The following is a 144,179-nucleotide window of genomic DNA, read 5'->3' on the forward strand; positions in this document are numbered from 1 at the left end:
ACACACATCAATTTGGAGATACAGGAAGCAAAGAAATTAACAAATTTAGATGCAATATACCATGACACTGGGTCTAGATTCTAGAGAAAGATTATATTTAAGACACTTTATATTTACCAGTTCTGTTATTTTATAAGGCTTCCCTTTGATAAAGACAGATTTAGGGAAAATAAAAAAAAGAGAAGAATAAATAGAGGAAAGGGTTGAGAGGTTTGACATTCAGATGTAAAGCAAAATGAGATTACAGACCCAATTAAGAAGGAAGAGATCAAAATATTCACTTTGTTAAGTTTTTAATCTTAGATTTTATGCAGATTTATTTTTTTAAAAGCATACATCTATTGAGTGCATTGATATGTTTATTGTGGAATCATTGTCTAATTTTTCAGACACCAATTAATTGAATATTAATTTTGATACATACAGATGTTTGAGTTTCTTGGAGGTAAGGAGTTACTGGTTAAGACTCTCACCTGCTGCCACAATTATTCCATCAAAACTCCAGAAAACGTGGACGAAGCCCAAAAGATCTCTGTAAGTCTATAGTTTGGTTTTTCAGTTAAATAGCTAAAAGAGCTGGCTTGGCTTTGTCATGCCGCAGGTTTTTGTAAATACTGAAAGAGAAGTGGAAACCATACCTACATGAAAATGGAGCAGTAGGCTAACTTTGCTTTGTCATGCTGCAATAATATAACAAACGTGGTAAATAGAGTGAGAATGAACAAAGGAAAGTCATGCTAGATACTTCATAATAAATAAGCAAATGCTAAGTGATGCTACAGCAGGTCCATACATGGTCCATTAGAGGGTTTTAGTTTAATGATATCTCACCTCTAGACTTTACTCAGTATCTACAGTAACAGCAGCGTTGCTTGTCTGTTACCAGTGAATGGCTCCCCATAGCAAATCTCACATTACTGACCACCATGCCCAGTCTCCTTGATTTTCAAGACTTGTTTGATTCTACTTCTGCTTCTTATCGTCCTACTAATTCCTCCAGCTCCTATGATTTCTTCTTTGTCTTAGCTGTAAGCACGTGAACAAGAGAGTGTTATAAACATGACCTGATGCAACTGAGAATGAGCCATGATTTCAGTTTTTTTTTTTTTCTTTTTTTCTTTTTTTTTATTTTAAGTAAATTTATTTTACAACATCATTTAGTTCAACATAATAGCCACAGATTCCCCTGTTCTCCTACTCTCGCCCCCCTCCCCCTCCCCCCATCCCACCCCCCATTCCCACCTCCTCCAGATCAAGGTCTCCCCTGAGGACCGGGATCGACCTGGTAGACTCAGTCCAGCCAGGACCAGTCCCCCCCTCCCAGACCGAGCCAAGTGTCCCTGCATATGTCCCAGGATTCAAACAGCCAACTCATGCAACAAGCCCAGGACCCGGCATTTGGCTTGATCTGTTTGGGAGGCAGCCGTGTGTTGGTGCCGGGTCATGATTTCAGTTTTAATGAGAAGGTCTACATAGCACTGCAGCTCTAATTTACAACTGTTAGGATCTTTCCTTATGATTCTTTCCCATAACTTATCCCCAAATGAACTGATTTAGGAATCATGTGAAAATAATAAGGCAAAGTGAAGGAAGAAAAGTGTATCTAGGTGTGCACTCTAAAACCAAGAATTTCACAAAGTGCGTTATTGAGAGTGCTGCAATTAATATTCACAAAAGCTGGATTGTGTAAGTAGACTGAAGCTTTGAAATTTTCTAGAACTGAGACCATCAGCCTTCTCTGTCAGAATGAGTGTCCGGTTCCATCCAACGCAAGTCCTCACTCTTATTTATATGCAGCAATGGTCCTAGGAGACTGCCTTGCCAGGACCTTTGGACCTGGGCCTTTCCTTCATGTATTTTTCCTCTTTCCACTGGATTTCTCTCTACTCCTTTTATTGTCTCTTTAACATCTAAAGATATTAGCACATGAAGCACTTTAAACCAGGAATGATTTTCATGTAAGATCGTGGAACACACTGGAAAGTCAAAATCCTATTGTTATTTCTATTCATGCTGTTATTAAGAACAATGACATCCTGTTGTTCTTTACTTATGTTCCAAAAATATGCCGCTCTGCTAGAGGCAAGGAGAGGGTCTGCTCTAGATTGAGGAAACCACACCTATTAATGCCAGGTTGACTTCATGGAATATTTTTATAAATATCTGAAAATAACCTAAAAATAAGTATGATCTTGACCAATCTAGTTTATTTGTGTGATGAATCTATGTTAAATGTCTAGCCATTTATACTGGGAGAATCTATTTTTCCTCAATCAGAACACCTACTAAGCCCCAGAAAAATCCCTGGGTTCCCCTGGACAAGAAAAATAATGAAGTATGAAACAGTTTACAGGGGGATCAGAGGGCAAAATCTTATATAGAAAACATGATCAATAAAATGTGTAATTGGAAATAATATATATGAATATACATACATAATTATTTTATGATGACAAATTACAGGTTAATCATTTTTTTACTTTATTAATCTTTATTATTTTTATTACCCCAAACCATTCTACCTTCCTATAAAAGTAACAAATGGATATTTAATTTGCTGGCAATGGTCAAGAGACAGCTGGGACTGACCTATTCTGGTGATGGGATGACCAAACACTCTAATAGTTTTGCCAGAAACCCCATCCAAGGACTGAGGAATCTGGATGCAGAGATCCACGGCTAGGCCCCGGGTGGAGCGCCGAGAGTCTAATTAGCGAGAAAGAGGAGGGTTTATATGAGCAAGAATTGTTGAAACCAATTATCCAACCAATTGTTGGATAAAGCACAGGGACAAATAGCCAAACGAATGGAAACACATGAACTATGAACCAAAGGCTGAGGGGCCCCCAACTGGATCAGGCCCGCTGAATAGGTGAGACAGTTGATTGGCTTGATGTGTTTGGGAGGCATCTAGGCAGTGGTACCAAGTCCTGGGCTCATTGCATGAGTTAGCTGTTTGAAACCTGGGGCTTAATGCAGGGACACTTGGCTCAATCTGGGAGGAGGGGAATGGACCTGCCTAGACTGAGTCTACCAGGTTGATCTCAGTCCTCAGGGGAGGCTTTGCCCTGGAGGAGGTGGGAATGGAGGGTGGGCTGGGGGGAAGGGGAAGGGGGCAGGAAGGGGGAGAACAAGAGGATCTCTAGCTGTTATGTAGAACTGAATGGTATTGTAAAATAAAATAAAATAAAATATAAAAATAAAAAAATGGATATCTTATAGAAAATCAAAACTAATTAATCCTTTTTTATTTCCCTTATTAATATAATTACTGAAACATGCTGCTTAGCTTGAGCACTTTCCGAAACTGATACTCAGTAGAGTGCGGGCTTGGAACTACACTCTTGGCAACCTCCTGACCATACTTGGAAGTATGCCAGGAATGCATGATGACATCCTTTCAATAGCCAAAGACATTAGGACAAAAAATGCAGAGCTTTTTGAGCAAACCAAGAGTATACTCAGCAAGGTGAGTCGTGTTCTTACTTTTACTTCCTGCATCCATGAATCATATGACTTCTACAATGGATATTAAATTTTGAAAACCTCACTTTGAAAGAACAAAATTTGACACCCAATTTTGTGGACATTCTCAGAACTAATGGATAAACATTAAAGTATGACTTTTTCACAGTAGCATGAATAGTACCTGTAGGTCTGGACAGAGTGAAATATTCCTGACTACTTCATTAGAGTTTCCTATCATGATTATACCTTGCTAACGACCATTAATTACTAAATACAAGTCCAAGTCTATGCTCAAGTATCAAATCCTGTTCCTTCTTTTTCAGAGTCATAAAAACACAGATTTCATCTGAAGTCAATTAAATGCAAGAAAATGTGTGCATGAAACTTGCTTTTATTCCATTGGACAAAACTGATTATTTCCCCTTTGTGTCAGTTATCAATTGCAAATAACTTTTTGCTTAGGGATAGGACTTTGTGTCCTATCCCTTCTCAGTTTTGGGATTTTTGTCTGGTTTGAACCTGTACAGGTCTTGTGCATGCTATCAAAGACTGTATGAGTTTATGTGTATATCAGCCGTGGTGTTGTGTCTGGAAAACGCTGTTTCCTTGCAGTCACCTACAAGCTCAGCCTCTTACAATTTTCTCCATCCTCTTCCATGTAGATATTGGATCCTTGAGGGGAGGGGTTTGATAAAGACATCCTACTTAAGGCAAAGTCGTTCAGAGTCTCCTAATCTCTGTACACTGAATAGTTATGTACCTCTTCTTAATAACTATACTGTAAGAAAAAATTTCTCTGACGAAGCTTGAGCAATTCTCATCTATGGGTATCACAATATTTTATTGCTATGTTCATTTAGCAGAATAATAGTAATATGTTTTACCCTAGGTCTGTGACCTATCTTGTCTCAGGTTCTAAACCTCATTAACAGTGTCAGGCATGGGTTTCATCTTATCCAATTAAAGAGTGGATGGTTACTCCCATAACATTTTCACCACTCTTGCATCAGTATGTATTTTAGGCAGCTATCCTAAAACAGATATCATACTGCAAGAAGCTTAATATTCTTATCATTTTGCTAAATGCAATTTAACATCTAGGAAGGAAAGGAAAAGCAAACACAAGCTGTGTTAATTATAACTGACTGGTTATCATTTTGGTCATCAGGTTTTTGGAACAACAGAAAATGTGGATTATACCTTCTGGTCTGGTCTTGAAGACTTTCAGTCATCTGATGAAGACTTCCGCTTTTTTGCTCTTTGTAAATTATCCTACTGCTTGCATGTTGATATGAATACAGTTGACCTTTCTCTCATGCTCTTGGGGTGTGTGGTGCTTGTTGATAGTGATATCTGCTCATCCCCAAGAATTAGAGATTATTCATGATGCTGTATCCTTTTAAATAGTCTTAATTTTATACACTTTGAAGGTATACTCGAGTGTAATGTGTGCTTTTTAAAAGAAAAATAAAGTGGATATACATCAAAGTTTAAATAGAAAATTTTTTGGTATGTTTTATTCATTTAGTACTAAGTATATTAAATGCTTTAAGAGGTTTAATTGGAAATTGGAATAATTCACAATTTACTTTAGAATCACAGTAAATTAATATTAATGTTGATATATTTATTAGAATCAAAGAATAAAATCACAATTATAAGTATTTCCGCATTATTAAATAATGGAGATATTGGAATACCTCAAGAAAGTCATTCAGTTTGCCAGAACTCATCCTGTTGCCCCATATCTAGCTACCCAACAGGTTCTGCAAGGTCAGGGCCCCCTGCATTCTGGTTCAGCTTTGTTATGTCTTCTCTCTTATCCCTAAGTCAACTGCACTCACCACAGTCCTCAAAGAGGACCAAATAGTACTACACCCCAGGGTCCAGTCTCGTCTTAGGAGCCATGTCCATGCCTTCCAATGCTCCAGGTTTGGGCTAGAATTCACATCCTGTGTTCAAGAGTAGTCCTTTTGGCACGCCAGACCTTCTGTCATCCCGTGCCATTGTCTTTTCTCTAGTTCCACTCAGGCTGGTACACCCTTTTATCTGGCCTAGCCTGGTGAATGCCTATGCTTGTCCCCATGCTTCCTTCACTCACCTAAACCTGACAATTTAATAGACCAGAATAATTCCTAACTATGTTCTAAAACTTATCCATAGAGTCACAGGTAAGTACAGCTCCTATCCCTTGTCAAAGAAACTACTCAATCTCAAATTTCCTTCCAAATTTTGATCTCTATATTCATAGACCAGCTGAAGCTCCCAGGCCTTATTAGAGAGTTAAGTGCATAGCAATTAACAAAGAAATTCTTAAATAATGAAGTCCAGAGAAGAAGTATTAGAGAGTTGTTTAGCCACTAATGAAATATCTGTATTATGAAAACCCCAAGTTTCAAAGACGACTTTGGAAGAAGATGGAAAAAAAAAAAATTAAGAGGCAAAGGCTGGGGAGTACCAGAGTAAAGCAGTGTCTCTCCGACATGATCAGACCCAAGCTCTGCTTTCTTGTATAAGAACTGCTTACTTCAAGACAGTAAGCAGTCAAACATGGAGTGGGGAAGTGACATTGGCCCCACCCCATAATTTAGGAGATACTGAAGGTTAATGCCTTCAGAAAGGTGAGGGTATAGGGTCACTTGTAGTTGGTCAATACTCCAGTGGATGATACCAAAACTATGTTAGCACACATTTGAGTGGTGAGTTATATGAAAAGAAAAGTTGGGAAAGAAAGAGGGGAGAAAAGGCAGCAATTAAAAAAAAATCCCATTATATAGTAGATTAACTATAATGAAATTTAAAGGCTAAGTAATATTATAGCAGATCCATGAATTTTCTATGAAGAGAATCTGTTTTACTGATGTCTACACCTGTGGATGTACTCACTGTTGCCCAGGACACTTTGAACTGAATCACACACATATTGTTAACTTTATTCACATGTGCATAGAACATGCAAAAACAATTTTATTCATTAAAAATTACAAAAGCTTCCCGGGTTTGTAGCTGTGAATATTAATAATTCCCACAACATCTCATCTTGACTTTCAAGATCCTCTAGGTCATCCTGTGTTTTCCAACCTGCATGTCCATTCCTCAGTGAATTCTCTGCCTTTTCCTATGCAGTAACTAAGAGTCAACTAAGCAAAAAGTGCTTGGAAAATTCTGCAGTTATCAGGATAGAATCATGCCCTCAGTTGTGATAAAAAGGTCTGTACATTATGCCATCTCTACATGCTTTAACCAACATTAACATGACCTTAACTGAATTTCAAATACACACACACACACACACACACACACACACACACACACACAGAGAAACACAATTGTTCTCACACCAAAATTTTATTAGTGTACCATTGACTTTGCATGTGCTACTCTCACTAATAATATATATGATAATATAAGGAAGGGTGAAAGAAGATGAAGGTATCATATACAGACAGATACTTTATTTTTAGAAACTTTACAGGGAAGTCTATTGACATTAGTGCATTTAGTCCATCTAAATTACAATGCAAATTTCAATTTTTGCAGTGACTGTGACTGAGTGAGGTAAGAAAATGAAAGCTCAGAGATTATATAAAATTCTAATCTACATGTATGGTAGTGTGGGCTGTATCCAATTAAAACCCTCATTCTTACTCATATGCCATAGCGCTCCTGGCAAATTATTTTGCCATCATCGACTCAAACTTCAATAACTACAAAGTACCTGACAGTCATTTTCAAACTGGGGCCCACAGGCTGCATGTATGCTGGAATAGCTATGAATGTATAAATAGCTCACACATTTGTCCTGGATGCCATGTCTTGGGGCCAAATTGTTGGAACCCAGTGGGTCAGTAGAATACTTTCAAATCTTTCTTTTTCCTCACAGCAGCATTTTCATCAGAGATGGGTTTCATATATGATCTTAGTAGTGAACACAATGTGAGAAATTAAAGAACACGGATCTTACTAGGAGGACAAGTGGTAGACTTCCAGAGAAAAACAAAATATTATAAACTTGATCTAACATTGGGTAAAGTAGCTAGTTAAATAATGCATATTTAGTTTTTACTTGGAAAAACTATACGCTATGTCTGATTATTACATTTCTATAATGTATACCTTTTATGATATTACTCCACATAAGACTAATAACAAATGAATGAGATGAAAGATCATGAGCCTCAACACTACACAAAGAATTACAGGCAACTAAGGACTGCTGAGAGTGGGAGAAATCCAGGAAAGTGCACACCAATTAGTTATCCAATACCAAATGGTCAACCCTGAAAACGTACATACAAGTAACATTATACAGTCTGAGCATGTTACATTTAGGAGTACAAACACATACGCATATGGTAACAATTAATTGAAAGGGAGACATGAATTTGAAAGGGAGAGAGGAAGGATAAGTGGAAGGGTTTGGAGGGAGGAAAGGCAAAGGAGAAACAATGTCACTGTATAATAATCTCAAATATAAAGATAAAAAAAGAAGAAGAATACCAGTCTTCATCGTTCTTTGCTTTTTGTTGTGGTTACAGCAATGGAATGCCCAGATTAATATTCCTCCAATCTCAGAAATGGACCATAAACCAATTCATATTTCTGGGTGTAAAATTATAAGACACTATAAGAATCAGTCATTGACAGTTCAGGCTGTACAAAAACAGGGAACAACAGCTGTTGAACTCTCAGAGGTACCAACAGTCGTACCCCTAAAATGGTTAACTGACAAATCGGTCTGGGTTGGGCAGTGGCCTATGGCATCAGAGAAATTACAGGCCTTAGAACAGCTAGTTCAGGAGCAGCTAAATGCTTGACATATTGAAGAATCTGCCATCCCTTGGAATTCTCTTGTATTTGTTATTTTAAAAAATTCTGGAAAATGGAGAATGCCAATAGATATGAGAGCTACAAATAAAGTTCAGCTGGTGGGCTCTCTACAGCCTGGACTGCCTCTGCCTTCTCTGTTACCTAAAGAGTGGCCTGCTATAGTTATTGATTTAAAAGACCGTTTCTTCTCTATACCTCTACAAGAAAAGGATGGGGAAAAATTTGCCTTCAGGGTATCTGCTTAAAATAATTCTTAGCCTGTTAAGAGATAATAATGGTAATGCTCCCATAGGGAATATTAAATAGCCCCATTCTGTGCCAATATTTTGTACAAAAACAGTTGGAAATAATTTGTGTACATTTTGCTTGCTGGGGATTATAAATTGCTTCTGAAATATACAGAGGAGATACTATTAATTACTTATGATATAAAATAGGTCTACAAAAATATAGAGCCCAAAAGGTACAAATCAGTAGAGATCAACTTATAATGACTTTCAAAGATTGCTAGGAGACATTTCCAATTTACGGCCCACAATTGGGATAAGTCCTGACGAACTGAGTAATTTGTTCAGTACCATAGATGGGGACAAGGACTTAAATAATCCAAGATAATTATCAGCTGAAGCTGAAAGAGAATTGGCTTTGATGGAAAAGAAATTACAGAATGCACATGTGGATCATGTGGATCCAGAGTTTAACTGAATTCTGGATATATTACCCTCTAGGCAATCCCCTACAGGGATTTTGATGCACAGGGAAGATATTATATTAGAATGGATATTTCTACCACATAAACAGAGTAAAAAATTAAAGACATACATGGAAAGATATCTGATTGGATTTGAAAAGAAAAATTAAGACTTTGCCAACTGACAGAAATGGACCCAGCAGAAATTGTAGTACCTTTAACTAATGAAAAAATTTCCTCTCTATGGGAAGATAACAAATACTGGTAAAGAGTTTGCAGGAACTTTTTGGGAGAGATTAAAACAGTTATTCCAAAAGCAAGATAATTAAATTAATAAAAAGAATCAGTTGGGTCCTTCCACACATTGTATGGAGAACACCAATCTCTAGAGTCCCTACATTCCATACTGATGCAAATAAATCAGGAAAGGCAGGATATAAATCAGGCAATTTAAGTAAGTGACTCAAAGCCCTTACAATTCTGTACAAAAGTCAGAATTGTATGCCATCCTTATGGTACTAGTGGACTTTACATGACCTCTCAATATAGTTACTGACTCTCGATATACAGAAAGAGTTGTTTTACATATTGAAACTGCTGAATTTATTCCTGATAAAACAGAATTAACCTCACTATTTATACAATTACAGGAATAGGAATTAGAAGAACCACCTGATGTGGGAAAGAAGAAAACCAAAAATCTAGAGACTGTTGTCAAATTCCTGTCTCTCCTAACACTTATTCTTGATTCTTTGGAAACTTTAAGATACAGTGCTATCCTAAAATTTAAACTTTCCATTTTGATATCAATAATGCTTAAGCTTTCCTAAATGAACAATGAATTTTCCTAACAGTCATCTCGCAAGTCTCCAGAAGTAAGATGGGGCCCCACAACGATTCTACCTGGTTCATAATTATGCCATTGAGCCAATAAAACCACTCAAAGATTGTCTTAGGGATACAAACTGCTCAAGACTACCTCAATACTATTCTAAGGTGGCTAACTGAGAGGGTTCCCATCTTGCACCTCTGTTATCTTACATCTCTAGCCAAAACTTCAGATAAGCTTTACCCAATGCTCTGAGACTGGCTACAAATGCTACAGATAGTCTAATGAGACTTAGCCGTTGTTTTAGGGTTTTTTTTGTTTGTTTGTTTGTTTTTGTTTTTATTAGAGGATCCCACAGAGATATTGTCACTCTCTAGACAGCAAGAAGCAATTCCAAGATAAAAACCTTTTCCAACAGGTTTTTCCAACAGGTTTTTGTTTCCTTTGGCTTATGGATAATTGTCATCTGTAAGGGGTTGGTTATGAGTTGTAATAGGGTTGGGGGTGTAACAATAAAGTTTAGACTCAGGAATCTCAATTTAGACTCAGGAATCTCTGTTTAGACTCAGGAATCACTTTTGGAAAACAAAAAAGGGGAATAGATAGAATAGGATAATAAAGTAGATTATTACATCTACTTTTAAACTAATTCAGTAACTATCAGCTTTAGATAGTTTATATTGATATGGATTTTTGTATATTGATACAAATGTAAAACTATTTTGCTATTCTTGTTTAAGAGAAATTGTATATTGATACAAATACAAAACTATATTTGTAATATTGTACATGTTCCTACTCCTGTTTAAAATATTTTTGTATATTGATACAAACATAAAATTATGTTTGTCATACTGTATGTAAGTTGTACATACTTTGTTTAGAATGCTTTGTATATTAATACAAATGAAGATATCGATGTCATATTGTAATATATATTTCTACCACTGATTAAGATATTTTTGTATATTGTCACAAATTCAAGGTCATTGTTCTTACACTTTATATATATCTACAGATGGTTTATTTTTTAGAATATGAAGCCTTAGCCTTTAAGCTACTTAGGTTGGCAGGAATTATAGGTTAATAGTCATCCATGCTTGTCATACATATAGCCATGTTAGTTAGGTTTTCTGGATATTCTAGTTAGGTTTCATAGATATATGTCAGATGGATAGGTAATCTTCAAACACTTAATAGACCTAGAGAATATGGCATTTAAATGTTTCATTAACTGATAATTCTATTGATGTGAGACACGATTGCTCCTGATAACTGCCATCTATTCCCAACCTTCCCTGTACTCCCCTCCATCAGAGAATGATGGGCATCTAAGACACTCCATATGAGTTTGCCTTCTTCTTGGCAAAAGTGGCATGTTGGTCAAAGAACTGCCCTTGCCTCAATTGCAGACAGTAAGAACACTGTCCAACCTGGACGAACAGGACAAAGAAAAAAGTGACTGCCATACCTTGCCAAGATAGGGTAGAACAGTCCTTTAAAATTTCCCATTTCTGAAAATGTTCTGTTAGATAGTCTATGCCTGGCCGGGCGGTGGTGGCGCATGCCTTTAATCCCAGCACTCGGGAGGCAGAGCCAGGCGGATCTCTGTGAGTTCGAGGCCAGCCTGGGCTACCAAGTGAGTCCCAGGACAGGCGCAAAGCTATGCAGAGAAACCCTGTCTCGAAAAACCAAAAAACCAAAAAAAAAAAAAAAAAAAAAAAAAAGATAGTCTATGCCTGTAGCCAATAATGGTTGCCTCAACAGTGCAGAGAAACATTGGGTGACTGTCCAGGCAGCCAGCTCTTTCTATCATACCTTGCATGTTTCAGAAGTTTCTTGTTTGCACTTCCCACATAATCAGGTAATATTTTCCTTCCAAGGCTTTGATAGGGTTGAAGATTAGGTAGGTACAATCTTCTCATATTTTAGCTAAGAGCATTTCAAGTGCAAGATTTAAATTCTTTAGGATAGGACACCTATTGGAGTAATTGTTGTAACTTGCCAATTATCTTTGGCTTGGACATTTAGTATATGTTTCTTGCTTCATGTTCTTGTTGGTTTTAGTTCCATTTTTATCTATGTTATTACTTTTCTTTCTTCTAGATGATACTTGATAATTGTTCATATTGTAGATAAGTTTGTTTAGAACCTTCTTGTTTAGACAAAAAGGGGAAGTGGTGTGTGAATTGGCTCTGCCAATAATCTTAGGGTATCTGGCCCAATAAAGGGATGGTTTTCTCTGGGTATGTGATTGATTAAAACTGAGGAGGGGGGCATGTGCTTGGTCTCTCTGAAGGTGGTTGGAAACTGGACAGCTGGTTCCACATTCACCTCCGGGCAGAATGGAGGACATCAATGGCTATTTACTTTGTTCTATATCTATGAGTGTATTTCTCCCCATTTTATAGTTTAATAAATTCATTGATACCCTTTAACAGACTCTCATGGATTCATTTCACACTTTCTCATTACAGTCACAATATGGTCAGATGACTCATGCTCCTACAACCAGACTCTACTTGAAATAATAGAAGGAGGAGCACAGTGGAAGGATGCTGTGGTGGCTAAGGTTTATAATCTCATTGATAGTGGAAATAGAGAGGTGGATCTTTGATCTTGACTAACCAGCCTGGCATGTCTATTTACCAAGTTTGAAGCCACCGACAAATTTAATATTGAAACAAAACAAATGAAACAATTCTCTTTACTACCCACCCACCAAAAAACACATAAGAGAGAGGACACATATAGTGATGTCTAATGGCTTAGGAACCATGGATGCTGTTTTAAACAATTGTCAAATGCCAGTGAACTCTGAAGGAAAAATATAGTTCAAAGGCTAATGTTGGTGAGATTAAGAAATGGTAATTTACTGGGAGCATAAGAATCAATATGTTCAAATTGTTACAACTCTAAAAGGAAGGAAAACACAGCTTTTGTTTCTTTGGTGTTGTGAGTCTGCCTACTAGAATCAACTAAGGTAAACAATGTATGTAGTATATAGTCTTTGCGATTCTGGGGTAGACTGAATGACACTACAATATTAACATATGCTGATACCAATGTTCTATAGGGTACACCGGCAAGGAAAGAGAATCAATGACAGGCATGGACTAATGAAATGGGGAACAAAGGAATTTGGCTGTTTCATTTGATTTTTAGATCATAAAACTTCCTTATCTGAAAATGAATAAGTACACATACATTTACATACATGTGTGTGTATATATACATATGGATACAAATGCTTATATTACATAAAATGAAGTCTGAAAGAATTACATTTATGGAAATTGGAAGTCTACAATTTGAGTTATCTAAAAATGACTTAATATACAGTATGTATTCTAATGATACTTTTAAAAGGAAAGACAGAGAAAATACTTTAAAATGTCCCAAGTATAATCCAATCACAGGTACATTCTTGAATCAAAATCCTCTGAACTATAGGCAATCATAGATGGATAAGTACAAAGAAGTGAAGATGAACAAAGTTTAACTTGTTCTAAGTGTGGACAATGAGCCCCTCCTCAAAGAGTACACTGTGGATAATTCTATCCTGAACATATAAATATTGTACAAGGGTGTTCAACAGGACATCTGCTACATATGCCACTGGACACTTTTACCTGAGGATAAGAAATGTTAGACAATTTTTGTTGTCCCAGAATCACTGACCCTACCAGAAAATACTTACTTCAGATAAGAAGTCCCCATACAGAGGGACCATAAGGAGCCAGAAGCAGAGAACTATTTATGGCATAAGCTAACTGCACCTAGCAGTGTCGGTGAGGTCACAGCAAGCTCATGAAGAATAATTGCTAACTATAGATAGATTATGAAATGATACTTAAATTTTCTTTTTAAAGGAATAACATGACATAAGAATGGGATCAGCTCTACCTCTACTAAACACCTAAGAGGATTTTATTTAGCATGCACATAGATATAAAATCCAGATGCCATTTTGACTTTCATGAAGTAGGAAGTACTAGGCCCTCAAGGACTGTCCTGACACTTTTCAAATCTACATGTAAAGCTGCCTCTAAATGTTGTATTCATTTGGTAATGAATCACAAGAAAACTGATGCGTTAACAGATGAAGCCAATGATTAAATAATTGGTAAGCAGTTGTACACATATATGGGAAAAGACATTGGTGACAGGTATAAGGTTATTTAATAAAATGTCAGTGCCTGAAGTGAATAGGGAGTAAGGTCTGTAAGACTCCTCATCACATTCAGGCTGTTGAGGTTACTGCTAGATACATGGCAGAATAAATTACATGGACTCAAGTGCTAAAGGCATTTCATTCTCTGCTTCCACTACATGGAAAAATCAGACTGAGATTGATCTTGAAGCCTGACTGTGCTGACTGGTTTCAGAGCTTCATTGAGACTAGGGAATCTTCTGGTGGACACCAGTGGGAGGGCTCACTACATACTAATGCTAGAAGCAAGCATGGCAAGGCTCATCTACCAACATAATTCCAGTACAACAGTTTTGGCAGCAAGCAATAACTTCCTGATTTGGTTAAAGGCCAACCTATAGAAGGAAACTCATGCTTTGTATGCTAAGACAGGCATAAACATGTACATTGTAAGGGTTCATAACACACTAAGAAATTATTCTTCTTTCCTTGTGTGACATTCTTGTCAAATTGACTTTTAAAAGCTTTAATTTATGCCTAATTTGTGGAGAGATACTTTACAGTAGTCAATGTGTTACTAACAAAAAGTATTGCCCATGTAAACTGCTGAGAATAATTGAATAATGTTGTGTTATGGTAACCCAATATTCAGGAAAAGGTCATATACATATCTTAACAGCCATAAGAGGCAAGAAAAACACTGAAAGTTACAGAAAAATTCAAGAGTTGGAGGAAGGAGTTATTTGATAAAGAATAGCAATTTACATCTGGTATAATATGTTCTTCATGAGTCATAAAGCCCACTTGGCTTTGTAGGTATCCAAAATAATGTGTATGCAAGCCATGTTGTGAAAATAGCAGGGATGCATTGATAACACTGGTATGTGGTAATAGTGATGATGCTGTTGACATTACTTAGAGCAGGAGAGCCATCGGTAAAATACCTAGGGTTTTGATGCTTATTTCCTTCATGTTTAAACTGTGAGTGTCCTTGAGGCAATCTTCCAGAATACATAGGAGGAAAGAAGTAAACAGAGATCAGAACTCCAGTGCAGCAGCCTTCTCCAGTGCCTACATACTGTGGTGGAACTTCTCTGAGATGCAGCTGTCATTGAGTCTACCATGCCTCTGCAAGTAAGCTCTCATCCATGCTCTTCTGAGTCAATCTGATCAACCCCTTGGTTCTCCAAGGTTATTACATGGAATCCTTTCATTAGAATCCTGTCTCATGTCTCTTGTATTAACAAACATTTGTATTTGTTCAAGTAGCACAACACCAGGCTTAGAAAGTTTTGCAATCTAGGAAGAATATTTACAAGGGTAGTAGATTGTTACACGGCTTCACAAAAATAGAAATGCTTTTCTTTATGTCAAGTAGTAGTAAACACTTAGCATTCCATGTCTTACTTGAGTAATGGGAGAAATGGGACAGTGGGGGCCAGATGTAGTGGTTTGGGATCAAAATTTTTGTGCTGGGACAGCAGAGGCAGATAGGTCCTAGAGCTTGGCTTACCAGCCAGTCTGATCTATTAATCAAGTTTCAGGTCAGTGAGAGACTTCATCCTAAAAACATAAAACACAAAAGTGGTTTGGTATTTAACTAATAACACCTGAGGTTCTTCTCTGGCATATATATATATATATATATATATATATATATATATATATATACACATACATATGAATGCACACTTAACCACACTGTCACACACAAGGGAAAGGAGATAGAATAATGTTATGTAATTGCTTAAAAATAATGGATGTTTAAAACATTCAAATGTCAGGGAAGTTTTCAGAAGGAAAAATAAATCTCAGAGATGGATGCTGCAGAAATTAAGAAATTTTAAGTTGTTGAGAACACAAGTGTCAATGAGTTCAAATTGTCAAAACTTTAGAAAGAAGAAAGATAATTATTTTTGCTGTTGTTTCCTCAGACTTGTACGTGAGTTATCTTACTTGATTATTTGACTTCAAAACATTAGTCCTGTTTTGGAAGCATGCTTTTGACAATAGTTTTAAATGCAGAAAGCTATGGTGCATTTGAAGGTATTACAGCTTGAGTTTATATTTGCTCTGCTTCTCAACTGACCCCAAAGAGGTGTTCATTAATGTGAAGCAGTAAGAAATCATTCTACTTAAGTACCTTCACCATCTTTCTACAACATCTATGCTCTTGCATGATACATCTTTCAATAAGTGGCCAAGAATATTTACTGCTCTGTAAAGATCCTCATCTCAGTTCCTTTTTCTTAATACTTTTAAATCATTCTTATCCCTGAAAGGTCCAGTGTTTATAGATAAAATCTTTACAACTAAATAGAGTTCTTAATGTTAGTCTTTTTGTGTATGACTTGTATAGTATAACTGTTTTGAAACAGTATGGCTACAGATGTGGAGTGAATACATGAGAAATTTAACTCAAATATTCAGTAGATGATTTTCACATATACTTTTTCTTCACAGTTCTTCTGAAACAATGATTTTTCATGCTTATTGATGCCAGAAATGTTTGAAATTATAAGTAATAGTGGCAGGCCATAAATTATTCTAGTATATTCACATTCTAATACATGGTTATGTAGTCACTAGTAATTATAAATGTATATTTGTCAATAATAAAACAATGGATTTAAAAAATTAATCTTGAAACCTAAGGTAGACAATGATAGTAGATATTTGTCTTACACTCTTGGCTAATCTAGAATAAGCTGAATGATACCATGATATTTACAGTTTCTGGTGTTAAAGCTCTGTAGGTAACATGGGTAGAAAACATAATTAATGAGAACCATAGATTTTATGAAATGAAGGATAAAGAGATTTGCCTATTCAACTTACTCTGAGGTTATTAAAATTTCTCAGATGAAAATTAACAAAAACATATTCATACATATGAATATATATATACAAACATTTATACATATAAATTTTTATATCACAAAATAAAGTCTGGAACTGTTTTGGAGTAATCTTTTTGTACACTGTGAAGATGTATTATTCTGATTGGTTCAATAAAAAGCTGAATAGCTAATATCTAGGCAGGATTATTGGGGAAGAGAGAATGCTGGGAAAAAAGTTGGAGTCACCAGCAAAACAGAAGGAACAGACATGCAGGAGGAGAGGTAAAAGCCATGACTCGTGTGGCAACACGTAGATGAATAGAAATGGGTTAGGTTAAGTTATGAAAGCTAGTTATGAACAAGTCTAAGCCATCAGCCGAGCTTTCAAAATTAATAGTAAGTCTCCATGTCATTATTGGGGAGTCGACAGTCATGAAGAAAAATCTGTTTGCAAATGGTGTCCAATGTCGGGGCACATATTCCACATAAGACCCAAGAAAGCTTTAAAAAAGGTTTCAAACACACAAAAACAGAGCCCAAAGCAGCTTCCTACTCCTGCAGTCTCTCCTGAAGCCACAGTACAGACACATCTCTCAGTCACTGCCTGTAGGCCTAAACCACCAGCACACCATGAGCTATATGCTGCTTGGTGGTTTAAGATTTTGCTCATGCAGAAGAAAAGCTTACAGATACACAGTAAAGCAGATCCAGGCAGGAAAAAACTCTCTAAAGAGGTTACAGTGTAGCCGGGCGGTGGTGGCGCACGCCTTTAATCCCAGCACTCGGGAGGCAGAGCCAGGAGGATCTCTGTGAGTTCGAGGCCAGCCTGGGCTACCAAGTGAGCTCCAGGAAAGGCGCAAAACTACACAGAGAAACCCTGTCTCGAAAAACCAAAAAAAAAAAAAAGAGGTTACAGTGTGTTTAGAAACTGTGCGTAGACACAAAAATGGAAAGAAAGGTATAACAGTCATAGAAAAAATAGTTTATAGTAATAAGATAAAGTGTTTAAAATATTATAAAAGGATACATCATGTAAAATGGAAAATACACATGGAGTCTGGATCCTGTATGGTGTTGTATTGACTTTAAATTTTTTGATTGCTGATGAGCAAATGATAGCTGCTGAGAGACACTGGATTGCAAAAACTACTAAACTAAACCAATCCATATATATTAAAAGTGTCTTAACTCCAAAATATAAGTCAAAAATTATGTTCCATTGGGGAACAAATTATGGCTTTGTTTCCACAGGAAATGAAAGGCCATGGATTTACTCAAGGTTGATAGAGATCAGATTTGACCAGAGATGATCCCCTAAAAATCCTGATTACAGACATAGAGAAATAAACCTAACTATAAGACAGGTGACATATATTTCACCTGCTCAAACTTAAAGCAAAAATATCATGTTTGACTGGATCATGTACAATGCACAGTCTATACTATGTTAATGCAGATATGTTGTTACCTTTGAAAGTTTTTGTGTTTTTAGAGCAAAGGGACCAGACACCAATGAAAACAGGTGGCCCAGGTAGTCCAGCCTCACAGACTACTCCAGCCAGACTTCAAATAAGCCTTACATTTTCACATCACAGAGTAGACAATAGCTAGCTCTCCCAGGACTTGACCATTAAGTTAATTTTCTCAGAGTACCTTAAAAGATGCCAGGGCCCCAGACAACAGGAAGCAGTATCCAGAACACAATGCTCACATGCCTAAGAGACACGGTAGGTGTGTTTTGGTCATTTTGTGAGTTATGGATGTTTGTCATTGTTTGGGGTTTTGGTTACAAATTGTTATTGTTCATGATCAGAAAAAAACTGAACAAAGGATATTGTTGTGGATATCCTCTATATAAATAAAGCACTGATTGGCCAGTGACCAGGCAGGAAGTATAGGCAGGACAAGGAGAGAGGAGAATTGAGGAAGTAGGAAGGAAAGAGAGACCTCCTGGAGCTGCCACCAGGACAAGCAGCATGTAAAGTACCGGTAAGCCACGAGCCATGTGGCAAGGTATAGATTTATAGAAATGGGTTAATTTAAGATATAAGAACAGTTAGCAAGAAGCCTGCCATGGCCATACAGTTTATAAGTAATGTAAGTGTCTGAGTGATTATTTTATAGGTGGATTGTGGGACTGCGGGGCTTGGTGAAACCTGGAGAGAAGCCCTCCAGCAACAGGATATTAGATTCAAGGATCTCTTTCTAAAAGGTAAAAGGGGTGGTATAATATAGAAATGATGGGATAAAAGGGTGGATTGCTGAGTCTACCTTTGAACAACCACTAGTCTTGAATATTTTACATTGGAGTGGACTTTTGTATATTGATACAAATTTAAGGTTATTTTTGTTAGAATTGACAGGACATATGTTTTTACTCTTGTTTAAGATATTGTACCTATGGAGCTCATTTAACAATGAAATGTAAATTTCTAGTCCTTGAAAGTTATTATTACAACCTATTTAGGATAATAAAGAAATACAGGTAAGTCACCTATAACAATCAAACTTATAGTCATACTAGGTATGTTTTCAAGGTCATACAGAGATATATTTTTAGATAGATAGGTGATCTTCAAATACTTTAAATATGACCTATAGAATATAACACTTAAAATGTTTTAATAACAAGGGCTTTTCATGAGAGTGAGACACATCTGCTCCTGGAATTACCAATCTACTTCATAAAAGGATGATGAACATTGAAGAACCTCCATATGGAGATTGCTTTCCAGCTGGCAAAGCTAATTACCTGGGCAAAAAACGGCCCTAACTTTCACTGCTGCTACAATGTTATCCAAATTAGACAAGCAGAACACAAAAGAAGGTGACTGCCAAACTTTGTCAAGACAAGGTAGGACAATCTTTCAAAAATTCCTGCTTCACAAAAATACCTGTCCAATATTCTGGGCCCATAAACCAAAGATGGATGCCCCAACATTACAGAGGAACCTTGGGTGAATGTCCAAGCATCCAGCTATTTCTATCATTTCTATAGGTTTGAAAGTGGCTTACATTGCACTTCCTGTTTACTCAGGTAGTATTACATCCTTCTGGGGTCTTTGATCGAGTTGAAGACTAGGTAGTTACAGTCTTCCTTAGTTATGATAAAAGGTAAATTATGTATAAAGCTTTGGACACATCAAGATAAAATAAATAATGAAGTATTTTCTCCAAATATGCCAAATACAAATAAATGGACTGAACATTGTAAATGTAATTCTTACTTAATAGTCATTCTTTTTGTTTATAGTTTTATTATTTTAGAGTTAAAACCTTTCTTTTCTATTTAGAGAAAGAGAGGGAAATGTTATGGAATATTTCTTTACAGTGTGTGAAAATATATCACTGTGATTGTGTTAATAAAAAGCTGAATGGCGAAGATCTAGGCAAAATTTTCAGGGCAGAATGAATGCTGAGAAGAAAAAGGTAGAGTCACTGGCCAGACAGAGAGGGAGTAACATGAGGAGTAAAAGAAAATGTAACCAAACCACATAAAAGAACGTAGATTAAAAGGTATGTGTTAACTTAAGTTATAAGAATGAGTTGGAACAAGCCTAAGCCATCAGCTGAGCTTTCATAATTAATGTCTCTGTGTCATCATTGGGGAGCAGATGGTCCCAACAAAAAAGTGTGATTAAATGGAATCATTGTATTTGTTGAAAATGAACACCTGCCGGGCGGTGGTGGCGCATGCCTTTAATCCCAGCAATCAGGAGGCAGAGCCAGGCGGATCTCTGTGAGTTCGAGGCCAGCCTGGGCTACCAAGTGAGCTCCAGGAAAGGCTCAAAGCTACACAGAGAAACCCTGTCTCGAGAAAAAAAAAAAAAAAAAAAAAAAAAAAAAAAAAAAAAAAAAAAAAAAAAAAAAAAAGAAAAGAAAATGAACACCTACACTATGCGTTCTATAACAATGATTTAGTGATGTAGTCAAAATGTTTTCAGTTACATTTTATACTACAAAATTTTTAGTCTGTTTAATTTTAATTTTATTTTTCTCCTTTCTTAACTAAAAATTTTATATTCAATTTATTTTGATAATTTTTTATGTCCTTCCCTGACCCTTCCTAGATACTGCTAACCCCCTTAGATACCCAAATTCATATTGTCCCTCTCACAAAATGATAACCCAAGCAAACAAAAGTTAATCATACAATAAATGCTTAAACAAAACAAAATAGGCCACGCACACCAAGTAAAACAAAACAAAACATGGAGTTGGTTATATGTTCTTCAGGCATCATTTGCCAAGCTTTCCCTCACCTGTTACGCTGGACACATGTTTGGTATTATGAAAGTTTACAGGGAATTTAGATTTCTTCAAATCATGTTTTTTTTTTTTTTTTTTTTTTTTTTTAAATTTCAGAAGTCCATTTAGGGACAGTGCCAAAAAATTAAAAAATGCTTTTAATTTGTTTTCTGTGTCTTATTTCTTTTTTTAAGAGTGTAATTGTTGACATCTTAGAGTTCTGTCACTGTCTGTCTGTTGAATCAGCAAATTAGTGAAGAATCCAACAATCATAATGTTCAAAAATTTAAGACAATTGTTTTACAAAATAAGAAATACAGATAAAATGATCAGTAGGGTGTCTGTGCTCATGTGATCAAAGGTAAATTTTGTGCTTTACAAGTGTGAATTTCTGTAGACACTGAGTCTCAGCATCATGGATGTTGTCTCTGGCATCTAGATATTCAAGAAAGTTCCTAGGGGTGTAGGACATGCTAATATGAGATAAAAAGTTCACAGTGATGGTATCTCACCCATCGCACCAGCTATTAATTCCACTTAGGGAATGTCATTAACCCTAGTCATCTTTTACACCAGTATAGTTCGAAAATATTACAATGGCACAGTCTATTCACAGTGTTATATAAAACTAAACTTTACAGAAAAACCAGTTTGGTAGCCTTTGCATGAAACAGTGATGCATGACTTTATTATTGTGAGCTATCAAAGCCAGCATATGGTACCTTTCTCATGACCTTATTCTACTCATTTTCTCTACGAGGCATTGTGCAATCACATGTTTAATCCCATGAAGCAAGAAGATACAAGTAACAGATAAAGTGTGCTGTCCTTGTCAAAATGCAATTAATGTACACTGAGTTAGAAGTAGTCTTGGAGAATCTGACCAGGGACAAACCAGGATAAATTCCCAAGGCATTAAACTTTCTACACTGAATGACTTTTAAAAAAACCACTCAAATTTAATTTAAAATGAAAATGTTTGAAAATTTCTAAGTCTTTTCTGATAGCAATCTAAAATGTAGGAAATTGCCAATAACTAAAACTAATATATCTATGTAACTATGTTTATGAAATTTATTTATCACTGTGAAATACGGTTATTTATTATCACATCAAGACAAAGACAAACAATACAGTGAAGGCCACAGGGCAGAAATATTCTTAGTGCTGATAGTCTCAGATGAATGGACCTCAGCATAGCTCTATTTCTCTACATCAGAGACATTGCCGACGCCTCTACACCCACAAATGACAGTGGATGTGGCTTTGGTGAAATGCTCACTGAAGACCTTTTTGATGATGCTGTCCAGCACATCAATGGTCTTGCTATAGAAACAGGCAGGATATTCTTAAATACCTCAGTGGCTTAAGGCATCTTTCAACCATGAGTGTTCATGTGCATTATAGTTTAACAGAAATCAAGTAATACACCTTCACATATCAAAGAAAGCATCCACCTCTGTAAAGCAGAGCCAGGAGGATGAGGCAATCATTATTTCTTAAAGATTCACACCAAATGACTTAACTAAAAAAAAAATGCTTTTCTTAAGAGTTTTTTCTTTTTCATACAATGCAGAAAAAACATAACCACAGTAGAGCTCTGATTTCCTGATCTTGCTCACAGGATGCAATGTCTGCTGGCATCTTCACTAAAGCATTGCAGTTATTTTAATGAAGAAGAGCACAGTGAAATAAACAGAACTAAATTAAACTGCAGTAGATTCAATATAGAAAAAAAGAACTCATCAATTTTCAGAAACCCTTAAGTGTTTGGAAACTTTGTTTAAACGTTTCCAACACATGTTAATACCAATAGATAATGCTTAGACAAGAGGATGGCTGGCCAAATAAGTTTCCTCTTCCTCATAATTATAGCTTATGTAGTAAAAATCAATCAAGATCAAGAGGGAGAAAGGAGATAAGGCTTGAGTGCCACAGTGGGCATCCCATAAGATGTGTCTTTACATTTGTATTAAATATGCATTTATATTGGTTTTTATTTACGAGTTTTTCTTTGTTCCTCTTGTCTTATTCAAGCAATTCAATGCATTCTTGTCAGACATGTTTGTTAAATTTGTAAGTACCTTCCTTACTTTCAGCTTTTCCTAAAGGAGCCTTTGAGTTAATGATTGTGCTATACTGCAATTGAGATGAGAAAGCATCATGAGCCAAATTCCTAATAGGACAATTACCTCCACAGGTAAAGGAAACACTAGCCAATAATTATGTAATAGAGTAAGTTAGTTCAGAGAATCTCAGCTTTGTAATGGCTGTAGGGACATCTTAGTCTTCTCCTAATTTATTTTACTAAAAATATTTATACAAACATAAATATACTGTGACATAAAGTTCTAAAAGGTGTCATGGAGAAAAACTCTGCTGTTCTGATTTTGCTGGTAGGGAACCAGTTCTTTTGGCATTCTTTACTGAGCATCTGGCAGATGTCTAGTAGATGAGATATCCATTGCATTTAGTTGTAAGCAAGTCCATGGATGGAATAGAACTAACCTAAACTGAAACTGTATTAAGTATGGAAGAGATAAAATTGTAGCTTTCAACTGCCCCCAAATGTTAAGAATTATTGTATAAGATTTCTTTTACTTGACCTTATACAATAGGGGAATAGGCTTAGAAGTGGGAGTAGCTTCTCTCTGCTTGATACCTGTATGTTATTACTTCTAGGTAAGTCAGGGTGAAAGAGGAGAAAATAAATAAGGCCTCAAATCAACTAAGTGCAATTGTAAAATATCTTTCTGGATTTAAAATAAATTTATACTCAGGTTATTGTTTTAGCTCTCTTTTTTTATTCTGTATTTTAAATTGATAATCTTTTAAATTCCTAATCTTTCTAGTGATCCATTAAAGTTTCACAAAATATTTGACTATTAATTTTAAATGACAGATATTTAAAATAATATAGTTAAATAAAATGTTTAAATAATTATATATTTATGAATAAATACATATTAATTAATATTTTATATTTTCAAATTCTTCATTGTTCATTTTTTAAAATGCCCAGATTTGTTAACTAATTTTGTCATAGGTAATTCAGTTCCACTGAAGATGTATGATTATCTTTGAATAGTAAATGTGTATATGTTCAATATTACTAGAAAGAAGAGTATAATTTTGCAGTACTTAATTAAAGGAAACACATCAGTTTTGAGCTACAGGAAACAAGAGAACAATTATAGATGTATGTGTACTATGATTTTGCCTCAAATCTTAAGAGAAGGTGATCTTTAAAAATCCTACTTTTTAAAGAGATTTCATTTCAAAACAGTAGATTTTTGTATGGGCACAAACACAAAATAATGCATAGTAAGATAGGAAATGATTCACAAGTAAAAACTTAGGTGAAAAATAAAATGAGATCACAGATTTCATGAGAAAGAGTAGGTAACAAATATGTTCCTCCTTAATTTTGACTTTCTACAACAATCACTTTAAAAATGCACATCTATTAAGTGCATCCATATTCTTGTCATGGATTCTTTTGCAAAATTATTAATTCAAACTAATGATTTATACTTTAACCTCTACAGACATTGCAATTTAACAGGCTGAACGAATCCATTGTCCAGATTTGCAAAAGCTACCACATATTTTTCCTCAACTCACCAAAAACAAAAGAGGAAGCCAAAAGGATCTCAGTGAGTCTCTAACGTGTGGTTTTATCTTAAACAACTAAAGCAGTAAGGCTTTGCCATTCTGTAGATTATTACAAGCACTATTAGAGGTGGGACTAATTCTTTCAAGAAAGTCTAGGAAGAGTGAGTAATGAAAAAGTCATCTTCTATTGTTAATGAATAATAAAGAATAAATGCTTACATAGTTCCATAGCATAGCTATAAATTATCCATTTATATAACAATGCATTAGCAATGCTACTACCTGGTTTACTTACCATTTTGTTGGAAACTTTTACCTGAATTGGACACCTATGTTTAAATATACATTTATGTATATGTATAAGAGATGAACACACAATTACATTTATTACATATTACCAGTAGACCCAGAAAATACTATATAATGTCCCTTAGGATGAAATCATCACCTTAATGTGAAGGGAGGATCAACTTACAATGGTAGCTATAATTTATAATTGTTTCAATATTTCCTGTCTGATTCCCTGCCATAACTTATTTTGAAACAATTTGATCAAAGATTGGTGCTGCAGCCCTCGGGTATACTATATAAGCACGTCTGGCATTCTATAAGAAAGCATGCTGAGCAAGCCAGTAAGTAGTGCCCTTCTACACCTTCTGCTTCAAGTGCCCCCTCAAGATTTGTGCCATGAGTTCTTGATCCATCTTCCCTTCATAAAGGACTTAACTACAACCTTAAATAAATGCTTTCCTCTTGGAGTCACATTTATTCCTGTTGTTCTGTCACAGCAAAAGAAACCCTAACTAAAACAGATATCATGCTCTTAGGATACCTAACTGCTTGAGAACCTGAAACTTCCTTAAATTTTAGAACCACATAACAAGTTTTTATCCCATCTTCTCCTTTCCAATGTCCTTTCTCCTCTCACTTGCTTTCATGACATTTTCATTGCATTGAAAGTATTTCTTCATCCGTTGAATTACTAGAGCTGGAGAGAAAAACAAAACTAGATCACTTTCCATATCAGAAGTCAGCAAAATTCCTACCACATAGTAGAAATTCCTGATGCTTATCAGACAACTGTTTAAGTAAAGCAGTTGCTTTCTTCACAGACTTTTTTTTTCATCTGAATTAGCCTCCTCTCCTAGCTGTGAGTATCACAAACACAACCGACCATCATACTCTGAGCTAATCTATCAGCCTCTGTACTTCATCTTGAATGCATCCAACATCTTTACTTCTTACATGTATCTCAACCTTTTCTCTTTAAAAGGCAAATGTGTATGATGAAAACTATGTATATTTTATATTTAAATTGCTGTTTGTCAAAAGAATCTAACTCCATGCCTATTCATTTAGCCATCTTCCTGACAATATGTATATTTTCAATACAGGAGATGACTACTCAGGGAGGAAATTTGACAATGAATCACAGTTCAATTACAAGGAATGTAAATTCTTTAGTTTTTAATATAAAGCATGAAATTTAGACTTCCAGTTAATCGCTCATATCCAATGGAGAAAGGCCTCTGCTCAAAAGTGATACCTAACTGAATTTGAGGTTGTCAGAGAAAAGTTGTGACAGCCATAAGCATCACATAGATTTAGCAAAGAAAGTGAGAAAGATATTCCAGAATAGTGTAAAAGCCATTCCCTTTCCAATGAGGGTGTCTGTCCTTTACTTAATTTTAATATAAAGTAACTTTTGAAGAAATGGTCCTGTTGTTGTAGGAATAGTAGCCATGGCATCAAAAGAGAAAGAAAGGAAGAGTAGAGATGAATTGACCTAATAATACAGAAAATCAGACACTACCCAGGCCAAACAATAGGCTCAAAATGTCTGACTGGTCAGAGTATTAGCTGAACTTATGAGGAGAGGGTTACAAATGTGAAAATTACTACAGTAATGTTAGGTAGTGGATACTGCCTGAAGGACAAATCAGTCAAAAACTGTAAGGAAATAACTGCGTAATTGATGCTTTCTTAAAAGTTGGAATAGGAATTTCAAAATAGGAAAACAATGAATCTAAAAATTTGTTAAAATCCTTCTATAAGACAGGTACACCCTAACTTCCAATAAGGAAAACTGAGTTTTAATATAATGCATAAGGAAGCAAGCAACAGGCATTTTAATTTTTTTTTAATACACCATACCCAGGTGGTGGTGGCACACACCTTTATTCCCAGCACTCAGGAGGCAGAGGCAGGTGGATCTCTGTGAGGTTAGGCCAGCCTGGTTTACAGAGCAGGTTATATGACAGGATCCAAAAGCTAAACAGAGAAACCCTATCTCAAACAACAACAACAAAAGATGCAATATTATATGAGATTTTTTTCCTGCATGTTAGGACACATGAAGAGGTCAGAATAAGAAATCGGATGACCTGGACCTGGATTTCAATGGTTTAGCTCTGAAAAATAACCATTCTTTAATTGAAAATAGATTTGTTTTTCATATATCATTATTATAATATATAATATTATCATTCCCCCTTCCATCTCCTCCTCCCAGTTCCTCTCCACCTCCCCTCCCATCTAGATCCACCCTTTTTCTGTCTCTCATTACAAAACAATCTTTTAAGGTATGATAGTAAAATTTAAGATTAAACAATAATAAAAATCCTATCAGAATAGAGCAGAACAAATAGAAGAAAAAACCCAATGAAAAAGGCACAAGAAATAGACAGACACAGGGAATCATTGATTTGAAAATAGTCATTTTTAAGCTTTTTTAAAAAATAGGTATTCCAAAAAGTAATAACAGGGAATGAATGAAAAAAAAATCCTTTTGAATCTAAAATGGTGATTTATACAAATTCCGAGTTTGCACTCATTGTGTGAGACAACAGGAAAGTTGCATATTGTACTCTAAAATGGGAGATAATTAGAGTTTGAGATGGAGACTTTTACCTAAAAGTGTTATGGTAATGCTGAACTGACAGAGAAAGAAGGAGTCAAGGACCAACAAAACACAATGCAGACACAGTAAAAGTAACTCATCGAGGACTCTCCAAAGAGGAAGGAACCAAAGTAGCTATGGCTCAACCAAGGAAGGCAGCGCAAGGAAATGGCAAAGAATCTTCACGCAATTAGATTAGGTAAACAGCAAAGAGAAAAATCCAAGGAATGAGATGAGGCCAGTTAACTTTATGACCAACTTCTCCTGAACTGTATTCTTCTGTATATCACTGACTTTCTAACAAAATTGACCAAAAATATTGTAACTTAGAACATCACTGAATGGAGTAGAGTGAAATGGTGCTACCCAGCATGCAATGTGCTTGAGGCAGGAGCTTCCATTTCTCAAGAACTAGTCACTCATCTTCATCACTTAACTGGATTGAAGCAAGCAGTGTCTGTTCCCTTTGTACTTGTGTCCAGCTTGCTGAGAATTTGTAATTCATTGGGTAACACTTTGTCCCTGCAGTAGTCTACAAAGTAGTCTACAAAAAACCAGCTTCCTGGTTTGAAGCTGTGGTCTTCAGCCTGTGCTACTATAGTGAAATGGTAAGAATTTAAGAAATAGAACCTGATAGAGGAAGTTATATCACTAGGTGTGAGTCCTGAAAGGGATATTTAGCCCACCCATACCCACAGTATCTTTCCTTTATGTCTATGAATATGTTAATAGGCTACCTCTACCACACCTGCTCTTAACATACAGTAGTGTGCTGTCATAGGCCTCAGTGACAATTGACCAGTGCCATGGAAATTATGACCCCAAATAAACCTCTCTCCTTTTTAGATGATATTTTCAGGTAATTAATTTTTCACAGCAATAGAAATCTCACTAAACCAATGTTCTCAGAAGTCACCACTGATTTGATTGTCCCTTCATACATTATTATCATGAAAAGGTCAATAAACACTACATGATTTAGACATGTATTTATAAAGATGCATTTACCCTAAATGATTGCTGGCTGCAGTCTGTCTAAACCCTTGAAAAGGGATGAATGCTCAGTAGCAGAATTATTCTTCCTGGCAATTTTCAAAAATTCTCAGCAAGCAGCATTTTCTGGGTGAAATCTGCCACATTAACTATTCATTGGACAGCAGAGGCAGACAAAGAGAGAAAAATTGGGAAACATATTTAACCCCCACCTCCCCCAATTTTTTTCACTTATTTTTGAGTTCATAATGTAATTATACCATTTGTCCTTTCTCTTTTCTCCCTCTAAAATCATTCATAAATCACTAATTGCTCTCTTTCAAATTTATGGCTTATTTTTTCATTTTGTTTTATATATTATATATACATATTTCAATTAATGTTATATATATACATATATATATCATACAACTGTTTGATCTGTATAATGTAGGATTTCACGGCTGATCATTTGTTATTGGATAAACAATTAGGAAGACTATTTTTCCTTCTCTCAGCATTTATTAGTTGCCTATAGTAGTTTGTGAAGCCTTGAGGGCTCCTGGTGTTTTCGCCATCTACCCTTTGTTTTGGCATATCTACCCTTCTCCAGTTTGTATCCCATTGATCTCCTTCAGTTTTCTTATTGTTCTAACTAATGCTTCAAGTATGATATTAAACATGTATGGAGAATTGACAACCTTGTCTTGTTCCTTATTTTAGTGGAATTGCTTTGAGTTTTTCCTCTCCATTTCAATTGATGTTGTCCATGGACTTCCTGTAAACTGCCTTTACTATGTTGAGGTATGTTCCTTGTATTTCTAATCTCTCCTGGACTTTTATAATGAACATAATTTGAATTTTGTCAAAGGTCTTTTCTTCTAATGAGATGACCATGTTGTTTTTTTCTTGAAGTTTGTTTATATGATGGATTACATTTTTCAATTTACATATTTTGAACCATCCTTGCATTTCTGGGATGAAGCTTACTTGATCATGATGGATGATGTGTTCTTGGATTTGCAGACATTTTATTTAGTATTTTTGCATATTTGTTCATAAGGGAAATTGGTTTGTAATTCTCTTTCTTTTTATTTTCAGTCTTTATGTGTTTTGGTATTAGGGTAACTGTGGCCTCAGTAAATGAATTGGGCAATGTTCCTTCTGTTTCTGTTTTGTGGAATAATTTGAGGAGTATTGGCAATAACTGTACTTTGAAAGACCTATAAAATTCTACATTAAAACCATTTGGCTCTGGGTGTGTTGGTTTTCAGAGTGGGGACACATATTTTTGGATTTTTGAGACAGAGTTTCTTTGTGTAGCCTTGGCTCTCTAGAACTAACTAGCTCTCTCGACCAGGCTGACATCGAATTCACAGAGAACCAACTACCTCTGCCTCCCAAGTGCTGGGAATAAAGGCATGTGCCACCACTGCCCAGACAGGGGTTACTTTTAATTACCACTTATATATCACTGGTATATAAGTATAAATTAAGAAATTAATATAGATATAGACTTGGTAACATACCTTGACAAGCATGTTCCAATTAGAGGTCACATCACCGCTAGGGGATGCAAGGGAGCCTAATTAGGGTGACTTCTGCAGTGAGATCTGTGTGTGCATTGCACTGAGAAGCTTATCCAACTGGATTGACCAAAAAATAGTTCTTCAGTCTTAGACTAAGAATCATTCAACTCTGTAGTAGTATTTTTCATCAGCTGCTAGCTCACACAGAAACTTATTATTAATTATGAAAACTTGGCCTTTAGCTTAGGCTTGCCTCAACTAGCTCTTATAACTTAAATTAACCCATTTATAATATGTTCTGTCACTTAGTTTATCTCTCTTCTATCTTGCACCTTATGTTTTCTCGCCTTCTGGATAGAGACTCTATCTTTCTTCCTCCCAGAGTTCTCTTTATCCCCAGAAATCCCTACAAACCTTCTGACTAGCCATGGGACATTCAGCCTTTTATTATACAGCAGTATATCTTCACACAGTCTACAAACATTCCACAACACAACTCAGTAAACTGTACTAAGGAAAATAAAATTAGTACAGCTTAAATTAAGACAACAAAAAACAAAAGAAAAAACAAACAAAACCAAAACCAAAAATAAAAAAATCTTCCAATACCCTATTTTTCTAGTGCAGGTAGCCTTTTTACATGCCTAAGTATGTTATCTGTGCTCATGTTTTTGTTCTTTGTTTTTCCCAGAAAGAGTCTAAATCTCTTGAGGCATGTATCTTCATCTTTTTTCTTCATTGGTGTGTACCTGCCCACTACAGATGCACCCATGTATAGTGACATATAATGACATGAAAATCCATATTAGTTAAGTGACATGAATAACACCTGGGCTGACCTGTAAATTTTGGGATACAAGAGTTATTTGTGATTGTCTGAAGTTTTTCTCATTTAATATTTAGTCATGGTAATTTTCTCTTCTCTTTTCAGCATAAACATGAAATACATTTAGAGATAACTTATACCTCTCCTTTATCTATCTATCTATCTATCTATCTATCTATCTATCTATCTACCTAGCTAGCTATCATCTACCTATCTATCTTTCATCTATCTCTATTTCTAACATATCTATCACTCAGCTATTATTTCTATTTATCTCTATTTATCATCTATATCTTCTATCTCTATCATCTACCTCTATCATCTATCTGTCTGTCTATATATCATATCTATGTATCATCCATCATATTTACCATCTATCTATATCATCTTTCATCTATCTGTCTATCTTTCTATATAGCTTCTACCTATCATCTATTATCTTTCTATCATCATCTATGTATCTACTATCTCTCTGTATATGTATGCACATGTGCAGATGCTTGTGTCACTGTTGTCCAATATACAATATCTAAAGAGGGAGAATGTATCAGTAAAAAAATTTCAAGTCTACGGAGCAAAATAAGAATCCAAACATCCAAGAGGCTTTTAGAAGACAAAAATGTGAAAGAGAGAATAACTGTTCATAGGGCCTCATAGTCATGTGAATGTGATGGAACATATTCGTTATCTACCTGATTAGATAATGAATCCAGGAGATACATGTTTTGGCCTGGCAAGAAGAAGCACCTTTTTATTTATAGCTTAGATTTAGCTTCAATTCTTACATTGGTGAAAACTATATTAAAATTGTGAGAAGAAATAATAGTTTCATTGTCAAGGACCATGGCCCAAGAGTTGACCTGTGTTATCTCCTCTCCAGCTATAGAAAAGTATAAGATTATGATTACAGTAGAAGAATGTGGTGGGATGGTCTTTCTGTATGCTGTGAATATGTTGCTATTATTGGTTAATAAAGAAGCTGTTTGACCTATGGTAATGTAGGATAAGAGCCAGGCAGAAAATCCAAGAGAGAGACAGGGAGAAGAAGGGTGGAGTAAGGGCAGATAGATGCCATCCAGTCGCCCAAACAACAAGATGCCAGCAGACTGGCAATGCCATGGCCACATAGCAAAATATGTAGATTAATAGAAATGGGTTACTTTAAGATGTAAGGGCTAGCTAGCCATAAGCCTGGGCCATAGACCAAACAGCTTGTAATTAATATTAAGCATCTGACTGAATATTTTAAAACTGGCTGTGGGGCCACTGGACTTGAAATAGAACAGAGAAAAGCAACCATCTATGGAAGAGGCTCTTTAGGATCTAAATGGCTTCTACATGATTGCAAATATGGTTTGTAATGTACTAATGCATTCAAGATAAGAAAAAAGTATTTAAAAACAGGGTTCATTGGAAAACAAATGTGGCAAGATCTGTATGTTACCTACTAAGAATTCCCAATTGAGATCCCTGGGCACCAACCACACAGGGAAAGACCTGCCCAACTTGGCCCCAGGTTCTGGCCACTGGGCAGGCCCCCTTCTAGCCCCACCGGGAAGGATCCCCTTCTCCAAGCCCCCTGGCAGCACCTCCAATCTCCACGCCCTGCCCCCATGGCCATCTGCCCGAGACCCCAGCCACTTCCTGGGACTAAGAGACTGGCCCCCAGCTCCCATCCTGCCCTGGACTTCCCTTCTGGACCAGAGAGGGCTCCCATCCTGCCCTGGACTTCCCTTCTGGACAAGAGCCCCCATCCTACCCCGGACTTCCTGTCTGGACAAAAGCTCCCATCCTGCCCCAGACTTCCCATCCAGTCCAGATAAGAGCTTCCATCCTGCCCCAGAGTTCCCATTTGGACAAGAGAGCTCCCATCTGGACAAGAGAGAAAGACTTACTCAATCTGTCAGCTCTGTCTGAACCTAGTGCTCTGATAAGACCAAGAACGAACCATAAGGAAATGGGCAGACGTCAAGGCAGAAATACATACAACAAAATGAAGAGCAATACAGCATCACCAGAACCTAGCCAGCCTCCAATATGTAGACCTGAACATCAAAAATTGGAAGAAGCAGAAGAAAACAGCCTTATGAATGACATCATGAAGAAGGTAGAGGCTTGTGTAGAGGAAAAGACAAAAAAAATGGGAAGAATGCCATAAACAACTAGAGGAAAGGGCAAACAAATCAGAAGAAAACAATAAAGTCCTGGAAGAAAACAATAAATTCCTGGAAGAAAACAATAAAGTCCTGGAAGAAAAAAACAAAATACTGAAAGAAAATCATGGAAAAGCAATGAAACAAATAAAGGAAACAGCCCAAGACCTGAAAAAGGAAATAGAAAAAACAAAGAAGACACAAACAGAGGGAATGCTGGAAATAGAAAATCTGAGTAAAAGATCGGGAACTTCAGATGCAAGTATAACCACCAGAATGCAAGAGATGGAAGAGAGGATCTCTGGCTTGAAGATACAGTAGAAGAAATAGATTCATCAGTCAAAAAAAGCACTAAAGCCAACAAAGTCATGAACCAAAATGTCCAACTAATTTGGGACACCATGAAAAGACCAAACCTATGAATTATAGGGATAGAAGAAGGCAAAGAATACCAACTCAAAGGCACAGAAAATATTTTCAGCAAAATCATAGAAGAAAACTTTCCCAACTTAAAGGAGGAAATGCCTATGAAGATACAAGAAGCCTATAGAACACCAAACAGACTAGACCCCACAAAAAGTCACCTTGCCACATAATAATTAAACAACTAAATGTACATAATAAAGAGAGAATATTAAGAGCAGCAAAGGAAAAAGGCCAAGTGACCTATAAAGGCAAACCCATCAGAATAACACCCGATTTCTCAATGGAGACTTTGAAAGCCAGAAGGACCTGGACAGATGTGATGCAGACACTAAGAGACCATGGATGTCAACCCAGACTAATATACCCAGCAAAACTTTCAATCATCATAGACAGAATGAACAAGACATTCGAAGAAAAAGTCAGATTTAAACAATACTTATCCATAAACCCAGTCGTACAGAAAGCACTAGAAGGAAAATTCCAACCAAAGAAAGTCAGATACACACTCGGAAACACAGACATTAGATAAAGCCACAGCAGTAAACCCCAAAGAAGAGAAGTACACACACACTACCACCAAAAATAACAGAGATGAAAAATCACTGGTCATTAATATACCTTATTATCAACGGACTTAGTTCACCTATAAAAAGACATAGGCTTACAGAATGGATATGAAAGCAGGACCCATATTTCTGCTGCATACAAGAAACACATCTCAAATTCAAAGACAGACACTACCTAGGAATAAAAGGTTGGGAAAAGACTTTCCAATCAAACGGTCTTAAGAAACAAGCGGGTGTAGCCATCCTGGTATCCAACAAAATAGACTTCAAACTAAAATCAATCAAAAGAGATCAAGATGGGCATTACATACTCATCATAGGAAAGATCCACCAAGATGAAGTTTTAATTCTGAACATTTATGCCCCAAACATAAGGGCACACACATATGTAAAAGAAATATTACTAAAGCTTAAACCACATATAAAACCACACACATTAATAGTGGGAGATCTCAACACTCCACTTTCACTACTGGACAGATCTCCCAAATCGAAACTTAACAGAGAAATAAAGGACTTAACTGATGTCATGACCCAACTGGACCTAATAGATATCTACAGAACATCCCATCCTAACAAAAAAGAATATACCTTCTTCTCAGCACCCCATGGAACGTTCTCTAAAATCGACCACATACTTGGCCACAAAGCAAATCTCAACAGATACAAAACAATTGGAATAACCTCCTGTGTCCTATTAGACCACCATGGTTTAAAGTTAGATTTCAACAACAACAAAAACTACAGAAAACCTACAATCTCATGGAAACTGAATAATGCTCAAGTGAATCACCAATGGGTTAAGGAAGAAATAAAAAAAGAAATTAAAGACTTCCTAGAGATCAACGAAAATGAAGACACCACATACCCAAACGTATGGGACACTATGAAAGCAGTGCGAAGAAGGAAATTCATAGCACTAAATGCCCACATAAAGAAGTTGGAGAAATCTCACACTAGCGACTTAACAGCACACCTGAAAGCTCTAGAACAAGAAGAAACAAGGTCTCCCAGGAAGAATAGACACTAGGAAATTATCAAAGTGAGAGGTGAAATTAATAAAATAGAAACTAAGAGAACAATACAAAAATTAATGAAACAAGGAGTTGGTTCTTTGAGAAAATCAACAAGATAGGCAAGCCCTTATCCAAACTAACCAAAAGACAGAGAGAGAGAATCCAAATCAACAAAATCAGAAATGAAAAGGGGGACATAACCACAGACATTGAGGAAATCCAGAGAATTATCAGGTCATATTTCAAAAACCTCTACTCCACAAAACTGGAAAACCTAAAAGAAATGGACAATTTTCTGGATAGGTACCACATACCTAAGTTAAATCAAGACCAGATAAACCATTTAAATAGTCCAAAAACCCCTAAGGAAATAGAAACAGTCATTGAAAGTCTCCTAACCAAAAAAAGTCCAGGACCAGATGGTTTCAGCGCAGATTCCTACCAGATCTTCAAAGAAGAGTTAATACTAATACTCTCTAAATTGTTCCACACAATAGACACAGAAGGAACATTACCAAACTCTTTCTATGAGGCTACAATTACCCTGATTCCTAAACCAAACAAGAATACAACAAAGAAAGAGAACTACAGACCAATCTCCCTCATGAACATTGATGCAAAAATACTGGCAAACAGACTCCAAGAACACATCAGAACAATTATCCACCATGATCAAGTAGGCTTCATCCCAGGGATGCAAGAGTGGTTCAACATATGAAAGTCCGTTATTGTAATACACCATATAAACAAACTCAAAGAAAAACCCACATGATCATCTCACTAGATGCAGAAAAGGCATTTGACAAAATCCAACACCCCTTCATGATAAAAGTCTTGGAGAAATCAGGAATACAGGGAACATACCTAAACATAATAAAGGCAATTTACAGCAAGCCAACAGCCAACATCAAATTAAATGGAGAGAAACTCAAAGCAATTCCACTAAAATCAGGAACGAGGCAAGGCTGTCCACTCTCCCCATACTTATTCAATATAGTACTTGAAGTTCTAGCCAGAGCAATAAGACAACATAAGGAGATTAAGGGGATACAAATTGGAAAGGAAGAAGTCAAGCTTTCCCTATTTGCAGATGACATGATAGCATATTGAGTGACCCCAAAGATTCCACCCAGGAACTGATAAAGCTTATAAACACCTTCAGCAACATAGCAGGATACAAGATCAACTCAAAGAAATCAGTAGCCCTCCTATATACAATGGACAAAGAAGCTGAGAAGGAAATCAGAGATCCATCACACTTTACAATAGCCACAAATGACATAAAATACCTTGGGGTAACATTAACCAAGCAAGTGAAGGACCTATATGATAAGAACTTTAAGTCCCTGAAAAAAGAAATTGAAGAAGATATCAGAAAATGGAAAGATCTCCCATGCTCATGGATAGGCAGGACCAACATAGTAAAAATGGCAATCTTACCAAAAGCAATCTACAGATTCAATGCAATCCCCATCAAAATACCAACACAATTCACAGACCTGGAAAGAATAATACTCAACTTCATATGGAAAAACAAAAAATCCAGGATTGCTGTGGATATCACTCTATGTAAATAAAACACTGATGGCCAATGACCAGGCAGGAAGTAGGTGGGACAAGGAGAGAGGAGAATTCTGGGAAGCGGAAGGCTAGGAGAGAGACTGCAGCGACCGCGAGGAGAAGAGCATGTAGAGACGCCGGTAAGCCACCAGCCACGTGGCAAGCTTTAGATTTATAAAAATGGGTTAATTTAAGATAAAAGAACAGTTAGCGAGAAGCCTGCCACGGCCATACAGTTTATAAGTGATATAAGCGTCTGAGTGATTATTTTATATGTGGATTGTGGGGCTGCGGGGCTTGGGGAACCTGGAGAGAAGCCCTCCAGCTACACAGGATAGCCAAAAGAATCCTGTACAATAAAACAACCTCTGGAGGCATCACAATCCCTGACTTCAAGCTCTACTATAGAGCTACAGTAATAAAAAAAACAGCTTGGTATTGGCAAAAAATCCGACATGTGGACCAATGGAATCCAACTGAAGACCCTGACATTAACCCTCACACCTATGAACATATAATTTTTGACAAAGAAGCCAAAAGAGTACAATGGAAAAAAGAAAGCATCTTCAACAAATGGTGCTGGCATAACTGGATACCAATGTGTAGAAGGCTGCAAATAGATCCATATCTGTCACCGTGCACAAAACTTAAGTCCAAGTGGATCAAGGACCTCAACATAAATCCAGCTACTCTGAACCTGCTAGAAGAGGAAGTAGGAAGTAGTCTTGAATGCATTGGCATAGGAGATCACTTCCTAAATATAACACCAGTAGCAAAGACACTGAGAGAAACAATCAATCAATGGAACCTTTTGAAACTGAGAAGCTTTTGTAGAGCAAAGGATACGGTCAACAAGGCAAAGCGATAGCCTACAGAATGGGAAAAGATCTTCACCAACCCCACATCTGACAGAGGACTGATATCCAGAATATATAAGGAACTCAAGAAATTAGACATCAAAATGCCCAACAGTCCAATTAAGAAATGGGCTATAGAACTAAACAGAGAATTCTCAACAGAGGAAACTCAAATGGCTGAAAGACATTTAAGGAATTGCTCAACATCCCTAATCATCAGGGAAATGCAAATCAAAACAACTCTGAGATACCACCTTATGCCTGTCAGAATGGCTAAGATCAAAAACACTGAAGACACTTTATGCTGGAGAGGATGTGGAACTAGGGGAACTCTCCTCCACTGGTGGTGGGAATGCAAGCTTGTACAACCACTTTGGAAATCAATATGGCACTTTCTTAGAAAATTAGGAATCAATCTCCCCCAAGATCCAGCTATACCACTCTTGGGCATATACCCAAGGAATGCTCAATCACACAAGGGCACTTGCTCAGCTATGTTCATATCAGCATTGTTTGTAATAGCCAGAACCTGGAAATAACCTAGATGCCCTTCAACTGAAGAATGGATAAGTAAATTGTGGCACATATACACAATGGAATACTACTCAGCAGAGAAAAACAATGACATCATGAGGTTTGCAGACAAATGGATGGATCTAGAAAAAATCATCCTGAGTGAGGTAACCCAGACTCAGAAAGACAAGTATGGTATGTACTCACTCATAGGAAGATGCTAGATGTGAAACAAGGATGACTGGACTGCTACTCACATCACCAGGCAGGCTAACTGGAAAACAAGACCCCAAGAAAGACACGAAGATCACCCAATGATGGAGAAATGGCTGAGATCTACATGAACAACCTGGACATGAGTGGGAGCAATGAAGGGCGAGGGTTAAGGGAAAGAGAGTGGGAGTTCATAGCTGGATCAAGAACAGAGAGGGAGAACAAGGAATAGGAGACCGTGCTAAATGAAGAACACATAAGAAAAGGAAGAAACAAAGTGCTAGAGAGGCCCACAGAAATCCACAAAAAAAACCCCACAAAAGACTGCTGGCAATGGTCGAGAGACAGCTGGGACTGACCTACTCTGGTGATGAGATGGCCAAACACCCTAACAGTTGTGCCAGAAACCCCATCCAAGGACTGAGGAATCTGGATGCAGAGATCCACGGCTAGGCCCTGGGTAGAGCACTGGGAGTCTAATTAGTGAGAAAGAGGAGGGTTTATATGAACTAGAATTGTTGAAACCAAGGTTGGATAAAGCACAGGGTCAAATCACCAAACAAATGGAAACACATGAACTATGAACTAAAGGCTGAGGGGCCCTCATCTGGATCAGGCCCTCTGAATAGGTGAGATAGTTGATTGGCTTGGTCTGTTTGGGAGGCATCTAGGCAGTGGTACCAGGTCCTTGCCTGAGTTAGCTGTTTGAAACCTGGGACTTATGCAGGGATGCTTGGCTCAATCTGGGAGGAGGGGACTGGACCTGCCTAGACTGAGTCTATCAGGTCGATCTCAGTCCTCAGGGGAGGCTTTGCCCTGGAGGAGGTGGGAATGTGGGGTGAGCTGGGGGGAATGGGAGGTGGGCAGGAAAGGGGAGAACAAGGGAATCTGTGGCTGTTATGTAGAACTGAATGGTGTTGTAAAATAAAATAAAATAAAATAAAGAAAACAAAAATTTGTAATGATAAAATAAATATGAAAAGTTGAAGAAAAAAAAAGAATTCCCAATTGAAATACGACATGACAAGTGTGGTGGTTATGAGGTTATCAGGGGGTTTAGAGCTTACAGCCTCTGAAATGCTACAAACATTTGATAACATTCCTCTATTGGATAGAGAATAAGTTGGTTATTCCTACTGCAATTTCTGCTATACAGGAAATAGATCTTTTAGAGGGGGAATATACCTGTTAGAATCAATATGATAACTGATGTTGACTTCCTGCAAATGATATTACAGAGTCTTTAAGGACCTATTTTAAGGAATGGATTTGGTGATTCCTTATCAACTTGCCAAGTAGAATAGAATTCTTGGCTATTCCAAAATCCTTGGTGACTAAAGCCAACAGTGGTAGAATGAGGAGATAGATCACTGAACAACAAAAGGATACGCCTTGTCCTAGGGATAGGCAATTATCTCTACCTTAGAGAGTACTCTATAAAATTCTTGGAGACAGGAATGCTGAAGGTAGATGTGCAGCAGTGCTACATGCTGAACATCACATTTAGAATGTCTTGCTTGAGGCTGTAAACTGCACATTGACCTTAGTTAATTGACAAAGGGGAATCTGTGGGGAAAGAGATGGTTCACCTAGACCAGGGCCCTTTCCTAAAACACTATTACCCGATGGACAACTCCAGGGCATAGGACCAAAAAAAGAGATTGTCAAAAGTTAGAAGACATCTGGAGGGGCAGTAGGATGGCGGGTCTGGATGGGGCGTTGTAGTTGGAGATTTCTCCAGTCCTGCCAGGACTTGCAGCCACTTTGACCCGAGTAAACATGCAGAGACTTATATTACTTATAAACTGTATGGCCATGGCAGGCTTCTTGCTATCTAGTTCTTATATCTTAAATTAACCCAATGCTATTAATGTATAAGTTGCCAGTGGCTTGTGGATTACCGGTACTTTACATTTTGCTTCTCATGGTGGCAGCATGTCTGGCAGCATCTCCTGACTCAATCTTCCACCTCCTGCCTATACTATACTTCCTGTCTGGCTATTGGCCAATCAGCGTTTTATTTATCAATCAATCAGAGCAACATTCTCACAGCATACAGAAAGAGATCCTCAGCAGGGCCTGCTCCTTCTTGACACTTAGGCACATGTTATCTCTTCCTAATCATGCATCAGAGTCTCAGGTAGAGCACCATGAACAGTTCATGGAGCTGCCTATATATTATAATACATAGGCTTGGAAAGGAATTAATGATGTCATCCATGCTACTCTACAGGTTCTTTGGAAGTAACAACTGATACATGTTTGAAGCTTCTTCATGATATGTGGTGATTAATGTCCATGTACATGCAGAATCCAGAAATGAATCTATGGTTTCTTGAAGCAGGTAAGAATAGGTCTACAGAAATACTGAATCATTGTAAAGCTGCCATTACATAAATCCAATCCCTACATATCTTACTCATTTGGTAAGGCATCAGGAAGGATGCTAAAGACAGCTGTTAAATAATTTGTAAGAGAGTACATACATGAAGGGAAATTTACCTGTGAGAGCCCTGTGTTCATTTAATGAAATTCCAATTTCAGAGTGAGTTACTTCCCTAAGACTTATTGGAAAGGCAGGCTTCTGTGGTTACTCACACTACTTCAAACTGCTACAATTAGGAGGACACTGGAATTAACTGGTGGGGCTCAATGCTGAAGACAGTCATAGGCTAGGGTTAAGGAGGAAGCATCTTCTGTGTTAACTGACTTTCAGAGTGTGGAAGCCACTATGCAGTTGGCCTGTGAAGAATTGTTAATAATGATACTATGGTCTAGGTGTTAATTCAGTCAGTAAGTATAGCAAAGTACATTCATCCAAGGAACAGTGGTACAATTATTTTTGGCACAATGAACAAACTTCTGATAAAGTATAAGGCTAATTCCAAGAAAAGAATCCAAAATTTCTGGAATTTTATGCCAATAGACAGTCTTTCTTTCAAAAAGACCACCATGCTAAAATTGAATATATATCTCCTCTTTCAGAAAGGCCACAGTGCTGAGATTCAAAACTGTACCTTATTGAAAATTTAAGAGTTAAAGTATCATATTTGTAAAAGTACAGACAGAAGAAGGTATTGGTTTTTATTTACTGGATTTCATATATTAGTTTTTTCTCTTGACAAGGCTTAAGAAATATTTTTGCTCTGAAGTCTCAGTATTCAATGGGAGCATACTGTGTCATCCTGGGTTTTTTTTTAGTATAGTAAAAAGCCAAGTAATATTGCTAACAGAAAAGGAATTTTCTGAAGAATCTCCTTTGTAGGTAATATTGGCAAGAAAATTTCAAAATAGTGATGAAATTAATCTAATGAAAAAGTATATGACTGAATTTATATTTTACCTTATTGTAAAACACTTTAGATAATAAAGGAGGTAATTCATCAACATAAATATATATTTCATGCAATCAATTCTTTGAAACATGTTATAAAAACATTAAATTTATAAAAATATAATTTATAATTTCATAATTAAATTTTCTCATTTTAAGTTAATTTTTCAACTAAAATGGTGTTTGCTTATATTTTATCCTCTATGACCTTTGGAATATTTGAATGTCAGCTTTTTTTTTTTTTTTTTTTTTTTTTTTTTTTTTATTTTACAACATCATTTATTTCAACATAATAGCCACAGATTCCCCTGTTCTCCCACTCTCGCCCCCCTTCCCCCTTCCCCCATCCCACCCCCCATTCCCACCTCCTCCAGATCAAGGTCTCCCCCGAGGACCGGGATCGACCTGGTAGACTCAGTCCAGCCAGGACCAGTCCCCCCCTCCCAGACCGAGCCAAGTGTCCCTGCATATGTCCCACGATTCAAACAGTCAACTCATGCAACAAGCCCAGGACCCGGCACTAACACACGGCTGCCTCCCAAACAGATCAAGCCAAATGACTGTCTCACCCGTTCAGGGGGCCTGATGCAGTTGGGGGCCCCTCAGCCTTTGGTTCATAGATCCTGTGCTTCCATTCGTTTGGCTATTTGTCCCTGTGCTTTATCCAACCCTGGCTTCAACAATTCTCGCTCATATAAACCCTCTTCTTTCTCACTAATTAGACTCCCAGTGCTCCACCAGGGGCCCAGCCATGGATGTCTGCATCCAGATTCCTCAGACCTTCCTTGGATGGGGTTTATGGCACAACTAACAGGGTGTCTGGCCATCCCATCACCGGAGTAGGTCAGTTCCTGCCGTCTCTCGTCCATTGCCAGCAGTCTTTTCTGGCAGTATCTTTGTGGATCTCCGTGGGCCTCCCTAGCTCTCTGCTTCCTCCCCTTCTCATGTGGTCTTCATTTACCATGGTCTCCTATTCGTTGTTCTCCCTCTCTTTTCTTGATCCAGCTAGGATCTCCCACTCTCTTTCCCTCGACCGTCGCTCTTCATTGTTCCCACTCATGACCAGGCTGTTCATGTAGATCTCATCCATTTCTCCATGTCTTTTTTGGGGTCCCGTTTTCCAGGTAGCCTCACTGGTGATGTGAGTAGCAGTTCAGTCATCCTTGTTCCACATCTAGTATCTTCCTATGAGTGGGTACATACCATATTTGTCTTTCTGAGTCTGGGTCACCTCACTCAGGATGATTTTTTCTAGATCCATCCATTTGTCTGCAAACCGTATGATGTCATTGTTTTTCTCTGCTGAGTAGTATTCCATTGTGTATATGTGCCACAATTTCTTTATCCATTCTTCAGTTGAAGGGCATCTAGGTTGTTTCCAGGTTTTGGCTATTACAAACAATGCTGATATGAACATAGCTGAGCAAGTGCTCTTGTGGTATGATTGAGCATTTCTTGGGTATATGCCCAAAAGTGGTATAGCTGGATCTTGGGGGAGATTGATTCCCAATTTTCTAAGAAAGCGCCATATTGATTTCCAAAGTGGTTGTACAAGCTTGCATTCCCACCAGCAGTGGAGGAGAGTTCCTCTAGCTCCACAACCTCTCCAGCATAAAGTGTCTTCAGTGTTTTTGATCTTAGCCATTCTGACAGGCGTAAGGTGGTATCTCAGAGTTGTTTTGAGTTGCATTTCCCTGATGATTAGGGATGTTGAGCAGTTCCTTAAATGTCTTTCAGCCATTTGGGTTTCCTCTGTTGAGAATTCTCTGTTTAATTCTAAAGCCCATTTCTCAATTGGACTGTTGGTCGTTTTGATGTCTAATTTCTTGAGTTCCTTATATATTCTGGATATCAGTCCTCTGTCACCTGTGGGGTTGGTGAAGATCTTTTCCCATTCAGTAGGCTGTCGCTTTGCCTTGTTGACCGTATCCTTTGCTCTACAAAAGCTTCTCAGTTTCAGGAGGTCCCATTGATTGATTGTTTGTCTCAGTGTCTGCGCTACTGGTGTTATATTTAGGAAGTGATCTCCTATGCCAATGCGTTCAAGATTACTTCCTATTTTCTCTTCTAGCAGGTTTAGAGTAGCTGGATTTATGTTGAGGTCTTTGATCCACTTGGACTTAAGTTTTGTGCACGGTGGAATGTCAGCATTTTTTTAGGCATGACCTTTAGCATTACTTTAGTACCACGCTGGAGTCTTCCAACAACATTTAGGAAAAGTCTTTTATTACATAGTTTCCTCAGAAACACCTTTTTTTTCTTTAAATTTCAGAATTGCTTTAGGGATGGCTTCATTAAATTTGAAAAGTAATTTTTATTTTAGTATGTACATGTGCTTTTATCCCATTGAGTGGATAAAGTATTGACATGTTAGAAGTCAGCCTCAGCTTACCTGTTAAAACATTAAAATGAGAATAAAAACAACAATGATCACTGCCAAAAATCTTAAAGATGAGTTTTTCACAGAGCAGGGGAAGTAGATAAAATCAAGCTTCCTATGTCTTCTATCATCTGTCATTCCAGGCAAATTTTGATCTTCATAAATAATGGCACAAATTCTGCTTACACAGGGCATTAGGACTATAAAGGTGATGTTCTATTTAGGTACACAGGGAATGCCCCCAGGATGTAAGATGTGGCAAAATGGGGTGTCTACTCCAGTGCGTGGGCATTTTGCATCCCCCACTGGGTAATAACAGGACTCAGAGGCAGTCATTTACCCATGCACACCCTGTCTTCCATCAGTACAATTTGAGGACAGTTACAAAGGCACAATCTACTCTCAGGGTTATTGTTAAGCTCAATTTTAAAGAAATAGAATCTGAAGCTTTTGATAAAATGACAAATACATGGGATTTTTATCTTTAGGTAGAAAATTCAGCCTATGGGATCATTTTGATGACAGATTCTCTTCATACTGAGTGTTGGTAATCCTCAGTCAGATATTACTCATATCAAGCATAAAGATAAAGCAAAGAGATGAACTGTGTTCTTGTCATGTCCGTGTTCAAAATGCAACTCTGAGCTACTCAGCTAAATCATTATAAACTCTTGCAGCATCTGGGAATGGAAAATTGTTATAAACTCTCCAGACATGAAACCATCTGCAGAGAGTGCTCAGAATTAACCTAAGTTCCAGGTGTCTATAATGTTCACAAGCACTCAGGGAATAATAAAAAATGAGGGAATTTGCCTATTTCTGTCAACTACATAGCAAAGCAAATATAATTATTCACCTACATTTTCACAGTGGAAGACCTTTATTCATCACATTAGCTTAACTGGAGCAATTTATACAGCCAAGGACACATTGCTTTCCCCACCTCCCACCCCAAGAGAATGAGTCTTGAAACCTCAGATAAAAGAATCCTCCCTCAGTGGCTCCTCTTTTTATTTAGCAGGTATACCTGCTGATCATGTTGTCAAACCTTATCCTGTGGGAGAATGTGGCCTCTGTTCTGAGTGATACACTGAAGATGGCCGCTGCAAGGTGTCTCTCCACGGACTATTTGATAATAGGTGTACCATGTGCATAAAGTATTCTCAAAGTCCAGAAGAGGACATTGGATCCCCGGGAACTGGAGTTTCAAAAAATTGCTAGCTGTCATGTACATACAGAGAACCAAACTTGGGTCTTATGGGAGAACGGCAAGTCCCTTTAACCATTTCTCCCAACTCTATTTTTGGACAAAAGAGACTTAGTGTCATGTATACACACATGATTTCTTCCAGCTTTTATAAGACATTATTTTATCTTAGTTTATTTTTAAAATAGTGCAAATATTAATACTTTCCAATTTCAGGCTATTTTCTTCTTCTTCTTCTTTTTTTTTTTTTTAGAAATTCGTACATATATACAATGGAGTACTATCATATATATAGCCCATATCCTCCTATAACTTTCCTTTTATCTCCCCCAACATGCCTACTTCCTAAGTTCATGTTTGTGTATTTTTTAATAACCCACCAAGTCATGTACATGTTGCCCTATGTATATGGATGTGTGGTGCCATCCTAGAGCATGGAAAACCCATCGGTGGGCAGAGCCTCAAACAAGAATGATTTCCCCCCTCATCCAGCTATTCTCAGTTGTCAACAATTCCTTAGTAAGTGGTGTAACTTAGAGGTCACCTACCATATCTATGCTGAGATTTTGTCTGACATCACCTTGTGCTGGTCTTGCTAGGTCATCACAGCTGCTGTGAATTCATGGTTGTGACAAAATGGCTAGTTTCTTTATGACTAATTTTGTAACATCTAGGGTAATTTCTTTGTGAATTTCTGAGGAACTTAGCATGGATGATGCATATATTTCATGGCCATTGGAAAAAAGAAGATATAATTCAATCATAAAAAGTAAGACACATATAAGTTGGGACCAACACAAAGCAAGAAATTAATACATTCAGGTATGTGTGTACTATGGCATTAGGCTCAGTGAAAGCGGATGCTAAAATGAAGTGCTTTTCTTTTTTTAATTAATTTATTTAAAAAAATAGGGCTTTTTTTCCATTTTATATGCCAATACCAGTTCACCTTCCCTCCCCTTCTCCCGCCCCGCCCCCAGTCCCATCCCCCATCCAATTCTCAGAGAGGGTTAGGCCTCCCTTGGGGAGTCAACAAAGTCTGGCACACTAAGCTGAAGCAGGACCAAGCCCCTCCCTGCTGTGTCAAGGCTGAGCAAGGTATCCCACCCTAGGGAATGTGTTCCAAAAAGCCATTTCATGCACCCATGGATAAGTCTGGGTCCCACTGCCAGGGGCTCCTCAAACAGATCTAGCCACATAACTATCACCCACATTCAGAGGGCATATTTCCGACCCATACATGTTCCCCAGCTGACAGGCCAGAGTCCATGAGCCCCCATCAGCTTGGGTCAGCTCTCTCTGTGGTTGCTTTTTTTTAAATTGGTAAATTTTAGGATGAGTGAAAAAAACAAGAGCTTAGTAAGGAGGGAGATTGTTTAAAAAGTTGAATGAAAAAATATGATTACAAATGGAACAAGAAAAAGGTTTACATCTTTAATTCCTTAATTTCAGTTTGTATGCAGTGCTCATTAAAAATAGCATTTCTGATAGAATATGTAAATATTCTAGTTACGGATTCATTTACTCAGTTCCTGAGCTCCAACTAACTGAAGTTTTCATCATTTGCATGTGAAAGTTTGAAAAGGACTGTCATACTTCTTTGCTAGTTCAGGAAGAAATGAGGAGGAAAAGGGATCCAAATGAATCTACAGCACATTTTTCTACAAATAAACTGAAGCATGGCTTTGATGTACTGTAGGTTATGCAGGTACTAAAACAGATTTGATAATTGCACATTCAGAAAAGCATGCAGAGAAGAAAAGATCAAATACAATCACATTAGCTACAAGTGAAATGAAGTTGTATATATACCATTGCACAAAAAAAAAAAAAAAAACACTATAGCAGATCCTTTAGTTGCCCATTATGTAGGAAACTGTGAGATGAACTGGGAATTCAGGAGTAGGTACACATATATGTATATTTGAGAGAAATACAAATATGATTTTATTAATTTAATTTTTATTTTATGTGTGTGAGTGTTTTGCCTGCATTGTGTGTCTGTGCATTGCATGTGTGCCTGGTACCTGTGGAAGCCTGGAATCTGAGTAATAGATGGCTATGATATGTCAAGTATGTGGTGAGAACTGATTCTACATCTGCTGAGAGAGCAGTAATGATCTTAATGAAAGACCCATTGCTCCAGCACCCACTTGCATTTAGTATATATTATAAACAGCTCCTATGTTGACAGCATTCTGTACTTTTGACCGCTATGCCAGCCCTCCTTGACTTTTGAGACACTCCTGGTTTTACATCTGCTTCTTAGTTATGTGATCTCTCTGCCTTAACTGAAAATACTCAAACAAAATATTTCTACGAAATATTATGTCATATTCTCAGGATCAAACTGAGCCATTAGTTATAAAAAGCAAGTCTACATATCATGTCAGCTCTCATGTCTTATTTGTAATTCCTGCCATAGCATAACATGATTTCCATTAAACAGCATGTGATAACAATACTGGAAACTGGGGACAAAGAGCTGGAGAAAGGGCATTTCTTCAGGGGTCCTACATTGCTAAACACTTTACAAAGCCGTCTTCTGGCATTGCTGCATTGGATCCTCACAAAAGCTGGCTTAGATAAGGAAACTGGGGTTTTGAAAGGTTATACAATTTGTGTACACCTTGCATGGTGAGCATGAAAGTGGCTTACTCTTAGTCATGTACCCCAAGGCTCTCAACAACCTATAAAGTAATCACCATTTGACATGCTCCTTTTCTCAATATCCTTTATACATTTTCCTTTGCTAGGTTTATTCAGATCCTCCCTACTTTTCGTGTTCATTACTGCTAGATCATAGACACCAATTTTTAACTGTATTAAATCAGAGATGTGTTTCACATATGATCCTGGTAGAAAACACATAATGGAGAGTCAAAACTCCATAATAATTTCCATTGATATTAAAGGCAGCACTATGTCACTGCTCTTCACATGTACATGGCAAGAAAAATGGACTGTTTTGCGAGAGTCAAGGGGCAAGGGGTCATGTAGCATTCAGGAAATTACATTGATGCATGTCTTTCCATTTCCATTGCATCTTTAAAAAATATTCTGAAATAATATAAAAATCAAAAGAAATATAATAGTGTGTAACTTGGTTTATTTATGTGTGTTTATCCATGAGTGAAAATGATTTGGGTCACTTGCCACTGGTGATACATTATAGTACAGTTCATATGAGTCAGGTCCTGTGAACACTTACTGAGAACCAGTAAAAATCTGATTCCTGTGGAAAAGTAAACAATCAAACAGAAAAGACCTCACCTGGAAGGCAGATGACAGAATTCAGATGGAAAACCAAACACGGTCAACTGGACCCCTTATTAGAAAAACGAGTTATTTTTGTAACTTGTAACCCTTTATTTCAGCAAACTATAGGTCAATGACTTAGATTTTACATTTTTACAATCATCCACACAAATGTGTTAGGAATACACAGTAAAAATACTGGATATTTTAGTTCAGCCTCTTTGTGAAAAGATTATATGTAACTAACAACACTTTATTCCTATCTTATTGTTAGCATAAATTGTGTTTGTCTAGTCTGGTGTCCCTAGGAATCTGATGCTTAATATGGTAGGTACCTGGATCATCCCTCTGCATCATTTGGTGACTGAAATGAATGGTATCTAAGGAGTCCCTGCTGCTACCCTCTCTGGAGCCAGAGATTAATAAAAACTACCAAGACCTAGATGACATTTACAGAGTACATGGAAGGTGAGCATTTTCCTTGAACTTCTCATTCAAGAAATGGTGAATTCTGCAACGAGAAGTGAAGTTTTAGATAACTCTCTTTACAAGACTAAAATTAGGTATCCCTTATTGTAGATATCCTCTGTGTTGACTGGTGCCTGTTAGCTCAGATCTTCCTAAGGTTTTTCTGTTCAGTATTTCACTTAACTAGGATCTGAATTAGGAACTGTTCCTCATAGTAGGTTTCTGGTTACCTATCTCGACAGAATGAAAGTCAACCAAATTCCTCAACAATTCCACCAATCTTCTTTGCACTTTCTATACCTGAAAGCACCAAGGGCAATCTTTGTGTGTCTAATGTTCTAACACACAAACTATGTGAAGACACTTAGGTTAAAGGATAAAAATATAATAGTACAATACTAGAATACACAAATTACCAAAGGCACTTGAGGGACAATGGTGAGGACATAGAACTTTTATTTAATGAGATATATAACACTGGCTCCTCCATTGTCTTGTAGTCAGCACTGTGTTTATTATCATATAGAAAATTTCCAGTTCTTTCTCTGTATTCTCCTATATGAATATAGCTCAACAATGATTATTAGGTTATTTAGATGATTAACAGATTTAGATATCACTGACCAATTTAAATGAATGTCGATGATCTGGCTGAGATGTGCATTCATAATTTTCCCCCAAATATAGATGAATGTTTAAAAACAACAAGGAGAAATGTTAATGAAGTAAAAAAAAGAAGTTCCTCATTTAGATTGTTAAATTCGCCTGGAAGTTCTAGATAGAATATTCACCCTTGAAATTGAAGAAAACTCCTACTTTGGGTATCTTTATAAAGTGATTCAACAGTTTTGTCTTGATACACACAAGGTTAATAATAATCTCAATTATCTGAGGTGTTAAATTATCCAAAAGAAGTATTCTTAAGCCATTCAATCCACAATGAGATGCCTGCTTCTGAAATGATTTTTGAGAGTCCATTGTGATATTTTATTTGTGCTCTAACAAATAAAGCTTGACTGGGGAAAGCCAGCCACTATATTAAACATAGAGGTCAGGCAGTGGTAGCACATACCTTTAATCCTAGCATTCAGGAGGCAGAGATTCATACAGACCTCTGTGAGTTTAAGGCTGCATTGGGAACAGAGCCAGGAGTGGTGGCATATGCCTTTACTTCCAGCATTAGTTAACCATAGAGGTCTGGAGGTCTATACAGACAGATAGGAAGTGATGTAGCTGGGTGGAGAGAGGAAGTAAGATGTCAGGGCACAAAAAGGTATATAGCTATGAGTATACAGGAAGTAGCTCTCTCTTGGGCTGAGGATTTCCTACTGGTAACAACATGAAGCTTGGCTTGTTCTATTCCTCTGATCTCTCAGATTTCACCCCAATATCTGGCTCCATTTTTTTTTAAATTAATAAGACTATTTAGCAATTTGTGTTAAACTCCACCCTTTCAAATATTCATAAATATTTACATTTTGAGTCTATTCTTTGTTACAATGGGTCTCTTATTAAGGAATATAAGTATATGTATGTAACAATAATTAATTTTTAAAAGCAGTCATTAATTACAAAGGAATCAAGAAGGCTATATGGGTCTGTGGATTGTAGCATAGTTATCCTTTATTTTAAAGCTAATATCTACTTATGAGTGAAAACATATCATGTTTGTGAATCTTAGTCTGGGTTACCTCACTCATAGTGATTTTTTTTCCTAGTTCTATTCATTTGCCTTCAAATTTCCTGAAGTCTTTGTTTTTAACAGCTGAGTAATACTACAATGTGTAAATGTACCGCATTTTCTTTATCCATTCCCCAGTTGAGGTTGTTTCCAGGTTCTGGCTATTACACATAAATCAGCTATGAACATAGTTGAACAAGTGGTCTTATGGTATGATTGAGCATCTTTTTGACATATGTCCAAGAGTAGTATAGGTTGGTCGTGTGGTAGATTGATTCCTAGTTTTCTGAGAAATTGCCACACTGATTTCCAAAGTGGCTGTACAAGGTTGGACTCCCACCAGCAATGGAGGAGTGTTCTCTTTCCTTCACATCCTCTCCAGCATGTGCTGTCACTTAGGAAATAAGGAGGGTTTATGGAGGGGACTATACCTATGAAAGGGAAATAGAAGAGATTTCCTGAGTGGACTGAGGGTGGTTGGGGATGGGAACAAGAACAATCAGGTTGGAGTGGGGATGGAGTGGGAGAGTACTGAAAATGACCACTGAAAAGGGGGAGCATTCTTTGGAGATTTCAATACCGTTAGCCCTACTTCATTGTTCAATGGTCCTAGCCTCATCTTTCCACCAGGCCTTCCACTACAATTGAGGACCAGGGCCCAATACTACTGGAACCAAGTATCTCCAGTCTTGTGGGACAATTCTGTTACTAGTTGACCATGGGTTTAACGTCTGCTTCACAAAAGGTGAATGCATACCATATGAGAATATCATTTCCTTTAATTTCCTACCAGTAGTCAGAGTAGTGTGGTAGTATTGTAAAGGTAAGCCACCAGCATGGAATCTTCCACCAATCACATGTCTCCATATCAGACAACAACAACGCATGAAGCCTTGTTCAAAAATCTCCTGAATTTACTACTGTTTGCATCTAACACATTGGCAATAGTCTGTATTGCAAGGCTGGCAAATGGGGCTCTAAAGTTGAGAATCTCCTAAGAGCTACCTATATTGGCCCCGGGATTTTTGAGTTGCTTTATGGTTTTGCTTCCTACTTACTCCAACCATACCTAGTACCTTCCTTCAAATGCTTAGCTGCTGCGGTTTTCTCCTATGTGCTTTCTGCATCTGTAGGATACTACATGGCATTGTTTAACAATACATACTTTAACAGATGTTATCAACATCCTAGATGTCACAGTTTTCATGGCTGTAAACGAATGCAAATGTAAATTTTAATTATAAATCAGCATTTAACTAGGAATCTACAAACTAGAGTAAAACTAAAATTTTAACAAGTTTTAAAATTATGAGATGTTCTGAATGCTACTTTTGCTTGTTTCCTCCAAAGAGCAATGTTTTGTAAAACAAGATATTCTCCATATTTGACCTTATTAAGCCCTAGACAATATGTCTTTGTTATGGATAATATGCACTATCACTTTGAGAGGATTTGAAGTAACTTAGGAGACTCTGGTCCAACTAGGGCAGACTATGTCTCAAGCTTGCCACAGACCATGACAGTAATGTACATGTGGTACTAGTTTTGTAGGCAAGAAAAAAATGCAATGTTCCAGAGGTTCATCAAGGGAGGGCAATTCATAGCATGTTCTGACTGCCTGAAAAACAGACACAACAGGAGATTGTGTGAAGTGAGGTGGGTGAAGCCTAAACTGCAAAAGACACCAGGCTTTTGAGTTGTAAAGATATGGGAGTGATCACTGAGGAATGCTGCTGCTGGTGTGAAGGAAAGCAACCTAACAACAGAGAGGCTGAGTGCTGGGGGCAGGGGATATTGAGAATCTGGGCTACCTAAGCCCTTTAGAAGCAAGATGACCCCATCATGTGTCCCAGATTCTTTATATGGTGTGACAGGATTTGCTGCTTAGCCCTCTGGATTTTCAGTATTTTTTTTTTTTTTGTATAATCACCATTAACATATCCCATCCTTCCCTTTTAGAATAGCAGTGATTTCTTCATTATTTTACATATTGGTACTATATATTTTGCTTGGTTTTATAGAATTTTATAATTTAGAGATTGCCTTGAGTCTCAGAAGAGACAATGGACTTATCAATAGTGTAGACACTGTGAAAGACTCATTAATGAAATCAATGGTTACGTGTTATGACAGGTTTTGAATTAATGGAGAAAGAAGTAGAAAGCCATGGCTTAAAACTCAGATAGTGATACATCAGTGTATTAGTCACTTTTCTATTGTGGTGTTAAAATGCTGTGACAAAGACAACATAAGGAAGAGAGAACTTATCTTGGCTTATAAGTCCAGATGGATAAGTCATGTTGCCATAGTGGAGGCAAGTCAACAATCGGAGGTATGGCCACAAGGACAAAAAGCTGAGAGCTCACATCTTTAACGTCAAGCTTGAAATAGGGAAAAATGGAATTGGGCAATTCTATTTAAATCATAATGCTCATCTGCAATGACATTCTCTCTCCCCCAAGTCTGCACCAACTAAAACTTCTTCAAACATCACCTCCAACTGGCAACAAAGTATTCAAATTCTGAAGTGTATGAGGGACTTCATTAATTTAAGCCACACATCATGATATGTATTAGATTTATGAGGGCTAATATATATTGGCCATTTGATACCATCTAAAATCAACTAGAAGAAGAAAACCTGCATGTTTGTGAGGGAGATTCAGTATCTGGCTATTTTAGAAGAGAAGACTGACACTACATGTGGACAACATGGTTTCATGGACTGTGTCTCAAAACAAAATAAAGAAAAAGGAAGTGGAGAACAATGTTATGTCCCCCTCTGCTTCCTAGTCATAAAACCACTAAGACCAGCATTGTCACATTCCCTACCATGATAAAATGTGTCTCCTTCAAAAATATCTTACATCGCTTCTCGGCCTTTTGGCTAAGATCAAGTGTAGTATCTGTTCTTATCAGTTTAATATCTGATATGTCCTCTATCTGAGGACAATATATTAAATGGATTTTTGGAAGTAGGAGTTGGAATAGGAGCTTGCTCCGTCCACTCCACGCATTGACCTGGTATTGCAGTACCTCCAGGAATGGTGCACCAAAAAAAAAAATATATATATATATATATCTTACAACAAACTGCTTTCATCAGATTTATCACAGATAGAAGTGAGAGTGAAGTTGGATAAATGTCACTTCATTAGTCTTTATCACTTTGAGGCACATCTTCTATTACTGTTGAACTGCCTTTGTCTTGATACCTCCCATTTCTTGGCCAGGCTGGGGGTAAATGGGGGACTTGGCCCATTGTTATCCTTAAACTTTGTCATTTCACCTGACTTCTTGTATCAGACTAATCCAGGCTTGCCCTATGACCACATCCTGTTTATAACCCTTATCTGTGTGTAGAAACTCCCAGATCTGGGTGAACAATATTAACATGAAAAGGCTCTCACTTTGCATGAACTCATAAGTTCCATTAGGTTTATGTTCAAGGGTGATATTCTCCAACTCTGTTACATAATGTGCCTCACCAGGACATACACCCAAACTCGGCATCTTTCAGTATAAAAGGTAAACTCTATTGTACTTGGGTAGACATAAATCACCCATATTCTTACTCTTGGCTCAACTGAAATCTTTCTTATTTCTTTTATACACACTCATTAATATGATGAATATTAGTATTTCTGTATATTAGTGCATACTGGTTGCAATATTCCCCCAAAACACACGTATTCTGCATGGTAATACATATTTGATACATTCATAACTTAGCAGTGGGGTGTGTCCATTTAACAGTGTTGTATGCACAAGCATTTAGAAAACAATACCCATTCCTCTAAGGAACTGCCAGGAACTATTCCCACCCAGTGACATGTCTTTAATCACAGAAGGTAATTCTCTACTAAGTTCTGTACCCCTTCTTCTCTTCAATGAATTCTTCTCCAGACATTAAAGTCAAGACTTCCAGAAACACATGTAACATCTGGCCTTCTGTCAAATACATTATACAAATCTCAATTTATATGCCAGTCACAGCTACGAAGATCCCTGAAAACTTCTCTTGTTTCCATGCTGTACTCCAGGCAGGATAAAGCATATCCTGAATAGTCCCTGTCTGAGCATCTCATACTATCATAATGTCAAAACATTGGCTTGTTTTCAAGGCACATCACGGTTAGGAGCTGATGACTACCTCAGAGTAATGGGACATTAATATACCATTCTCTACTTACCAAAAGAATGAACATAGTAGCAGAGATGTATGGTACAATGGAATTCAGTAAGAATTCTGTTTAGCAGGCACAAATGCAACATTAATTTATCATTTCCCATGCCAATACAAATTAATATAGATCCTCAAAATTTATTTGATTCTTTACAATGATATAAAAAGTAATAACTGATCTACTATTAAATCCTCAAAATGTATTGCTAGTTTATCTCACATCACCACTAATTGTAAGAGCTCCACAGCTAACTCCAAATATTTGTTGTGCCTGAAATATGGAGATAGAGAATAAACTAAAATCTGAACAACTGAATGCAAAAATGGAATACACAGAACAGTGAATAAAGAGTCTCTCAAGCTAAATTTGACAAGTATTACTGTCACATGAACAAAAAAAGTCCAGCAATTGTACATTCTTTACAAATGGTCACCAAGGGCATCTAACAATCTACATGTGAACTATCAGAGTCACCCACTAATCTCCTACTTTCAAAATACAACTAGAATAGTGTTGACAAAAATGTAACAAACAGAATTCTCCTCACAATATCCAAAGCCCTCATCTACACAGACTTGCCATCATGTAAGTGTAACAGAACTCAAGAAAAACAACTACAGCAACCACAGCATAGAGAATTCCCTCCATTCTAGCACCCAGAACACCTGGGGAGAATTTGTTCCTTATGCCTTTAAGATGAAGCTGCTCCTGGGCATCAAGGTACATACAAGGGCTCCCTCAGTTTTCTACTTTCCCAAACATCTGGGACTTATCTGCAAAGAAAATGGGCTTACTTAATTCATACTAACCAAACATGTCTGGGGAATATCTCATACCATTTTACAGTATTTGCAGTTATAGATACGGGGTACACAATTTTTATGAGTATATGAGAGATTTTCAAGGCTCATTTCTAGGGTCAAGCTGACCAGACACTTGAGTTGTCTCCATTTTTTTTTTTAATCACACATCCATATTTTGGAACATAAGAACGTCAGGCCTGGCAGATTCTGTTGCTGCTAGTTCCATTCTTTTGTCCATAGGAAAGTGGAAAAATTTCCAAACTTCTTTTGTAGATATTCTTGCTCCCCCACTCCCTGTATGCCTAACAAATTCTTACATTCTTGTTATACATGTGAAAATGGACTCGAAATAACATTGCATTTATAGTGCAAGAGGCTTTGGTAGACCTCAGTGACAGAGAATATCATGAAAATCAGATTTGTAGTATGCTGAAAAACCCCGATGCCATTAAATGGCATAAGAGGGTGTTACTCTGTGGAAAATATGGTAAGAATTATGCTGATATCAAAGCTTTGTTCCTTGGGAAATTTTAGTAGCCTGGTGCTATGATTCTGACTCTTAAGGCTATTAGGTCTTGAAAGAATTCATTGAAGGGAGAGAGAAGTACACATGGGGGTCTCCTGATGCTGTGTAGAAGGCTAATCATACAAGGTAATTGTGCATGTACTCATATGTAACAATGAGAATCAGATAAAAAGAGGCTATCAAGCTATCAATCTAAGAGTAGGGGACATGGGAGAGTTTAGAGTTCAGGTATCTGGGAGGGGCTGGATGAAGGAAAAAGGAGGAGGAAAATTAGTTTATTTCAATTAAAAATAGATTTTAAAGGAATAGAGAGATAACTTGCATACCAATTATAATAAAACATATTTATAATATAGGTTCATCTAATATTCTTACATCCCTGAATTTTTACTCTCAAGTAATAACAAATGCTTTATCACTTGACTTCTTCAATATTCAACTTACAGTAAAATTCCAAACTTAGGAGATGCTACCAAACTCACTATTTAAAACACTATTACTGTAACACTGAAAGTAGAGAGGTATGCAACACAAAGAAAATGGTGGAAGAATTTCTTTGAGGACAAAACAGAAGCTAATATTGAAAGAAGATTAATAAAAACAAAATTGAATAACAAATCAGAAAGATCGTTGATTATGATCTGCTTAGAATCACTTCAGTACTTAAAGATTATTTAATATATGTGAATCAATAAATGTACTAGAGTAGACTGAAGGAAACATATTATGTGACCATATCTACAGATTCAGCGTTGGACAACCCTTCTTGAAAAGGTCCTGAAAAACTAGGAATAGAGGAAACATACATCAGCATTAGGAGCTAGCTGTTCATGGTAAACTTACAGGAAATTAGGCAGTAGATGAAGAAAAATAAAATAATTTTCTCTAAAATCAGTAAGAAGACAAGAACGTCCACTTTCTGAAGTTTATATTTGACGTTTGAAGTCTTTTTATACCAATAATAGAAAGATACAATACACAAAAGATACAAACATGGAAAACAGAAGTCAAAGTATCCTTTTTTGAAGATGACATGATTCTATTTTTAAAACCCTAAAGATTCTAAACTCCTACTCTCACAGCTTATAAAAACTTTCAGGCGGTGGTGGCGCAGAGGTAGGTGGATCTCTGTGAGTTCAAGTCCAGCCTGGTCTATAGAGTGAGATCCAGGAAAGGAGCAAAGCTACACAGAGAAACCCTTGTCTCAACCCTGCCCCCCCCAAAAAAAAACTTTCAAAAATTAGCAAGATACAAATAAACATAAAAAAGGTATCTTTTTTGTGTTGAGCTCCATAGGAAAGTCATGGGAAGAAATCCATAACCAATCATTTTTGATTTAAGTCTCAAACCACAAGAAGGATGTGCACTATTATTAGTCCTGCAACCTGTGGCCAAACAAGTCATAGGTAATAGAGGTGAATCAACTACTAAATAGGCATAGTATGAAACTGGTTTCTAATGACTTATACTTACTACCCATAGATCAATGCATCTTTTAAGCTTCACAAGAGAGACATCCTTTTGCAGTAGATAGCAATGACTACTGAGACCCTCAAGTGGTCAAATTGCAAGAAATAAAAGATAGTGTGGTGCTCAGCACTAAGTGAGACACCTATTGTTCATCCTTCCCTCCCAAAACTCAGGCATCATTGTGGAAAAGGGAAATGGAAAGATTGTAAGAGCCTACGACAGTGGATGAATACAATGATATATTGTTTTCTCATATACTAAGACAATTACAGATATGAACTTCATAGAGTGTGACAGAGGTAGATCACAGTAGAGTGGATGACCACAGATCCAAGAATATATAGCCAGAAGTAATTAAACTCAGTTTTTTTTAAAGGAAATGAAGACACATAGTTTGATGGATAGGGAATGAAGGTTGGATCTGAGAGGAGGTAGGGAAGGGGGAATGAATATGATGACAATATAAGAATGAAATTCTCTAGGAATTAATAAAATATATTAAAATATTAAATAAGCAAATCCTAAAAAATCAATTATGTCTTCTAAGAAATATAAACAACTAGGAATAAATCTAAGCACAATGATAAAATATGCATCAGCAAATTAACCAGCTATAAAATCAATACAGAAAAACAGGAGGCTTCCCTAGATTATAAAGCAACAGCAAAAACATACCCATTGATAGCACCTCTAAAAATAAAAATTAACTAGGAGTAAGATTAAATGAGGTAGTAAAACACATCTTACCAACAAATATGCTAAAACTATGAAGAATAAATTGAAAAAGACACTCAATGGAATCCCCATTATCACTGCATGTAGAATTATTTTTTTAGATGTCTATATTTCCATAAATGTCTAAAGATTCAATGCAGTCCTCATGAAATACAAATGGCATTTCTCAGAACTATAAAGGCAAACTGAAAATAAACACAGAAGCACACAAATCCTAAATTAGCTGAAAGAATCCTGACCAAAGAGAGCAATGCTGAATGCATCAATATAAGCATTCTAAAAGTAAAATGGGCCATAGTAACAAGCAAGCACACACACAAACAAAACACCCACAGCATTAGTATAAAAATAGACTTGTACACGATGGAAAAAACATAGAAGTTGCTGAAGAAACTTATGTACCCAGAACCACCAGTTTTTCAACATATGCCAAATAAACAGTTCAGGTAAACTGTGCATGTAGACATAAAAAAATATTAATATTTCATAAAATATACCTTTAAGGAAATGATTAGAGATGAAGAAGCTGCCTCATTAGGCAAAGTGCTCATCACAAAATCAAGAGGTCTGGGTCATATCCGTGTACCCAAGCAAAATGTCAGGCATGGAGTCCTAGGGCACTAAGCCCAGCAGAGAAGAGGTGAAGTCAGGAGGATCTTTGGGCCACTGTGTCAGATATACTAGCATAATTGGTGAGCTCTGGGTAGATGAAAGACCTTGCCTGTCATAATAAAGTGAAAAGCTATCGAATAACACACTCAAAATCACTGGCCTCCAAATGAACAAATTGATGTGTTACAACCACCCACATGGTTACATGCATTCATATACATAAAGTTATACATATGTACACACATTTATCACAATATAATGGCATACACAATTACTGAAGATGAAGAAGGGCATGATAGCATTATTTAATGTAAAAAGCACAAACCCAGAATGAAAACATAACCATCACTTTTGTTTTTAAAGACACAGTCTCCTTAGCCCAACTATCTAGGAGTTCACTCACTAAGCATATAAAGATGAGTAGATCTCTTTACTATCCTGCCACACCCCTCATTTTCTTGGATTCCAGGCCTGTGACAGCGGGAATGGTCCAAATAGTACTGGGAATGAAACCTAGGTCTTTAGGGATGCATAGGAGGTATATGTCCAGTTATTTTCTATGTATATACGAAATTCAAAACACACAAAATACAAGAAGCTATAATCAAAGGTACTAATAAATGGATCTTATGACTGTAGTTTGGTCATGACATCTTCTTTTTGAGAAAAATATGACTGAATTATGGTGAGTGGCCAATGCCATAATCAAAGGTACCTGAACAGTAAATAGAAAATGGGGTTTAAAAAATCTATCCCAATAATAAACAATATCATCAACATGATAAGTGTCTAAGTATAAAATAATGAAATCACATAAACACTGTATTTTCAAGGTCTTATAATGAAAGCATAACTCTATAAACTAAAAACAACTTCTAAAACATTCTTAACAAGGAACAATATATCAAAAGAATAAAAATACAGAAAACCTAGTAAAGTATAAAATGTATCATTTCAAAAATAGCAGCATGCATCCCCAGATATACTGAAAGGATAGTCTGTAGCATAAATTTTTTTCAAAAAAAGAAAATTTTGAAATCCTGGTATAAATAAGAAAAAAAGGTAGAAACAAAAGCAAGGAAACAAAGAGTTCAGTAGCCGTCATCAGTGAAAGTAAGAGCAAAAAATGGGGTAATCAGTAAATTTTACAGCTGATTCTTTGAAAAAAATAAAAGTGTGTACATTTTCTATTAGAGCAACAAGATCAAGGACTGTACTTGGTTACCCACTTGAAGTTGATAGTAATAGTCTATTACTGAGGACGCCCACCAGAAGTTGATAGTAAGAAAGACTCTACTACTGAGGATATCACGTACTTAAGTCATAGAACACAGCAAAATCAAGCTGGTAGAAAACTGGGTGCTTCATCCTACTGGCTAGCATCCATAGTGCTGGAAGGTGCTAAGCAAGTTACCAGAGTAGGGAAGTAATCATCAAATATCACCAGCTGTGAGCTCTGGGAGCTAAGCAATGACGAATCTCCCATTTGGAGATTTCCCATTGGTGCAATAGTGGCATGGCAATCTTGGTTTAAGTCCTTTTCCACAAGAGGCAAGTTGTGCCTGCCTCTAATACCAGTGTATGTCTGGAGGCACTGTGGACAAGCCCATAATGGAAAAAGCAGTTTTTATTTTTGCATGCACAACAGGCATCCTACTTTCCTCACCCCCCTCACCCTGCCCCATTTTTTTTTCTTTGTTTTCAGTGCATCACACCACTATTTCATGGACTGCAGAGAGAGCCAAGACTCAAAATTGGCTTTTTGTTGTATAAATTGAGCATTTGAGTCTCTTCCTTAGTCCTCTCAGTGCTTTCAGAAGCCAGTTGTTTTGTGTACACCTTGTCAGCTGTAAAGCACCCTGGAAATTTTAGGGCCACAAAGTGTAGGTTAAAATTTTTTATTTTCCAAATCCTGGAGATTCTTGGTTAAGAAACCATAGTTAAATACAAAGTATTTTGTTTTGTTTTGGAAAAGCTTCAGGATGATCAAAAGCCAGGTTAACATTCAAATCCACTAAGATATTTTTCCTCTGGCTCGCAGGTGTTAGAGTTAGGTTATAGGAAGCAGTTCCTTGGTGCTCCAGCCCAGCCCAGCCTGGAAGTCTGGGACAATATAACTTAAGTATCTCTGTCTTTATCATGGCCTCCTCCCACAAGGTCATGATCCAAAGATAGGTCACCTGGGAAGGGCCAACATTCCTAGCCTCTGCTCTCACATAGTTCTACCACTTAGGCAGGACCAGGTCACTAAACTCCATTATCAGTGGTGGATCACTTGCCTGTTCCCTAGAGACCCAGGAGTTTCGTTTAGGCAGTAATGTTGTTTGCCTTCATTCTGTGGTTTCTAAATTCTCCCTTAATCATATTTCCACAGTTTCTCAAAATCTCCTTCAAAGCATCAGCATAGAACTGTCTATCTTTAGATTTTACTTTTCCCCAAAAATATCTTTCAAATATTATTGTGTAACTACTTATCTTTTAGATCTCCTGTATCAAATTCTACACCTCATTGATAGTAGAACAAACTGCCTTTCTTTCTCTTTTTCTTTCTTTCTTTCTTTCTTTCTTTCTTTCTTTCTTTCTTTCTTTCTTTCTTTCTTTCCTTCCTTCCTTCCTTCCTTCCTTCCTTCCTTCCTTCCTTCCTTCCTTCCTTCCTTCCTTCCTTCCTTCTTTCTTTCTTTCTTTCTTTCTTTCTTTCTTTCTTTCTTTCTTTCTTTCTTTCTTTCTTTCTTTCAGAGCTGAGGACTGAACCTAGGGTCTTGCACTTGCTAGGCAGGCTCTCTACCACTGAGCTAAATCCCCAACCTTCCTTTTTCTTCCTTTTTGTTTTGTTTTAATGTTTATTCTTCAAAGGCATGCCTTTCCCTAGAGCATTCACTCTTCTTACTGAATTCAGTTTCAATGTGAGGAGTGTCAATGTGAATTCCTCTTGGCTGGAGCTGAAGTGTCTATTTTCTTGTCCCTGTGAAAGGTGCCACTTGCTGAGACTTGTGGCTTAGTCCCAAAATCCAAGGTAGGAGTGAAGAGGGAATGACAAAGGACACATGCACAGACCCAGTTTAGTAGAGCTGGGATTCCATGGGGTTCTCTGGCTGATACTGCTGCAACCTGGAGCCTCAGCTTGTTTATTAGGTACAGCACAGGGGGAGAGGTTGGCTAGTCTTGGGAGGAGGTCTCTGCAGGCATCTTAAACTATAAGCATCCTGAAGGAGGAAGCCACAATTGCTTGTCTTTGCACTCACAACTCAATCCTTCATAAACAATCATGCTCCTATTAACTAGGTAATCGTTGCCATTCCACTTGAGCCTGGTCCGTAAGGATAATGGCTTTACCAATTTCTGATGAGCCAGTTGGTCTTGTAATAGTAGGTAACTGGTGCCAATGTCAAAGTGCAGGTTCACTCAGGGTTTTATTTACCCAGGGCTTCATTTAACCCCTCTATCTGTAATCCAACTTGAGGATCCCATGGCTCTCCCCATTACTTGCATGCAGACTAATCTAGACATCTGTATTTTGCTAGGGTCCCAATTGTATTAAAATAAAAGACATCTCTAACCCAGGGAGACTGATAGGAATTCATGCCCAAAGGAAATCAACTTGTTTCGAAAAAAGCTTTCTAGCTTTTTTTTGGATTTCCATATAATTTCCCTACATCTTCTAATATATTCCTTGAATTATGAATGGGGTGATAATTTTTTTCTTTCTCCTTTCTTCTTTCTTCCTTTTTTTTGTCCTCACCCCTCTGCCTCTTCTTCCTTTTCCTTCTATTTTAACATTGGAATACGAGGTTAATGCAAACAATCACTCATTCTGAGTAGTTTAACATGTATAAGTCTTTGCCATGTTCCCAGAACACTATACAATTTCTTGCTACAAATTAGACATATATGAGCAGGAATAGAGTATAAAAACAGATGTCTAGAAGATTTTTTTTTTAGGCAAATAAGAACATCATTTAACCAAATAACATCAAAGACCTTCCTACTGGAGCCTACAACATTCTCACTCAGATTTCTTGCCAGGCTCACAATAACAAATACAAATTTCATCAAAGGAACAGGATTTAAACCCACCAGAAAACAGGAGATACTGCATCTATAAATTTGTGCCACCACTAGACCAGTAATTTTTGCTATGGCTTGGTAACTGTATTGAATCTATCTTAATAGGTCAATTCCCATTGACATACTTCCTCCAACAAGGCCAACCCCCTTCTCAAACATTTCCACTAATTGAGGACCATGCACTCAAACATATGATCCTATGTGGTTCTGTTAGTCCTGCCCATACTTCCTGCCTAGCCACTGGCCAATCAGTATTTTATTTATTGACCAATCAGAGCAACACATTTGCCATACAGAACATCCCACAGCAAGGATCTCAAGTCCTGAGCTTTGAACAAGCTCAGATATTGGTTGATTTTAATGCTCAGACATTTGTTGGTTTTCATGCTCAGGGACTGGCTGGATTTCAAGTCCTGAGTTGGTTAGGGGCAGGATGTGTTTCCTTGGCTCTGATCTGAGGGCCAGGGTGTTTTTTTTTTTTTTTTTTTTTTTTTTTTTTTTCCACTAGCCCTTTTCACTCAACACATTAGCTCTAGACAATATGCCTTTGTTATGGATATTATTCACTATCACCAGGCTGCTATGAAGTAGCCTAGAAAAACTAGGTCCAATAGCGACAGGCTATATCTCAGTCTCACCAAAGAACATGAAAGAAGGAATGGCATGACATTCTGTGAAGTGATGTGGGTGAAACCTCAATTGCAATAGGGACCTCAAACTTTTTGAGATATTAAGAGGAGGGACTGTTCACTGAGAAATGCTGCAGTAATGAAGTGCAAGCAGTCTAATGGAAAAGCCTAATACTGTAGCCTGTGGATATTGAGAGACTGAGCTCTCCAAGTCCCTTAGAGCCAGAATCATTCTGTCATGAGCCACAGATACTACATTTAGAGTGGGAGGATTTGCTGATTAGTTGTCTAAGGATTCAATGTATTTTTGGTATGTCCCCCATTGATATGTCTCCATTCTTTCCTGTTACAATTGCACTGCTTCCTTTATGATATTATATATTGGAGCTATATATCTTAGTTGACTTTTATAGAATTTTACAATTAAGAGATTGCCTTCTGTCTCAAAAGAGACAATGGACTTGGTGAATAATATTGACACTATGAAAGACTTTGGGGATACATTAATGGCTTAGGTGGATTATGTGTTATGACAAGTTTAGCTTATGAGGAGGGGGTAGAAAGTCTTGTTTTAAAATGGCATATGTATATGTCATTCTTGATGGGGGAATGTTTTTCTGGTTTTCTGTACACTGTGAATATGTGTTGCTCTGATTGGTTGATGAATGAAGCTTCTTGACCTATGGCAAGACAGCTTAGAGGCAGGCAGAAAATTCAAAGAGAGAGACAGGAAGAAGGCTGAAAGAGATACCAGTGAACTGCCCAAGGAGCAACATGTAATGGGATGCAGGTAAAGCCATAGAACATGGAACACAAATAAATCTATGTATTTAATCAATACATAGATTAGTAGTTATGGGCTAATTTAAGGTATAAGGGCTAGATATCAAAAGGCTTGAGCAATGACTATGCAGTTATAATTAATATAAGCCTCTGTGTGTTTACTTGAGTCAGAGCAGCTGCGGGCCTGGGCGGGAATGGAGAAAACTCCAGATATAATTCTATTAGTCACTGTTCAGTTGTTGTGGTAAAATATCATGACCAAAGGCAACATAAGGAAGTGGGGGATATATCTCAGCTTATGGTTCCAGATGAATAAGACTGCATGTTTCCAGAATGGAGGCATGTCAACAAGTAGGGAGTATGGCAGCAGGAACAGAAATCTGTGAGTTTAAAACAATAATAGAAAACATGATATAGGGAAAAATGGAAATAGGCAAAGCCTCTTTAAGTCTCAGGTTCTATCCCTAGGGATCCACTCTTCAGCAAAGCTACACCACAAACTGGCAACCATTCAGAAACTGAAGCATTATGAGGGAAATTATTCATTCAAACCAATACATCATGTGTGAGAAGGATTAGATTTATGATGGTTAGTAAAGATTGGCAATTTGATATCATCTAGAATTATCTAGGAGAAATAGCTCTGTGTGTGTGTGTATGGGAAATTCTATAACTGGCTATATTAAGAGAAAAGACTGACATCGCACATGGGATCAACCATTTCTTGGGCTGTGTCTCAGACTAAACATACAGGACAAAGAAAGTAGATCAAAAGCATTATATATCTCTGCTTCCTGATTGTGGAAAATCATTGAGACCAGCTTTGTCAGTTTTCTTACCATGATAAAATGTGTCCATTTGCAGTACATCTCACAATAAACTATTCTACAACAAACTTTTATTATCAGATTTAACAATGACATGAAAAAGTAAACATGGACAAATGTCATTACCCATGAGTCATTAGTCTTCATCACCTTGAGGAGCATCCTTTACTACTATTCAGTTGTCTTTGTATTGAGAGCTGCTATTGCTTGTCCTAAATGAAGGTAAATGGGCCCATTATTATCCTTAGAACTTTGTCATTTCACCTGGTTCCTGCATCTGGTTGTTCCAGGATTGCCCTATGGCCGCATCCTGTTTACAACCCTTATCTGTATGTAGAAACTCCCAGATCTGGGTGAACATATTTATACCCAAAGTCTCTCATTTTGCATGAACTCTTAAGTTGTAATTAGTTTTATGTTCAAAGGCGGTATTCTCCTGCTCTGTTATATAGTATGTGTCTCACAAGCACACTCACCCAAACTTAGTATCTTCCAGTATAAAAGGTAAACTGTATTATACTTGGATAGACATATGTATTGGAGGAATAGAATTCAGGCATGGAATTCAGCTATAATTCTGTTTACATGTAACAATTATAGTACAAATTCATCATTTCCCATGCAGATAAAAACTGAAATATTATTCCTTCAAATGTATTCCTCTCTCCCTTTCCCCCCTTTTTAAGCTCTAATCCCTCTCAGGCTGCTGAAACTAATACTCAGGAATCAATGGAGAATAGGGAAAAGAAAAGTTCTATGAGCCAGGGAAACAAAGGTTACCATCAGGTTTCATCTCCTAGAAGTGTCAGAGATTCTGTGCTCACAAAGTCTCCTCAACACTACTGCCTAAATAAAACCTGAACGAAACTGCATTCTTTTTTTATTATAGTTTTATTTAGCTATTTAAAAATATTCTTAAGTGCTTAATGTTAATATCAAATCACACTTATATGCAGATGGTAGATATGGACCTTGAATAATCAGAACCATTCTTTGAAATTTTTCATTATGTCATGCTAACATTTGCAAACTCAGAAATACTAAAAGCCATCTACAATTAATGTAGCAGATGAGAATTTGAAATTAAATAGCATACATAAGTGGAAAAATCTATATCCCAACTCATGAGATCATTGGAGACATCTGAAATGCCAATGTGGCTACCTTTCTACTAAGACCAGACTGATGGGTGATGATGAGTAAGGAGGGAGGGTGCCTGCAGAACAGCAAGGAAAAACCCCAAGGAAGATTAAAGTTCTCTAAACTAGAAAGCTTGTTTTGTCTTTGATGGAACACTCTAGATAAGAATAGGCATGTGTTGTTCATGTAGATCTGAGCCATTTCTCCGTCATTGGGCGATCCTTGCGTCTTTCTTAAGGTGCTGTTTTCCAGGTAGCCTCACTGGTGATGTGAGTAGCAGTCCAGTCATCCTTGTTCCACCTCTAGTATCCTCCTATGAGTGAGTACATACCATATTTGTCTTTCTGAGTCTGGGATACCTCACTCAGGATGATTTTTTCAAGATCCATCCATTTGCCTGCAAAGTTCATGTTGCCATTGCTTTTCTCTGCTGAGTAGTATTCCATTGTGTATATGTACCACATTTTATTTATCCATTCTTCAGTTGAAGGGCATGTAGGTTATTTCCAGGTTCTGGCTATTACAAACAATGCTGATAGGAACATAGCTGAGCAAGTGCCCTTGTGGTATGATTGAGCATTTCTTGGGTATATGCCCAAGAGTGGTATAGCTGGATCTTGGGGGAGATTGATTCCCAATTTTCTAAGAAAGCACCATATTGATTTCCAAAGCAGTTGTACAAGCTTGCATTCCCATCAACAGTGGAGGAGAGTTCCCCTAGTTCCACATCCTCTCCAGCATAAAGTGTCTTCAGTGTTTTTGATCTTAGCCATTCTGACAGGCATATAGTGGTATCTCAGAGTTGTTTTGATTTGCATTTCCCTGATGATTAGGGATGTTGAGCAATTACTTAAATGTCTTTCAGCCATTTGAGTTTCCTCTGTTGAGAATTCTCTGTTTAGTTCTATAGCCCATTTCTTAATTGGACTGTTGGGCATTTTGATGTCTAATTTCTTGAGTTCCTTATATATTCTGGATATCAGTCCTCTGTCACATGTGGGGTTGGTGAAGATCTTTTCCCATTCTGTAGGCTGTAGCTTTGTCTTGTTGACCATATCCTTTGCTCTACAAAAGCTTCTCAGTTTCAAGAGGTCCCATTTATTAATTGTTTCTCTCAATGCCTGTGTTACTGGTGTTATATTTAGGAAGTGATCTCCTATGCCAATGCATTCAAGACTACTTCCTACTTTCTCTTCTAGCAGGTTCAGAGTAGCTGGATTTATGTTGAGGTCCTTGATCCACTTGGACTTAAGTTTTGTGCACGGTGACAGATATGGATCTATTTGCAGCCTTCTACACGTTGATATCCAGTTATGCTAGCACCATTTGTTGAAGATGCTTTCTTTTTTCCATTGTACACTTTTGGCTTCTTTGTCAAAAATTGTATGTTCATAGGTGTGCGGGTTAATGTCAGCATCTTCAATTCAATTCCATTGGTCCACATGTCGGTTTTTATGCCAATATCAAGCTATTTTTATTACCGTAGCTCTATAGTAGAGCTTGAAGTCAGGGATTATGATGCCTCCAGAGGTTGTTTTATTGTACAGGATTCTTTTGGCTATCCTGGTTTTTTTGTTTTTCCATATGAAGTTGAGTATTATTCTTTCCAGGTCTATGAAGAATTTTATTGGTATTTTGATGGGGATTGCATTGGATCTGTAGATTGCTTTTGGTAAAATTGTCATTTTTACTATGTTGGTCCTGCCTATCCATGAGCATGGGAGATCTTTCCATTTTCTGACATTCTCTTTCAATTTCTTTTTTCAGGGACTTAAAGTTCTTATCATATAGGTCCTCACTTGCTTGGTTAGTGTTACCCCAAGGTATTTTATGTCATTTTTGGCTATTGTAAAGTGTGATGGATCTCTGATTTCCTTCTCAGCTTCTTTGTCCATTGTATATAGAAGAAGATTTTTTTGAGTTGATCTTGTATCCTGCTATGTTGCTGAAGGTGTTTATAAGTTTCATCAGTTCTTGGGTGGAATCTTTGGGGTCACTCAAGTATACTATCATGTCATCTGCAAATAGGGAAAGCTTGACTTCTTCCTTTCCAATTTGTATCCCCTTAATCTGGCGAGGTTCAAGGAAAAGAAAGTGGGAGATCCCAGCTGGATCAAGAACAGAGAGGGAGAACAAGGAATAGGAGACCATGGTAAATGAAGACCATATGAGAAAAGGAAGAAACAAAGTGCTAAAGAGGCTCACAGAAATCCACAAAGATACCCCCACAAAAGACTGCTGACAATGGTCGAGAGACAGCCGGGACTGACCTAATCTGGTGATGGGATGGCGAAACACCCTAATAGTTGTGCCAGAAACCCCATCCAAGGACTGAGGAATCTGGATGCAGACATCCACGGCTAGGCCCCAGGTGGAGCTCCAGGAGTCTAATTAGTGAGAAAGAGGAGGATTTATATGAGCGAGAATTGTTGAAACCAAGTTTGGATAAAGCACAGGGACAAATAGACAAATGAATGGAAACACATGAACTATGAACCCAAGGCTGAGGGGCCCCCAACTGGATCAGGCCCTCTGAATAGGTTAGACAGTTGATTGGCTTGATCTGTTTGGGAGGCATCTAGGCAGTGGTACCAGGTCCTGTGCTCATTGCATGAGTTAGCTGTTTGAAACCCGGGACTTACGCAGGGACTCTTGGCTCAATCTGGGAAGAGGGGACTGGACCTGCCTGGACTGAGTCTACCAGGTCGATCTCAGTCCTGGGGGAGGCTTTGCCCTGAAGGAGGTGGGAATGAGTGGTGGGCTGGGGGAAAGGGGCAGGGGGCAGGAAGGGGGAGAACAAGGGAATCTGTGGCTGTTATGTAGAACTTAATGGTATTGTAAAATAAAATAAAAGGGAAAAAAAGAATAGGCATGTGTGTGTGCATGAACACACACATATGCCCATAACTATGATAATAAAAGAAGAAGATGATATCAAGTTAAGACTGGGGGCATTGGAATAATTCAAAGGACTATATCTGGAGGGGCTAGTCTTGTACTATATTAGAGGGACTAGCTTTAATATTATACATCCCAGGGGCTCAGGAGAGAGAACTACTAATGGCAAGGACTATTTTCAAGAAATAGAATCTCAGCACACTGAGCTCTATAGTCCACTTGCTTTAATTCCTCTGGCATAACATCCACATATACACAGCTTCAGTTCTGTTCTCGTGTCTAGCTCCTTTCTTGCCTGATTTCTCTATGTTTATCTACTGTTCCCTCTTAAGTTCTATCTTAATTCTCTTGTCTTAATTCTGCCTCATCTAGGTCCTTTTCACCTTGTTCTTACCCAGCTAGGGCTTTCCCATCTGACTCTTCCTCATCTTTCATCTCGTTCCTCTAGTACTCTTTTCTAGCCCTTCAATCTAGTTCTTTCCCATCTCAGTTTGTTCCTACCCATCTAGTTCTTCCATTCTCTTTTCTCTTCTCTGTCTTCTCTGTGCCCTGGAAGTCCTGGTATATATACCTTACAAGCAGTAATCCCTTGGCAGTGCAAAGCCAAGCTTCCAGGGTCAAACAGAGGGGTGATAAGAATCACATAGGGAGGCAGTAACCATTAGTTATAACTTGCAACCCCAAAGGAAAGTGACCAATGGGGAAATGAATTAACTAAAGGCTAAATTCAGGTAATATCTAAGAAGAGGGCTCTTATGTGCTCAACTATAATCTTAAACGTGATTGGTAGAAAATGTTAAGAATCTATAAGTTGCTAGGTCAATGGGAGAAAATAAAACTGTCTTCTTTTTTCCTGTGGCTCATATCTGTTCAAGCTATCTGCCATTTTTCTGCAGGGTGGGGAAAAGAGAGCTTGGTTGCTAGGCAAACTGTATAGCTAGTTGCCTCTGGTGATAGTTAAAGGGAGATCTGGAACTAGAGGTAAGGTTTGGGAAAGGAGGAAGTAAAGCTTAATTGACACATTCACCAGGCCTTCTCAAACAGGTAGCCAGATGCTTAAGTCTGTTCTTAGAGGATACAGAGGTATCTCTGATAAGGTACTTTCCTCCATTTGGGGATGAACTTGGCTGGATGCTGCCAAAGATGATAATTACAGGGAGGCTTGAACTGGGGTTCTGGCTGAGCATAGCTGTCAGTGCAGAAGGTTATCCAAATATTCCTAGAAGTGGTTAGATACGGAGTTAGAGGTCTATAAAGTTAGTAAGGCTGTAAAAAGGAGGGTCTGAGCTAAATTGTGTAAAGCTATTACTAAACATCCGCCTGACCTAGGCAGTATCTCCTTGTGGAATTTGTCTTAAATCAGGAGACTTGCATGTGGACTGTTATTACTGCTAGTCCTTAAAAGTGGCCAAGGGAGATATCTCATTCCAGAGAAAGCCTTTCCTGAGACAGTTCTCCAAATACCTGGAATGTCCAGAGAGCGATCAGTCCACACTATTAGCCCATCTTAGGGAAAAGTCAATTGGGAAAACTATGAAGGCACTCATAATTTTCGTAACAGAATACAGATAATATGTAACAAGCCAAGTAACACCAAAGACTCCTTGGAATTTGGCTTCCTCTGGAGGAAATCCTTGATCTCTCCAGGTAGTGACTTTGCCATAACCAGCTGAGTTCTTATGATATATTCCTGCAGCCCACAGCAGGCTAGAGGGGAGAAATGGAGAAGGGAAAGTAATACTATTTCTTTTCTGTTAAAACATATTTAAAAAGAATAGAGAGACACCACACTGCACAGCTACAATACAATTTCTTTATAATATAGGTGCACTTGATATTTTTATATGCCTGAATTTACTCCCAAGTAATGACAAGTTCTAAATCACTTACTTTCTTTAACATTTAAATTATATAAGTGAAAAGTGAGGGAATGCTAAGGAACCCATTATTTTAAAACATTACTATCATAACAATGAGAGTGGACAGGCATGTAACACAAAGAAAATTTTAGAACAATTTCCTTGAGGACAAACAGAAGCTAATATTTAAATAAAATTCTTTTAAACAAACTTGAATAACCGATCAGAAAGATCATTGACTATTATCTGCTTAGGGTCACTCCAGTCCTTGTTCAATATATGTAAATCAGTAAATGTACTAGGGTATTCAGACAAAGAAAACAAGTTACAAAGTTACATGGCCATATCTACAGATTCAAAGTTCAACATTCCTTCATGAAAAAGTTTCAGAAAAACTAGAAATAGAAAGGACATATATCCACATTAAGAGCTGTACATGAGAAGCCTATAGGAAACCTGGCAAGAGATACAGAAAAAAACCACTTTCTCTAAAATCAGCAAGAAAACAAGAGCATCTACTCACTCTAAGTTTATTCTACTTGGTGTTTGATGTCTTCCTAGAGGAATGGGAATATACACAAAGAAATACCAATATGAAAGACAGAAGTCAAAGTTCCCTATTTACAGATGACATTATTCTATACTTAACTGACCCCCAAGACTAACTCAGACTCCCACAGCTTACACATTTTTTTTCAAATATTAACAAAGTACAATATCACCATTAAAAAAACTGGCAACATTTCTATTACCAAAATACAAATTATAAAAAATGGTGGTATTTCTATATTGAACTCCCTTGGAAAATAATGGGGAAAATCCACACCTAACCACTTTTCAACTGGATTTAAGGGCCAAATCACAAAAAGTGACCATGCTTAGCATAATTACTTAGCCAAGATGCTATGGATAGACAGGTATAGGCCCTGGGGGAGAATTTACCATTATTACACTGCTAAATGGACATTGCATTAAAGTGACTTCTAATGTCTTATTCTACCCACAGAAGAATACATCTCTCAAGTGTCATCAAAGAAGCTTCTTTTTACAGTAGATGGTGTTTACTACTGAGTCCCTCAAATAGTTAAAGTGCAACGAACAAGGTCCTGTGGCATCTTCAGCACTAAAGTAAATGCCTAAACCAAACCTCTTCCTCCAGAAACTCAGGCATCATTGCAGAAGAAAGAATAAAAAGATTGTGAAAACCAAAGGCAATGGATAACTACAATGATCATTGTTTTCTGATACAATGGAGTGGTTACAGAAATGAACTTTAGAAGTTGTGACAGCATGTATAAGACCTTTATGAGCTCAAGCTACAGAATGTCATGGCATAAAGAGGGAATTTATTTGTAATTGATAACTGATAGGACAGAATCATAGCAACAATCAGAAAAAAAAAACAAATCATTCATGGCACTAGTACAAAATAAGGAAATTATATAAATGACTCAGAAAGAAACTCATGCACACAGAGCCACTGAATTTTCAACACATAAACCAAATTTCCGATGGAAAAAGTGTTCTTACCAACAAACAATACTGGTAAACTGCAAATGTAGAAGAAAGAAGCAATATCAGCATTTTATTAAATATATCACAAAGAAAATTATTAGAGAGCTGGCTCAATAGGTAAAGTGCTTGCACAGAATCATAAAGATCTGGGTCACATCTATGGACCCAAGCTCAATACTGACATGAAGTCATAGGTCCTTAAACTGAGCAGAGGAGAAGAAAAATCAGGAGGATCCTTGGCTTTTGCAGTCTGACATGCTCACACAATTGGTTAGTTCCTGGACTATCAATGACCCCTGTTTGTCAATAAGATGAAAGTTATTGAGTAAGATACTCAAAATCAATATTTGGGCCACCACATGAATGTGAAAATTGATGTGTGACAACCACCTGCATAGGTACACACATTTGTACACATAAAGTAATACATATGCATACAGGTTCATCACATACACAGGCACTCATATATAATTATTACAGATAAAAAAGACAGGATCATATTACATAATGTGAAAAGCACAAACACAGAATGAGACCATCTTAAATAAATTTTTTTGTTGTTTTTTTCAAGACAGGGTTTCTCTGTGTAGTTTTGGTGCCTGTCCTGGATCTCTGTAGACCAGGCTGGCCTCAAACTCACTATGATCCACCTGGCTCTACCTCCTGAGTGCTGGGAAGATACAGTCACCTTAGGCAGGCTATCTGGGAGTTTACTTTCTAAAAGGGTACAAATAAGGTGATCATGGGGATAGGGAGAAACAAGGTGCTAGGGAAGTTCCCAGGAATCCACAAGAATGACCCTAGCTTAGACTACGAGCAATAGTGGAGAGGGTGCCTGAACTGGCTTACCCCAGTAATCAGATCAGTGAATACCCTAACTGTCATCATAGAGCCTTTTTCCAGTAACTGAAGGAAGCAGATGCAGAGATCCACAACCAAACACCAGACTGAGCTCCAGGAGTCTAGAGGAAGAGAGGGAAGGATTCTATGAGCAAGGGGCATCAAGATCATGGTGGAGAAACCTACAGAGACAACCAAACCAAGCTAATGAAAACGCATGAAATTTAGACCAACTCTTGTGGATCTTCCATGGGACTGGACTAGGCCCTCTGCATAAGCAATACAGTTGTGTAGCTTAATCTGCTTTGGGGGCCCCCTGACAGTAGGATCAGGAACCATCCCTGGTGCATGGGCTGGCTTTTTGGACCCCACTACTGTGGTGGGACACCTCTCACAGCCTTGAGGCAGGTGGGAGGGGCTTTGACCTGCCTCTACCAAATAGACCAGGCTCTGCTAACTCCCCATGAGAGGCCTTACCTTCTTGTAGGAGGGAATGGGGGATGGTGGGTGGGGGAAGACTGCAGGGGTGGGAGGAAGGAAGAGGGGGATCTATGATTGGTATGTAAAATGGATAAAATATTTCTTAATAAAAATCAAGATTCTGCCTCTACCATTCGTGTTCTGGGGTTTCAGGCCTGTGCCAGAAACAATGGTCCACACAGTAGTTGGAATTAAACCTAGATCTTTAGAGAAGCTATTCATGAACTGTACCATAGGCGGTATGTGCCCAATTATCTTCAATGTATACATTAAGTTCATGAGAGGCTATAAAAGATACAGGGAATAATAATTTAAGTACTGAAAGTATTAACTAATGGATCCTGTGACTAGTTCCACCACACCGTCTTCCCTTGGAGAAAATAATAGAAAAATATTAAGTTTTGGTAGTTGTGCAATGCCATGGACACTCTGAACTGAACGTGATTGGAACAGAAAATTGAGAAGTGAGTAGAAGGACATGTTCTATCCCAGCACACCTGGGAAACCTTAACAATAAACAATATGATCATCATAAGCGTCTATGTATGACATAAAGAAATCACATAAAAATGATGTTCTCATTGTCGTGAAAGGGAAGCAAAATTCTATAAACAAAATGCAACAAAAGTATACCTAAGCATAAATGATTAAACAGTCCTTTTCTAAAAACATCCTTGACAATGAACAAAATATAAAAAAGAAGGATAGGGGGATAAAGCCAGTAAAATGTAAAATGAATTATTTCAAAATTAGCAGTATGCATCCCCAGATGTAATGAAATATAGCATATAGCATAAATAAGGGAAGAAGTTTAAAATCCCTTTATAAGGAAGTAAGAAAAAAGAGAAACAAGGAAATAACAAACTCAATAGTAGCAATAAATGAAAATAAGAATAGAAAATGGGAAAATGGTGAAATTTAGGGCTAGTGCTTTGCAAACAAATTATTAAAGTTTGGAAAATTCTATTACAATAACATGATCAACCACTGATCTTGGCTAACCACTAGAACTTAATAATAAGACTATTACTGAGGACAGCACATGTCTGAGTCATAGAACATGGCAAAAACAAGCTGGTAGAAAACTGGAGGCTTCATCTCTACTGGACAGCTTCCCTCATGTTGGAAGGTGGTAGGCAAGCTATCAGAGCAAGAAAGTAATCATTTATACACAGCTGTGAACTTGGGAGCTACAGCAATGACTGAAATGCCCATTGATGCAACAGTAGCAAACATATCATTGGCATACCTATTTCCTGAATGGTTTAAGTCCCACTCCAATAGATGAAACACTTATCTGGTACCATTATCGAGCAAGAACTTATAACTACACAGGACACAGTCCCTAGTGGTAAACCTGCTACTTTCATGTTGGTAAATTGGCAGAGTGTTTAACTTACTCCTGATGACTTATTTTATAACCCTAGTTTAATGTATCTCTCAACCACCATCTAAGAAGCTTCTATTTGCAGAAGATGGTAATTAACACAGTATCCTACAACTGGTCAGGGAGCAGAGAAAAAGAGACAGAAAATGATCAGTCTGAAAGGGATATATAATAAAGATACCACCTAAGGCTCAGGGATCATTGAACAAGGGATGGGGTACAAAACAAGTGTAGGAACCAGAGTTGATGGGTGACTGTAAGGAAACATCTTCTGAAGACAGAAGGGAAGCTGAGCTTCAAAGTGAACTCCCATTAATTGTGTCAGAATGCAGAAGGCCTGTGCAAGACCAGGCTAGACCAAGTCCTAGAATGGGGAGAGGAGTTAGGCATAAAATTTCATCCCTAGCTGCAGACTAATTGGCAACTGACCAGTTTTCTCTTACTGTAGCTCCTGGTAAGGAGATTGTGCTCCAGCGGCAAACTACATATCCATGAATATCATGAATACTTTAGGTAGCAGAAATTACTCTGGAAGGGTTTTGTTTTTCTGTTTTTTAAATCTCTTTTCTTTTTTAAGGACATGTATTATTAGGTGGATAGGGAAGGTGGTGTCTAGTGTGGTGAGTATGATTACAACAGATTGCTCAAAACTTGAAACTACCAATGAACTAATGCAAAATGTTTTAAGAATACACAAATTAGCAACTGCTATCACATGAATATTCTCTCTCCTGTCAGGACCGTACCCCTATAGGAACAGGAAGGCATATGGTAGAACTGAGTAATGATGACTCACATTGAATCGGGTTCATAAAATGCCAAAGCAATATAGCTGGAATGGGAAAACAAATCACAGCAATAAAAATATTACAAGACATCTCGGGGGAGGGGTTGAATACTGAAGCATAATGGATATTAAAGATTGAAAGGGAGTCAGATGTGATGCTTATGGACTTCAAGATGTAATGTCTATCAGATAGTTCTCTGAGAAGACAGGATGCAGCTTTTGACAGGTTGCTGTAGATGAAGAACATCTAGGTGGGTAGAAATCACTTCAGGCAGGTCTTTGAGCAATGGTCAGTGATGCTTGAAGGTAAGGGTCAAACAGATTAACTCAAGGCCCACTGTTATGTTATACATTTTTAACCACCAATATTGTGCATTGTTAAATCTTACAGGTGGGTGAATATGAATTCACAGGATTTCTTCAATGCAGCAAGGAGAGCAAAAGCGGACCATAAATAAGGAGACAAAAATATGCACAAGAAAAGGACTAAGCTTGTTGTAGAGCAGTAGACAGCCACCTCTACCATGGACATTTATGCAGTGGCCTTTCCTTATGAAAGGGACTGTGCTCAGGATGGGTGTCTTTCTGTGGAGCAAGAAGTGACCAGAGTGCAGAGTATCACCTCAGTGTGGCAAATGTAAGTTGAACTAATGTGTTTGCGGGATGGGGAAGCCTTTGGGTATGCATCTTGTTCATCCTGCCCTGGGTGAAATCAGGAAACAAACATGGCTGATAAAAGTTCAATAACTAAAGCCAGCCTGGAGCCAGATACAGGAAATAACCTGAGGTGAAAGAGTGGTTTAGGTGAGACTTGGCTTGTTTCCTACTTACCCTTGGCCAATCAAAGCGGCTGTCATCCAGCCATCAAGGTGGCCTAGTGGACATGCTGTCAGGTAAGGATGCCTAATGTGTCATAGGGAATTACAGTTATATTAGTTACTTTCATCACTGATATTAGAAAATAGCTGGTAAAAGTAGTTTGCAGAAGCAAGAGTTAGCTTTTTATTGCATTGGAATGAGACACAGTTCCCCATGATGGGACAGATTGAGCAGCTGCTTTCATTTCCTCAAACAGTCAGAAAGTGGCAAGAGATGAATGCTGCTGCTAACCTTACTGTTGCCTTTTCGGTCAGATCTGGATCCCAACTCAAGGAATGTTGCCACTTACATTTAGAGTACCTTTTCCCACCTCAGTTATCCTAATCTTTGTCTTTCAAACTGGCTATCTCCTAAGATTACATTATCTGTTAGATCAACATTTAATCAACTCTTGTCAATTTGACACTCATTCATAGAACTTTTTAGGCATCATATCTCACCACTCACTCTCAAAGGCTCAAAACTATCATATGAGGTATAATCTATTCAATACTCCTCTAAGAGTCCCAATACTCTCTAGCAGTCCTGACTGTTCAAAATCTAAAATCTGAGGCTTGGTCAACATTGAGGGCCTGTGAAATAATAAAAACCAAACCAAACAAAACAAAAATCCCAAAATGAAACAAGATACAGGCTTCCCATGTACATGGGTAAGAAGTAACATTCATCCTCCATAGGGGAGTATTGGGGGCTGTATGAGGAATGGTAGGACCAAACCAAGACTGAAAGCCAGTGGCATTTGCACATCTAACAAAAGCAACTGAGGTCAGAAAGGCTTTGGTAGCTAGCCTCACCCTACCATCCCTGATGTTTGTTATGCACATGAATTCTGTCACAGCTGGATCTGTTCTATGCATGACATTTTCCTGAGCATACAATTCAGGAGCCTCAGATCTCTGATATGCTTGGTATTGGCCTACTTCTTAGGGTTTGCCTTCACAATGGCTTTTCAGAGGCACCTCAAAGGGACTATGACCCTGCCATGTATTGCTCTCTCTCATTTACATTCTAGAATTTTGAAACAAGCGTCAACAAGCCCTATAGTCTTATATTTCCATGCCTGAAAACCCAGTGCCACTTGTACCATCCTTCAAAGTTCTATGGTAAGCTTCTAATAAAGACTATGGATAACACTGTCATGGAATATCCTACATGAGGTTAAGTTTATGAATATTTTTTTATAAACTTAATTATTTATTTAAACCCTTGGCCACAGTTTACTCTCCCTCCTCTCCTCCCAAGCTTCCCACCCTTTCTATTCCCACCCCCTAATCTACTCCTCCTCTGTTTCTGTTTAGGAAAGGGCAGGTCTCCCATGAATATTAACAAAATATGGTATATTAAGTTGCAGTAAGACTGAGCACCTCCTCATGTATTAAGACCCATCATGAAGAGTATTAACAACCAGTATGAGGTGACCCATTATGAGGGGTAGTTTCCTGAAAGCCAGTAAAAGAGTTGTAGACAGCCTCTGTTACACCTGTTAGGAGTCTCACAAGAGGACCAAACTATACAACTGCAATATACATGCACAATGCCTAGGTCAGTCCCATGCAGGCTCCTTGGTTGTCGTTTCAATCTCTGTGAGCCCCTATGAGCCCAGGTTAGTTAATTTAATAATGCAAGTTAACTATAATAGTGCATTACTGAGAACTAAATATGTTAGTACCTTCCCTTATTTTATTGTAACCCAAATCATTCCTTACACATAAAAGGGAAATGATGAGTCCTGTTCATATTTGTTAGAGCCATTCAATTTTTTTTTACAGATTCCTTAGATCAGTGGTTCTCAACCTTCCTAATGCTGCAACCCTTCAATACAGTTCCTCATGTTGTGGTGACCCACAGTCATTAAACTATTTTTGTTGCTACTTCATAACTGTAACTTTGCTACTGTTATGAATCACATATCTGACAGGCAGGATATGGAACCCCAGTGAAAGGGTCATTAAATCCCCAAAGGTATCATAATCTACAGGTTGAGAACCATTGCCTTACATGCTTAATTCCAATGCCAACATATGCAGTGAACCTTCAAATGCTCTTCTGACCATTTATAGGGAACTCATTCACAATGGTAATACCTAGTGTCATATGTATCTGGAAAACAATCTAAAAGAATAGTATTCATACCAGCTGAGAATGTGCAAGAAGGAAGAATTCATGGTAGAAATAGATATCACTGATGCCCATTAGGATGTTGAAAAATCTCGAGACCAGACAGGATAACTTCCATTGAGTTATTGAATGGGGTAGACTCCTTGGACTCAAAACCATAGTGGCATTGTCAATGACTTTGGTGCACACCGGAACTAAATGGTAAGAACTTATTGCTGATATTAAATATCCATGCTGCATGTTATGAATAAATTAGGCTGAAAATGAGTGTGCATTTCCATAGGACTAAGAAACCTTCATCATGCCACATGAACCATACTAGTTACTAGATAAAGTGTCAATGTGAGATATGCACAATAAAATGATAATGGAACACTCAGCCAAGTAAGATGTAACCACTGGGCCAATAGTGGTAGAACTGCTATAATGTCATCAAAACACTTTCTCATTGGATTTAAGACCATCTCAGCATCATAGAACCCATGTTTTATATTTCCAGCTTAAAAATTTGTGTCTAAAGAGGTAATAGTACAAGATGACCTCTGCAGTTGTTTGGTTCAATAGATATGATGTTTCTACTAGTTGCCTTCTAAACTGTATTTACCTGTTACACCCTTTATCTGTCTACCAAGTAAAACTCTGTACAGTATCCCATGAATATTAATAAAGACTTGCAAAGCATAAACTGTTCAGAATAAATACTATTGCTATGTCTGGGTAGTTTAGGGAATATTGCAGATGAAGTAATGGGAATATACAAGAACCTGAAGAAAATAATGTAAGTCTGGGTGATAGCTATTTCCATTTGAGTATAAAAACCCCATCATTATTTATGAACCAGAGATGGCTGAGTCTATGTACAACATATCTTGGACACTAGTAACAACCTGGAAATAAGATAAACACTGGAAATGCACTTATGTCTGTGGTCACGAATACTAGGTTGCTCTCCCTGACCCTAACAGAGAAAGGTCATGGGATGCTGATTTGGATTTCAGGTGTTACTTCCTTCTGCCCTCTAGCACGATCTGCTCTGCTATATAGGAGGTGGAAAACTAACAGAAGGAAGGACTACAGTGTTGCAGATTTCCTGAATTGGCAGACAAGCTGTGGTGTGACTTCTCAGAGATGTCATTCTCTTTGACTGAAACATTTTCCTGTAAGTAACTCCTCATTTGAGTTCCTCTATAGATGCTTAAACATTATGTTATTGGGCACTTTATTTATTGCTATAATTGTTGCCCTATCTGGGATAATTTGTTATTTGTTCATACCAAACCAGGAAAAGCAAAGCAACATAGACTTTAGATACACTTTATGGTCATTGCTTTAGAAAGAAAATACATTTTGGGATTAGTGGGTTTCAGAGGGGAGTCATCTTAGCATAGAGACATGTAGCTATGTCTAGAGACATGTTTTCTTTTTTTTCATTTTTCTCTATTAAGAAATTTTCTATTAACTCCATATACCACCCACAGATATCCCTCCTCCTTCCTACTACCCCCTGGCCCTCTCTCCCAAGCCACCCCACATTTCCCACATCCCCCAAATCAAGGTCTCCAATAGGGAGTCAGCAGAGCCTGGCACACTGAGCCTAGGCAGATCCAAGCTCCTTCCCACTGCACCAAGGCTGCGCAAGGCGACACACCACAGGCACTGGATTCCCAGAAGCCTACCCATGCACCAGGGACAGATCCCGATCCCCCTGCCTGGGTGCCCCCTAAACAGTTTGAGCCAAACAACTGAGACACTTTTTCTTGTCTTAACATGATGTACAAAGTGTGTGTGTGGGAGCATTACCTGTGTCTAAGGGTTAGAAACCAGGGGTTTGTTAGAATACTACATAAAAAAGATATATCCAAAACAAAATGATTCATCTCAGAAAGTGAAAATTGCAGATTAGGAGACATTAAGATGAAATGAGAACAGTAGATTCTATGAGTCAAATTAATAATATCTTAGGAAAGAAGAAAGTGACATATTCTGACTCCAAAGTCTTGACTGTGAGTTCTTTGCCTTGAATGAGTGTAACCAAATTGTTACTTCGGGAGAGGAATGTAGACAAGCATAGCACATGTGGGTACTAAAGAACCTTGACAATTAGGTTCAAGTAAAATAATGATGTAAAACCTCACACTAATACTAACTTGCTTCTATTTTTTTTAATAATATGTCAAGAAAAATGAATTGGTAACAACTATGAACTTGATTTTATGAAGTAGAAAAACAAAATATGAGTCTTCTCCCTTTCTTCTTAAATAGTGAAAATTCTTTAGTTGATGAATGGGTAGAATACATATTTTAATATATATATGCATATCACTCTTAAAATAAATTTAGGAAAGCATGCATATTTTGAAAATATATAATAATATGAATTATTTGACAATATCTTTACTTTGTATATAAAATTGATTGTTATTTTTATTTTATACAACTTTTTGATATATTTAGACATTTTATAAGTATTTGGGTGTAGATGTTTCCTGTGAATTCCCCCTACCAATTTTCTAAGGTTGTGTTGGACATTACCACTAACATTAACAAAGTTTCTATTGAAATATAGGAAATATATAGTTATAAGAGTCACATTTTATAACATAATTTGTCTCAGACTTGTATCCATCAAAATAGATAGCCTTTTAATTTGATAAGTGCATGGTGTATCAACCTGTTGTAAGCTATTGATGTGTTACAGTTCTGTGGTTCTTCATGTAAAAGACACATGTAAAGGAAACTGACAGAACCAACACTGATAATTGCAAAAACATTTAAAGGCATCTTTTCTACAGAACAGAGAAAATAGATAAAATCAAATTTCTAGAGTAAGTAGCATGTCATCAAGGACAATGTGTAGGTAGGTCTTTATGTGTAATGACAACAACCCTTGGCAACACAAAGCCTTAGAGAAGATGCAAAGTCCTCAGTGTGTGTGTGTTGCCTTCTAAAATTTCTAATAATGAGACTACTAAAAAAATCACACTAGCTACAAATACAGTTTATTTATTATTTATGTTTTCATTATAACTATGTTGCCAAGCTTTTTTACAGGCTTACTGTAAACATCAAACTGAGAGGAAAATGTCTAAAACATTTTGAAAAGAAATAAATACATGACATTTTCCAGTTGAGTTTGTGATTTCAGGCAGTGGCATCATGTTTATGACAACATTCTCTTCATCCTCAATGTTAATAAAAAGGAAAATAATGTATTTTTCACAAATAATGACGATAAAGCAAACCTATGCATGTTGCCTTTGTCAGATTAGGGTCAAATATGCTAGTATTAGACACTCAATTATGAGAAACAAATTTTTAATTGTCTTATTACTCAAAATGAAGAGAAATCTGCAAGACCTTAGATGATCAGAAAAATATGATTAGATCATCCTGATTTGATTTATGTCAAGCTCCAAATGTTAGGAAAAAACAGAAACATGTCTGTAAATAACACTAAAAATTCATTATCTTAGTCACATTTCAAAATAGAAATCTGTGCAAATGTATTAACTTAACTAAATTTGCACAGTGGCAGATGTTTATTACTCAGCACATCTAAAACTACCAAACTGTGTAAAAGATGCCACTGAGGTAAGGCTTCCATTGACAGGGTGATTGTTGACAACCTCAGAGAAAGAGATCTCAGAGTGGCTTCTCTTCTCCTTTAGCAAGGACACTACTCCTGTTCCTAGTGTCCAACCTGCTCTTGTGGGAGAATGCAGCCTCTGCACCTACCTGTGTCAAGAGGGATCTGGATACCCAGAAGTCCTTAGAGAGACTAGTTAAATTGGCTGCCTTTGTGTCTAAGACTATCAATAGCCAAGCTGGAGAAATATTCACTGAATTTGTAAGTACCTCTCTGACTTATGGTTTCTTTCAAAAATGGGCCTAGTTCGGATGTAGTATAGACTAAAGTTGGAAGCATAATGACCTAAATTTCAAACAATATACCATCACAAGGAGAAGCAATCAGCAGTTACTAAACTCTTTAACAGGAGAAAAGGACATTCTCAAGAAATGTCAGATATTGCCTCACATGAAATATTTTTCTCTATTTTTGAACTTTAATTTACACCTGTGACATAAAGTCATGAAATGTACGGCTAAGAAAAAGGTGTGATTTTTTTTATTCCTTTATTTAGTGCAGTAGTTCTCAACCTTCCTAATGCTTCAACCCTTTAATACAGTTCCTCATGTGGTGCTGAGCCCAAACCATAAAATTATTGCATTGCTCCTTCCCAATTGTAATTTTGCTACTATTATGAATTGCAATTTTAATATCTGATATGCAGGATATCTGATATGTGATCCATGAAGGGGTTGAGACTCATAGATTGAGAACCCCTGATTTAGCAGTTTGGCTTCCACTGGTGTTCATTACTTTGGGTAATATAGATAACCAATAAAGGATGATTGCTTTCCATGGAGCTGCAAACAGTAGACTACACAGACATAAGTTATCACTAGGAGAAGTTTTCAATTTTTTTCTTTATAAATCTGCAAATGCATTAAATCATTTTTTTTATTTTTGAGACAGGGTTTCTCAGTGTAGTTTTAGTGTCTGTCCTGGATCTCAGGCTAGCCTCGAACTCACAGAGATCCGCCTGGCTCTGCCTCCTGAGTGCTGAGATTAAAGGCATGCACCACCACCGCCTGGCACATTAAATTATTTTTAAACAATTCGAATTCATGTGTAGTTCTGGTGTAGAGATAGGGCAATGTCCTTCCTTCATATTATTGCTGTTAAATATATATGTATATATATATATATGTATGTATGTGTATGCATATATATGTTCATATTTTCCTTTGCATATTTGACTGACTACCTAGTGTTAGACAACCTATGTGGTCATTCATCCCAGGAATCAATTGATTTGCCCTCTCTCAGCAGCCATGAAACCCCTGTAGCTCTTCATCTAAGAATAGAACTATGTGGAATTTCTCCTGTTTACATTAACAAGTCAACCAGTATTATTACTATGGTGGTCTTGTTTAGTCAGTCATATTGTTGAAAATTCATGGGTTCACTTTACCTGTCATGTCTAAGGGAAGCTATCTATCAGCACATTTCCTGAAACTCTGACTTTTACAAGCTTTCTACCCCACTCCCCCTTTGAGAGATTCTCTGAGTTTAGGTTTAAGAATTGCATTAAAGATATATTAGTTGGGGTTGGGAACCTCAAAGTTACTCATTCTCTGAATTTGACCAGTTGTATATCACTGTAATGGTCTCCATCTATTTCAAGAAAAACCTTCTTTGGTGAGGGTTGAGATTAATCTTATCTGTGGGTAGAAGGATATTTATTTAGAATACAGTTACAGAATATGTTTTTTAGGAACCAGCAGTAGTAGGTTCTATGACATCTCCACCCACAAATAGTTGGCTAGGTTTGCATTACTAGGTATCAATTATCTTCTGTTGAGTTTAAATTAAATATCTATCAAATGCAACAGAATTTGGTCAATGACTCATTCATATAATTTTTAATCTCTAACTTATTTAATATTTCATCATTTCCAGGATGAACAGTATGCTCACGGCAAGAGGTATAATGATAGGGTCCCTGACATCTGCCCCACTGATTTTTTTGAAACTCCAGTAAACAAGGAGCAAGTTCTAAAAAGCAATGTAAGTGTTTAACTCTTTTTTATTTCTTTACCAGAACAACTGAAGGAATATAGCATTTCTACACATAGTGGAGTCAATCAAAGGCACTGCAATGGTTATCATATGAGCAATAAAGAAATCATACTGCATGGTTAATAAATTATAAGTGAAATATGCTAAGTGGTATTTTAGATGATCCATAATTTTACATGGAGAAGATCCCCTTACCACTGTGAATCCTTGGGCTTGTACTTATTAGTCTGTAGGAAAGTTTCAATTGATATTAACATTCATAGTTGAATATTCGTTAATGTAATGAAGGCAAAATACAATTCAACAGTTGTATTTCTCACAGTTACTGATGAACCCCAAATTGGCAGCACAGCAGATACTGACCTGTTCATTTCTCACTGTTAAGTAGTTCCTGGTTCTGCTCCTTTTTCTTTTGCTAAGTGTTAATTCCTAACTGGTTGTTCTACTTTTCTTTTGTAACTGAAAACCACCTGAGAAAAGAGTCCAATGAACACTGTACTTTATTCCTCAGGTTAAAATCATCCTTTTTGTATGATGACAAGTCAATATATTACATCAGCTCCAATTTACAATTGTCATCATCTCTTATATATGATTTCTTGCCATCTCAGCGTGGAGTTGAACATTACTATATATCCCTACACATCCACACAGTACAATCCATCCTACATGTTTTACTTAATGTACATCTACAATTCTCATTTAAACAATTATGATATAAATGAAGAAAAATAAAGGAAACATTAACAGTGGGAGTTTGAGCAACAAAACTCATTTATTGAGAGGGATTATTTTGCTAGAAACTTCATAGAGCACTCTGATGACAGTTCTGAGTGTAATCTTCAACAAAATTTCATAACAAATGTCAATGGCTACATATTTTACATATACAAATACATCATCTATATATAATATAAGCAGCTACAGAAATTTATTACATTTCATTTATTCTAACACTATTGTTAAATTATGGTTACTTAGCCAGAAGTACTACTGCAATTGGTATACAAACTACTGTATTCCTGGGCCAACCCTCTGCATCATCTTGTGAATGAAATATCTATCATGCAAGGTGATCCATATTCTATTCTCTATAAAACCAGACAGATAAAGGCAAAAATTGAAGACCTCACGGAGGGAATTAAAATAATACTCAGCAAGGTAAGCAGTCTGTTGGCAGTTCTTTGTTTTCTTCATAATTACATAAGGTGTTCTTTGTAATGACTAATATATTTTTAAATGTTTTACTTTGCAAAAAATAATTAAAAAGCAACGTAGTTCATGCAGACTTACAGAAAACCACAACTAGTCAAAATGAAGAGTTGTGAAGTCCAATTCCAATGTATACATCTGCAAAATATTCACACATCTAAGGCTCAGGGAACATTGCAGAAGGTGAGGAGGAAAGATTTAAGAATCATAGGAACAGGGAGTTTGTGTAAGAATGTGTCTCCTAGGAATGTCAGAAGCTTCATTCATAGAGGTTCACCAACATGACTTCCTAAACATGAGACGAACAAGGGCAACCCCAATGAACATACCAAAGTGGTCAGGGCTACAGGGGAAGGTCTGGGAGGTCTCACTCCTACACAAAGAACTGCAGGCAAGTAAGGAATGTTGAGAGTAGGAGAAATAGGCTTTGCCAAGGAAAAGTCCATCAGTTGGTTTTCCAATACCAAACAGTCAGCCCTGAAAACATAATATGCGTAACATTACACAGACTGATCAGGTTATATGTAGGAATACATACGTAAGTATATATAGGTATATGTGTGTAACAATAATTAAGGAAGAATCCATGAATTTAAAAAATAACATGAATAGTATATGAGAGGATTTGGAAGGAGGAAAGGAAGGGAGAAATGGTGTAATTATATTATCTCAAAAATAAAAAAAGCAAAACCTTGAAAACAGAAAATGTAGGCATTCATATCTGTTATAGCCTTATAGTTAAAAGGGATACCAGCAACACCACACCTCTCAAGTATGCTTTTCTCAGCGTCTCTTACCCAGGGGTATCAGAAGAAACCAGATTTTTCTCACTTTGTAGTATCTTTCCTGGGTAAAAAGACAGATACCCAACTACCTTAGCATATCTAGCATAGTCATCCTTTGAATATTGCCTCTTGGACCATCCAGAGCAGTTTTTATTTGTTCTGGGCTCAATTGGACACACATTATTTGGAGAACTAATTAGGTTGAAAATCAGAAGGGAAATTGGTTTAATGTCAAGTATCATGAAGTAGAAAAAAAACAAGACTGAGTCTACGCTGATGGCACACAGTTTGTTCAATAATAAAACTTAAGTTAGTTCTTCCATTGCCCCTTTGTAACCTGTGTCAAAAATTAAGTAGCCACTTGTTGGATATCCATCTATCAACTCCTGGAAGACACATTGTATTAGTAATTTCACATGTGCCAGAAAATGTATTCATTAAGGGTTCAGTGAAATTTCCATGAAAATCTGTGTCTATTTTATAATTTTGATGGTGTGAGTACTTTCACAAATCTATATTTAGAATGAATAAGCATCTAAAATACTAAAAATTAATTAATACTTGTATGACTATCCCTTTGATGATTATGTTCAGATTGGAGAAAAAGCTAATGAGAGCTACCGTGCCTGGTCTGGGCTGTCAGCCTTGCAGTCAAGCAATGAAGATGTTCGCTGTTTTACCTTTTACAACCTGTTCCGCTGCATGCTCAAAGATTCCCACAGAATAAACACTTTTCTCGAGGTCCTCAAGTACCGAATCATTCATGAAAACAACTGCTAACAGCAAATTTATACCATCTATTTCTGAGATGCCGCATAAGACAATAATGCAAAACTCCCTTGGAATTTTCCCCTTTCTACTTTAAAAATAAAGCTACTTGGAAGTTCTAAAGAATTTGTCAATTAGTATAAGTTTCTTTTTGTGATTTCATACAAAATCAAAATATTTCAGAAACAACACAAGTTAAGCACCTAACTAATACATTATACATCTTACTTCAGACTCTGAGAATATTGTTATATATGTAAAATTATTAGAATCAAAAAATAATGTGACTGTTACACGGTCCCTAAAATAAATCAAAAAGCATAAATATGGCAGTTTCATTTTGAACGCCAAGCCATCTTTATCGGACTTTTCGAAGTATACTAACTGAGAATACAGGTAGTATGTATTTGCATTGTCTGTAAGTACTGTGAAATTTTTCAGTAATCAGAAGTGTGTTAGAACACAAGCAAGAAATGACTCTCAATTTCTCTCCAACTGTCTTCAACAATTTTCCTCTGAATTTTTATCTCCTAAGCATCATCTTAGACAAATTCCAGATGTTTGATTCATGCTGGGTAGAACAGTTTTTTTCTAGGCTTATATCAACTTTAGTTTACACTGACATTTTTTAGTACTTCTCCATCACCCTCAAGTAGTTGAAGGTAGAGGTGAACAGATCCTACAATGTTTCTTTCCCCTCCTTCTGGATTTTGCATTCCTTTGAATTTTTTGACTTAGAAATTAGAAGACAGAAAAAATATGCCATTAGTGACTTATGACACAATAGCAAAGACTTATTTCTAATTATGTCTCAGAATATATTATTTAGAAGTAGGAAATGCATCTCTTGGGGTGCACTACTGGTTTCCTAAAACACACACTCAAACAACTCAGTATAATCAGTGTCTTTATCTGTAGAAGAGCTGTACCAAATGCGATGGTCCCTCCTGTCTCTGCTCTTTCTTCCTTCACTATGTGAGAAAACTGCCTTCATTTGTACTTCATGGTTTAGGGTATTTTTGTTCATTTTTGCAGCCAATTTATTCATTTGGTTGACCATGAGATATGATTTTGATGGTATGATAGAATACCTTTAGATGAAAGAGAAACACCAAATATGTTTCACTTAATCTGCAATCTATAATGCATGCATATCCCAGATAATCAACAAAAGAAGCTACAATTTTTGTGACTATGTAACATTATAAGATATCAATAAGTAACTTATGCTATTTTAAGCTCATATTTGACATCACTTACTATCTTATGCTGCATGTATCACTACAAGATGACAATGGAGAAACACATAGTGAGGATAATCATTACATTCTAGAGCATGATGCACATGAATTTTGAAGCTTTGTATTTCTTCCATGAGGCAGTAGGAAAGTAGAACAATCTATCCCAAGAATAGTCTATGTCTAAACTCATAAATAAAAACAAAAATCATGATCTGGCTTGTTAGGTTGTGGGATTGGGGACTAGTAGAAAAAGAAAAACCCAGGAATTTATGCAACTATCATCATACCACTCTAAAATCAAAGAAATGTAGATAGTTCAAAGGGCAAAAAAGCAAAGAAATGAAGGATATGGGAAACTCTGGGGCATTGGTGGGCCACTAGTTTGTGAAGGAATTAAGCCAAGAGACTTCAGAACATAAGATTAGAACAAAGGACAGATAAATCAAAGAGGAAGTTTTTGCCGAAAGACAGCCCAGACCTAGTAGATCTGCGATTAATGGTTGCTCAAACAAGTAGTTTACACACACACACACACACACACACACACACACACACACACACAAACACAAACACGAGAGAGAGAGAGAGAGAGAGAGAGAGAGAGAGAGAGAGAGAGAGAGAGAGAGAGAGAGCTCCTAGTATATTACTAGATTCTAGTATATTGCTGGAGTCTACCAAATACTGAAGCAGAGGTAACACTAATGATCCTTTAACTCTTCCATAAAATTACAAAGTTGGGGAACACTATAAAACTCATTCTACCAAATCAGCATGACTCTGATATAAAAAACAAAAAGGCTTATAGCCTGAAAATAAAATTTGTAGCTAGAGTTTTCCTGCCTTGCCCACAGTTAGGACAAATCTCTGTCACCCGCCAGTCCCACAGCCGCTTAGACCCAACCAAGTAAACACAGAGACTTATATTGCTTACAAACTGTATGGCCGTGGCAGGCTTCTTGCTAACTGTTCTTATAGCTCAAATTAATCCATTTCCATACATCTATACCTTGCCACGTGGCTGGTGGCTTACAGGCGTCTTCACATGCTGCTGGTCATGGCGGCGGCTAGCGGTGGCTCTCTGCCTCAGCCTTCTGCTTCCCAGAATTCTCCTCTCTCCTTGTCCCACCTACTTCCTGCCTGGCCACTGGCCAATCAGTGTTTTATTTATTGACCAATCAGAGCAACAGATTTGATATACAGACCATCCCACAGCAAAAATTCCTTCTGAAGTGAATGAAAGAACACAGTAAAATGATCATTGACTATGATCAAGTGATTGTCATTGTAAATACACAATGATTGTTCAACAGAAGGGAACAAATAATATAATACAGTTAGCAAATAGATAAAAAGTCACAAATCACATGAACATCTCAAAAGAAAGTTATGGGCTTCAGGAAATGTTCAATAGCTCTTCCTAATAAAAAACCAGGAACCTAGGTAAACAGGGAATATGCTTAAAAATAATAAAAGCAATACATGGCAAGTGAACAGCGAACATTAAAGTAAATGGGGAGAAAGTGATAACATTTCTTCTAAAACCAGGAAAAAGATAATACTCATTTCCTCACTCTTATTTAAGAAGAGCTCAAAGTTTCTGGTGAAGGCAATTGAGAAAAGTTCAAATTTTGATGTGTGTGTGTGTGTGTGTGTGTGTGTGTGTGTGTGTGTGCTAGTATGAATATCATCAAGGAATTGATAACTAACCAGTGCTCAATTAAAATATATTTATTAGTTTTTTTTAGAATTTCATACATTTTGTTTTGATTATATTCAGTCACCATTTCCTCCCAGATCCACTGCCGTTCCATATATACCCAACTTTGTGTCCTCCTTTAAACAAACAAACAAACAAACAAACAAACAAACAAACAAAAAACCTCAGAGTTCCACTAGTGTTCCCCATGTATTCAATTTTATGATGCCTACTATTGCACATTAATCCTATCAAGAGCTACACATTTAAAGAATGTGTCCATGCCCACCTCATGTTTCCATGCCATGGTTTTGGTCGTTTTGAGATTTTATTAGTATTTATCATTCTGTCACAACCATTGGGAGTTTATGTCTGCAAGTGCACTATTGTGTGCTGAAAATACCATTGTCTTCCAGTAATCCAATGCCTCAGTTTTTTAGAGTCTTTCTGCCCCTCTTCCAAATTGACTACTGAGCCTTCATTTAGAGCTGAATACCCAAAAGTCACTTAATTTCTATACCTGCAGCTATAGGTCTCTCTGTTGATTGCCATTTACTGTACACAAAATAGACTTCTCTAATGAGGGCTGAGAGAGGTACAAATCTGAGAATGCAACAGTTTAATCATATGATCCATTATCAAAACAATACAAGAAAGTTTTTCCTAGAACTATGTCCTGTCTAGCCACAAGTTTGGGGCCTTGATAACTATTATAACTACCAGATACATGTTCTGTTTGCAGATTATTGTTTATATCCAACAAGAAAGGTGGTTAGTTACTCCATGACATTCATGTTATTATTGTACCAATGGACAAATCTTTCCAGACAGGCTGTTATTATAACTCACCAGCTTCATGCCTGACTATGCCTGATAACTGTTTTTCTTCTCTTGTAACATGCATAGCACTTTCCAGCACTATTAACACTAGCCAGTAGTGATGAAGTTTCCAGGTCAATATCATAGCTTGATTTCTCCTCTGTGGCTCCACTATATGTTCTTCTCAGAAGTAGAGTTTTACCATCAAGTTCTCAAGAATAACCAAGAACACTGGCAATAGCCTTTTCAGTTCACAATCTATGGGACCTCACTGGCTAACAATGCCAAAAGATACAATATATTTTTGGCACTGGGCTTTTGATTTGTTGCCCTGTGGTATCCAGTAGGAATGCTGTCATGCCCTTTTAGGATAACTCCATTCTAACCATTTTTATAAATGTATATATGGAAATTTATATATTTATATACACACATGTGAAAGTTTGCATAGTATTAGGGTTCAATATGACTTTTTGTAATATCTTTGATGTTATTTATTCCTCAGTATATACCATATTCTATAATGCCCTCCCATCATTCACCCCAATTGAACCTTTCCTGTTCCATTATTCCACTTTAAATCATTATGCCACCGCATTCTATTTTCCTTAATTTCAAAACCCTCCATACCCATGGCCCCTCACTAATTTCCTGACATATGTGGGTATTAAGAATCTTGCTATTTTTTGATATTATTATAATTTAAATTGAAACTAGGTATGATATTCATATAGTATTAATCAGGTCTGTCAGGTTAACTTGGCCATCAAGATCCTGAATAATTCCATACAAATATTAAGATTGTATTTTCCAATTGTAGGGAAAATGTCACTGATATTTTGGAGGATATTATTTGAATCTATATTTTTTGGTAATATGTTCATGCTCACAATATTAATTCTGTCATTTACTCAGTGTAGGAGTTCTATAAATCTTGGAGGGTCTCCTTCAACATACTCCTTCCTGGTTTTAAAGTTCTCAATATAGAGGAATTTGACCTGTCATGGTTATTTATAAGTATGTTGTTTCATCTTTGGAAGATAGTGTGAATAGAGTTTTTTTTCTGACATTTTCTGGTGAAAGTTATTTTTGGCACATAGAAAAACTACTGAGGTTTTATTCCATACATCTTTTTACTTTCTGAAACTGTTATCTGAACTGTAATCATGTTCTGGTGGTATCTTTTGTGTTCTTGAATTATAGAATCATGGAATCTGCAATAGTGGTAATTGGAATGCTTTCTTCCTTTCTTACTCCCCCTTTATTGTAATCTCTTGTTTTACACTCCTAGTAAAGACTTCAAGCAAAACAGTGAATAAGAGTAGAAGTATCAGAATGGATACCCTTGAAATTAAAAAAAAATCCCATCTAGAATAATGGTGGCTTTACATTTCTTATATTTAGCCTTAATTCTACTGAGTCAATTCATTTTTCCAAGTTTATGAGGTGTTTATCCTGAAGGGATAGTGACATATAGAAGGGCTTCTGCACCTCTATCAAGATGGTAATGTCATTTCTGTCCCTTCGTCTTTACCTACTATCATACCTAATAGATTTGGTTTTTATGCATGATCTTTATATCTCTAGCATGAAAATTCCTTAACCATGGTCAACAATCATTTTACTGTATGTTCAATTATGTGTACATATATTGTATTAAAATTATGTTCCCCTGTGCTCATCAGGAAAGTTGGTTAATAATTTTGTGATTTTTTTTTCAGATATTTTCTGAGGTTATAATATAATACACAATTTCTCTCCTTTTCTTTTTTCCCTACAGCCCCTCACTTGTATCTACCATTGCTTATTTTCAAGTTCATGGCATCTTTTTCTTTTTTTGCTTCTATTTGTTTTTGGGATCATGGCCATGTTGGCTCTAAAAATGTGTTTGGTAGTGTGCTCTTACCTTGTATGTTTTGAGTCGTTTGAAAACTATTGATGTTAGTCATTATTTTTAGGTCTAGCACAATTCATCAGTGTGCCTGTCTTTTCTCTTTGGAAGGCTTGTATTATTAGTTTCTTTCAACAATGTTTAGAAATAGATCTACTTGACTGTATTTCGATGTCTATGAAAGTGTAATACAACTCATCCTCTCTTACATTATTTTCCCTCTACCCATATATTCATACACTTAATCACTCACTTGTTTATTCACTTATGTATCTAGTCTTGATTCCCATGTCTCCTCTGTGTGTCTGTCCTCTCATAGCAGCATGATTTGCAATAGTAGGAACCTGGAAGCAGCCCAGATGTCCCCCAATGGAAAAAAATGGATAAAGAAAATGTGGTAATTTACACAGTGGTGTATTACTCAGATCATAAAAACAACATAATCAGGAAATCTGAAGGCAAATGGATGACACTAATAAAAAAAAATCTTGAGTGAGGTAACTCAGACCCAGAAAGACAAACATGGTATGTTGTGGTGATATATTGTGTACTCTAACAAAATTTATGTGAAAATCAGAGGACAGAACAAGCCACTAGATTAAACAGATGCCAGTTGGTAGTGGCACATACCTTTAATCCTAGAATTTGAGTGTCAGAGATCTGTCTGGATCTCTGTGAGTTCAAAGCCACTCCAGACTCTGTAAGACTGACTTAGTCTAGGAGAGAAACAGAACCAGAACTGGTGACACACACCTATAATCTCAGTACTTGGGGAGCACACACCTTTAATCTCAGTACTTGGGGGCCACACATGCCTTTAATGGCTGGTTAGAAAAAGGTATATATGACATGAGGAGACAGGAAGTAGAAGCCTTCTTGGCTGAGGCAGCTCATTCAGCTAGAGGTCTATCCTCTGAGACTTTTTCAGGCTGAGGAGTTGGTAAGAAGTGGTGACTGTGGCTTGCTCTGCTTCTTTGATCTTCAGGCAAATTTTATTAGGGTACACAATATATCAGCACAGTATGTACTTACTTATAGGTGGATATTAGTGTAAGATGTAATGCCAAATGGTCTTATTAGAAAACCCGGAGCCAGATGTTAAGGTTTAGGCTGAAAGTTCAGAGAAACAGAACAAGCCACAGCCAACTTCACCTCACCAATTCCTCAGCCAATTCTTAGACCGAAAGCCTCTGAGTTTTCACCCCTGAGGGTCTCAGATGAACTGTTGCTAAAACGCCTCTAGTTCCTGGTCTTCACACCTTCTATATCTTTCTGCCATCATTTTCTGGAATTAAAGTCATGTGTCCTTCTCAAACAAATATATGATATCTCAAGTCCTGGGATTAAAGGTGTGTGCCACCATTGCCTGGCTCTGTTTCTAGTGTGGCCTTGAACTCACAGAGATCCAGACTGATCTGTCTCCTGACAAAAAGATTAAGGATATGTGCCATCACTATTTGGCCTCTGTGTCTAATCTAGTGGCTGGCTCTGTCCTCTGATCCCCAGATAAATTTTATTTATTACAATACAAAAAAAAATCACCGCATATTAGCTGCAAAGTAAAGGATAACCATGCTACAATCCACAGCCCCAGAGAGGCTAGGTAACAATGAAGGCCCAAAGAGGAATGCATGGATTTCCCTGGGAAGAGGAAATAGAAGAGATCTCCTGGGTTAACTGGGCATGGGTAGTGATGGGAACATGACAGATTGAGCTGGAGTTGGGGTGGAGGGAGATAGTAATGAAAGAGATGTCATGATTGGGGGCCCATCTCAGGGTCAGGTAGAACCCTAGTGCAAGGGAAATTCCCATGAACCTACAAGGATGACTCTAGCTAAGACACCTAGCAATAGTGCATAAGTAGCTTGAACTGGCCATCTCCTATAATCAGTTGGGTGACTACTCTAATTGTTATGATATAGCCTTCATCCGGTAACTGATGGAAGTAGATGAAGAGATCCTTAGCCAAGCACTGGACCGAGCTCTGGGAATCCTGTTGATGTAAATGGAGGCTTTTCTGTCCTGCCCTGTCACATGGCCATTTGTAAATAACCATTCAGAAACTTATATTAATTATAAATGTTTGGGCCGGGCAGTGGTGACACAGGCCTTTAATCCTAGCACTCGGGAAGCAGAGGCAGGCAGATCTCTTTGAGTTAGAGGCCAGCCTAGTCTACAAAGGGAGTTCCAGGAAAGGCACAAATCTACACAGAGAAACCCTGTCTTGAAAAAAAAAAAAAACCCAAACAAAACAAAACAAAACAAAAGTTTGACCGATGGCTCAGGTTTATTACTACTTAACTCTTACAACTTAAATTAACCCACTTTAATTCATCTATGTATTGCCACATTTACAGGTCTGCTGGCATCTTGCTCCTTTGGTGGATAGCTGGCTTTTCTCCTGAGTCTGCCATTCTTTCTCCCTGTATTCAGTTTGGCTTTCCTGCCTAGCTATATTCTGCCCTGTCATAGGCCAAAGCAGCTTTATTAATCAACCAATAAAAGCAACCCATATTCACAGCTTACAAAGGATATCACTCATCATGTTGAAGAGAGGGAACAATGATTATATGAGCCAGGGAATCAAGGTCATCACAAGAAAACCCACAGATACAACTAGCCTGGGCTCATAGGAGCTCACAAACACTGGACTGACAGCTAGGGGGCCTGCATGGGGTTGACCTGGATCCTCTATATATGTGTGTCAGTTGTATAGCTTCGTCTACTTATGGGACTCCTAGCAATGAGAGTAGGGCCTGTCCTTGACACTTAGGTTGGCTTTTGGGAACCTATTCCTCATACTGGGTTGCCTTACCCAGACTTAATACAAGAGGAGGAGCTTAGTCCTGCGTCAATTTGATATGTCATGCTGCCAGGAACAAACATCTCTTGTTGTCCAGAAATTCTAAATTTTAAAAATATTTTAAATGCCATACTCTGTAGGTCTTTGAAGTGTTTGAAGATTACCTGTCTATCTGAAATATATCTATGTATACCTAGAAAACTTAATTAAAATGGTACAAGTTTGTCTATCATAGAAGACTAATTATTAAATCTGTATTTTTAATTATGCACTACAATCTAAATGAGTTACATAAACATAATACCTCAAATGAGAATAGAAATATATATACAGTATAACAAAATTAAGTTTAACTTGTATCAATAAACTAAAATCTATACCAATGTAAAACATTTTAAACAAGTTGTTGCTCTTTAAAAGTAGGTTCATTAATCTATCCTTTTATCCTATCATCTCTATATCCTATATATCTATATCATATCCCCTTTTCTTTTTTAGAAAGAGATCACATTTATAATTAACCTATTTTAATTAAAAAATACTGGTTTTTCTCTGTCCCACACCAGTGGGCTCTTCTGATTTGGGACATAAGAATCTCTTAAACTTTTAGCCATATGCCTGGGTTTAGACGGGGGAGTGAGCCAATTCCATCTCCAAAGCAGCTTGGTATATTTGGGAATTTGGCATAACATCTCTTACTACTTTCTGCTGGAGGAGGGTGCTGTATCTCATGGGGACACAAACAAAATTTTAGGGTTATGGGGTAGTCTGTGAGGCTGTATTGTCTGAGCCAGTTGCCTTGAAAAAGTTCTGGATGTTGGATCATCTGGGCCATGGTGTCATCAGAGACCTTTCAGGGGATCTTGGCTGGTCAAACCTGATGTATCTCAATCTGGAACAAATCCATAGTGTCTGACTTTCTGTGGAAACAAAAGAAGAGCCTCTTTTCCAAAGCAACATATCTTTATATCCAAATTTTGAAGTCAAGGTACCTTTAAAATTTACGTTGTGGCATAACTCAACAGCTTTTCATATCAAATGTTTTTCTTCAGTTACAAATATCAAAGAGAACATAATCCAGATTCTCTGTGTGATAGCCATCTTTACATGGCTTATTTTTTATACTAATTTTACTGTCTCTTTAAAGACTTTATTTTTAAAAACTATCTATTTGTTTATATAACTGTATATATTCCTTTTTCTCTCTCTTTTAAGCCTACGTACATTTTTACATACATTGTAAACTATTTTATCTGAATCTGTCTTATTGTGAACCTATTGCTTTAAACTGCAGCATTCTAAGACTGAAATGGGGTTGTTGCTGTTGACTCCATCCACTTCAGCTTCCTAAGATGGCAGTGGTACTTTTTCTGCCAGCTCTGGGAGTCATCAACTATCAGAAATAGTGGATCTGTGCTTCTATCAAAGCTGCGTGTAGCCCAGAAACCTCTTTTTTTTTTAATACTAGTAAAGACTAAATCTATCACACAGCATAATGTGTTGCTAGCAGATGCCTCATTCCCGCCATAGTGCCAGTCAAATGCGCACGTCAGGAACCCGCCAACTTGAGAGAGACAACTAGGAAACTGTTTTTAGCTCTGTTTTAGAATCTTTTTTTTTTTTTTTTAAGGTTTTAGTGGCAACTCTTGCCAACCCCTTGGGCACCATTTGTAGCTTGAGAGTTTTCTCTCCGGGTTCCGTCAAGCCCTGACCGTCCCTTGGCCCACTTATAAAATAAACATACAGATACTTGTATTATTTAAACTGCTTGGCCATTAGCTGAGGCCTATCATTGTCTAGCTCTTACTCTTATATTCAGTCCATTTCTATTAATCTATACTTTGCCACGTGGCCCATGGCTTACTGGTACCTTACATCTTCCTTGCCCTGGTGGCAGCTGTAGGCAGTCTCTGCCTTCCCTTCCTGTTCCCTCAATTTTTCTCTCTGTTAGTCCCACCTATACTTCCTGTCTGGCTATTGGCCAATCAGTGTTTTATTTATTAACACATTTGCCATACAGAACATTCCACAGCAAAAACTAAATCTATAATTGAGCATATTCAAAATCAATATCAGGTCTTTACCAAATCCAGAAGAATCAAAATAACCTCCTGTCTCTTCTCAGATCATAGTACAACAAAATAAGAAATTAATATCACGAAAACTGCATAATCTACATAAATGCATGGAGACTGAAGGATTTATAGTTTAGCATGTCACTGAAGAAATCAGAGAGGAAAATTTAAAAGTTCCTAGAGTCAAAAAATATCAAAGCTGGTGCAGAGACAACTGGCCAAACTAGTGGTAATACATGAACTGGTGGACCAATGGCTGAGGAGCCTCCAGGGTGTTGGACTAGGCCCTCTGGACAAGTGAGACAGTTGATTGGCTCAAACTGTTTAGGGGACCTCCCGACAGTGGGACCAGGACCTGTCCCTAGTGCATGAGCCAGCTTCTTGGAGCCTGGTGCCTATGGTGAGACACTTTGTTCAGCCTTGGTGCAGGGAGGAGGCACTTGAACCTGCTTCACCTGAATGTACAGGCTCTGCTGACTCCCCTTGCCTTGGAGAGGATGAGAGGGCGTGTATTTGGGGGGAGGGCTGGGGTTGGGAGGAGGGCAGATAGGGGAATCTGTGACTGATATGTAAAATGAATGGAAAACATTAATTAAAAAAAAGGAAAAAATATCAAAGCCCTGCTTGTTGTAAATTTAAGGTATAGTTGAAACAGAGTAACAAATGGTTATTGACAGTAGAAAGTGGGAGGAAAGATGACTGATTACGTCATCAGAGTTCCATGGCAGGTATCCCAGGGATATCCACATCTTAAAGTGACAATGGTTTTAATACACAAATTATACGAAGAGAGTATCCAGTTCAAATAAAATGATAATAAAGACTGACTTGTTCAACACAGAGAAATAGAAACATGCAGAACATATCTGTGATTATAATGGAGAAGCAGATGTATAGTGGGGCTTACATCACAGTGAAGAGATCTTGAACAACTAGCATTCCCATTCTAAAGCAATTTTTAATTTTTAAAAATTGATTGTTTGGAAATTTCACACATTAATTTGGTCAATCTTTATCATATCCACTCCTTGATCCCCTTCCTCCCAAATCCTGTTTAGACTGTGGAGTCACACAAATACCGTATTGTCTTAGCTAGGTATTCACTGTGAACATTATTTCCTATGGATGGTGTTGATTTCATGAAGCACTATAACATTTACATTTCTTGTTATGATACACAGATTAGATAATTGAGAGTTTTACACTTAGTTTATAATAACTTGACTTTCATTACTTTCCTGTGAAGTAAATTGGGGATTTATTTTTTTTGCAAACTTAGCATCTATTATTTGTGATGAATTTGATTGAGGCAACCTGACTTTAATTATATATACTTTATACAATGAACAAAAAACAAATAGGTTTTCAGATCTGAGCACATTTAAAGAAAACATTTATATTTTTTTACAAAGTGGCCTATTATACCCTCACATGCATTCACAATGTATAAAATTAAAAAGAATCTTCTCAGCAATAGACTGTCATGAACCATCTCCAAAGCTGACAGGGTGATGAGCTCTTAGCAATCTTTCCCAGTTATTCGACACTTCAATGTTTTGAGATGATTTACAGTGTGGAATATATTATTGCGTAGGCAGAAGCAAAGGTTAAACATCGCCAGAAATTTATCATCATTGTTATTTGATTTTATGAATGGAAGATGTTCCCAGGTGGGGAAATTTTCCTTTATCTTTGCTGTAGGATAGGCCTAAAAATCAAAATGATACTCAGTTACTTGTTGAGTATATTAGTAATGTTCCTTTCTCATTGTTTCTTATGTGTTCAATCACAGAAATACATTCAGAAATTTTGTTTCCATCAAAGGTGTAGATTTTCATTTATGCAGGCCAGGAGACCTTCGGTAGTTAGTCTATTAAAAACTATGATCAAGACTCATGTGCATCTGCCCTAATATGTAACTGATTGCAGATGAAGTATTCTCCTTTAGAAGCAAACAGAGCAAAAGTAGGAAGTTTGTATTTGACTTTGAGACAGAGAATGGAGTGATGTCAGTTTCTCTCTTAGGAAACTTTTACATGTACTCTACATTTCATAGAAGCTGGTATGAACCACTATTCTTTTATACATTTCAATTAAATCTATTCTGAATGCAGTTTGTGTAAGAAAACTTAACATGTGATGGGGATCAGATAGTGACTTAATATGCAGAGCCAAGGGATGACTGTGAAAGAGCTGAGCTCCTTCACTCCACCTAGGAAAGGTGTCCTCTAAGTGTACATGAGGAAGTGATGTGTTTCATTCTGACCCCTGGAGCAGGAGGTGAGAAGAACCATCTTAGGGAAGGGTAGACCTGCCAGCAAGCTCTTAGGGCAGTGGTTCTCAACCTTTCTAATGCTGAGACCCTTTAATGCAGTTTAAGTCATGGTGATCCACAACCATAAAATTATTATTGTTGCTACTTCAAACTGTAATTTTGCTACTGTTATGAATCATAATGTAAAGATCTGTATTTTCCAATGGTCTTAAGCGACACCTTTGAAAATGTCATTGGACCCCCAAAGGGTTCACGATCTATATGTCAAGAACCACTGTCTTAGGAGAAGATGATCTACAAAATGAGGAGTATTTCAGAATACTTTTAAAAAAAATTACACAACCCACCTCTTTTATGAATGAAAACAATTAATAGGAAATTGCTTACCTCGGTGAGTATCCACCTAAGGTCATCCAGGAGTTCTTTGTTGTTCTTTTCAATCTCATTGGCTTTTGAAAGGATAGTTTCAGGGACAGCTGGCATGACACTCAATTCAAGCACTAGATGGAATAGAGGGCTGCTCCAGGCACCCACATAATTGATCATCATTTTTAAATATTTTTTGGTCTAAAAATACAAACACAACAGAACCATTGAATTAAAAATAATTTCAATACAGCAGGTTAGTTGCTTGTGATGTTCATGTGAAAAAGCTGAACTCAAACATGTTTTTGCTATGTATATATCACACATATTGTATAGATGTTACATAGTGTGGCAATGTAAAATTTAAACATTTAGTCTATTATCTACAAAATAAAACAAATTAGGATTCTTATAAGTTAGCAATTTTCTGAGGTTATGTCACCATGTCAGCTTCCCTATGAAATTCTAACATATGCCTTCCTATTGTGATCTTTATTATTTGGTTATTTTGCCTATCAATTGGTACACCAGGACTTGCTGTGGCTCAATAGAGGCCAATAAGATTGTACGCAGGAAAGACAGATGCCATCAGCTAGGCTAGGGACAAGTGACTCAAATAATTTTCACTCAGGGATTAATACACATCAATCAATCATGGCATTCATTACTGAACTCATTTATGGTTTCTAGGTGAATTTAAGACATTAGAACAAGAATAAAATAAAGAGAGCATGGTACTCATTAATGTGTTTCCCCTTGACTCTAAGAGAGCAGGATATTTGTTGGTATGTGTAGGTGAAACACTATGTAGATATGAAGAACATTAGCTTTAATAACAGAATCAATTGGAATCATAACAGAACTTGCCCCTTCAGTATTAATGTTCATATCTGATTTAAATTATACCCTCTGTTGATGTTTGTTACTAGCCCCTGTGGTCATAAAAATGAGGGTAGATTGGAACCTATTAATTACAATAGAAAGATGTAAAGGGTATTAAGGAAGGGAGGAGGCAAATACATGGGAGAATGATGTCATGCGATTAAGATTGAGATCTGTGGTTGGATGAAGTGCACACTTGAATTCTTAAATTCTATACAAGTGTAAATACGACTTTTCAAAACCTCCATTTCCTTTTTTACTCAAATAATATCACCTTCTGTTAAATTTTTGCAAGTTTCAAATACAGCAATGCTAAAAGTGTGCTTTGTGACATGTTTAGCAATATTGTAGCTTTCAAGATACATTTCCTTTTTATCTCTGTCCCCATTTTGCCTTATTGTTGTCATATAATATTCAATTTAAATCATATTCAGATATATTATTACAGAGAAAGATGAGGAGATGATTGCAATCATAAAATACAACTGCTGTAATATGTAGACCTTTTCAGTATGAATTGGAACGTTGTTGCATCGTAAGGAAAATAATAATTGTATCTAACAGGACTATTCTGCTCATTTGCCTTGCAGTTAAGGCATAGAGAATCATAGAGAGAGGAAGAGATAGGTATATATAGAAATAAAACCAAGGCAGATTTGAAAATCAAGAAGAGAAGATGTAGTGCACAGTAATGTAGGATATCATCATGAAGAATCCATTAGCAATATATAATAAATACAGTTGCATTTTCATAACTTAAGTAGACATGAGTTTATAACCATAAATAGCCAATTTAGTTCAAAGTGTCCAATAAAATAGTGAGTGAAACTTCAGTGGCAACATTGCTAAAGTGCCATCCTCTAAATGGACTATTTAAGAATCTGCTGAACTGTTATTATGTATTTGATTTTATTTATAGTTTATTGACAATATAATGTGATTTCTTTTAACATACTTTACCTCCATTGTTTTCTGCATGCATGATTACCACATCTATCATAATGACTGCAATAACTGGCAGCACCACAAATCTAATGTATGGCTTCTGGTGTTTTGCTAAAACCCCAAGGTGGAAACTCACTCTTACATTTATTTGTTCAGTTCCATGAACTTGAGGGTTCATGATATTAGCGTGGCAGTGTGTTTTTGCCCTGTAAGCAGTCTGATTACTCTTCATCAATTGTGCAAGCTGCAAATAAAAACAAAAAATTAGAGTTTGAAATGACACAAATGAGTGTCATGAGCAGAATATTAATGCATTTTGATTGATATGTAATTTTTAACAATAAGTACTTCATAAAAACAGAAATTAAAGATTTACCGAAGTGCCCATCACTCAATTCTGTGTCTATTGGATCTGCAACTTAATTTGGCATTTCATTAAGTTTTGAACCATTTAACTCCTCTTCTGTTCTCCTGTTTTCCCACTCTTCCAAAAGCTACTATTTGGAAGTCAAACAGAGAAAGGAGCAACTGTATCAAGAACCAAGTGCTTTAATTATCACCTTTCTCTAGTATTTCAGCACAAAGTCATAAACATATTTATTAATCTTCCTATTTTCTGTCAATAAATATTGAAATTTCCTTAGCCAGACATAAGAATTTCAAATTTATTCAGTTAACACTGAATACATATAGCTATGTAATAAAAATTTATAATAGTTTTAGAATAAAATTGTGTTCATTGTGACAAAATTATTCATGAAAAATAGAGTATTTTGTAGAAAAATAAGCAATGAATAATCAAAATATACAAAATTATTATTAATGTTTATGTGCCATATTATTCATTGTATGATTAATTAAATATTAAATTTACTTAAATATATAATTTAGGATATCTTATTTATTTCTAATAATCAGCTAATTCAAGGAAGGTTAATGGACTCTTGTAAAGGTTAGGATGCAGAAAAACTGTCACTTAAAAACAGGAAGTAAAAATTCAGTGTAATGCTTTCTCATCTATGTTGAAGTCATTGACATGAAACTCCTTTGGGGAAACAACTGGAAAGAAGCAGGGTACTCACTATAGTCGCAAATGGTCTGGAAGAGAATTCATTGTGGAACTGAGTCATGTTAAGGAGAAAAATAACATCGGGTTAAAAAAAACCCAACATGTTTCAAACAGAGACACATTTTCTTGATGTCTATCATATTGAAGGTTTGCCTATTTTCTCTTCCTTTGTGTTTTCTGACCTTGAGAAATGACTTATAGCAATCAGCAAGAATGAAATCAATGCATTTCTAATCTTTTCCTGATACTGAACAAACCCTAGCACTGAAAATCTTTAAATCACAATTCCTAGTATTTAGGGGCTTCTTGAAAGGCTAGATCTCTCTCTCTCTCTCTCTCTCTCTCTCTCTCTCTCTCTCTCTCTCTCTCTCTCTCTCTCTCTCTCTCCCTCTCCATCTCTGTCTCTCTCTCTGTCTCAATCTCTGTCTCTCTCTGTCTCTCTCTCTCCCTCTCTCCCTCCCTCCATCCCCCCTCTCTCACTTCTTCACATGCATTAGGTTATCACTGTTCCAAATATATAGTTCACTACAATGTGCATCTTCTACAGTGCTAAATGAAGATAAACAATGAAAATTTGTGATCCTGAATGCAATATTAGGAAATGAGTGTTCTTTGTCTAGCCACATTTTGAGAGTTTCTACTAATTTTTTTTTAAGAAAAAATAAAATTAGAGAAAACATAGAAAAATCATTAGGTCCTTTGAAATTTCCTGAAACTATCCCATTGACGCTGTCCATGTTTCAGTAGTTGGTGCTTCCTTTACGTATGAAAGTGTATTTTCTGATATTTGGGTCATGACACTTAGTGTCTCATTTACTAGTGCAATTCAAACATTAGCATGAAGGTTAAATACATACAAACTCTTGCTGGATTTGATCAACAAGATTACGGATAATTTGAGCTAGGTTGATGGCACTGTTAAAGGTTTCCACAAGGGGCTCCCAGCAGCTCCAAACTTCGGTGTGACACTCGGGAATTGATGCAGCTTTCTCCCACAGGAGCAGGTTCAAAACCACCAACAGCACGAGTGTCCCTGCTAAATAAAACAAGAACCACTTAGGGATGATGCTTTAACCTGAGTTTTTCAAGGTGCAACCATTTCAGAAAAGTTTTATTGGGCCAAAGATTTCTTCACTGCATGACTTTATATTGAGTGTCTGGAATAGCAGATAAAATCACTGTGAGTACTTTGGTATTGATTGCACTTTTCTGTATAATAGTTTGAGGAACAGGTGGGTTCCCATTTTTTTTTTCGAGACAGGGTTTCTCTGTGTAGCTTTGAGCCTTTCCTGGAACTCACTTGGTAGCCCAGGCTGGCCTTGAACTCACAGAGATCCGCCTGGCTCTGCCTCCCGAGTGCTGGGATTAAAGGCGTGCGCCACCACCGCCTGCTGGGTTCCCCTTTTTTTATTGTTTGAGAAATGAATCTGAATTCTACAAATGTCTGGAAGTGAAATGAACTCTCAACTGGTAGTTTTAAGTCATTCCCTTTAGATAGATTAGTGTCTTTGAGTTTAAGCTCATTTTCAGATACCAAACTCTTGAAGAATTTGTAATTTTTAAACTTCAGGTCTGATATCAGGAGTTTGGATATTGAGGTAACAGGGTTCACACAGTTTATCTGTTGGCTTTCTCTGTGTGTTAGATCATAAACACAGGAAGATTACTAATCCAAAAGCTGAGGAGAATGTTTTCTTAATAGTAATGTCAGTTTGGAATTGTTAATTTATAATAAAACGTCAATAGAGTAACAATTCATTAAAACTTCAGATTATTTTCTTTAAAGTAAATCTTTATAATAATTCTCTGAGCATCTATGTTTGCTGTGATTTTAATCTGAATATATTTATGAAGGAGAAGGCTTATGGGGCTAAATGATTTTCCTAATGGCTGATTATTTGCTAACGGTGAAAACGGGACACCAACAATCAGGATTTTACCCTTCACCTGGTCATAGAGATCACACGTGGTTTCACACTACCCGTCTTTCTGACAGAGAACATAGCCACAGTTCTGAGACTCAGTTTTATTAGAGATCATTGGCCTTCCTTGAAAATAATAAACTTTGTCACTAAGACATTATAAGAAAGCTCTAGAAGCTTCATTTGATCTACTTCTTTTGCTCTTTAAGAATACTCACACTTAAAAGTTTTGACAATGGTTAGAATTGACTTCAATCTAAAAATTGTTACTCCTTAAGCAGTACAGCACAAGGCCAAAACTTAAGGCTAAAGGAACACAGTAGAGGAAAGAGAAGAATCAACATAAAAGGCAGAGAACTAGAAAGTTTGTTGAGAGAAAGTGCTCTTTGATTATGCAATACCAACTGGTCTAGCCTAAAATCATAGACATATGAGCAACACTAAATGGATCCAGCAGGTTGTTTATATGTATGTATAAACATAAATATAATAATTAAAGAAAAAACAGCCCTGAACTTTAGAGGGACCATGGGAAAAGGTTTCTGAGGATGTGGAGGAGTGAAATATTATAATTTTCATCATGTGTGAAATTCTCAAAAAAATTTAGGAATGTAAAAATGTCTCCTATTGCATTTCAAACAGAATATTTTTTGTTATGATCTCCCTTTTTCTACCAAATGACATCTACAAAATATGACACTTGGTCAGCACTCCTTGCTCTTCTTTGTGTGATGTGATTTTGCTTGTGCTACACTGGGAAAGAGTACAAAACACAAGCTGCCATTTGTCTGTTTCAGATTTTAGAACTTAAAGATTCTTCAGATTTATTCCAATGTGAAAACTCATATTCTATACCCAGGAACAATATTATGTCTCTTCTGCCTTGAGATAAGATGAGTTGGACCCACTGACTTTATATCCTTGATAATTTCCAATTTTTCAAACTCTGAAACATTGTCCTTTTGAGCTGTATTATTTGTTCTAGATGTCCTGTGCATTAGGAGTTGTTTAATGTTCCCCTTTGTTTCTACTCATTGGATACTATTAACACTTCACGTCTTCTCTCCCTTCATTACAGATAACACAGGCTATACCTTAATATTGCAAGCATGTCTCAAGCAAAAGGATGTTGAGAACAACTGATTCAATTTTCTCTTCTTCCCTTGTACAGTTGTTTTCAAGAAAAACAATTTTAAAAGATTGTTGAAAGTCTATGCTGAATTCTTCTCCTGGAAAACTATGAACAAATATCTCTTCATATCAGATAGAATGTAGTGGGTAGCCATTCCAGCTTGGATCTGGAAGTTCCAACCCCCATTGAGACTCTGGCAACTGTCACGCCTACGAGGCGGGGCCAGGGGAGGCGCCTGGGGACCAGAGAGCTGGATGGGCCAGCTCTCCCTCTGTGTTCTCGCTTGGTGCCGGGAAGCTGAATGGTGAAGATGGACTGTGCAGAGTTCAGGAGAACACCACTGGATTGCGTTACACCTTCCCCAGACCCTGCAACCTACCCATTACTTAATTTGTGAGTTACGCCATTAAATAAATATCCTTTTAACTATGTGGATTGGCCAAAATAATTTCTCCAATAATAGAACAATAAAAATTCCAAAGAAAGAGTTCCAACAAAGCAAACTCAAGGACTGAATATTTTTACTTAGAGATACATGGGGGAGAGCATACTTACAGCTGTGAAGTTGGCTCAAACGCAGCTCCATTGCTGAGAAGTTTCCAAAGAGGATGAGTGCTGTCTCTGGAGAACTGGCTCACTGGAGTCATACATTCAGCTAGTTTCTTTCCCCTATATATTCTAGCAGAAGACTCCAAGGCATGCACAGCCACTGGACAGCAAGAAGTCACATGTGGAATCCCTCATTAGTGAACTATGTCTGTCTATCTTCAGGGAATGTTAGCAGTTTTATTATCACATACTTATCTATGTCTGGATGGTTCTTTTGTTTTGTTTTGTTTTGTTTAGCTTGTTTTTGTCACTTCTTTTCTACATGTTGATTCTTGTCAAAAGTATTTTTGATATCTCTGAGGTGATATCGACTATGTGATGACAGATGGTCATGACAGACCAGGAGGAAATTGTTGTTCATGACTACTGCCCCCTCCTTAGACTTTTACATTCTTTCTATTATCTCTTTCAAAAAGATTTTGGACCTTAGTTCACACTGACATTTTTTAGTACTTCTCCATCACCCTCAAGTGGTTGAAGGTAGAGGTGAACAGATCCTACAATGTTTCTTCCCCCTCCTTCTGGATTTTGCATTCCTTTGAATTTTTTGACTTAGAAATTAGAAAGCAGAAAAAATATGCCATTAGTGACTTATGACACAATAGCAAAGACTTATTTCTAATTATGGCTCAGAATATATTATTTAGAAGTAGGAAATGCATCTCTTGGGGTGCACTACTGGTTTCCTAAAACACACACTTAAACAACTCAGTATAATCAGTGTCTTTATCTGTAGAAGAGCTGTACCAAATGCGATGGTCCCTCCTGTCTCTGCTCTTTCTTCCTTCACTATGTGAGAAAACTGCCTTCATTAGTACTTCATGGTTTAGGGTATTTTTGTTCATTTATTGCAGCCAACTTATTCATTGGGTTGACCATGAGATATGATTTTGATGGTATGATAGAATACCTTTAGATGAAAGAGAAACACCAAATATGTTTCAATTAATCTGCAATCTATAATGCATGCATATCCCAGATTATCAACAAAAGAAGCTACAAGTTTTGTGACTATGTAACATTATAAGATGTTACAATATAAGATGTTACATCACTTACTATCTTATGCTGCATGTATCACTACAAGTTGACAATGGAGAAACACATAGTGAGGATAATCATTACATTCTAGAGCATGATGCACATGAATTTTGAAACTTTGTATTTCTTCCATGAGGCAGTAGGAAAGTAGAACAATCTATCCCAAAAATAGTCTATGTCTAAACTCATAAATAAAAACAAAAATCATGATCTGGCTTGTTAGGTTGTGGGATTGGGGACTAGTAGAAAAAGAAAAAAACCAGGAATATATGCAACTATCATACCACTCTAAAATCAAAGAAATGTAGATAGTTCAAAGGGCAAAAAAGCAAAGAAATGAAGGATATGGGAAACTCTGGGGCATTGGTGGGCCACTAGTTTGTGAAGGAATAAATCCAAGAGACTTCAGAACATATGATTAGAACAAAGGACAGATAAATCAAAGAGGAAGTTTTTGCCCAAAGACAACCCAGACCTAGTAGATCTGCGATTAATGGTTGCTCAAACAAGTAGTTTACACACACACACACACACACACACACACACACACACACACACAGAGAGAGAGAGAGAGAGAGAGAGAGAAACAGAGACAGAGAGACAGAGAGACATGCAGGGGAGAGAGAGGGAGAGAGAGAGAGAAAGAGAGAGAGAGAGAGAGAGAGAGAGAGAGAGAGAGAGAGAGAGAGAGAGAGAGAGCAAGCGAGCTCGTAGTATATTACTAGATTCTAGTATATTGCTGGAGTCTACCAAATACTGAAGCAGAGGTAACACTAATGATCCTTTAACTCTTCCATAAAATTACAAAGTTGGGGAACACTATAAAACTCATTCTACCAAATCAGCATGACTCTGATATAAAAAACAAAAAGGCTTATAGCCTGAAAATAAAATTCCTTCTGAAGTGAATGAAAGAACACAGTAAAATGATCATTGACTATGATCAAGTGATTGTCATTGTAAATACACAATGATTGTTCAACAGAAGGGAACAAATAATATAATACAGTTAGCAAATAGATAAAAAGTCACAAATCACATGAACATCTCAAAAGAAAGTTATGGGCTTCAGGAAATGTTCAATAGCTCTTCCTAATAAAAATCCAGGAACCTAGGTAAACAGGGAATATGCTTAAAATTAATAAAAGCAATACATGGCAAGTGAACAGCAAACATTAAAGTAAATGGGGAGAAAGTGATAATATTTCTTCTAAAACCAGGAAAAAGATAATACTCATTTCCTCACTCTTATTTAAGAATAGCTCAAAGTTTCTGGTGAAGGCAATTTGAGAAAATTTCAAATTTTGATGTTTGTGTGTGTGTGTGTGTGTGTGTGTGTGTGTGTGTGTGTTAGTATGAATATATCATCAAGTAATTGAGAACTAACCAGTACTCAATTAAAATATTTTTATTACTTTTTTTGAAAATTTCATACATTTTGTTTTGATTATATTCAGTCACCATTTCCTCCCAGATCCACTGCCGTTCCATATATACCCAACTTTGTGTCCTCCTTTAAACAAACAAACAAACAAACAAACAAACAAAAAACCTCAGAGTTCCACTAGTGTTGCCCATGTATTCAATTTTATGGTGCCTACTATTGCACATTAATCCTATCAAGAGCTACACATTTAAAGAATGTGTCCATGCCCACTTCAAGTTTCCATGCCATGGTTTTGATCGTCTTGAGATTTTATTAGTATTTCTCATTCTGTCACAACCATTGGGAGTTTATGTCTGCAAGTGCACTATTGTGTGCTGAAAATACCATTGTCTTCCAGTAATACAATGCCTCAGTTTTTTAGAGTCTTTCTACCCCTCTTCCAAATTGACCACTGAGCATTAGGAGATGGAGGTGTTATTAAAGATGCACTATTTAGAGCTGAACACCCAAAGTCACTTAATTTCTATACCTGCAGCTGTAGGTCTCTCTGTTGATTGCCACTTACTGTACACAAAATAGACTTCTCTAATGAGGGCTGAGAGTAGCACAAATCTGAGAACGCAACAAGTTTAATGCTATGATCCATTATCAAAACAACACAAGCAAGTTCTTCCCTAGAACTATGTCCTGTCTAGCCACAAGTTTGGGGCCTTGATAACTATTATAACTACCAGATACAGGTTCTGTTTGCAGAGTATTGTTTATATCCAACAAGTTAGGTGGTCAGTTATTCTCTGACATTCATGCTATTATTGTACCAATGGACAAATCCTCCCAGGCATGTTGTTATTATAGCTCACCAGCTTCATGCCTGACTATGCCTGATAACTGATTTTCTTCTCTTGTAACATGCATAGCACTTTCCAGCACTATCAACGCTAGCCAGTAGTGATGAAGTTACCAGGTCAATATCATAGCTTGATTTCTCCTCTGTGACTCCACTATATGTTCTTCTCAGAAGTAGAGTTTTACTATCAAGAATACACCAAGAACAAGAATAACCAAGAACACTGGTAATAGCCTTTTCAGTCACAATCTATGAGACCTCACTGGCTAACAACTCCAAAAGACACAATATATTTTTGGCACTGGGCTTTTGATTTGTTGCCCTGTGGTATCCAGTAGGAATGCTGTCATCCCCTTTTAGGGTAACCCCATTCTAACCATTTTTATAAATGTATATATGGAAATTTATATATTTATATACACACATGTGAAAGTTTGCATAGTATTAGGGTTCAATATAACTTTTTGAAATATCTTTGATGATATTTATTCCTCAGTATATACCATATTCTATAATGCCCTCCCATCATTCACCCCAATTGAACCTTTCCTGTTCCATTATTCCACTTTAAATCATTATGCCACCGCATTCTATTTTCCTTAATTTCAAAACCCTCCATACCCATGGCCCCTCACTAATTTCCTGACATATGTGGGTATTAAGAATCTTGCTATTTTTTGATATTATTATAATTTAAATTGAAACTAGGTATGATATTCATATAATATTAATCAGGTCTGTCAGGTTAATTTGGCCATCAAGATCCTATATAATTCCATACAAATATTAAGATTGTATTTTCCAATAGTAGGTAAAATGTCACTAATATTTTGGAAGAAATTATTTGAATCTATATTTTTTGGTAATAAGTTCATGCTCACAATATTAATTCTGTCATTTACTCAGTGTAGGAGTTCTATACATCTTGGAGGGTCTCCTTCAACATACTCCTTCATATTTATAAAATTCTCAATATAGAGGAATTTGACCTGTCCTGTTTATTTATAAATATGTTGTTTCATCTTTGGAAGATAGTGTGAGTAGAGTTTTTTTCTGACATTTTCTGGTGAAAGTTATTTTTGTCACATAGAAAACCTACTGGGGTTTTATTCCATACATCTTTTTACTTTCTGAAACTGTTATCTGAACTGTAATCATGTTCTGGTGGTATCTTTTGTGTTCTTGAATTATAGAATCCTGGAATCTGCAATAGTGGTATTTAGAATGCTTTCTTCCTTTCTTACTCCCCCTTTATTGTAATCTCTTGTTTTACACTCCTAGTAAAGACTTCAAGCAAAACAGTGAATAAGAGTAGAAGTATCAGAATGGATACCCTTGAAATTAAAAAAAAATCCCATCTAGAATAATGGTGGCTTTACATTTCTTATATTTAGCCTTAATTCTATTGAGTCAATTCATTTTTCCAAGTTTATGAGGTGTTTATCCTGAAGGGATAGTGACATATAGAAGGGCTTCTGCACCTCTATCAAGATGGTAATGTCATTTCTGTCCCTTCGTCTTTACCTACTATCATACCTAATAGATTTAGATTTTATGCATGATCTTTATATCTCTAGCATGAAAATTCCTTAAACATGGTCAACAAACATTTTACTGTATGATAAATTATGTGTACACATATTGTATTAAAAGTACATGCCCCTGTGCTCATCAGGAAAATTGGTTTATAATTTTGTGATTTTTTTTCAGATATTTTCTGAGGTTATAATATAATACATAATTTCTCTCCTTTTCTTTTTTCCCTACAACCCCTCACTTGTATCTACCATTGCTTATTTTCAAGTTCATGGCCTCTTTTTCTTTTTTTGCCTCTATTTGTTTTTAGGATCATGGCCATGTTAGCTCTAAAAATGTGTTTGGTAGTATGCCCTTACCTTGTATGTTTTGAGTAGTTTGAAAATTATTGAAGTTAGTCATTAATTTAGGTTGAGCACAATTCATCAGTGTGCCTGTCTTTTCTCTTTGGAAGACTAATTATTATTACTGTTTCTTTCAACAATGTTTAGAAATAGATCTACTTGACTGTATGTCGATGTCTATGAAAGTGTAATACAACTCATCCTCTCTTACATTATTTTCCCTCTACCCATATATTCATACACTTAATCACTCACTTGTTTATTCACTTATGTATCTAGTCTTGATTCCTGTGTCTCCTTTGTGTGTCTGTCCTTCATAGCAGCATGATTTGCAATAGTAGGAACCTGGAAGCAGCCCAGATGTCCCCTAATGGAAAAAATGGATAAAGAAAGTGTGGTGCATTTACACAATGGAGTATTACTCAGCTCTTAAAAACAACATAATCAGGAAATCTGAAGGCAAATGGATGACACTAGTAAAAAAAAAAAAAAAAACATCTTGAGTGAGGTAACTCAGACTCAGAAAGACAAACATGGTATGTTATGGTCATATATTGTGTACTCTAATAAAATTTATGTAAAGATCAGAGGACAGAACAAGCCACTAGATTAAACACAGATGCCAGTTGGTGGTGGCACATACCTTTAATCCTAGAATTTGCATGTCAGAGATCTATCTGGATCTCTGAGAGTTCAAAGCCACTCCAGACTCTGTAATACTGACTTAGTCTAGGAGAGAAACAGAACCAGACACTGGCGGCACACACCTTTAATCTCAGTACTTGGGGAGCACACACCTTTAATCTCAGTACTTGGGGAGCACACACCTTAATCTCAGTACTTGGGGGCCACACACGCCTTTAATGGCTGGTTAGAAAAAGGTATATATGACATGAGGAGACAGGAAGTAGAAGCCTTCTTGACTGAGGCAGCTCATTCAGCTAGAGGTCTATCCTCTGAGACTTTTTCAGGCTGAGGAGTTGGTAAGAAGTGGTAACTGTGGCTTGCTCTGCTTCTTTGATCTTCAGGCAAATTTTATTAGGGTACACAATATATCAGCACAGTATGTACTTACTTATAGGTGGATATTAGTGTAAGACGTAATGCCAAATGGTCTTATTACTGGAAAACCCGGAGCCAGATATGGAGGTTTAGGCTGAAAGCTCAGAGAAACAGAACAAGCCACAGCCAACTTCACCTCACCAACTCCTCAGCCAGTTTTCACACTGAAAGCCTCTGAGTCCTCACCCCTGAGGGTCTCAGTTGAACTGCTACTAAAACTCCTCTAGCTCCTGGTCCTCACACCTTCTATATCTTTCTGCTTCCTACCATCACTTCCCATAATTAAAGTCATGTGTCCTTCCCAAACAAAGATACGATATCTCAAGTCGTGGGATTAATGATGTGTGTGCCACCACTGCCTGGCTTTGTTTCCAGTGTGGCCTTGATCTCACAGAGATCCAGATTGATCTGTCTCCTGACCAAAAGATTAAGGGTATATGTCACCACTGTCTGGCCTCTATGTCTAATCTAGTGGCTGGCTCTGTCTTGTGATCCCCAGATAAATTTTATTTATTAGAACACAAATAAAATATCACCACACATTAGCTGCAAAGTAAAGGATAGCCATCCTACAATCCACAGCCCCAGAGAGGCTAGGTAACAATCAGGGCTCGAAGAGGAATACATGAACTTCTCACATTAAAGGTCTGCTGGCATCTTGCTCCTTTGGTGGATAGCTGGCTTTTCTCCTCAGTCTGCCCTTCTTTCTCCCTGTATTCAGTTTGGCTTTCCTGCCTAGCTATATTCTGCCCTGTCATAGGCCAAAGCAGCTTTATTAATCAACCAATAAAAGCAACCCATATTCACAGCTTACAAAAGGACATCACTCATCATGTTGAAGAGAGGGAACAAAGATTTTATGAGCCAGGGGGTCAAAGTCATCACAAGAAAACCCACAGATACAACTAGCCTGGGCTCATAGGAGCTCACAAACACTGGACTGACAGCTAGGGGGCCTGCATGGGGTTGACCTGGATCCTCTATATATGTGTGTCAGTTGTATAGCTTCGTCTACTTATGGGACTCCTAGCAATGAGAGTAGGGCCTGTCCTTGACACTTAGGTTGGCTTTTGGGAACCTATTCCTCATACTGGGTTGCCTTACCCAGACTTAATACAAGAGGAGGAACTTAGTTCTGCCTCAATTTGATATGCCATGCTTTGTTGACACCGATGAGAAGTTTGCTACTTTCTGAACAGAAACAGAGGAGAAATGGATGGGGCAGGGTAGAGGGGAGGTGGTTAATGGGAATGGGAAGAATGGAGGGAGGGGAAACAGCAGTTGAGTTGTAAAAGGAATAATTTTTATTCATAAATAATTTAAAAAGATAGACAAGAAATAAACAGATTATATAGAAAAAACAAAAGGAGTTTGTGGCTCAGGATAGAACAAAGGAAAGACTACAAGAAAAAAGATGATCAAAGACAGAAAATGAAAGAGAAGATACTGTTAGAATAATAAAAACTAAATCTATAATTGAGCATATTCAAAATCAATATCAGGTCTATACCAAATCCAGAAGTATCAAAATAACCTTCTGTATCTTCTCAGATTATAGTACAATAAAATAAGAATTAATATCAAGAAAACTGCATAATCTATACAAATACATGGAGACTGGAGGATTTACTGTTTAGCATGTCACAGAAGAAATCAGAGAGGAAAATTTAAAGTTCCTAGAGTCAAAAAATATCAAAGTTGGTGCAGAGACGTCTGACCAAACTGCTGGAAATGCATGAACAGTGGACCAATGGCTGAGGAGACCCCTTGGTGTTGGACTAGGCCCTCTAGATAAGCGAGACAGTTGATTGAATTGTTTAAGGGCCCTCCAGACAGTGGATCCAGGACCTGTTCCTAGTGCATGAGCTGGCTTTTTGGAGCCTGGTGCCTATAGTGAGACAGTTTGAGAAACCTTGGTGCAGGGAGGAGGGGCGTGGACTTGCTTCAACTGAATGTACCAGGCTCTGCTGACTCCCCTTGCCTTGGAAGGGGTGTGAGGGGGGTTTGGATTGAGGGAAGGACTTGGGATGGAAGGAGGGAGGATGGGGCAATCTGTGGTTGATATGTAAAATGAATGGAAAAATCTCTAAATAAAAAAAGGAAAAAAATCAAAGCCTTCCGTGTTGTAACATTTAAGGTAGAGTTGAAACAGAGTAACAAATGGTGGTTGACAATAGAAAGTGGGAAGAAAGATGACTGATTACTTCATAAGAGTTACATGGCAGGTATCCCTGGGGTATTTACATCTTAAAGTGACAATGATTTTAATACACAAATTATACGAAGAGAGTATCCAGTTCAAATAAAATGATCATAAAGAATGACTTGTTCAACAGAGAGAAATAGAAACATGCAGAACATATCTGTGATTATGTAATGGAGAAACAGATGTATAGTGGGGCTGACAACACAGTGAAGAGATCTTGAACAACTGGCATTCTCATTCTAAAGCAATTCTTAATTTTTAAAAATTGATTGTTTGGAAATTTCACACATTACTTTGGTGTATCGTTATCATATCCACTCCTTGATCCTCTTTCTCCCAAATCCTGTTTAGACTGTGGAGTCACACAAATACTCTATTGTCTTAGCTATGTATTCACTGTGAACATTATTTCCTAAGGACGGTGTTGATTTCATGAAGCACTATAATATTTGCATTTCTTGTTATGATACACAGATTAGTTAATTGAGAGTTTTACACTTAGATTATAATAACTTGACTTCCATTACTTTCCTGTGAAGTAAATTGGGGATTTATTTTTTTGCAAACTTAACAAATATTATTTGTGATGAATTTGATGGGGGCAATCTGACTTTAATTATATATATATATATATATATATATATATATATATATATAATACAATGAACAAAAAACAAATAGGTTTTTAGGTTTGAACATCTTTAATGAGAACATTTTTATTTTTTACAAAGTGGCCCATTATACCCACACATGCATTCACAAGGTATAAAATTAAAAGAATTTTCTCAGCAATAGACTGTCACAAACCATCTCCAAAGCTGACAGGGTGATGAGCTCTTAGCAATCTTTCCCAGTTATTCGACACTTCAATGTTTTGAGATGATTTACAGTGTGGAATATATTATTGCGTAGGCAGAAGCAAAGGTTAAACATCGCCAGAAATTTATCATCGTTGTTATTTGATTTTATGAATGGAAGATGTTCCCAGGTGGGGAATTTTTCCTTTATCTTTGCTGTAGGATAGGTCTAAAAATCAAAATGATACTCAGTTACTTGTTGATCATATTAGTAATGCTCCTTTCTCATTGTTTCTTATGTGTTCAATCACAGAAATACATTCAGAAATTTTGTTTCCATCAAAGGTGTGGATTTTCATTCATGCAGGTCAGGAGACCTTCGGTAGTTAGTCTATTAAAAACTATGATCAAGACTCATGTGCATCTGCCCTAATATGTAATTGATTGCAGATGAAGTATTCTCCTTTAGAAGCAAACAGAGCAAAAGTAGGAAGTTTGTATTTGACTTTGAGACAGAGAACGGGGTGATGTCAGTTTCTCACTTAGGAAACTTTTACATGTACTCTACATTTCATAGAAGCTGGTATGAACCACTATTGTTTTATACGTTTCAATTAAATCTATTCTGAATGCAGTTTGTGTAAGAAAACTTAACATGTGATGGGGATCAGATAGTGACTTAATATGCAGAGCCAAGGGATGACTGTGAAAGAGCTGAGCTCCTTCACTCCACCTAGGAAAGGTGTCCTCTAAGTGTACATGAGGAAGTGATGTGTTTCATTCTGACCCCTGGAGCAGGAGGTGAGAAGAACCATCTTAGGGAAGGGTAGACCTGCCAGCAAGCTCTTAGGGCAGTAGTTCTCAACCTTTCTAATGCTGAGACCCTTTAATGCAGTTTAAGTCATGGTGATCCACAACCATAAAATTATTATTGTTGCTACTTCAAACTGTAATTTTGCTACTGTTATGAATCATAATGTAACAATCTGTATTTTCCAATGGTCTTAAGTGACACCTTTGAAAATGTCATTGGACCCCCAAAGGGTTCACGATCTATATGTCAAGAACCACTGTCTTAGGAGAAGATGATCTACAAAATGAGGAGTATTTCAGAATACTTTTAAAAAAAAATTACACAACCCACCTCTTTTATGAATGAAAACAATTAATAGGAAATTGCTTACCTGGGTGAGTATCCACCTAAGGTCATCCAGGAGTTCTTTGTTGTTCTTTTCAATCTCATTGGCTTTTGAAAGGATAGTTTCAGGGACATCTGGCATGGCACTCAATTCAATCGTTAGATGGAATAGAGGGCTGCTCCAGGCACCCACATAATTGATCAACATTTTTAAATATTTTTTGGTCTAAAAATACAAACACAACAGAACCATTGAATTAAAAATAATTTCAATACAGCAGGTTAGTTGCTTGTGATGTTCATGTGAAAAGGCTGAACTCAAACATGCTTTTGCTATGTATATATCACACATATTGTATAGATGTTACATAGTGTGGCAATGTAAAATTTAAACAATTAGTCTATTATCTACAAAATAAAACAAATTAGGATTCTTATAAATTAGCATTTTATTTTGAGGTTATGTCACCATGTTAGCTTTCCCTATGAAATTCTAACATATGCCTTCCTATTGAGATCTTTATTATTTGGTTATTTTGCCTATCAATTGACACACCAGGACTTGCTGTGGCTCAATAGAGGCCAATAAGATTGTACGCAGCAAAGATAGATGCCATCAGCTAGGCTAGGGACAAGTGGCTCAAATAATTTTCACTCAGGGATTAATACACATCAATAAATCATGGCATTCATTACTGAACTCATTTATGGTTTCTAGGTGAATTTAAGACATTAGAACAAGAATAAAATAAAGAGAGCATGGTACTCATTAATGTGCTTTCCCCTTGCCTCTAAGAGAGCAGGATATTTATTGATATGTGTAGGTGAAACACTATGTAGATATAAACAACATTAGCTTTAATAAGAGAAACAATGGGAATCACAACAGAATTTTGCCCATCCAGTATTTAATGTTCATATCTGATTTAAATTATACCATCTGTTGATGTTTGTTATTATCCTCAGTGAAAATGAGAGTAGATTGGGTCCTGTTAATTACAATAAAAAGATGTAAAGGGTATTAAGGAAGGGTGGAGGCAAATGGTAAGGCCAATACATGGAAGAATGATGTCATGTGATTAAGATTGAGATCTGTAGTTGGATGACACGCACACTTGAATTCTTAATTTCTATACAAGTGTAAATACAAGTTTTCAAAACCTCCATTTCCTTTTTTACTCAAATAATATCACCTACTGTTAAATTTTTACACGTTTCAAATATAGCAATGCTAAAAGAGTGCTTTGTGACATGTTTAGCAATATCGTACCTTTCAAGACACATTTCCTTTATATATCTGTCCTCATTTTGCCTTAATGTTGTCATATAATATTCAATTTAAATCATATTCAGATATGCTATTACAGAGAGATGAGGTGATGATTACAATCACAAAATACATCTGCTGTAATATGTAGACCTTATCATTATGAATTGGAACATTGTTGCATCCTAAGGAAAATAATAATTGTATCTAACAGGACTATTCTGCTCATTTGCCTTGCAGTTAAGGCATAGAGAATCATAGAGAGAGGAAGAGATAGGTAAAAAATAGAAATAAAACCAAAGCAGATTTGAAAATCAAGAAGAGAAGATGTAGTGCACAGTAATGTAGGATGTCACCATGAATAATCCATTAGCAATATATAATAAATACAGCTGTATTTTCATAACTTAAGTAGACATGAGTTTATAACCATAAATAGCCAATTTAGCTCAAAATGTCCTATAAAATAGTGAGTGAAACTTCAGTGACAACATTGCTAAAATGCCATCCTCTGAATGGACTATTTAAGAATCTGCTGAACTGTTATTAGGTATTTGATTTTATTTATAGTTTATTGACAAATTTTATTTATTGTTTATTGATTTTTTAATATACTTACCTCCATTGTTTTCTGCATGCATGATTACCACATCTATCATAATGGCTGCAATAACTGCGAGCACCACAAATCTAGTGTATGGCTTCTGGTGTTTTGTTAAAACCCCAAGATGGAAACTTACTCTTATATTTATGTGTTCAGTTCCATGAACTGGAGGGTTCGTGATATTAGCGTGGCAGTGTGTTCTTGCCCTGTAAACGGTAGGATTCCTCCTCATCAATTGTGCAAGCTACAAATAAAAACAAAAAATTAGTTAGAGTTCAGAAATTATATAAATGATTTCATGAGCAGAATATTAATGCATTTAAATGATATGTAATTATTAACAAAGAATACTTCATAAAAACAGAAATTAAAGAATTAAGGAAGTGCCCATCATCTAATTCTGTGTCTTTTGGATCTGCAACTTAATTTGGCATTTCACTAAGTTTTGAACCATTTAACTGCTCTTTTGTTCTCCTGTTTGCCCACTCTTCCACCAAAAAGCTACTATTTGGAAATCAAACAGAGAAAGGAGCAAATGTATCTAGAACCAAGTGCTTTAATTATCATCTTTCTCTAGTAATTCAGCACAAAGTCATAAACATATTTATTAATCTTCCTATTTTCTGTCAATAAATATTTGAATTTCCTTACTCAGACATAAGAATTTCAAATTTATTCAGTTAACACTGAATACATATAGCTATGTAATAAAAATTTATTATAGTTTTAGAATAAAATTGCGTTCATTGTGACAAAATTATTCATGAAAAATAGAGTATTTTGTAGAAAAATAAGCAATGAAGAATCAAAATATACAAAATTATTATTAATGTTTATGTGCCATATTATTCACTGTATGATTAATGAAATATTAAATTTACTTAAATATATAATTTAGGATATCTTATTTATTTCTAATAATCAGCTAATTCAAGGAAGTTTAATGGACTCTTGTAAAGGTTAGGATGCAGCAAAACTGTCACTTAAAAACAGGAAATAAAAACTCAGTGTAATGCTTTATCATCTATGTTGAAGCCATTGACATGAGACTCCTTTGGGGAAGCAACTGGAGAGAAGCAGGGTACTCACCATAGTTCCAAATGATCCGGAAGAGAATTCATTGTGGAACTGAGTCATATTAAGAGGAAAAAAAATAACATCGGGTCAATAAAAACCCAACATGTTTCAAACAGAGACACATTCTCTTGGTATCTATCATATTGAAGGTTTGCCTATATTCTCTTTCTTTGTGTTTTCTGACCTTGAGAAATGACTAATAGCAATCAGCAAGAATAAAATCAACGCACTTCTAATCTTTCCCTGATACTGAACAAACCCTCACACTGAAAATCTTTAAATCACAATTCCTAGTATTTAGGGGCGTCTTGAAAGACTAGATCTCTCTCTCTCTCTCTCTCTCTCTCTCTCTCTCTCTCTCTCTCTCTCTCTCTCTCTCTCTCTCTGTCTCTCCTCCTCCTCCTCCTCCTCCTCCTCCTCCTCCTCCTCCTCCTCGTTCTTCTTCTTCTCATGCATTAGGTTATCCCTGTTCCAAATATATAGTTCACTACAATGCACATCTTCTACAGTGCTAAATGAACATGAACAATGGAAAATTGTGATCCTGGATGCAATATTTGGAAATGAGTGTTCTTACTCTAGCCACATTTTAATGGTTTCTACCATAGTTATTTTTTAAGAAAAAATAAAATTAGAGAAAACATAGAAAAATCATTAGATCCTTTGAAATCTCATGAAACTATCCCATTGACCCCGTCCATGTTTCAGTAGTTGATGCTTCTTTTACCTATGAAAGTGTATTTTCTGATATTTGGGTCATGACACTTAGTGTCTCATTTACTAGTGCAATTCAAACATTAGCATGAAGGTTAAATACATACAAACTCGTGATGGATTTGATCAACAAGATTACGGATGATTTGAGCTCGGTTGATGGCACTGTTAAAGGTTTCCACAAGGGGCTCCCAGCAGCCCCCAACTTCGGTGTGACACTCGGGAATTGATGCAGCTTTCTCCCACAGGAGCAGGTTCAACAACACCAGCAGCATGAGTGTCCCTGCTAAATAAAACAAGAGCCACTTAGGGATGATGTATTAATCTGGGTTTTTCAAGGCTCAACCATTTCAGAAAAGTTTTATTGGGCCAAAGATTTCTTCACTGCATGATATTATATTGAGTATCTGGAATAGCAGATAAAATCACTGTGAGTACTTCGGCAATTGATTGCACTTTTCTGTATAATACTTTGAGAAACAGGTGATTTCCCATTTTTTTATTGTTTGAGAAATGATTCTGAATTCTACAAATGTCTGGAAGTGAAAGGAACCTTCAACTGGTTGTTTTAAGCCATTCCCTTTAGATAGTTTAGTATCTTTGAGTTTAAACTCATTTTCAGATACCAAACTCTGGAAGAATTTGTAATTTTTAAACTTCAGGTCTGATATCAGGATTTTGGACTTTGAGGTAACAGTGTTCGCAGAGTTAGTCTGTTTGCTTTCTCTGTGTGTTAGATCATAAACACAGGAAGATTACTAATCCAAAAGATGAGGCGAATGTTGTCTTAAGTGATGTAAGTTTGGAATTGCTAATTTATGATAAAACGTCAATAGAGTAACAATATATCAAACGCTTCAAATTATTTTCTTTAAAATTAACCTTCATAATAATTCTCTCAACAGATAAGTTTGTTGTGATTGTAATCTGAATGTATTTATGAAGGAGAAGGCCTGTGGGGCTAAATGATTTTCATAATGGCTGATTATTGGCTAACAGGGAAATGGGACACCAACCATAAGGACTTTACCCTTCACATGTTCATAGAAAGATCACACATGTTTTCACACTACCCGTTTTTCTGACAGAGAACATAGCCACAGTTCTGAGACTCAGTTTTATTAGAGAACATTGGCCTTCCTTGAAAATAATAAACTTTGTCACTAAGACATTATAAGAAAGCTCTAGAAGCTTGATTTGATCTACTTCCTTTGCTCTTTAAAAATACTCACACTTAAAAGTTTTGACAATGATTAGGATTGACTTCCATCTAAAAATTGTTACTCCTTAAGCAGTACAGCACAAGGCCAAAACTTAAGGCTGAAGGAACACAGTAGAGGAAAGAGAAGAATCAACATAAAAGGTAGAGGTCCAGAAGGTTTGTTGAGAGAAAGTGCCCTTTGATTATGTAATACCAAGCGGTTCAGGCTAGAATAATAGACATATGAGCAACACTAAAAGGATCCAGCAGGTTCTTTATATGTATGTATAAACATAAATATAATAATTAAAGAAAAAAAACAGCCCTGAACTTTGGAGGGACCATGGGAAAAGGTTTCTGAGGATTTGGAGGAGTGAAATAACATAATTTTCATCATGTGTGAAATTCTCAAAAAAATTTAAGAATGTAAAAATGTCTCATATTGCATTTCAAACAGAATTTTTTTTGTTATGATCTCTTTTTTTCAACCAAATGACATCTACAAAATATGATACTTGGTCAGCACTCCTTGCTCTTCTTTGTGTGATGTGATTTTGCTTGTGCTACACTGGAAAAGAGTACAAAACACAAGCTGCCATTTGTCTATTTCAGGCTTCAGAACTTAAGATTCTTCAGATTTATTCCAATGTGAAAACTCATATACTATACCTAGGAGCAAAATACTCTCTCTTCTGCCTCGAGATAAGATGAGTTGGACCCACTGACTTTACATCCTTGATAATTTCCTAATTTTTCAAACTCTGATACATTGTCCTTTTGAGCTGTATTATTTGTTCTAGATGTCCTGTGCATTAGGATTTGTTTAATGTTCCCCATTGTTTCTACTCATTGGATACTAGTAACACTTCACTTCTTCTCTCCCTTCAATACAGATAACACAGGCTATCCCTGAATATTGCAAGCTTGTCTCAAGCAAAAGGATGTTGAGAACAACTGATTCAATTGTCTCTTCTTCCTTTGATCAGTTGTTTTCAAGAAAAACAATTTTAAAAGATTGTAGAAAGTCTATGCTGAATTCTTCTCCTGGAAAACTATGAACAAATATCTCTTCATACCAGATAGAACAATAAAGATTCCAAAGAAAGAGTTCCAACAAAGCAAACTCAAAGACTGAATATTTTTACTTAGAGACACATGGGGGAGAACATACTTACAGCTCTGAAGTTGGCTCAAACGCAGCTCCATTGCTGAGAAGTTTCCAAAGAGGATGAGTGCTGTCTCTGGAGAACTGGCTCACTGGAGTCATACATTCAGCTAGTTTCTTCCTCCTATATATTCTAGCAGATTGCCCCAAGGCATGCACAGCCACTGGACAGCAAGAAGTCACATGAGGAATCCCTCATTACTGAACTATGTCTGTCTATCTTCAGGGAACGTTAGCAGTTTTATTACCACATACTTATCTGTGTCTGGATGGTTCTTTTGTTTTGTTTTGTTTTGTTTTTGTCACTTCTTTTCTATGTGTTGATTCTTGTCAAAATTATTTTTGATATCTCTGAAGTGATCTCGACTCTGTGATGACAGATGGTCATGACAGACCACAAAGAAATTGTTCATGACTACTACCCCTTCCTTAGAGTTTTACATTCTTTCTATTATCTCTTTCAAAAAGATTTTGGACAAAGAGGGATTCTTTATTCAATATTTGACCATCATGCCACAGCATTAGTAAATTATTAGTGGTGTTATTATGAATCTCTGCCAGTAATCACTGACTACTTTCTCTATAAACTAAGCTGATAGCTATAGTAATCTTCATGCCTAAATTAGATGCTTAGAATTCATTTTGAAAGAAACCAAATATACTTAACAGAAGAACTCCTTTAACTCCTCTTGAGAGTCTATGACATCTCAAATAATCGATTGTGCATTGGCTTGAAATACAAAATATCTTTGATTTCTTTGGAATTGGCCTTAATCATATCAGAAGTTTATTTATTTACCAAAAACATTTGTACCACTATTTCCTTAATGAGTATAGCTTTATATGCTTGCTGCTAGCATTAGTACTTGGGTGATAATTCTCCAAAAAACAACTCCATAGTCGCTTCCAGACTCTGACAGCCAGTTGACATAGAGGGATCTTCTATCCCAATGCCAACCAAATTTCCTCATATTGTTGAAACAGAGTATTTGCTGCCTAAAGAATTTATGCCAGCCAATTAGGTATGGTACACATCCAAAAGGAGATAGAGCTGCAACAATGGTGTGAGGGACCTCAGAAAGCCAACTGTCCCATATCTCTTGGGAAGGTAACTCAGTCTGCTCTTGGGGATTTAATTCAACAATCATATGGTGCTCAGGAATCCCTTTCTCTTCATGGATGTACACTCTCATAACAGCTCATTTAAAAAAGCTCATTAAAAGCTGTGCTTGTGTCCTTTCAGATTCCCTTCCAAATGAGTAAAATGTGTAGAGTTTGGATCTATGTAATGGGAGCTTTACAGAGACTCAACATTTCCATAGACCTACTATTACCTGTTTCAAGAAACCATGAACTCACTTCCCAATTTTGTGTCTACATGGACACTAATCACATCTTAGCATTGGTGTTACACAGCATAAAGACTCAAGCATATGTCAGTTGTTTCCTCCAAAGCACCTGACTATGTAGAGTAGCATGGATGGCATCATTACTTCTTTTCCAAGCCTATAATCTACAGGCAGCCCCATGAACTGTTTAGCGTGCTCCACCTGGGACTCTGACATACGATTAGGAAGAATTGGCATCTGGTTAAGGGCCAAAACAGAGCAGAGCACATTCAGACCTGCCAAACCTACTGCCCCTCCAGATGTCTTCTACCTTTTAATAGTCTCTTGCTTGGTCAATGAAGATGTTCGCTGTTTTACATTTTACAACCTGTCCTGCTGCCTGCTCAAAGATTCCCACAGAATAAACAGTTTTCTCAAGGTCTTCAAGTACAAAGTCATCCATGAAAGCAACTGCTAACAGCAAATTTATACCATCTATTTCTGAGATGCCCCTTGATAAGACAATAATGCAAAACTCCCTTTGAATTTTCCCCTCTCTTATTTAAAAATAAAAACTACTTGAGTTCTAAAGTCTTTGTCAATTAGTATAAATTTCTTTCAGTGATTTCATACAAAATCAAAATATTTCAGGAACAACAGAAGTTAAGCACCTAATTAGTACATTATACAACTTACTTCATACTCCAAGAATATTGCTATATATGTAAAATTGTTAGAATCAAAAAATAATGTGACTATTACACAGTCCCTAAAATCTATCAAAAAGCATAAATATGGCAGTTTCATTTTGAATGCCAAGCCATCTTTATCGGACTTTTAGAAGTATACTAACAGAATACAGGTAGTATGCATTTGCATTGTCTGTATGTATTGTGAAAATTTTCAGTAATCAGAAGTGTGTTAGAACACAAGCAAGAAATGACTTTCAATTTCTCTCCAACTGTCTTCAACCATGTTCCTCTGAATTTTTGTCTCTTAAGCATCATCTTAGACAAATTCCAGATGTTTGATTCATGCTGGGTAGAACAGATTTTTTCCAGGCTTATATCAACTTTAGTTCACACTGACATCTTTTAGTACTTCTCCATCACCCTCAAGTGGTTGAAGGCAGAGGTGAACAGATCCTACAATGTTTCTTCCTCTTCCTGAACTGGATTTTGCATTCCTTTGAATTTTTTGACTTAGAAATTTGAAGACAGAAAAAAAATATGCCATTAGTGACTTATGACACAATAGCAAAGACTTATTTCTAATTATGTCTCAGAATATATTATTTAGAAGTAGGAAATGCATCTTTTGGGGTGCACTACTGGTTTCCTAAAACACACACTTAAACAACTCAGTATAATCAGTGTCTTTATCTGTAGAAGAGCTGTACCAAATGCGATGGTCCCTCCTGTCTCTGCTCTTTCTTCCTTCACTATGTGAGAAAACTGCCTTCATTTGTACTTCATGTTTTAGGGTATTTTTGTTCATTTTTGCAGCTAATTTATTCATTTGGTTGACCATGAGACATGATTTTGATGATATGATAGAATACCTTTAGATGAAAAAGAAACACCAAATATGTTTCAATTAATCTATAATCTATAATGCATGTATATCCCAGATTATCAACAAAAGAAGCTACAATTTTTGTGACTATGTAACATCATAAGATATCAATAAGTAACTTATGCTATTTTAAGCACATATTTAACATCACTTACTATCTTATGCTGCATAAATCACTACAAGATGACAATGGAGAAACACATAGTGAGGATAATCATTACATTGTAGAGCATGATGCACATGAATTTTGAAACTTTGTATTTCTTCCATGAGACAGTGGTAAAGTAGCCCAATCTCTCCCAAAAATAGTCTATGTCTAAACTCATAAATAAAAACAAAATAATGATCTGGCTTGTTGGGTTGAGGGATTGGGGACTAGTAGAAAAAGAAAAAACCCAGGAACATATGCAACTATCATCATACCACTCTAAAATCAAAGAAATGTAGATAGTTCAAAGGGCAAAAAAGCAAAGAAATGAAGGATATGGGAAACTCTGGGGCATTTGTGGGCCACTAGTTTGTGAAGGAATAAATCCAAGAGACTTAGAACATAAGATTAGAACAAAGGACAGATAAATCAAAGAGGAAGTTTTTGACCAAAGACAGCCCAGACCTAGTAGATCTGCTCTTAATGGTTGCTCAAACAAGTAGTTTATACACACACACACACACACACACACACACACACACACACACACACAATCACAAGAGAGAGGGAGAGAGAGAGAGAGAGAGAGAGAGAGAGAGAGAGAGAGAGAGAGAGAGAGAGAGAGAGAGAGAGCTCGTAGTATATTACTAGATTCTAGTATATTGCTGGAGTCTACCAAATACTGAAGCAGAGGTAACACTAATGATCCTTTAACTCTTCCATAAAATTACAAAGTTGGGGAACACTATAAAACTCATTCTACCAAATCAACAAGTCCCTGATATCAAAAACAAAAAGGCTTATAGCCTGAAAATAAAATTCCTTCTGAAGTGAATGAAAGAACACAGTAAAATGATCATTGACTATGATCAAGTGATTGTCATTGTAAATACGCAATGATTGTTCAACAGAAGGGAACAAATAATATAATACAGTTAGCAAATAGATAAAAAGTCACAAATCACATGAACATCTCAAAAGAACATTATGGGCTTCAGGAAATGTTCAACAGATCTTCCTAATAAAAATCCAGGAACCTAGGTTAACAGTGAATATACTTATCATTTAAAAAAGGGATACAGGACAGCCAACAGCAAACATTAAAGTAAATAGGGAGAAAGTGATAACATTTCTTTTAAAACCAGGAAAAAGATAATACTCATTTCCTCACTCTTATTTAAGAAGAGCTCAAAGTTTCTGGTGAAGACAATTTGAGAAAAGTTAAAGTTATGAGATATATATATATATATATATATATATATATATATATATATATATATATGTGTGTGTGTGTGTGTGTGTGTTAGTTTGAATATATCATCAAGTAACTGAGAACTAACCAGTACTCAATTAAAATATTTTTATTACTTTTTTTGAAAATTTCATATATTTTGTTTTGATTATATTCAACACCATTTCCTCCCAGATACACTGCCATTCCATATATATACAACTTTGTGTCCTCCTTTAAACAAACAAACAAACAAAAAACCTCAGAGTTCCACTAGTGTTGCCCATGTATTCAGTTTTATGGATCCTACTATTGGCCATTAATCCTATCAAGAGCTACACATTGAAAGAATGTGTGCATGCCCACTTCACCTCTCCATACCATGATTTTTGTTTTGAAATTTTATTAGTATTTCTCATTCTGTCACAACCATTTTGAGTTTATTTCTGCAAGTGCACTATTGTGTGCTGTAAATACCATTTTCTTCCAGTAATCCAATGCCTTGGTTTTTTAGTCTTTCTACCCACTTCCAAATTGACCAATGAGCATTAGGAGATGGAGGTGTTATTACAGATGCACCATTTAGAGCTGAACACCCAAAGGTTACTTAATTTCTATACTTGCATCTGTAGGTCTCTCTGTTGATTGCCATTTACTGTACACAAAATAGACTTCTCTAATGAGGGCTGAAAGTAGCACAAATCTGAGAATGCAACAAGTTTAATCCTACGTTCCATTATCAAAACAACACAAGCAAGTTCTTCCCTAGAACTATGTCCTGTCTAGCCACAAGTATGGGGCCTTGATAACTATTAAACTACCAGATACAGGTTCTGTTTTGTGGAATAGTCTTTAAATCCAAGAAAAAAGGTGGTCAGTTACTCCATGACATTCATGCTATTATTGTACCAATGGACAAATCCTCCCAGGCATTTTGTTATTACAGCTCACCAGCATCATGCCTGACTATGCCTGATAACTGTTTTTCTTCTCTTGTAACATGCATAGCACTTTCCAGCACTATCAACACTAGCCAGTAGTGATGAAGTTTCCAGGCCAATATCATAGCTTGATTTCTCCTCTGTGACTCCACTATATGTTCTTCTCAGAAGTAGAATTTTACCATCAAGTTCTCAAGAATAAACAGGAACACTGGCAATAGCCTTTTCAGTTCACAATCTATGGGACCTCACTGGCTAACAACTCCAAAAGACACAGTATATTTTTGGTACTAGGCTTTTGATTTGTTGCCCTGTGATATCTAGTAAGAACATTGTCATCCCTTTCTAGGGTAACTCCATTCTAACCATTTTTATAAATGTATATATGGAAATTATATATATATATATATATATATATATATATATATATATATATATGTGAAAGTTTGCATAGTAGTAGGGTTCAATATGACTTTTTGAAATATCTTTGATGTTATTTGCCCCTCAACATATACCATATTCTATACTGGCCTCCCATCATTCACCCCAATTAAACCTTTCCTGTTCCATTATTCCACTTTAAATCATTATGCCACTGCATTCTATTTTCCTTCATTTCAAAATCCTCCCTACCCATGGCCCCTCACTAATTTCCTGACATATGTGGGTATTAAGAATCTTGCTATTTTTGATGTTATTATAATTTAAATTGAAACTGGGTATGACATTCATATAGTATTGATCTGGTCTGTCAGGTTAACTTGGTCATCAAGATCCTGAATAATTCCATACAAATATTAAGATTGTATTTTCCAATAGTAGGGAAAATGTCACTGATATTTTGGAGGATATTATTTCAATCTATATTTTTTGGTAATATGTCCATGCTCACAATATTAATTCTGTCATTTACTCAGTGTAGGAGTTCTATACATCTTGGAGGGTCTCCTTCAACATACTCCTTCATATTTGTAAAATTCTTAATATAGAGGAATTTGACCTGTCATGTTTATTTATAAGTATGTTGTTTCATCTTTGGAAGATAGTTTGAGTAGAGTTTTTTTTTCTGACATTTTCTGGTGAAAGTTATTTTTGGCACATAGAAAACCTACTGGGGTTTTATTCCATACATCTTTTTACTTTCTGAAACTGTTATCTGAACTGTAATCATGTTCTGGTGGTATCTTTTGTGTTCTTGAATTATAGAATCCTGGAATCTGCAATAGTGGTATTTAGAATGCTTTCTTCCTTTCTTACTCCCCCTTTATTGTAATCTCTTGTTTTACACTCCTAGTAAAGACTTCAAGCAAAACAGTGAATAAGAGTAGAAGTATCAGAATGGATACCCTTGAAATTAAAAAAAAAATCCCATCTAGAATAATGGTGGCTTTACATTTCTTATATTTAGCCTTAATTCTACTGAGTCAATTCATTTTTCCAAGTTTATGAGGTGTTTATCCTGAAGGGATAGTGACATATAGAAGGGCTTCTGCACCTCTATCAAGATGGTAATGTCATTTCTGTCCCTTCGTCTTTACCTACTATCATACCTAATAGATTTAGATTTTATGCATGATCTTTATATCCCTAGCATTAAAATTCCTTAACCATGGTCAACAATCATTTTACTGTATGTTAAATTATGTGTACACATATTGTATTAAAATTATGTGCCCCTGTGCTCATCAGGAAAGTTGGTTTATAATTTTGTGATTTTTTTTCAGATATTTTCTGAGGTTGTAATATAATACATAATTTCTCTCCTTTTCTTTTTTCCCTATAGCCCCTCACTTGTATCTACCATTGCTTATTTTCAAGTTCATGGCCTCTTTTTCTTTTTTTTGGCTCTAATTGTTTTTAGGATCCTGGCCATGTTGGCTCTAAAAATGTGTTTGGTAGTGTGCCCTTACCTTGTATGTTTTGAGTAGTTTGAAAATTATTGAAGTTAGTCATTATTTTAGGTTGAGCACAATTCATCAGTGTGCCTGTCTTTTCTCTTTGGAAGGCTTTTTATTATTACTTTTGCTTTCAACAATGTTTAGAAATAGATCTACTTGACTGTATTTCGATGTCTATGAAAGTGTAATACAACTCATCCTCTCTTACATTATTTTCCCTCTACCCATATATTCATACACTTAATCACTCACTTGTTCATTCACTCATGTATCTAGTCTTGATTCCTGTGTCTCCTTTGTGTGTCAGTCCTTCATAGCAGCATGATTTGCAATAGTAGGAACCTGGAAGCAGCCCAGATGTCCCCCAATGGAAAAAAATGGATAAAGAAAGTGTGGTGCATTTACACAATGGAGTATTACTCAGCTCTTAAAAACAACATAATCAGGAAATCTGAAGACAAATGGATGACACTAGTAAAATAAAAAATCTTGAGTGAGGTAGCTCAGACCCAGAAAGACAAACATGGTATGTTATGGTCATATATTGTGTACTCTAATAAAATTTATGTGAAGGTCAGATGACAGAACAAGCCACTAGATTAAACACAGATGCCAGTTGGTGGTGGCACATACCTTTAATCCTAGAATTTGGGTGGCAGAGATCTGTCTGGATCACTGAGATTTCAAAGCCACTCCAGACTCTGTAAGACTGACTTAGTCTAGGAGAGAAACAGAACCAGACACTGGTGGCACACACCTTTAATCTCAGTACTTGGGGAGCACACACCTTTAATCTCAGTACTTGGGGGCCACACACGCCTTTAATGGCTCCTAGAGAAAGGTATATATAACATGAGGAGACAGGAACTAGAAGCCTTCTTGGCTGAAGCAGCTCATTCAGCTAGAGGTCTATCCTCTGAGACTTTTTCAGGCTGAGGAGTTGGTAAGAAGTGGTGACTGTGGCTTGCACTGCTTCTTTGATCTTCAGGTAAATTTTATTAGGGTACACAATATATCAGCACAGTATATACTTACTTATAGGTGGATATTAGTGTAAGATGTAATGCCAAATGGTCTTATTAATAGAAAGCCCGGAGCCAGATATTGAAGTTTAGGCTGAAAGTTCAGAGAAACAGAACAAGCCACAGTCAACTTCACCTCACCAACTCCTCAGCCAATCCTCACACTGAAAACCTCTGAGTCCTCACCCCTGAGGGTCTCAGTTGAACTGCTACTAAAACGCCTCTAGTTCCTGGTCCTCACACCTTCTATATCTTTCTGCTTCCCGCCATCACTTCCCATAATTAAAGTCATGTGTCCTTTCCAAACAGAAACAGAGGAGGAGTAGATGGGGCAGGGTAGAGGGGAGGTGGTCAATGGGAATGGGAAGAATGGAGGGAGGGGAAACAGCAGTTGAGTTGTAAAATAAAGGAATAATTTTTATTTATAAAAAAATTTAAAAAGATAGACAAGAAATAAACAGATTATATAGAAAAAAAACAAAAGGTGTTTGTGGCTCAGGAAAGAACAAAGGAAAGACTACAAGAAAAAAGATGATCAAAGATGATCAAGGACAGATAATGAAGGAATAGATACTGTTAGAATAATAAAAACTAAATCTATATTTGAGCATATTCAAAATCAATATCAGGTCCTTACCAAATCCAAAAGTATCAAAATAACCTCCTGTATCTTCTCAGATTATAGTACAATAAAATAAGAATTAATATCAAGAAAACTGCATAATCTATACAAATACATGGAGACTGAAGGATTTATTGTTTAGCATGTCACAGAAGAAATCAGAGAGGAAAATTTAAAAGTTCCTAGAGTAAAAAAATATCAAAGTTGGTGCAGAGACGACTGACCAAACTACTGGAAATGCATGAACTGTGGACCAATGGCTGAGGAGCCCCCTTGGTGTTGGACTAGGCCCTCTAGATAAGTGAGACAGTTGATTGAATTGTTTAAGGGCCCTCCAGACAGTGGGACCAGGACCTGTTCCTAGTGTATGAGCTGGCGTTTTGGAGCCTGGTACCTATAGTGAGACACTTTGGGAAACCTTGGTGCAGGGAGGAGGGGCTTGGACTTGCTTCAACTGAATGTGCCAGGCTCTGCTGACTCCCCTTGCCTTGGAGGAAGTGTGAGGGGGGTTTGGATTGAGAGAAGGACTGGGGATGGGAGGAGGGAGGATGGGGGAATCTGTGGTTGATATGTAAAATGAATGGAAAATCACTAAATAAAAAAAGGAAAAAAACCAAAGCCCTCCCTGTTGTAACATTTAAGGTATAGTTGAAATAGAGTAACAAATGGTGGTTGACAATAGAAAGTGGGAGGAAAGATGATTGATTACTTCATCAGAGTTCTATGGCAGGTATCCCTGGGGTATTTACACCTTAAAGTGACAATGATTTTAATACACAAATTATACAAAGAGAGTATCCAGTTCAATTAAAATGATAATAAAGAATGACTTGTTCAACACAGAGAAATAGAAACATGCAGAACATATCTATGACCATGTAATGGAGAAGCAGATGTATAGTGGGGCTTACATCACAGTGAAGAGATCTTGAACAACTGGCATTCCCATTCTAAAACAATTTTTAATTTTTAAAAATTGATTGTTTGGAAATTTCACACATTAATTTGGTGTATCTTTATCATATCCACTCCTTGATCCCCTTCCTCCCAAATCCTGTTTAGACTGTGGAGTCACACAAATACTGTATTGTCTTAGCTATGTATTCACTGTGAACATTATTTCCTAAGGACGGTGTTGATTTCATGAAGCACTATAATATTTGCATTTCTTGTTATGATACACAGATTAGTTAATTGAGAGTTTTACACTTAGATTATAATAACTTGACTTCCATTACTTTCCTGTGAAGTAAATTGGGGATTTATTTTTTTGCAAACTTAACAACTATTATTTGTGATGAATTTGATGGGGGCAACCTGACTTTAGTTATATATATTTTATACAATGAACAAAAAACAAATAGGTTTTTAGATTTGAACATCTTTAATGAGAACATTTTTATTTTTTTACAAAGTGGCCGATTATACCTGCACATGCATTCACAGGTATAAAATTAAAAGAATTTTCTCAGCAATAGACTGTCACGAACCATATTCAAAGCTGACAGGGTGATGAGCTCTTAGCAATCTTTCCCAGTTATTCGACACTTCAATGTTTTGAGATGATTTACAGTGTGGAATATATTATCGCGTAGGCAGAAGCAAAGGTTAAACATCGCCAAAAATTTATCATCATTGTTATTTGATTTGATGAATGGAAGATATTCCCAGGTGGGGAATTTTTCCTTTATCTTTGCTGTAGGATAGGCCTAAAAACCAAAATGATACTCAGTTACTTGTTGATCATATTAGTAATGTTCCTTTCTCATTGTTTCTTATGTGTTCAATCACAGAAATACATTCAGAAATTTTGTTTCCATCAAAGGTGTGGATTTTCATTCATGCAGGTCAGGAGACCTTCGGTAGTTAGTTTTTTAAAAACTATGATCAAGACTCATGTGCATCTGCCCTAATATGTAATTGATTGCAGATGAAGTATTCTCCTTTAGAAGCAAACAGAGCAAAAGTAGGAAGTTTGTATTAGACTTTGAGACAGAGAATGGTGTGCTGCCAGTTTCTCACTTAGGAAACTTTTACATGTACTCTACATTTCATAGAAGCTGGTATGAACCACTATTCTTTTATGTTTCAATTAAATCTATTCTCCATACAGTTTGTGTATGAAAACTTAACATGTGATGGGGATCAGATAGTGACTTAATATGCAGAGCCAAGGGATGACTGTGAAAGAGCTGAGCTCCTTCACGCCACCTAGGAAAGGTGTCCTCTAAGTGTACATGAGGAAGTGATATGTTTCATTCTGATCCCTGGAACAGGAGGTGAGGAGAACCATCTTAGGGAACGGTGGACCTGCCAGCAAGCTCTTAGGGCAGTGGTTCTCAACCTTCCTAATGCTGAGACCCTTTAATGCAGTTTAAGTCATGGTGATCCACAACCATAAAATTATTTTCATTGCTACTTCAAACTGTATTTTGCTACTGTTATGAATCATAATGTAACAATCTGTATTTTCCAATGGTCTTAAGCAACACCTTTGAAAATGTCATTGGACCCCCAAAGTGTTCACGATCTATATGACAAGAACCACTGCCTTGGGAGAAGATGACCTACAAATGAGGAGTATTTCAGAATACTTTTATAAAAAAATTACACAACCCACCTCTTTTATGAATGAAAACAATTAATAGGAAATTGCTTACCTCGGTGAGTATCCACCTAAGGTCATCCAGGAGTTCTTTGTTGTTCTTTTCAATCTCATTGGCTTTTGAAAGGATAGTTTCAGGGACATCTGGCATGGCACTCAATTCAATCGTTAGATGGAATAGAGGGCTGCTCCAGGCACCCACATAATTGATCAACATTTTTAAATATTTTTTGGTCTAAAAATACAAACACAACAGAACCATTGAATTAAAAATAATTTCAATACAGCAGGTTAGTTGCTTGTGATGTTCATGTGAAAAGGCTGAACTCAAACATGCTTTTGCTATGTATATATCACACATATTGTATAGATGTTACATAGTGTGGCAATGTAAAATTTAAACTATTAGTCTATTATCTACAAAATAAAACAAATTAGGATTCTTATAAATTAGCATTCTTTTGAGGTTATGTCACCATGTTAGCTTTCCTTATGAAATTCTAACATATGCCTTCCCATTGAGATCTTTATTATTTGGTTATTTTGCCTATCAATTGGCACACCAGGACTTGCTGTGGCTCAATAGAGGCCAATAAGATTGTACGCAGGAAAGATAGATGCCATCAGCTAGGCTAGGGACAAGTGGCTCAAATAATTTTCACTTAGGGATTAATACACATCAATAAATCATGGCATTCATTACTGAACTCATTTATGGTTTCTAGGTAAATTTAAGACATTAGAACAAGAATAAAATGAAGAGAGCATGGTACTCATTAATGTGCTTTCCCCTTGCCTCTAAGAGAGCAGGGTATTTGTTGATATGTGTAGGTGAAACACTATGTAGATATAAACAACATTAGTCTTAATAAGAGAAACAATGGGAATCACAACAGAATTTTGCCCATCCAGTATTTAATGTTCATATCCGATTTAAATTATACCATCTGTTGATGTTTGTTATTATCCTCAGTGAAAATGAGAGTATATTGGAGCCTGTTAATTATAATAGAAAGATATAAAGGGTATTAAGGAAGGGTGGAGGCAAATGGTAAGGCCAATACATGGAAGAAAGATGTCATGTGATTAAGATTGAGATCTGTGGTTGGATGACATGCACACTTGAATTCTTAATTACTATACAAGTGTAAATACAACTTTTTAAAACCTCCATTTCCTTTTTTACTCAAATAATATCACCTACTGTTAAATTTTTACACGTTTCAAATATAGCAATGCTAAAAGAGTGCTTTGTGACATGATTAGCAATATTGTAGCTTTCAAGATACATTTCCTTTATATATCTGTCCTCATTTTGCCTTATTGTTGTCATATAATATTCAATTTAAATCATATTCAGATATGCTATTACAGAGAGATGAGGTGATGATTACAATCACAAAATACAACTGCTGTAATATCATTATCATTATGAATTGGAACATTGTTGCATCCTAAGGAAAATAATAATTGTATCTAACAAGACTATTCTGCTCATTTGCCTTGCAGTTAAGGCTTAGAGAATCATAGAGAGAGGAAGAGATAGGTATATATAGAAATAAAATCAAAGGAGATTTGAAAATCAAGAAGAGAAGATGTAGTGCACAGTAATGTAGGATGTCACCATGAAGAATCCATTAGCAATATATAATAAATACAGCTGCATTTTCATAACTTAAGTAGACATGAGTTTATAACCATAAATAGCCAATTTAGTTCAAAGTGTCCTATAAAATAGTGAGTGAAACTTCAGTGACAACATTGTTAAAATGCCATCCTCTGAATGGACTATTTAAGAATCTGCTGAACTGTTATTAGGTATTTGATTTTATTTATAGTTTATTGACAAATTTTATTTATTGTTTATTGATTTTTTAATATACTTTACTTCCATTGTTTTCTGTATGCATGATTACCACATCTATCATAATGGCTGCAATAACTGCGAGCACCACAAATCTAGTGTATGGCTTCTGGTGTTTTGTTAAAACCCCAAGATGGAAACTTACTCTTATATTTACGTGTTCAGTTCCACGAACTGGAGGGTTCGTGATATCAGAGTGGCAGTGTGTTCCTGCCCTGTAAACGGTAGGATTCCTCCTCATCAATTGTGCAAGCTGCAAATAAAAACAAAAAATTAGTTAGAGTTCAGAAATTATATAAATGATTTCATGAGCAGAATATTAATGCATTTAAATGATATGTAATTATTAACAAAGAATACTTCATAAAAACAGAAATTAAAGAATTAAGGAAGTGCCCATCATCTAATTCTGTGTCTATTGGATCTGCAACATAATTTGACATTTCACTAAGTTTTGAGCCATTTAACTCCTCTTTTGTTCTCCTGTTTTCCCACTCTTCCAAAAAGCTACTATTTGGAAATCAAACAGAGAAAGGAGCAAATGTATCAAGAACCAAGTGCTTTAATTATCATCTTTCTCTAGTATTTCAGCACGATTCATAAACATATTTATTAATCTTCCTATTTTCTGTCAATAAATATTGAAATTTCCTTACCCAGACATAAGAATTTCAAATTTATTCAGTTAACACTGAATACATATAGCTATGTAATAAAAATTTATTATAGTTTTAGAATAAAATTGCGTTCATTGTGACAAAATTATTCATGAAAAGTAGAGTATTTTGTAGAAAAATAAGCAATGAAGAATCAAAATATACAAAATTATTATTAATGTTTATGTGCCATATTATTCACTGTATGATTAATGAAATATTAAATTTATTTAAATATATAATTTAGGATATATTATTTATTTCTAATAATCAGCTAATTCAAGGAAGGTTAATGGACTCTTGTTAAGGTTAGGATGCAGCAAAACTGTCACTTAAAAATAGGAAATAAAAACTCAGTGTAATGCTTTATCATCTATGTTGAAGTCATTGACATGAGACTCCTTTGGGGAAGCAACTGGAAAGAAGCAGGGTACTCACCATAGTCACAAATGATTCAGAAGAGAATTCATAGTGGAACTGAGTCATGTTAAGAGGAAAAAAATAACATCCTGTCAATAAAAACCCAACATGTTCCAAACAGAGGCACATTCTATTGATATCTATCATATTGAAGGTTTGCCTATATTGTCTTTCTTTGTGTTTTCTGACCTTGAGAAATGACTTATAGCAATCAGCAAGAAAAAAATCAACGCACTTCTAATCTTTCCCTGATACTGAACAAACCCTCACACTGAAAATCTTTAAATCACAATTCCTAGTATTTAGGGGCTTCTTGAAAGACTAGATCTTTCTCTCTCTCTCTCTCTCTCTCTCTCTCTCTCTCTCTCTCTCTCTCTCTCTCTCTCTCTCTTTCTTCTTCTTCTTCTTCTTCTTCTTCTTCTTCTTCTTCTTCTTCTTCTTCTTCTTCTTCTTCTTCTTCTTCTTCTTCTTCTTCTTCTTCTTCTTCTCATGCATTAGGTTATCCCTGTTCCAAATATATAGTTCACTACAATGCACATCTTCTACAGTGCTAAATGAACATGAACAATGGAAAATTGTGTTCCTGGATGCAATATTTGGAAATGAGTGTTCTTACTCTAGCCACATTTTAATGGTTTCTACCATAGTTATTTTTTAAGAAAAAATAAAATTAGAGAAAACATAGAAAAATCATTAGATCCTTTGAAATCTCATGAAACTATCCCATTGACCCCGTCCATGTTTCAGTAGTTGATGCTTCTTTTACCTATGAAAGTGTATTTTCTGATATTTGGGTCATGACACTTAGTGTCTCATTTACTAGTGCAATTCAAACATTAGCATGAAGGTTAAATACATACAAACTCGTGATGGATTTGATCAACAAGATTACGGATGATTTGAGCTCGGTTGATGGCACTGTTAAAGGTTTCCTCAAGGGGCTCCCAGCAGCCCCCAACTTCGGTGTGACACTCGGGAATTGATGCAGCTTTCTCCCACAGGAGCAGGTTCAACAACACCAGCAGCATGAGTGTCCCTGCTAAATAAAACAAGAGCCACTTAGGGATGGTGCATTAATCTGGGTTTTTCAAGGCTCAACCATTTCAGAAAAGTTTTATTGGGCCAAAGATTTCTTCACTGCATGATATTATATTGAGTATCTGGAATAGCAGGTAAAATCACTGTGAGTACTTTGGCAATTGATTGCACTTTTCTGTATAATACTTTGAGAAACAGGTGATTTCCCATTTTTTTATTGTTTGAGAAATGATTCTGAATTCTACAAATGTCTGGAAGTGAAAGGAACCCTCAACTGGTAGTTTTAAGTCATTCCCTTTAGATAGTTTAGTATCTTTGAGTTTAAGCTCATTTTCAGATACCAAACTCTTGAAGAATTTGTAATTTTTAAACTTCAGGTCTGATATCAGGATTTTGGACATTGAGGTAACAGTGTTCACACAGTTTATCTGTTTGCTTTCTCTGTGTGTTAGATCATAAACACAGGAAGACTACTAATCCAAAAGATGAGGCGAATGTTGTCTTAATAGTAATGTCAGTTTGAAATTGCTAATTTATAATAAAACGTCAATAGAGTAACAATTCATTAAAACTTCAGATTATTTTCTTTAAAGTTAATCTTCAAAATAATTCTCTGAGCAGATAAGTTTTTTGTGATTGTAATCTGAATATATTTATGAAGGAGAAGGCCTATGGGGCTAAATGATTTTCATATTGGCTGATTATTGGCTAACAGGGAAAATGGGACACCAACCATAAGGACTTTACCCTTCACATGTTCATAGAAAGATCACACGTGTTTTCACACTACCCGCTTTTCTGACAGAGAACATAGTCACAATTCTGAGACTCAGTTTTATTAGAGATCATTGGCCTTCCTTGAAAATAATAAACTTTGTCACTAAGACATTATAAGAAAGCTCTAGAAGCTTGATTTGATCTACTTCCTTTGCTCTTTAAAAATACTCACACTTAAAATTTTGACAATGATTAGGATTGGCTTCCATCTAAAAATTGTTACTCCTTAAGCAGTACAGCACAAGGCCAAAACTTAAGGCTGAAGGAACACAATAGAGGGAAGAGAAGAATCAACATAAAAGGTAGAGGTCCAGAAGGTTTGTTGAGAGAAAGTGCCCTTTGATTATGTAATACCAAGTGGTCCAGGCTAAAATAATAGACATATGAGCAACACTAAATGGATCCAGCAAGTTGTTTATATATATGTATAAACATAAATATAATAATTAAAGAAAAAAACAGCCCTGAACTTTGGAGGGACCATGGGAAAAGGTTTCTGAGGATGTGGAGGAGTGAAATAATATAATTTTCATCATGTGTGAAATTCTCAAAAAAATTTAAGAATGTAAAAATGTCTCCTATTGTATTTCAAACAGAATATTTTTTGTTATGATCTCCCTTTTTCTACCAAATGACATCTACAAAATATGACACTTGGTCAGCACTCCTTGCTCTTCTTTGTGTGATGTGATTTTGCTTGTGCTACACTGGAAAAGAGTACAAAACACAAGCTGCCATTTGTCTGTTTCAGGCTTTAGAACTTAAAGATTCTTCAGATTTATTCCAATGTGAAAACTCATATACTATACCTAGGAGCAAAATACTCTCTCTTCTGCCTCGAGATAAGATGAGTTGGACCCACTGACATTACATCCTTGATAATTTCCAATTTTTCAAACTCTGAAATATTGTCCTTTTGAGCTGTATTATTTGTTCTAGATGTCCTGTGCATTAGGAGTTGTTTATTGTTCCCCATCATTTCTACTCATTGGATACTAGTAACACTTCACTTCTTCTCTCCCTTCAATACAGATAACACAGGCTATCCCTGAATATTGCAAGCTTGTCTCAAGCAAAAGGATGTTGAGAACAACTGATTCAATTTTCTCTTCTTCCCTTGTACAGTTGTTTTCAAGAAAAACAATTTTAAAAGATTGTAGAAAGTCTATGCTGAATTCTTCTCCTGGAAAACTATGAACAAATATCTCTTCATACCAGATAGAACAATAAAGATTCCAAAGAAAGAGTTCCAACAAAGCAAACTCAAGGACTGAATATTTTTACTTAGAGACACATGGGGGAGAACATACTTACAGCTCTGAAGTTGGCTCAAACGCAGCTCCATTGCTGAGAAGTTTCCAAAGAGGATGAGTGCTGTCTCTGGAGAACTGGCTCACTGGAGTCATACATTCAGCTAGTTTCTTCCTCCTATATATTCTAGCAGATTGCCCCAAGGCATGCACAGCCACTGGACAGCAAGAAGTCACATGAGGAATCCCTCATTACTGAACTATGTCTGTCTATCTTCAGCGAACATTAGCAGTTTTATTACCACATACTTATCTGTGTCTGGATGGTTCTTTTGTTTTGTTTTGTTTAGCTTGTTTTTGTCACTTCTTTTCTACGTGTTGATTCTTGTCAAAATTATTTTTGATATCTCTGAAGTGATCTCGACTCTGTGATGACAGATGGTCATGACAGACCACAAAGAAATTGTTCATGACTACTGCCCCTTCCTTAGAGTTTTACATTCTTTCTATTATCTCTTTCAAAAAGATTTTGGACAAAGAGGGATTCTTTATTCAATATTTGACCATCATGCCACAGCATTAGTAAATTATTAGTGGTGTTATTATGAATCTCTGCCAGTAATCACTGACTACTTTCTCTATAAACTACACTAATAGCTATAGTAATCTTCATGCCTAAATTAGATGCTTAGAATTCATTTTGAAAGAAACCAAATATATTTAACAGAAGAACTCCTTTAACTCCTATTGAGAGTCTATGACATCTCAAATAATCGATTGTGCATTGGCTTGAAATACAAAATATGGTTGATTTCTTTGGAATTGGCCTTAATCATATCAGAAGTTTATTTATTTACCAAAAACATTTGTACCACTATTGCCTTAATGAGTATAGCTTTATTTGCTTGCTTCTAGCATTAGTACTTGAGCCATAGTACCACTGGTGATAATTCTCCAAAAAACAACTCCATAGTCGCTTCCAGACTCTGACAGCCAGTTGACATAGAGGGATCTTCTATCCCAATGCCAACCAAATTTCCTCATATTGTTGAAACAGAGTATTTGCTGCCTAAAGAATTTATGCCAGCCAATTAGGTATGGTACACATCCAAAAGGAGATAGAGCTGCAACAATGGTGTGAGGGGCCTCAGAAGCCCTACTGTCCCATATCTCTTGGGAAATTAACTCAGTCTGCTCTTGGGGATTTAATTCAACAATCATATGGTGCTCAGGAATCCCTTTCTCTTCATGGATGTACACTCTCATAACAGCTCATTTTAAAAAGCTCATTAAAAGCTGTGCTTGTGTCCTTTCAGATTCCCTTCCAAATGAGTAAAATGTGTAGAGTTTGGATCTATGTAATGGGAGCTTTACAGAGACTCAACATTTCCATAGACCTACTATTACCTGTTTCAAGAAACCATGAACTAACTTCATAATTTTGTGTCTACATGGACACTAATCACACCTTAGTATTGGTGTTACACAGCGTAAAGCCTCAAGCATATATCAGTTGTTTTTTCCAAAGCACCTGACTATGTAGAGTAGTATGGATGGCATCATTACTTCTTTTCCAAGCCTATAATCTACAGGCAGCCCCATGAACTGTTTAGGGTGCTCCACCTGGGACTCTGACATACGATTAGGAAGAGTTGGCATCTGGCTAAGGGCCAAAACAGAGCAGAGCACATTCAGACCTGCCAAACCTAATGCCCCTCCAGATGTTTTCCACCTTTTAAGAGTTTCTTGCTTGGTCCTATGCCCTGGAGCTGTCTGTCTGTCAACAGTATTTTGGGGAAGGGCTCTGATCTGGATGAGTAACCTCCTCCCTACAAACTCCCCCTTTCTCAACCACACAAAGTCAATATAAATTTCAGAGTCTCAAGAAAACATTCTAAACCTCATGAGTAGCTTGTGTGCCTGTGCAATTCACTTCCAGCATTCCTACCTCCATGAGAGAATTGCGCACAGAGTCCTCTCTGGGACAGAGCTAATTTCCTACCCCTACAGCAAGCTGATCATGTTTATGTTCACCAATCTATTTCTTCATTCTTCCAGTGTTGCTTTACTCCATGATGATTTTAGTGAGCCATGAATTCTGGTCTACTTGGCAAATTGATAAGAAACAACGTGTTCTTCCTTTAAGTTTTGTGTGAGATGTTCTCAGATTCTCTGTAATGTCCTTGTTTGAAGGCAGTATTAGTCAACCTGCTGATTTTATGTCATGTGCTGTCCCTCTAAGTCATCTCTTTCTTGCTGCCGGGAGTTCAGTGAAAAGTCCTTTCTCAGCTTCAACCCCATGGAGGACTATTACTCGGTTTACAGCCATTCATTTGCTCATAACCACCACATCTTTCATGTGGTCAGCATTTCCACTGCAAATCCGAGATTGGTCACAGTGCAATTTTGCCACATTTGGCTTCCCTTGAGTCCTGTTCTCAGCTTTTTGTCCTTTCTTGTCTCAACTACATTAGCACTTTATAAATGATATTTAAATCATGTTCCAGGTACTTATATCCTACCCCTTCTACTGAAAGTGTCATCTTATGCTCAATCATGATTTGAGAAGAGATAATATACAAACTCTTAGGTCACAGTTTTGGAAACCAGACTTTCATCTCTTCTCACAAAGTGAATATAGTTTTCAAGGATGCAGAATGAGATCTAAAACTGCCTGATACAAGTCAAGGGGCTTATTATTGCCATGCCTAAACACATGTCTTCTACTTGATTCTTAATCTGTCAAAATGAAGATTTTTTTGTCAATTACCTGACCATAATGCTCAGTGGAAAGTTTTATTCTTTTCTCATCTATTTTGACTTCTAGAATCCTATTGAATGTTTGGATTCTTGTTGCTTTCCCTGGATTTGGGAATTTTCTTATACACTTTCCTATTCTAGCTTTTGTAAAGTTTACAGCAGTCACTATCACAAACATCTGTGCATGTTTTCTCTCTCTCCCTCTCTCTCTCTCTCTCTCTCTCTCTCTCTCTCTCTCTCATATATATATATATATATATTTGTGTGTGTGTTTGTGTATATGTGTATATATATGTATGTATAGTGTATATATATCCATACAAACATACATACATACACAAATATACACATTCACACTCAAAGAGAAGTATTAATCATCTCTAAATATAGCCCATGTTCACACTGAAAAGAGAAAATTACTCTAAGATTAAACAAAGAAAACCTTGCAGACA

General features: G+C 36.7%; 5 protein-coding genes and 1 non-coding gene across 10 annotated transcripts in view; 3 read left to right on the plus strand and 3 right to left on the minus strand.

Moving 5' to 3' along the window:
* The window catches only part of LOC114701837 (prolactin-7A1-like), a 10,882-nt gene extending 5,946 nt beyond the window's left edge, over positions 1–4,936 (plus strand). For both annotated transcript variants that reach the window (XM_028882038.2, XM_028882043.2), the window contains exons 5-7: positions 427–534; positions 3,290–3,469; positions 4,637–4,936. In XM_028882038.2, the coding sequence (XP_028737871.1) occupies positions 427–534; positions 3,290–3,469; positions 4,637–4,855 (507 nt within the window). In that variant the 3' untranslated portion in view covers positions 4,856–4,936. The remainder of the gene's footprint in view (positions 1–426; positions 535–3,289; positions 3,470–4,636) is intronic.
* Positions 4,937–22,243: 17,307 nt separating this feature from the next.
* On the plus strand, positions 22,244–87,493 carry LOC114702136 (prolactin-2B1-like). The gene is made up of 5 exons (XM_037206449.1): positions 22,244–22,397; positions 82,741–82,919; positions 84,597–84,704; positions 85,698–85,877; positions 87,308–87,493. Exons 1-5 carry the CDS (start codon positions 22,244–22,246, stop codon positions 87,491–87,493), a joined length of 807 nt encoding a protein of 268 aa, XP_037062344.1.
* On the plus strand, positions 53,400–53,590 carry LOC114702281. The gene has a single exon (XR_003735952.1). It is a non-coding gene; the product is annotated as a U2 spliceosomal RNA (small nuclear RNA).
* Positions 87,494–99,452: 11,959 nt separating the features above from the next.
* On the minus strand, positions 99,453–107,256 carry LOC114702134 (prolactin-8A9-like). Of its 2 annotated transcripts, none has more exons than XM_037205599.1 (6): positions 107,153–107,256; positions 104,401–104,579; positions 103,557–103,595; positions 102,617–102,718; positions 100,669–100,848; positions 99,453–99,714 (listed from the first exon to the last, which is right to left on the minus strand). In XM_037205599.1, exons 1-6 carry the CDS (start codon positions 107,181–107,183, stop codon positions 99,526–99,528), a joined length of 720 nt encoding a protein of 239 aa, XP_037061494.1. In that variant the 5' UTR covers positions 107,184–107,256; the 3' UTR covers positions 99,453–99,525. The 2 variants fall into 2 exon arrangements, with proteins under 2 accessions (XP_037061494.1, XP_037061495.1); XM_037205600.1 differs by having other exon boundaries at positions 104,401–104,576; positions 107,153–107,251.
* A 9,055-nt stretch (positions 107,257–116,311) lies between these two features.
* On the minus strand, positions 116,312–123,713 carry LOC114701820 (prolactin-8A9-like). 2 transcript variants are annotated; one of them, XM_028882024.2, is made up of 6 exons: positions 123,603–123,713; positions 121,334–121,512; positions 120,525–120,563; positions 119,572–119,679; positions 117,611–117,790; positions 116,312–116,655 (listed from the first exon to the last, which is right to left on the minus strand). In XM_028882024.2, exons 1-6 carry the CDS (start codon positions 123,631–123,633, stop codon positions 116,467–116,469), a joined length of 726 nt encoding a protein of 241 aa, XP_028737857.1. In that variant the 5' UTR covers positions 123,634–123,713; the 3' UTR covers positions 116,312–116,466. The 2 variants fall into 2 exon arrangements, with proteins under 2 accessions (XP_028737857.1, XP_037061750.1); XM_037205855.1 differs by having other exon boundaries at positions 121,334–121,509; positions 123,603–123,709.
* Positions 123,714–133,729: 10,016 nt separating this feature from the next.
* LOC114701808 (prolactin-8A9-like) lies at positions 133,730–141,142 on the minus strand. 2 transcript variants are annotated; one of them, XM_037205856.1, is made up of 6 exons: positions 141,032–141,136; positions 138,763–138,938; positions 137,921–137,959; positions 136,972–137,079; positions 135,018–135,197; positions 133,730–134,066 (listed from the first exon to the last, which is right to left on the minus strand). In XM_037205856.1, exons 1-6 carry the CDS (start codon positions 141,060–141,062, stop codon positions 133,878–133,880), a joined length of 723 nt encoding a protein of 240 aa, XP_037061751.1. In that variant the 5' UTR covers positions 141,063–141,136; the 3' UTR covers positions 133,730–133,877. The 2 variants fall into 2 exon arrangements, with proteins under 2 accessions (XP_037061751.1, XP_028737842.1); XM_028882009.2 differs by having other exon boundaries at positions 133,731–134,066; positions 138,763–138,941; positions 141,032–141,142.
* Between the last annotated feature and the right edge of the window lie 3,037 nt (positions 141,143–144,179).

Source organism: Peromyscus leucopus, chromosome 5 (assembly GCF_004664715.2).
Source record: "Peromyscus leucopus breed LL Stock chromosome 5, UCI_PerLeu_2.1, whole genome shotgun sequence".
NCBI classification, from domain to species: Eukaryota; Metazoa; Chordata; class Mammalia; order Rodentia; family Cricetidae; genus Peromyscus; species Peromyscus leucopus.

Coding starts and splice junctions, on each gene's coding strand:
- LOC114702136 (XM_037206449.1), top strand. CDS start 22,244: ATGGACCTCAGCATAGCTCTATTTCTCTACATCAGAGACATTGCCGAC. Junction 82,920..84,596: donor GAGAAATATTCACTGAATTT/GTAAGTACCTCT, acceptor CATCATTTCCAG/GATGAACAGTATGCTCACGG. Junction 84,705..85,697: donor AGCAAGTTCTAAAAAGCAAT/GTAAGTGTTTAA, acceptor ATGGTTACTTAG/CCAGAAGTACTACTGCAATT.
- LOC114702134 (XM_037205599.1), bottom strand. CDS start 107,183: ATGGAGCTGCGTTTGAGCCAACTTCACAGCT. Junction 104,580..107,152: donor TTTGAGCCAACTTCACAGCT/GTAAGTATGCTC, acceptor TGTTTTATTTAG/CAGGGACACTCGTGCTGTTG. Junction 103,596..104,400: donor ATCAAATCCAGCAAGAGTTT/GTATGTATTTAA, acceptor AACATGACTCAG/TTCCACAATGAATTCTCTTC.
- LOC114701820 (XM_028882024.2), bottom strand. CDS start 123,633: ATGGAGCTGCGTTTGAGCCAACTTCAGAGCT. Junction 121,513..123,602: donor TTTGAGCCAACTTCAGAGCT/GTAAGTATGTTC, acceptor TGTTTTATTTAG/CAGGGACACTCATGCTGCTG. Junction 119,680..120,524: donor CCGGATCATTTGGAACTATG/GTGAGTACCCTG, acceptor TTTTATTTGTAG/CTTGCACAATTGATGAGGAG.
- LOC114701808 (XM_028882009.2), bottom strand. CDS start 141,062: ATGGAGCTGCGTTTGAGCCAACTTCAGAGCT. Junction 137,960..138,762: donor ATCAAATCCATCACGAGTTT/GTATGTATTTAA, acceptor AACATGACTCAG/TTCCACTATGAATTCTCTTC. Junction 135,198..136,971: donor CTGAACACGTAAATATAAGA/GTAAGTTTCCAT, acceptor TTGTATTTTTAG/ACCAAAAAATATTTAAAAAT.